The sequence below is a fragment of the Cololabis saira genome, chromosome 22 (assembly GCF_033807715.1).
Source record: "Cololabis saira isolate AMF1-May2022 chromosome 22, fColSai1.1, whole genome shotgun sequence".
NCBI classification, from domain to species: Eukaryota; Metazoa; Chordata; class Actinopteri; order Beloniformes; family Belonidae; genus Cololabis; species Cololabis saira.
In genome coordinates, this window is record NC_084608.1 from 18722974 (window position 1) to 18867152 (window position 144179).

General features: G+C 40.0%; 6 protein-coding genes across 10 annotated transcripts; 3 read left to right on the plus strand and 3 right to left on the minus strand.

Moving 5' to 3' along the window:
- Nucleotides 1–2455: 2455 nt before the first annotated feature.
- cry-dash (cryptochrome DASH) lies at nucleotides 2456–9231 on the plus strand. Its single transcript, XM_061713349.1, has 14 exons — nucleotides 2456–2628; nucleotides 3767–3939; nucleotides 4346–4439; nucleotides 4536–4666; nucleotides 4794–4942; nucleotides 5384–5472; nucleotides 5558–5631; nucleotides 5747–5836; nucleotides 6012–6091; nucleotides 6179–6238; nucleotides 6490–6647; nucleotides 6832–6951; nucleotides 7145–7321; nucleotides 8740–9231. Exons 1-14 carry the CDS (start codon nucleotides 2566–2568, stop codon nucleotides 8845–8847), a joined length of 1566 nt encoding a protein of 521 aa, XP_061569333.1. The 5' UTR covers nucleotides 2456–2565; the 3' UTR covers nucleotides 8848–9231.
- A 3032-nt stretch (nucleotides 9232–12263) lies between these two features.
- Nucleotides 12264–16742, plus strand: myd88 (MYD88 innate immune signal transduction adaptor). Its single transcript, XM_061713209.1, has 5 exons — nucleotides 12264–12725; nucleotides 13022–13150; nucleotides 15295–15472; nucleotides 15718–15809; nucleotides 15895–16742. Exons 1-5 carry the CDS (start codon nucleotides 12413–12415, stop codon nucleotides 16047–16049), a joined length of 867 nt encoding a protein of 288 aa, XP_061569193.1. The 5' UTR covers nucleotides 12264–12412; the 3' UTR covers nucleotides 16050–16742.
- A 2261-nt stretch (nucleotides 16743–19003) lies between these two features.
- Nucleotides 19004–71650, plus strand: oxsr1b (oxidative stress responsive kinase 1b). 3 transcript variants are annotated; one of them, XM_061713216.1, is made up of 19 exons: nucleotides 19004–19256; nucleotides 32733–32845; nucleotides 39398–39506; nucleotides 47976–48117; nucleotides 58188–58243; nucleotides 59093–59202; nucleotides 59991–60092; nucleotides 60212–60345; nucleotides 60690–60738; nucleotides 61809–61874; nucleotides 61963–62085; nucleotides 62274–62351; nucleotides 66200–66235; nucleotides 66565–66735; nucleotides 66889–66944; nucleotides 67049–67101; nucleotides 68053–68121; nucleotides 68987–69051; nucleotides 69336–71650. In XM_061713216.1, the coding sequence occupies exons 1-19, from the start codon at nucleotides 19187–19189 to the stop codon at nucleotides 69408–69410; spliced, it is 1677 nt and encodes a 558-aa protein (XP_061569200.1). In that variant the 5' UTR covers nucleotides 19004–19186; the 3' UTR covers nucleotides 69411–71650. The 3 variants fall into 3 exon arrangements, with proteins under 3 accessions (XP_061569200.1, XP_061569202.1, XP_061569201.1); XM_061713218.1 differs by having other exon boundaries at nucleotides 19004–19249; XM_061713217.1 differs by lacking the exon at nucleotides 62274–62351 and having other exon boundaries at nucleotides 19005–19256.
- An 8027-nt stretch (nucleotides 71651–79677) lies between these two features.
- On the minus strand, nucleotides 79678–86630 carry slc22a13b (solute carrier family 22 member 13b). The gene is made up of 10 exons (XM_061713806.1): nucleotides 86234–86630; nucleotides 84572–84675; nucleotides 84141–84295; nucleotides 81905–82076; nucleotides 81693–81813; nucleotides 81511–81605; nucleotides 80856–81070; nucleotides 80519–80627; nucleotides 80236–80430; nucleotides 79678–80141 (listed from the first exon to the last, which is right to left on the minus strand). The coding sequence occupies exons 1-10, from the start codon at nucleotides 86603–86605 to the stop codon at nucleotides 80069–80071; spliced, it is 1611 nt and encodes a 536-aa protein (XP_061569790.1). The 5' UTR covers nucleotides 86606–86630; the 3' UTR covers nucleotides 79678–80068.
- A 1695-nt stretch (nucleotides 86631–88325) lies between these two features.
- Nucleotides 88326–102247, minus strand: LOC133423691 (LIM domain and actin-binding protein 1). 3 transcript variants are annotated; one of them, XM_061713977.1, is made up of 10 exons: nucleotides 102092–102247; nucleotides 101690–101822; nucleotides 101519–101609; nucleotides 101082–101444; nucleotides 100457–100535; nucleotides 96723–96868; nucleotides 96268–96315; nucleotides 90811–90941; nucleotides 88920–89094; nucleotides 88326–88804 (listed from the first exon to the last, which is right to left on the minus strand). In XM_061713977.1, the coding sequence occupies exons 2-9, from the start codon at nucleotides 101815–101817 to the stop codon at nucleotides 88926–88928; spliced, it is 1155 nt and encodes a 384-aa protein (XP_061569961.1). In that variant the 5' UTR covers nucleotides 101818–101822; nucleotides 102092–102247; the 3' UTR covers nucleotides 88326–88804; nucleotides 88920–88925. The 3 variants fall into 3 exon arrangements, with proteins under 3 accessions (XP_061569961.1, XP_061569959.1, XP_061569960.1); XM_061713975.1 differs by having other exon boundaries at nucleotides 88906–89094; nucleotides 102092–102241; XM_061713976.1 differs by having other exon boundaries at nucleotides 88906–89094; nucleotides 101690–101840; nucleotides 102092–102157.
- LOC133423689 (xin actin-binding repeat-containing protein 1-like) lies at nucleotides 90948–96246 on the minus strand. The gene is made up of 2 exons (XM_061713974.1): nucleotides 95976–96246; nucleotides 90948–95879 (listed from the first exon to the last, which is right to left on the minus strand). Exon 2 carries the CDS (start codon nucleotides 95877–95879, stop codon nucleotides 91254–91256), a length of 4626 nt encoding a protein of 1541 aa, XP_061569958.1. The 5' UTR covers nucleotides 95976–96246; the 3' UTR covers nucleotides 90948–91253.
- Nucleotides 102248–144179: the final 41932 nt, after the last annotated feature.

The following is a 144179-nucleotide window of genomic DNA, read 5'->3' on the forward strand; positions in this document are numbered from 1 at the left end:
CACAGCTTTGTAACAATTCTTTGTGCTTATTAAGTCCTATTACTCTATTTTTCTTTCTTTCTTTGATGCGTCGATCATGTAGAACTGACTGTAGAAGAAGAACTGGACAACTCTGATGTCACGGTTTCCTGAGGAGTGATTCCCAAGCCTCTCGTTATCTCTGACGCCATGTTGCAAACGGACAAAACGAGCGGGCCCGTGCATCTAGCTAAAACACACGGACCTTATTTTAATCACAATAGGCTGTTTAGCGCTTGCATTAAACAGGATTCATAAACACATCTTCTGCTTTCAACAGCAACACCTCTCATTCACTTTGAATGGGCTGACATCAGGCAGTATGCTTTGCTAGCGTAAACTGCAGCAGTAAAGGCTCGCGTGTCAGCATGAAGGTTTCATGTGAGTTCTGTTTTAACTAACTTGCAAAGTTCCTTCACTCATGTTGTTGCAAGGGGACAAACTGGGCAGGGAGGTGTAGTAAAACCAACAGCTACACCTTTCATTTAGTTTTATTGACATCAGCAAAACTAGCATGTCCTCTTAACTACGGCAACCCTGATGAGAAAATTGGATTGCACCCCGTTATTATCCCTGGATGAGGAACACGTGTGTAACGCACGCTGGCAAATGTAAATGTAAATCTTGTTGCCTCCCTGGAGCCTGACGCCGAGTTGAGGGGATGGAAGACGACCCGGCAGCGCTATCGAGTGGAACCACGTAACATGGCAGCCCGCTGTCTGTCTGGTCGGTCTCACCAACATCAAATGAGCCGTCTGGATGCAGGAGATGTAGCGGGCGGGTGATCCACGCTGAATTCCTGCTGGATTTGTGCATCGATTCCCTCAAATCGTGATACACAAATATGACCAGCAGTCGTTTTCTGCCACCCCCTGCTGTTGTGGTCGTTGACCGCAAATAACTTACTTCTTTAAAAATAAAATTAAGGATCTTCTAGTTTCATTTCTTGTGTATTTTCGTAGCCATTTGCAGATTATGATTCCTGTAATATGCAGATTTATGACATCCACGGCTCTGAGGACGAGGACCTCGTGGACATCCTCGTTTTGTCATTAACAAATCCCGCCCACAACCTGCGTCATTTCCGTTTACATCAGACCTGACCTGTGATTAAGTGTACTCAGAGGTGAGTTATTGGTGGGATCAGCTCAACACGCCAGCCTGTGTCAGTCATTGTAAAAAGGACAGCAAAACGACTAGTTTCAGGTGTCAAACGTGGGGTATCCACTAATGTAAAAGGGGTGAATTACTGTCTCCTTGTTCATAAAACAAAAAACATATGAAACATTTCACAAACCACTTAAAAAGGAAAGAAGTCGCAAGTTCAAGATGAGTCACTTTTTTCACTCTGCGACAGATCATCCTTCTTGACCCCGTCTCTCATGGTTCCCGTGACTGAATGAATGGGGAGGCTTGTGCCAGTCAGGCCACCAGATATAAAAATCTGTGCCAAATCAATATCTGGAACATGATGATCCACTGTGGTGACATCTACAAAGACGGAAAAGATGAGCAGAGTTGCTTTAATTACTCTTTTTTTTTTTTTTTTTATTGAGAATATGTTTACTAGAGCTGAAGATAAGGGCGTGATTTGTGGCATTACAAATGATTCAGAACGTAATGCCCCAGGGACAACTTAGAGTATCCAGTTCCTGCAATATACATGATTTTGGACTGTTGGGGGAAGTCGGAGCGCCTGGAGAAAACAGATACAAGTACGGGAAGATGCTCACCACCAAACTGCCTTCATAATGTTTCCAATGTTCAGAGTACTTGGGTGCAACGTGGAAACCACAAAGGGCCTCCAGTTCACAAGGAAAAATGAGATATCCCCTTAAACCCTAAAGTGCTATGAAGTGATAGTTATCTCCTGGATCCGAGCATGTATGGGCATTTCTTATGCCCAACAATTACACTTTTGAAATTTAACATAGTTATATATAATTCTTTTAAATATTTTTTAAATATTGTTGCAAAGCAGGCCTATATTAAATTTAAGTCGCTTTTTTTAGGTGTTGCAAAAAGCCTTGACAGAAAAAAGCCTCAACACAAGCTGGGAAGGATATAAAAAAGGAAAAAAAATAATAAAGTGTCTTGAAAAACTAAATATTATTAAAGAAAAAAAAGAGGATTTGTAAACTGCAGCTTTTTTCTATTATATTTCGTCAAGAGCCAATGGTCTACGTGTTTTCAAGTGTTCACATTTTGTTTTTCCGGAAAGTGGAGTGTCATTGATTAAATGTTGGCTTTTACTTATGTTGTGCTTTTGTGTCACAGCAGAACAGATGTGTAAAAGAAGAGATTGCACAATCAATTACTCATGAGCACCTCCAAATGCATCACAAGTAAATGCACATCCACATACATTTAGCATGTCAGACAACAGCGTTACAAAACAGCTTTAGTTACGCGTCGTGTTGAATAACGTGAGTGCAAACGTGACTGGTGCAGGAGCAGAGACAGCACACGGCTTTCTGACGCGGACCGTCATTTTCAAAGCCGCTTTTACACCAACTACCAACACTTTTTGCCCTCCACTAATCAACTATGTCCACCGCACGCACAATAATCTGTTTGCTGAGAAACGACCTGCGCGTTCACGACAACGAGGTGAGAACGTGGATGTTATTATGCATGTGTGCTGCTGAACTCTTGTTTTAACTTTAAGACTACATTTTACTTTGACGAGTCGTTGTTTTAACACGTTTCTCCGACTTTGAGAGTAAAATATGAATTTAATTTGTTAGATTTGTTAGATATGTACAGATAAGAGTTCCGTAACACGTAATTTTATATAAACATCCCAAGGAGTGACAACTAGGCACTTCCGGGTTACGAGTTTTCAAAATAAAACCTCATCTTCCAAGTAAAAAGCCAAATATTACATTTAAAAAAAAAAAAATTTTCAGCTGTACCCCCCCTTTGTATTTTTTGAACTTATTGTTGTACTTATATTTCAAAAGTTTATAAAATGCACTTTTTAATTTTGCCACTGTGAGAATCTTTCAACAGCCATGACCTCTGCTTTTCAAAATAATCAGAATCAGAATCAGAAAGGGGGTTTATGGCCAAGTTTGTTAACACACAACATTTGTTGTGGTGATTGGTGCAATACAGTAAAAGTAAAAATAAAAATAAAAATAAAAATATAAAAGCAAACAAGTATATGAAGATAAAATAAGAGATAGAATAAAGTAAAATGTATAAACAGAAATAAACAGAAATGTACAATATGAGGATTAAAAAGTGCTGGATATGAATCTTTGCAAAAAGTGACGTAGGATGACAGATGACAGATAAAATGTATAAACAGAAATGAACAATATCAGAATCAGAATCAGAAAGGGGTTTATTGCCAAGTTTTCACACGAGGAATTTGTTATGGGGATTGGTGCAACACAATACAAATATAAAAACAAATATATAAGAGATAAAATAGAATTAAATGAAATGTATAAACAATAAAAAGTATAAACAGTAAAATAAAATGTAGACCAGAAATGTACAAAATGAGGTTTTAAAGTGCCGGGTGAGTCTGTACAAAAGTGACTTAGAAACTTAGGATAGGTAAAAAGTATAAACAGAAATGTACAATATAAGTGTCGGATGTGATAAAATACATTTGTACCACAAAATAGAGCAATTTAACAAGAAATTATCAAAACCTTTTATGAAAATGTTATATGTTTGCTGCCACGTGTTCTTCAGAGGTTCATTACAGGCCTGACACTGTATTTTTCACATGCAGCTTTTCCACTGGGCTCAGAAAAATGCAGAGCACATAGTTCCTCTGTACTGCTTCGACCCCAGACATTATGTGGGAACTTACAACTACAACCTGCCAAAGACGGGGCCTTTCCGCCTGCGCTTCTTGTTGGAGAGTATCAGAGACCTCAGAAACACACTCCTCAACAAGGGCAGGTACTTCAGCTGTCATTCATCACCTGGTCTGCCTGTTTGTCGTCTCCCTTTACTTATGTTGCTTATCGAGAAGGTTCACTCCACATTCCGGCTCTGTCTTTCATAAAGTGACAAATGTGTGCAATATAATCACGAGGCCAGAAAAAGAAAGACTTTTATTGTCACTCATTCTCGGTCCAGTCATTCAGACTATGCTCTCGGCATTCTAGGACTTTTTCAATGCACACGTTACAGGATCAGGACACACCTGCACTTACAGTACAAGGGGTTATGTTTACATTAACGTTGGCTGCTGCACACGCTGTTCCCATCACTTTTTCCTGTCAGCCAGCCCTATACCCAGGATGCAGCTTGTCTAGTACAGCACGAACTGAAAATAATGTTTTTATTTGCACGTGTGTGACAGCAATCTGGTGGTGAGGCAGGGTAAGCCAGAGGATGTAGTCGCCGACCTCATCAAGCAAATCGGCTCCGTTAGCAGTGTGGTTTTCCATGAGGAGGTAGTCTTATGTTCTTCTTTTTATTGTCATTCTTTATTTTAATTATAAATCATCTTAATTTGGATATAATTGTACCATGATGTGTTCACTATCAAGGTTGCTTCAGAAGAACTGGATGTGGAGAGAAGGGTGAAGGAAGTGTGCAGTCAGATGAGGGTGAAAGTTCACACCTGCTGGGGCTCCACGCTGTACCACAGAGATGACCTGCCATTCCCGCACATATCCAGGTGTGAGAGGATGTTATTTGACACGCAAGATTTTTTCTTTTTAGGAAGGAAGTAGACTTTTTACTGTAGAAGCACAATGCTAAGACGAGTCGGGAATGCTGTGTAATATTTCATCCTGTTCTGCTAGGTTGCCTGATGTGTACACTCAGTTCAGAAAGGCAGTGGAGAGCCAGAGCACGGTGAGGCTGGTGCTCCCGACCCCCGACAGGCTAAATCCCCTTCCCCCCGGGTTGGAAGTAGGAGCTATTCCATCAGCAGAGGACCTGCAGCAGACTGGTGAATGATCAAAATGTCTTATCTGTCAAGTGCAAATGGTCTCGTGCATCCCCTTTCCCATTATCTTCATCTTTTCTTAATCTGCATAGTGTATGAAGCTATGCATTGGCGTGCTCCCTGATTACACATTCCTGTACATTTATCATATCTGCTTATTAAACTGCTCCGTGCAGCTGGCACTCTGGAAGCACAGATTGCTGATTGTGTGCATGACTCTATTAAGTAAATCCATGTCGCCTCTGGTTTCAGCATACAAGAGCCAAACTGCTGAGAGCAGGTTTCCTTATTAAAAGCCAGCAAGGGACCGGCGTGATTTCCATGTATATGATTAAGCTTTTATGACTCTTGGTACATCTATGACTCTTAAGGTCGATCAGGGAATATTTTAACATGTATGAGGCAGCCTGATGCTGAAAATGCTCCTGCTGTTTACCCCCACAGAGCCTGTGACTGATCCTCGCTCAGCTTTCCCTTGTAGTGGCGGAGAGAGTCAAGCACTCGCCAGGCTTAGGCACTATTTCTGGGGCACCGTGAGTGCAAAAACTGACACAAACAGACACCAGAGCTGTTTTTAAAAACAATTCCTGCACTAATACATTCAAATTTCTTTCCTAGGATGCAGTTGCAGCATATAAAGAGACTCGTAATGGCTTGATGGGAGTAGATTATTCCACCAAGTTTTCACCTTGGTATGTATTCCTGTGTCATTATCTCCATGCCTGAATATCAAGAGAGGTCTTCTGCGGGTAATTTCAGTCTCTAAATCTAATATGTATTTAATGGTGTGACATTGGTGTCCTGCAGGCTGGCGATGGGTTGCATTTCTCCAAGGTATATTTACCATCAGATCAAACAGTATGAGCTGGAACGGACAGCCAATCAGAGCACCTACTGGTCCGTATACCATACTCACGTCTGCTACTTTTTTTTTTTTTTTATCTAAAGCACTTTGTGCTGCATTTTATGCATGAAAAGTGCTATACAAATAAAGTTTGATTTGATTTTATTTCATAAAATGAACAGACAGTAGATTTTTCTTCACTCACAGATCTTGCTTTCACTCTTCCAGGGTCATTTTTGAGCTTTTGTGGAGGGACTACTTCAAATTTGTGGGCATTAAATATGGAGACAGGATGTTTCAGATCAAAGGTAACATTACTAAATGTTTCATATTATGTTTGTTATTTGCTTGCTATAAAAGAAGTTAATGTTCACATCATGGTCATTTCAACACAGGCCTTCAAGATAAATCTGTGCCATGGAAAAAGAACGTGAAGCTATTTGATGCATGGAAAGGTTTGGATTCAAAAAACACACTGCATCAAAGGGGGAATGTAATGAATACATTTTTCCAATCATATTTGACTATGTGAAGTTACTACCAACTTAGAAACACTGTAGGATAAATCTCAAAAGAAGTAAACCCCTCAGAAGAGTGGAGTGGATTAGGTCCTTCCAAAATATGTTTCCTTAAAAATTAAAAGAAATCAACTGAAACACTATGTAGTTTGTTAGTTGATGAATGCGTGGGACGTTTCCACTTGCAGAGGGACGCACAGGGGTGCCCTTCGTGGACGCCAACATGAGAGAGTTGGCCATGACGGGCTTCATGTCCAACAGAGGGCGACAAAATGTTGCCAGCTTCCTCACAAAGGATCTGGGCTTGGACTGGAGGATGGGAGCCGAGTGCTTCGAATACCTCCTGGTATGTTGTGCAGAGGCAGTTTGACATATTTACTACACTGTTATGCTCATTCATCAATTAAATACCTTTTTTTTTTTTTATCACTGAGATGTAACAGAGCAAGAGTTGTAAGTGTCAAACTTATTTTACATGTTTAAATGTTGATTTTCACCAGTGCTTTTTTTTCTTTCTTCTTTCTACAAAGATTGATCACGATGTCTGCAGCAACTATGGCAACTGGCTTTACAGTGCTGGCATAGGAAATGACCCCAGAGAGAACAGGAAGTTCAACATGATCAAACAAGCCCTCGACTATGACAGTAATGTACGTTTAGAAAAAAGATAAAATGGAATGAGAGCATTTCATTTCCTTTAGACATATTTGGGAATTCAACGGTCTGCACCACAACACAAAATATGAGTCACAGTTCAACAGGAGATTTCTTGCTTTTTTGTGCAGTGAAGAAATCCACCTCCACCCACTGATTCATGCATCGTGGTTTTTGTGTCTGCTTCAGGGTGATTATGTGCGACAGTGGCTACCCGAGTTGAGGGCCATTAAAGGAGCAGACGTGCACACACCTTGGATCCTCAGCTCTGCTGCGCTGTCACATGCTGATGTGTCGCTGGGCGAGAGTTACCCAACCCCCATCGTCATGGCGCCCGAGTGGAGCAGGCACTTTAATAAGAAAGCGGTGAGTTTTCGAGAAAAAGGGAAGTGGCTAGTAACAGTTTTCAGGCCCAATGGCAGCAGAAGAAGTGAGGGAGTGGAAGTACTTTTACTAAAGTGCTGATTCTAAGTGGAGTGTTTGAGGGACATGGCATTTCCTAAAGTATATTTTATTATACTCCTCTTCTATACTAGTCATTTGCAAAAGTTACTACCCCTCTGTTAGACCAATGTTTTGCCTATGTTCGTTACTATTACTACACTATTAAGGGAACACAACCTCAGGTAAGCAACGGCTCCTTTTAATTCACAAAAATTAAGAAGAAAAATAGAACAAATGGGCATTACTAAGTACCCCCTACTGGACGTAGTTGTTTCCCGCCACTCACATTGTTGTGGAGGCATTGTGGCTCTTTCCTCTTTAGACCATGGAATTTTGTAAGGCTTTAAACTTTTGTCCCAGGGTTTCAGTTCGGTTTGGACAAGACTACTCCAAAACCTCGATACTTTTCTTTGTCAGCCATCCTGATGTAGATTAGCTGTTGTGCTGCAGATCATTGTCCTGTTGCATGATCATATTTGGATCAAGCTTTGGCTGTTTTGGAGATGCTAATGTGGCCTTTTTAGATCACAGCAGTGCAGCAACATACTCCTCCCATTAAGGGGGGGATTTAGTACTTGATTCTACTTCAAAGGAATGTTATAATTATTGCTTTTTTTTAATTTATAAAAAGAGAACCTCCGTAAAATCAAGATAAAAAATGTTTCTCCACGTTAAAGGTTCGGTTACCCTTTACAAAGTGCTGGTTTGGTTGGGGACTTCCAAACTTCATACAAGTTTTTTCTTTTAACAGTAGATTAGATTTCCTCCATACGTGTGTGTGTGTGTGTGTGTGTGTGTGTGTGTGTGTGTGTGTGTGTGTGTGTGTGTGTGTGTGTGTGTGTGTGTGTGTGTGTGTGTGTGTGTGTGTGTGTGTGTACATACAGTACATACATTTTTTTATGCTAAAAGAAGGCAGTTTGTTGTAAAAAGTTTTCTGATATTTCCCCCCAAGCCAAAATGGTGTCAAAGAGATCTTCTTTTATCTTTTTCTACTATATTATTTATTTTGTAACGCCTCTGATTTATCTTGACACTATGAAAGGAGACCCGACATTAGAGAAAGCTGACCTTCAGTCCAAACATATTGATAATTTTTCACCATCTACAACATCACAATCTGATGCACTAACAAGGTATCATTTGATACTTAAATATTTTACTTGCATAAACAATTTTCCACAGAACAAGTATAATTGCTTGTATTACTCTGATTACATTTTACTTGTTAAAATGCACTTATATTTTTCCGGTTGTGTTGCAATAATTTATGTGTGTATAAAGAACCCGATAATTTAAAGGGCATTTAAACGTTTTTTCTTTCTTTCATTTTTTTTTCTCAGGGTGGCGCAGGGCCCTCATCAAGAGGAAAAAGGGGCCCGTCTCACACTCCCAAACAGCATCGGGACCGAGGCATCGACTTCTATTTCTCTAAAAGCAAACACCTGTGATGAGTTTCAAAGTAAACATGGAGCAAGTGGCCTATATGCGAAGAACTGATACCTCAGAGATTTAAAATTAGCTTTCTTTGGTAAAATGTGACTTGCACATACTGTGTACCGGTAATAGTTGATTATGGGAAGTTGTTTGATGAACTTGAGGAAGTGCTTCTTTCCCAAAGCATATTACATGTAACCTAAGTCACGAATAATCTCTTCTCAGCAGTTCGTGCTATGCAGCTTCGGGAGTCACGAAAGCCCCAGTGAGGGTTTGTTTTGATCAGGCATAATGACCTGTCCGCTGCTGTTTTCTATGTATTTCTTTCTTTCTGCTGTTGCTGTTTCTTTTTATGAGTGTACTAGCTCTAGTTTGTTATATTTGAAGTAAACTACTAAACCAACTCGAGTAAACTGTATTTATATGGCACCTTTAATCACAAATACAATCCAGAATACTTTAAAGCACAAAAACCAAAGAATCCAAAATACATTTGCAATGAAATAAAATACAATTTTTTGACATTTCATGGGAGCTTTCACAACCAGTATTATTTTCTGAAAAAACACATCACAAATAGCAAGAAAAAAATAATCAGAAAATTGAACTGTCATAAAAGTATCCTCCAAAGATTTAAACTTTGATTTGATTTGAGCTTATTGGGTATCCCCTGCATAAAATTGGAAAACTGTCATATTTACAGTCCAGTCCCAGTACAGAACCCTGTGGAACACCATAACTAACTAGGGTAGACTTGGCTGTATGCATCACTTACATCCACCAACATGGGATCAGATCAATCCGAAGCATTAGCCTTTATCTTTGTGTAATGTGTAGGTCTTTGTAATAACATGTTGTACACACTGGTGATAAAATGCAGCACTGACTTCTGAAAGGAGCCCCACAGAGATCAGAGTATTGTCAAAGGCAATGAGGAGGTTATTTCTGACTTTGATTAAAGCTTATTGAGTGTAATGGTGTAGTCAGATAAGCTGGTCCTAACCACTATCCTGGGGAGGTTTTCAGGCATATCCAAAGGGGACAGACTCACGACGAGATGCTGTAGCAATAATAATCATCTCACTGCTGGCTTGACAACATCTGCCATTAAAAGGGTTGCTGGCTAGACCTCCCTGCGGATAGATTTACTGCGGACTCTCCACCCTGATGATACAACCCGTTATCCTGTAAATGTGTCAGTTACTTTTAAGATAATTTGTTAAGGCTTTTAGTGGCAAAAGGAAGGATAGATTTGCATCTGTAAACCAGGACTAGAGGTCAACTTCTTGAGCAACAGGCAATCACAGCTCACCTCGTTGTATTTGGTACAGCGCTTTGTTATTAGGGAGAGATTGATGAGTATAGATATGTTGATAAAAGGTAAAACAAGAGTGCAAGACAGTGTTTCCGGAAGACTTTTATCCCAATGGCAGTCAGACTTTTTAACAGTTCCATGTAGTTTTTACTGTTGATGTTGTTGTTGTTGCTGTCATTATCTAGTGACAGTCGCATGATATTACTGCAAAAAACAAAGAAAAAAAGCACTTTAAACCACTGAACTTTTACTGTTTTAAATCCTTTTTTTTTACTGGGCGTTTTTTAATGTTTTTTTTATCCAGCAAGTAGAGTACAGTACAAAAAAAGAGTACAATCTTTGTAATTTTTTTATGCAATTTATTATTTGTCTGTCTTGTTTTTTCTGCTCTGTGTCGTGCTGCCGTGACAAGTGAATTTCCCCTCGGGGATGAATACCTATATGACCTATACCTATCCCAATATGGAATTACATGTTATTCATAAAATTCAGATTTGTCGGCATGAGATCACTGAAGTTCTCACTTTCCAAAGAGGTCAACATAAGCTTTCTGTGGACTGAAAAGGAGGAGGAACCAATGGAAATACTTCACTAGTTTTTTTCCCCCCCAACTTCTTTATTGATTTTACAAAAAAACAAGGCACATTATACATTCCAGAGGAACATTTGCATCAAAGAACACTGAGCGACCAATGAATAAAACAAAACAAAGAAGATACAGAGCGAAAAGGAAAGAAAATTAATAAACAATAAAATAAAATACAAAAAATAAAAAATGCAAGTGATCAGTCAGGAATTAGGGTACAAAGATACTTATGAAGATGCTGGGCTTTTTGAATCATGCAAGATTTTAAATATTTTTTGTACTGAATTATTTCGTTTAGATATGCAATAAAGATTGCATTAATTTTCAAAAAGCGACATTTATGAATAAAAAATGTAGCCAATATAATTAAATTATTGATTCCAAAGTCTATTATTTTGTCCTCCACTTGTAAACCAAATGTAATGCTTTCAAATGTAAGAATAGGAATGGTTTGATCATTATGGGTTAATCAGTATTGGAAAGCATCCCAAAAGGTCCTAGTTAGGCTACAAGAGAAAAAAGATGCTCTAAGGTTTAGAAGCGTTACAAAAAGTACAAATATTGAAATCTAAATTAAACCTTTTATGTAAAAAAGTCATTACATGGATAGACCTCATTCATTATTTTAAAATGAACTTCTTTAGCCTTAGGTGGAAGTGGAAAGGAGAGGTAACTGGTTCTCATCTTAATTAAAAAATTAATAGTATAATGTTGAAATATATGTTTCCTCTGCAAAGGTGAGTCTTGAGAAATAATTATATTATAAAAAGTTAAATAAAATATAAATGCACATTCATACACTGAAGTTTATATTCCGTATTCAATTTTAGTATCCTTAAAAAAATGTTCAATGTTCAATGCAACAATTCAATTTTATGTGATGAAAACTTGCAATTTTAATTGTTTGATCCCAAAAGAAGCAAAGTTGCTGATTATTTTGTGTGAGCAAATCCTCATTTATTCTTAAGTTATCAATTTGTAAAGAAAATATGATTTATTTATAATTAAGTTAATGATTTTTTTTGTGAACACATTTTTATTTATTTATGTATATTAATTGTTTTCTGTTTTTCTTATTTGTTTCTACATGCAATGTTTAGTTTAATGTTTAGTTAAGGTTTAATAACTCAGACATTGATGGCACAGCGAGCACTGTACCTCTTTCTTTTCTACCAAAAATGTTTTGCATTGGTCATGGGGTACTTGGCTGAAAAAATATTTCAAAGGGGGTACATCACTGAAAAAAGTTTGAGAACCACTGGCTTGTGGAACTGCCTTAATTACTGTGTTATATTGTCTATTTGTACAAACAAGGGTGTATTTTGTAATGAGAAATACTTTACTAGTACACCATTTCCTCCACTTTTTGGCCATAAACTAGGCACTCCTGCAGTCGGTTGTCAATCAGTTTACACTGCGTGTTTCTTTACTGGTCTCTTGCGTAATAGTTAGTTTAAGAGAAAAAAGGAAAGGGCGGTTCTTGACCCAGCAGGCTCTTCCTCTCTCTGACGCAGTCATCCTCAAATTAAGACCATTTTCAGTCAACTTCCTTGTTCTGTGTTCAGGTGGGCGGCTGGTGCCTCCTCCAAAATAACATCTATGCCGGTGTGCTGTTCGCCTGTTATTGTCATCTCTTGAACGAAATAAAGTCGTTTCGGGGGGAGACTCTTTTGCAAACATGGCAACTTGTGCCAACTCGGACGTGGACTTGTGCACGATCCCTGTGGTTGCGCTCAACGTGACGGTGAGGAAGAAGCTGGGACTTTACCTGAACCCCAAACACGCGGTGGCCGCGGACTGGACGGCCGTGGCGGAGACCATGGGCTTCACCTACCTGGAGATCAAGAACTACGAGGCGTTCAAAAACCCCACCAAGACCGTGCTGGAGGACTGGCAGGCTCGGACCGCCGACGCCTCGGTGGGAAAGTTGTTGTCGATACTTGCAGAGGTGGAGAGAAACGACATCGTGGAGGATCTTCAGCCCTTGATAGGTGCGTAATAGCTGATTTATGGTTCCGCGTTAAAGCGACGCAGAACCTACGCCGTAGGGTACGCGGCGACGCGCAACGTACGGTGTGCGTTCCGCGTACCCTACGGCGTACGCTCTGCGTTGGTGAAACGCGGAACCATAAATCAGTCTTAAGTTTTGGAGGGGCGTTTAGGGTTATCCGGGATGTCTGAATCACCTCATTGCAAAATGTTGTCTACACGTGATTATGAAAGTATTTGAAACCATTGTTGTTTTTTAAATTATTATTCAACAAATCAATACATATTTTTATATCAGATGAGGATGTCAGGAAGTATTGTGAGAACCTGAGGAAGAAGTCCGAGCCCCCGGTGCAGGTTCCTGAAGTGGACAGCTGCGTCCTGCGAGCCACCGACACGTTTGGTCTCACCACGGAGGATTCAGAAGGTCAGGGCTTGTGCAAACTTTGTTTGACATTTCACATAAAAGTACTGCTATACATATAAGTTGGTACACACTGATTTATGCCATACCCTGTAAATGTTTGCAAAAATGCTGTCCAGCTCTTGTCATTGCCTACAGTCAGTACTCGAGTTGTAAAAAAAAAAATCAGGGGGGATGGTGGATTTTATCATATGGGGACAGATAATTTGTGCTCATTACAAATTATATAATATATTACAAATAATAGCACTGACCAAAACACCTGCAGGAATGACATAGCAGCAGTTAAATGCAGCCTTCTGTGAGCTTTAAATATCCACTTAACTCCACTTAACTGGGCTTACATCAAATACATCAAAACACAAAAATAAAAAAACTGTTTTCTGTTTATGTGCCTCTGCCTTAATATGCCTCTGTCCTTCACAGTAAAATGGTTCACTGCAAAAACTCAAAATAAGAATATTTGTCCTATTTCTAGTTAAAATGTCTCATTTTAGTAAAAAATCTTATTACACTTGAAACAAGACTCATCACTGGAAAAAACAACAATTTTCACCTGTTTCAAGTAGATTTTCACTTGAAATAAGTAGAAAAATCTGCCAGGGGAACAATATTTTTTTTGCTTGTAATGAGAAGATAAATCTTGTCCCACTGGCAGATTTTTCTACTTATTTCAAGTGAAAGTTTACTTGAAACAGGTGAAAATTGTCAAATAAGTTATTTTTCTGGTGTTATTTTTCTGGTGATGACTCTAAATGTTGAAATAGCAGTAAAACCACATTCATTGATGAAATGACATAAGGGATGGAAAGGGGGGATGGCAGTTTTACAGGGGGGATGATTTTTACTGTTTTTATTTCAGGGGGGATGCCATCACCCCTCATCCCCCTTCAACTCGAGTACTGCCTACAGTGATTAACACATTCTGTATGTGATTTGGCACAGGTTGAAAAATCAGGGCTTTATGCTGAGCGAATTATGTGAAGGGGGATGTTAATATAGCTGTTGTTAAGCTTCGTGTAGGTTTTTAATTGCTAAAATCAGGATACCCTGGTTTAATTTGCTCATACAGTGCAAACAGTAGTTAAACAGTGTTAAAAATATGTACATTTTAAATAAATAAATTGACAAGATTCCCAACTAGAGTAGTAATTAATAGTAATAATTAAAGTAGTAATCATTTAGGATGGCCAGCCATGTCTGTTCACTTTCAGCAGTTTTTGGTACAGCATATACCGAGCCAATCGCAGTTGGGTAGGCTTTATGCAATGAATGTCCCAAAAATATTATTCAAAACAACCGAGGCAGTTGCAGAACCAGTAATAACACCTTGTATCAACAATTTTTACTGCAAAACTGACAGTCATTTATTCATGCTCCTCCATTTTGGATGTCTTTTGATGATACTAGCCTGGCTGTTGTTTCTTTTCTCAAAGTGGTTGTTTGACTATCCAAGAGGAAGTTTCTTCTGCATCTGTTGCTTTTGGACCGTGGACATCCATGTCAAGTCCAAAAGAACCAAACTGGTTACTTATATGAAACAAGAAAAGACTAATAATTGCTGTAGTTATAAATTGAGCACTTATAAAGCATGCAGACTCACTAACCACACCTCAAATACATTTAGACAACTTCCTCCACTGGTAATGGGGGAAATACCATTTAAAATACCATTTACCTCATGTTTATTTTGTAAGTAGGCTTTTCATGAATGGAAACAAAACAAAAAACAAAGAAATCCATCAACAGTATGTCACAAATTTAAAAAAAGTTTGTTATAATAAATCAATAAAATTAATCACAATAAATCACTGTTCAGTAATAAAGTATTTTATTGCTCTAGACATAATTTTGCAACATGAAAACTGTAGTTGCAATGCACCAGCAGTCATTTTCAGTGGTAAATTATCGCACATAGATCTCAGACTTGAGTCCAAATCTTAAGTTTTAGTCGTTTACGTTGCATTTCTATTTCCTGTGCAGCATTGTGGTTTTCTTGTTAGGCAATTTTCTCAGAATCAGATATACTTTTCTTATTTGGATAACGATCTGTTCAGTGTGAACATGTTGTTTTGGGTTCCAGGATGTTTCCCCAGTACTGGCACCCTAGGGTCAAAATGTAAGTAATCAGTTTGCGTTGGATTCAGGTGCTCCTGAGAAGTTTGATGCCTTCATCTGCTACTGCATCAGCGACTTGGAGTTTGTCCATGAAATGATCCGGCAGCTGGAGCAGACGGAGCACAAGCTGAAACTGTGTGTGTTTGACAGAGATGTCCTCCCAGGCTCCTGTGTGTGGACCATCACCAGCGAACTCATAGAGAAAAGGTGGGGTATGGTCAGTCACACGCAAATCATTTCTCTGTTGATTTTAAGATTTTTTTCCTCAACTTTGGTTTTAAAATGTGGCCAGGAAAGCTGTCAGAATGGTTTCATTTAAAAAAAATGTATACGGCAAGTAACCTGGAAGCAAATACAAGAATGAATTGTATTCTCACACTTACTTAAAACCCTTTTTTCCTTTTGTCATACGTTTGAAATAAGCTACATGTAGTATGTGTCCGTATCTGCAGGTGTAAGAGGATGGTGGTGGTGATCTCTGATGAATATCTGGACAGCGAAGCATGTGACTTTCAGACCAAGTTTGCTCTCAGCCTCTCTCCTGGTAAAGCAGATTTGAAAAAAAAAAAAAAGTTGCTTTTTCTTACATGTGCATACATGTATGTAACTTGGTATTAATTGCTTTTCAGGAGCTCAAAGAAAATTTCTTATTCCAGTGGTGTACAAGCCGATGAAAAAGCCATTCCCCACCATCTTGCGCTTCCTCACCATATGCGACTACACCCGGCCCTGCATCCAGGCCTGGTTCTGGGTACGACTTGCCAAAGCTCTCTCACTGGACTAATCATCAATAAGGCAGTTAATTATGTTTAAAAGTTACTTAAAAAAAACAACAACCAACAATTGAATATATTATGTGGACAAAATGTACATGTTACAGGTTCAAGTGTGATTTGTGATCCATGTGAGGCTGGCACTGGAACCCACTGATGATTTTACTGTATATTTTACTGCTTCCAATCACATTTTCTTTGATGATAATGTAGCTGCACAAAAGTACCAAAAGTCTGAAAAGTTCTCACTGCAAAGTAATTATTATGTACTAAAACTACAAAAGTAACAGGTTGTTCCTGGCACTGTGTGTGTGTGTGTGTGTGTGTGTGTGTGTGTGTGTGTGTGTGTGTGTGTGTGTGTGTGTGTGTGTGTGTGTGTGTGTGTGTGTGTGTGTGTGTGTGTGTGTGTGTGTGTGTGTGGGGGCGGATATGAAAGCAACATGTACTAAATTCTCTGAAGGCTTTTTTGCGTGCGTGAGGGGTCACTTCCTCTTGTAAATGAACTTCTAGGTAAGATTTAAGTTGAAGAGGAAGAGATGTGACTGTGATACTTGCACTTGCTCTATTTTAGTGGCAGCAACTGTAATGTCTGGCTTTTCCCCTTTTTGTATCGGTTTGTGTATTTTGAATGTTCTTTTTTTAGCTCTTGCAAATGTTTATATAATGAGTTTGTCAACAGAAAATAAATATACTTTTAACGGAAATGACAACGGGTGCAATCACATCAGAACTGGTCAATGGTCTTGGGTATGATTATGAAAGCCTTATGTCAATGATAAACTCCACCACTACCGGGCAGCAGGGGGCTGCATTTTATAATGTTGCAGAGAAGACTTCTGAGTCTTCCTTTACCCTGATTCGAGACTGCAAGGCATCCCATAAATCAGTGTATGTGCTTGTATGTACTTGTACATAAGTGAGATTAGGAGGGCGTGTTGCGAGAATAAACAAGACGAAAATAAGTTTATTTCGGTAGATTCATGCGACTTTCACTTAAAGGCTTAAAGGCGAGGGATTACATTCCCCACCATACATCATGAGTTATTCAAAGAGTGCTTCGGGTGTACTGAATGAATAGGTGCTTACAGCTTTATAGTGGAACACCTTATCATACCTGTCTCCCATTTTGGCCGGGAAACTACCGTATCTTACCCATCTTTCCCACCGTCCTCCCGTATTAGTATTTTCCCGTAAATTTCCCGTTTTGTAATATAATATTTTTTAAACAGCAAACTCAATTGCCACAAGCATCGCGAGAACTGCCCCCTGCTGTACGCTGGTTGGGAGTTCTCGCGAGGTTAGCGGCGACAACGGGAGCAAACTCGGCAAAACAAATCAGAGATGGATGGATGTAACGAGAGAGAAGGCATTTCTGCTAAAAAAAGAGAAGACTTCGTGTAAATATCTCTAAAAATGGGATAGAACATTTACTTTCCTAAAGAGGAGAACAGTTAGGAGTTCTGAAAGATTTGTAACTGTGTTTTTAGTGTCTCTCAGGTGGGAAGGACCGATGTCAAGTCAGTGAATACCAGAGAGCCACATGAAGGAAAATGACAAATACAAATAAAATGTAAATGTGTCACTTGAAGACAATCCATGTGTATATAAACTGAAAATATTTAAAATGAATAAATGTGCTTTAATTCACTTTTGTGTTTTCATTGAGGCTCTATTATAGGAATTACATAGGAATGTCCACAGCATTTTCTGGCTTGAGCACATCATTGTTAACAGGTAGTTATTTTAGATTTCCCCGTAAATCTGTCTTAAAATGTAAGATATGTATTTTCGCATTCACTCGTAGTTAATACCTTGGTTAATTTCCTGCCGGTGTTCTGCCAAGCCAAGCCACAGGCTGATCTATGGTTCCGCGTTATACCAACGCAGAGTTACGCCGTACTCTACGGCGTAACTCTGCGTCGATTTAACGCGGACCATAAATCAGGCTTACCTGTCGAGAAATGCTACTTTGTGGTTCTGCGCATGCGCACAGTCGATCTTCAAAGTTTGATTGCCACGCCCATCATTTCTTGCACGATGTAAAATTGATAATATGGGATGTTGAGTATTTGATCCTTCAAAATACACTACCCATGCATTACACTTTGTGAACATTATACGATAAAGAGAAAAAAAAACAATTATATGGCTTTATTTGATATTCATTCAGTCATTCTCCTTTATTTAGCCAGGCAGGTCATTAAGAACATTCTTATTTACAATGACGGCCTGGCAAGCGACAAGGACCATTTGGAGGGGAAAGGAAGTGGGCTAGGGAGTAAAACACAGTAAAATTGTAGCTCTACAAAAGGTAGAAAACCATTTGGTAGCATTTTTTTGGCAAAGCAGCAGAACACCGGTGAGCACGGCGAGACTGCGGCGCTGATGCCGCGTTCCATTTGTCCTCGGAAGTGGGAATTTCCCAGTTTCCAGTCGGATTTTTCAACTGGAACGCCCCTCGAAGTGGGATTTCCCACTGGCAAAGTGGGAGAGTCTTCACCACCCCCGAGTTCACATTCCAAGATGGCTGCCCCGGTTGTAAACAGTAGAAGAGAGCTCCGTAATAATTCGTAGCACTTCTTTCTAGTTTTGGTCACACTAGATCGGTCATATACAAGTATTGTTCAGCATATATATGCTGCTATAGTGTACTTCACATTTTTCATGTGGTATATGCGAACTACAAACTTGTTTTCCGACTTTGTAACTGGAACGCTGATAACTCGTCTGTGACGTCATTCCCGGATCCGAGTTCCGACTTCCGAGGTAAATGGAACGCAGCATGAGCGCTGCGCCGCGGCTGATTTATGGTTCCGCGTTACACCAACGCCGTTACACCAACGCCGCGGTGCGCGTCGCTGCGTACCTTACGGCGTAGGCTCTGCGTCGATGTAACGCAGAACCATAAATCAGGCTTCAACATGTCCGCCGCGGCGCTGCACATTGCTCGGGAGGAATGCGGTAGGCGGGGCCGCTGGGCTGGTGTCAAACTTTGGGAATGACAGGAGTGCTGCAGGATTCGCAAAGAAGGGGAAGTGTCGCCCTCGCTGGCTCTGTTTGGATAACTTTGACTTCTTCTTTACGTGCAGTCTCTGGATTCCCCCCCGTTCCGCAGATATAAGTCCTGCTTTCAGCGGATTCTTCAGCCATGTCGGAGGACCTGAGCTCCCAACCCTGGTCCATCAACAAAGATGACTATGAGCTGCACGAGGTGATTGGTATGTGATCATCAGCTGGGTTTGCTTATCGCAACACAACCGGCGGTTTGTTAATTTCACGCTGTCAGCTCACTTAAAGCGGGATAAATACATTGTTAATAGCTTTCGGGTGAAAAGACAAGCAGAAGGCATCTTTTTTTGCTCACTCGAGCTATGTTTTGTGAAGTTGGTGAAGCCAGCCGGGCGGTGATACGGTCGGGAACGGTGACACTCTACCAGTGCGAGTATCCGCCCCGTCCGCCGGCGCTGCGCCGAGACTGAAAACGAGCCGCGCAACGTCCCCCGTGTTGCCAGGCTCAGACTATTTACTGGAGAAGAACTGCTTTCATTCAGCAGTCGATTATCAGTGTCATCACGGCACTTTCTTACTTTCATTATGAATGACTTAGCGCCGTTCACACAAAACCCCAACCTACAGATTTAGTTTAAAACATAAATTTTCAAAGTTATGTCGGTATTTGTGGGAGGTCGGTGCTTTGTGAAGGCTTCAGTATCAGCAGGGACGTTATTGTAGTTAGATAAGACTGAAACTTATTGACTGTTAACGCCCATCTCCCTGTGAAATACTCCAGATAACCTTGTGCAGGTGTTCAGATCATTCACTTACGTTATATTACAAATACATAAATTAAAGCTATATTATTATAACGCCAAGAATCTTACCTGAATAAAATCATACAAGTATTAGCAGTTCAATGTAATGTTATTGTATATTGACAATACACCCATAATTTAGTCTTTAAGCTTTTTAGAATAATTATTAATAAATTGGGTCAATTTTTATTTATTATTTGTATTTACTTTTTACATTTTTCTTCAATTTCTTAAAATTGTATATTACTCTTTTTTTATTATGGCGGGTGGTTCAAAGGTGTTGCAAATTCATCTATCTATATCTATCTATAATATAATAAGTTTGGCATTATAGGGTTATGTATTTGTTTCTTCATTGTTGCAATATATATATATATATATATATATATATATATATATATATATATATATATATATATATATATATATATATATTATTATTATTATGGTGTTTGAGGAGTCGTCAGATGATTTATGGCAGCAGAAAAGACAAGTTCTTGATCTACAAAATATCATGATAACATTTTGATGCAAAAAGTAGGGGGAGCTGTTAGCAGCTTAGTGACTCAAAACGTGATCCCAAAATGCAGAATTGTATTTTATTTATTTTTTCTTGAAGGTATCACAAGTGAAAATGGTTTGAAGTCTCTCCAGTGAACTGTAACACCATGTTGTATTGTAAAGGCTTAAAATAGTCTAGATTGTGTTAAATCTTAATTTTCAAATTAATAACCACCAAGAAGTGGTAAAAATGAATACAATGGAGTATATAGAATTATAAAGGGCTTGTATTTAAGTACTTTTTTTTTTTTTTTTTTAACTACTGTAGGGGCTTTATCTAAACCAGTTCTGATGCCATTGTGGAGACCAGAGGTTGAACTTTCTGCAGGGAGGTATTACATTCTACTTCCTGCCTGAATTCACCCAGTTATGCGAGAGATCTTTTGAGAGGATTAACCTGTATTATCGGGTTTCTAACCTCACGCAAATCTAGAAAAATCTTCTGACGATTTGCTAGTTAACCTCATCAAGTAGTGCTTTGTTGAACCTGGAATGTTTTTTGAAGCGTTAGGTTCATCTTAGTGGGGATCTGTTTCACAAATAAGGCATTTCATTGAGTTGGACAGTCCACTTCAGTTTATTTATATAGTGCCAATTCACAACAAAAGTAACCGCAGGGAACTTTCCAGGGAAAGCAAAGAATATGGCAGCGTGTAAGTCTCGTGAAGTGCTGTGAAAGGAAGGTGAGGACCTGAGGATCAGTACAGTCAGCACACCTGAGGAACTTAAGCTTTCACTTGAGAAGTCTGAAAATGTTCCACCTCGCGAATAGCTGCCCTGACCTACGTCTGACTGACTGTCAAAGAGGGATGAGAGGAAAAAGAAGAGCCTTTCATTGTATATTCAAAGTATAGTCCTCTCACTTCATGATGTATACTGTACCTGTCGTTGTGCTCTACCCAAGCGATGTGTAGTTCCCCTTTTGTGAATCTTTGTGCTGAATGGGAGGTGCATTTTTACAGGCACTAAATAATCCTTTTTCTTGCCATTTGATTAGATTTTTTTGATTTGTTTATTTGCACAACATAAAAAAAAACGGTACAAAAGTTTAAATGAACATAAAAAACATGAAAATATGTGCAGGTGAGAAAGGAAGCCCTAAATGGGCTTATTCAAAGTTCTCACCAGGAAAAATACATTGTATTGAAATAATAGCAAGAACAAAAAAAACAAGAAAACAAAAAAAAACAGCGTTCAAAAAAGATGGATATAAACAGACAATTTCTCGGTGTGCACGTGCAGAAGTGAGTCCACATTAAGTGGAAACACTTCTAGACGCTTGGTCAATAAGGCTGGTCTTCAATCTCTGTTTAAAACTATTAATAGACAGTGAAGATTTTGCGATAAGTATATGAGAAATCCAGAGTGAGGCACCTCTGTCTTTGATGGAGAACTGACTGCTATTGGTACGACTGAATGAAGAATGGAGATCCTCAAATTGTCTGGTATTATAGTTATGAATTTGCGAATTGGTCTTAAAAAAATCTTTGAAAGTACTTGGAAGCATATTTGCAAGATAAGTGCATTTGTAAATGATTTGAAAATACCCAAACCTACTTCTAAATTCTCCCTAGTTTCTTGGAAAGTTCAGACCAAGGCGCACCTCAAGATAACGCCCTGCAATTTGGCGTGCATGCGGAGATAAAGCCCTTCTTGTATGGAAACCAGTTCAGGGGCATTTTTTCTATGCAGTGTTTATGACAAAATGTCCACATACAGTTGATCTAACACTGCACAGGCTCTTAAAAAGTTGGATTGCATGTAGTTAGCTTCCTTTTAGTAAGGTTTTGGAGAAGGTATAATAATTTCAAACTTGGCAACAGAAGTGAATTGTGCAGTCATCCTAGTTTCTACTCCTAGATTTGTTAAAGATGCTTAGAAGTTGTGTTGCTGGTTTACATTTCTTTTGATGTAAATAAGCACAACCCCCTGCTTGAGGCTTTTTCCCCTCGGTGCTCATGAAAACACGTAGAACAAGAAAACAGCTCCTGTGAGACATCTGCCTCTGATCATGTCAGGGAAGTCTCCACCGCTCTCCCAGGACATTTACACAGCTTTTTTTTCTAAAGTTAAACATTAGATCTTTAATGAACAGATATCCATGAGTACATGGAGTTCTACAAAGATGTGAGCTGTTAGTCTACCTCTCCGTTCTGAGAGCTGCATCTTTTCAGTGTAATTTTTCATGTGTTCATTTGAGTCAATATCAGTTTGTCCTGGCGATCATCACAGAGGGCATCATTAAATGGCAAACATCAGAGAGCCCAATGGTGCCAAAGACTTCTTGGCAGTGAGGTGCAGGTAAATTATTGCTTTTGTTTGTTTTTTTTAATCAGTCATGAAAGCCCTGAAAGTCCCAGCTGTATCATTCGCCACCAGTATTGTTCATAAAGTTATGGAAACTCTGCTATCCACCCACACAGGAACACGGGCTGCTCGCTCGGTGTAACAAAAGAATTGTCATCACGATATCAACTTGAGCAACATCAGTATCTGGAAAACTAGATAAATATTGTCATAAATGGTTGAATAAGTTTCCAAGTGTCACGCAACTTATCAGTTTATATGGTATGAATGTCAATTATGTATTTGGACAATCACACACTCGCAGCCCTAATTTGAAAATTAATTAATGAATATATTTATAATATTCTCCTAATTTTGTCTTCTTTACTTAAGTTCTTCAATACTGCAGGAATTGCTTTAAGCAGCATAAAGATTTTGAAATAAAATGATTAACAGACTGTATCTAAGTTGGTCCATTGTCAGTGTAGCAGTTGTTGCAAGGTGGTTTTCTTTATTTTTATATATTTTAAATAAAACCATGTTGGCATAATACAAATTAACGTTTGTTTTTTCAGTGTCTCAATAGGCTATTCCGTCTCTCGGATCTGTGTTAGCAGCAAATCAGAAAGACATTGGCACCATACACTGAAGTGTACATTTATTTATCATGAGTCGCATCACAATTTTCAATACCGATATTTCTCTGATATTGTAAAACCCAAATACGACCAATATCTTGTCAATCAAATTTATAGCTATAGTTCTTAGTCTGACTGGCACTTTACCTGAGGGATGGATAAATCACAAATATCTTTATTGATGAAATGTTTATTCCAAGTAACTGTAAATGATAAATATGTTATGAAAAAAAGATTTTAATGTCAATGCAATATTTTCATGATCCAATTATCTCATCAAAACCTCAAGATACCTAATTTTTCTCTCATGCCATTTAGAATTGATGCAACATACTGTATGTTTGAGCTGCTAAATTTTTCTTAAATCATTCAGGGCTTTTATAATACATTTACTTATTCTTTTTCTTCTGAGAGGATTAAGAGGAAGAGAATGAAAATGGTTCGTTACTAAGCAGAAACAAATATAATTCGGTTTCCTTCCAAAAGTGCTTAATCTCTGAACTATTTAAAGCAGCACAAAGGAACTTGAGCAATGTTCAGCTCAGCAGGTCCTAGACGTGGAGCTGAAGTTGCTTTTACAACATGAAGATTTATTCAATGACTGCCTCCTCCCTCTTCCGTCATTACTATCTTAAGTTTAACCTATGTCATGATGTGAACTGTAGCTCTGCGAGCTAGTTTAGATCGGTATTGGTGAATCATAGGGCTGAAAAACCATGCACAGTTGTTTCAAGAGAGGACCGGGATCCAAAGTATCTGCTGATTTGTGCCGATGGAAGATTGAGAGGTAGACAACCCTTCCAAAAAGTATTCAAACATTACTTCAAATGAAACCAATATCTTACCATTAGGGGTGGGCAAAAATATCGATATGGCAATATATCGCGATACTTTTCCAGCTGATTCAATATCGATATTCAAAATTTGAATATCGATTATTTTTATTTTTTTAATATTTTTTATCCCCGATTTTTTTCCCATTTTATCACCCAGTGCTCCTACCTAAGTGACGGTCCTGGGCATTGCCACTCTCTACCAACCCTGGGAGGGCCCTGCACTGAGCTCAGGTTTTATTTCACGTTTTATTTCATTTTATAATTTATTTTTTATATAACACAATTGCCTGTCCTTAAAAAATGAAAAATAATGGACAGAGGTTTATTTATTTATGGATTTATATCTATACTGACTGATCACTGTGCCTGTCCTTGGTTTTAGTACCCATCTTTCTTGTGTTTATTATCATTTGCCATAATTAAAGAAACCTCATACTAAATTTAATGTTAATTTAATATGATGTAAATAATATGAAAAACATATACAAATATGTTGCAACTTTAGCTTGTATAGTTATAATAAAACATTGTTTTGACTCAGTTTGTCCCATGAATTGTCACTATAATCTGATGAACGTGCAACTCGGATTTTAAGATCCATCACTATCATCTGATGTACATATATACAACTTGGATTTTAAGATGTGTAATGCATTTTTAAATTTTTCGGTGAACTATGTAGAATATAATAATCGGGATATCGCATAATCGGGATATCGCAATGTGTATCGTATCGTGGCTCAAGTATCGTGATGCGTATCGTATCGTGAGGTCCTTCCCAATACCCACCCCTACTTACCATGGAGTGTTTGTCCAGTTTTGTGCTTTTTTCCCTCCCTTAAGCTCTTCATGAATATGTAGCATTCAACATCAACAGGCATTCATCAGCAGAGCTAAGCTGAGAGCAGAGTGGGGACCGGGCCAGGCTCCTGGACTTTAACCCACCTCCTCCCCGCTCCGACACAAACTGTTGGCCAGATTCTTCCTAAACTGTTTCATCCCAGGCAGATGCTGCCCCCCCCCCATCTTTGTCTTGTATGTGTGAGTAGAGGATGGCTCCGCATGCCCAGCAGAGCACTTGTTTGGGTAACTTCCCCAGGGAAAGCAGCCTTGTTATTACGTGGTTCACACCCACTACGTTCACCCCACCGAACACTGTATCATACTGGGCCGAGCCCGTAGGAAAATAGTGCAGCTCCCTGACCGATCTTGGATTGTACTTTGGATCATTGGTGTTGGCAAATCTGGACTGGAAACTTTCTGCTCCCACTGTTTGTATCCACTAGCAACCGTGTCTCCTCCCTGTTACTTGCCCTGTCCCCTCCAAGGCTTAAACTTCAGCAGTTATCACAACAGCGAGAAAAAGCCTTTTATTTTAATGTTAACATGAACGTTTAAACCACATTGGTTTTCAGAGGTCTGCTTCCTAAGCAATCGAGGAATATATGCTGAAAACCACCAGGATGAAGGTGTGGTTGCTGGTTTTGTGTGACATGAGTCATTTTACCTTTTTAGATAATGCCTGGAATGCCAGTGAGGTATGCAGAGGAAATGTAGTAAAAGGCGAGTGACGTCAGGCCCTAAACTGGCCCGGTGAGTGCAGGAAAGACAAACTGAGGGCTGCTGCTGCTCGTTGCTTGTGAAGAAGGATTTTGAAACAAGGTTCACATACAGAACCTGCTCTAGTAAGAAGTCAATTCAGGACCAGACTAATCTGATTAGATATTATTTAAGGTGCACTATGTACCTTTTTGTGCTTAAAAATGAGCCGGAACAGTGAACGTCCTGTTTTCACTTCTTCACCAGCAAAGTTTGCCCCTAATCTGAGATATCATGTTGTCAGTGTACGTCATGAGAAAGCATATATTAAAGAGTATCACTTAAAGAACACTTTATACGCCATGTAAACAAAACCAGAAGGTGCAGACAAGAAAAAGAAACCTTTAAAGCTTAATGTGTGTGAAAATATGTGAATTTGCTCTTTCCGCTGAGAATTTTAATGATTTTTTTTTTTCTTTTGCACGTATAAAAAAGACTTTGTGAAAATGTAGCAGAATAACAGGAATGTAAACTGTCGTTTCCCAAAAGGGCAAACGTGTAAGCTTACGAGTTAAGCCCTCACCGGAGTGCGTTTAGGCTGAAACGGTGAGGTCCATTGTCGGGCGAAATCTCTAGCCTTTCACGGCTCATTCACACGGTGCCAAGTTATATAATTATGTTCAGAAGGGTTTCTATGTCAAGTGTGACTTGTTTGGAGGAAACATGCTTACAGAAAACACTGGCTGCCTTTTCAAAAGATCACAATTGTTTTGGCAATGGGTCTGCTACAGAAGCAATGGGGTTGTTTCGCAGCATCTGCAATTTAAAATACATTTTTTTTTTCCCCCCAATAGCGTGGAACTGCAACAGGTTGTTGCACACATTGAAAAGGTTTGATCACTATTTGGTCATTTATTTAGCATTTCCAGTGTGGATTTTAGAGAGTTACATGCATTTTCTGTTTTAGTTTTTTACTGCTTCAATCTATCATGTGTAGAGGATTTCATTATTCTTTCTAGAGGTTTTTTTTAGATATGTTTTGTGTTTTGGTAACAATCCTGACATCAAATGGAAATAAAGGCTGACTCATTTTAAAGATTTTTTTTTTTTTCTGGGCTTGTTACAATAACAAGACCAGTGGCTGGAAGTTGAGAATGAAGTCAATTGAAAGGACAGAAATCTTCCATGGAAACAAATGGACATTTAAACAACAAAGCTTACATAAGATGTTAACCTGCCATATTGTCAGCCGACAGCTGGATCATCTTCATTAGATTTTGTCTAACGAGTTCATTCAATTTAGAAATCGAATTTAGTCATCCACTTCCAAAACAAGCTGAATCTTGTTGTATATCTGTAAATGGAAGATATAGACGAAAAAGCTTTGAAGTGTTGGTTTTAATTATTACGGTTATCTATAAAAAATCGTATATTTTATAAAAAGGAAGCTTTACATCAAGCTTTTATGACTGCGCCAAACTGCGTAGCAGATTAGATGTTGGGGTCAGGTTTTTGAAACCCCGGCCCTGCTGAAGTGTTTGCCTTTCTGAGTTCAGCTTCCTCTCATTCTGATAAAAGGCTGATGCTTTGTTGTCTGGGAGAAGAACAAAGATGTGACACTGCAGGGCTTGTAATATGTTGTGTAAGATCAGGCGTGTTTTGATATTGTTTGTGCTTGAATGTAATTCTTTATAAAACCTCTTATTTACCAGAGGCTTCTGCCGCTCACTCGCCCCCCGCCCCCTTTTGTGCCTATTCACTAGGGATGGGCGGTATGGACTAAAAAATGTATCACGATTATTTCTGGCATTTATCCCGATAACGATAAAAATGACGATAAAAAAAAATACCAATTCAACTCAACCTTTGTAACTATAAATCTATCTCTCTCTCAGATCCGCCATGTTTGTTACACAAAAACGTCATCAACGGGAATTTATCTTTCTTTCTTTCTTTCTTTCTTTCTTTCTTTCTTTCTTTCTTTCTTTCTTTCTTTCTTTCTTTCTTTCTTTCTTTCTTTCTTTCTTTCTTTCTTTCTTTCTTTCTTTCTTTCTTTCTTTCTTTCTTTCTTTCTTTCTTTCTTTCTTTCTTTCTTTCTTTCTTTCTTTCTTTCTTTCTTTCTTTCTTTCCTTCCTTCCTCCTTTCCTTGTTTTTTCCCTTCCTTCTCCCCTTTCCTTCCTTCCTTTCTTCCTTCTTTCCTCCTGCTCTCTCCTTCCTTCTTCCCTTCCTCTTTTCTCCCTTCCTTCCTTGTTTCCTTCCTTCCTTCCTTCCTTCCTTCCTTCCTTCCTTCCTTCCTTCCTTCCTTCCTTCCTTCCTTCCTTCCTTCCTTCCTTCCTTCCTTCCTTCCTTCCTTCCTTCCTTCCTTCCTTCCTTCCTTCCTTCCATCCTTCCATCCAAAAATCAGCTTTACACAAAAACATCATCAACGGGAATTTATCGTTTTTACCGCGAGATGACAAATTCTTATGGTGAGGAATTTTTTTGACGGTTTATCGTGAACGGTAAAATATCTCCCATTCCTACTATTCACTTGATTTACTGCTTTGGTTATAATCAAAAATGTTTATCAATGAATAATCGTTCATTGACTTAATTTCCTTGGCATGACATCAGAGGTCAAATATCCAGCAGCATCAGGTTTATAAGACTCGGGGTCTCAGCTTCTGCAGGTCTCTGGCTGTGAAAGCCTTTTAACTTTTGACCCGACCTGCTTGAAACTCAACCCTTCTCCTCTTTTCCACTGGTCCGGTTACGGGATGATGGTGTGCGTGTAGGAATTTCTAATCCACTGCGTGCGGGGAAACTGGCGGCCTGTAGTTGTGCCCGGGTTGAGATCCCCGGCGCTGGCCGGCCTCCAGAGGTTTGTTGTGTGTCAATAGTGGCGAGAGGGGCCAGAGGGTGAAGTTACTGCGCCGTTTAGCCCCGTACCTCCCAGCTATGGAGGGGTCATCTTTTGATTGCTTACACGCTGGACAGTTGAGGAACTTCCACGGCACGTCGTCAGAGGTTACCAGTTACCCACGTTTTCCACATACTCTGCATTCATGCAGGATGATTAAAATGACCCTCACTGTCTGTCAGTTATAGGAAATTACAAGGAAATTGCAGTCATTACATTATTTGAGAAACCGAGAGCTTGCCTTTAATCCCAGTATGTTTTCTCTCTCTCCCTTTGTCATACAGCCTGAAGGAATAATTACATTGAATGAAAACAGCTGGATTAAAAAAATAAAAAAATTGGACACATCCATGGGGAAGACGTTATTTTAATGATTATTATTATTATTAAAACCTTATTTTAAACCTCCACGGACCCCTGACTCTATAAAAACTCGAAACAAAGAGCACTTTGTTAACATTTGGCCAATGTTAGTTCAGTAGAAGTTAGGAAAAGATTACCGGAGGGTGGACCAACTCAGCGTTCACGCTTGTGCTCGCTAAAGCCCATTTCCAGATGAGAGTGCTCCCAGAACGGTTCAGCACCAGAGATCTTGTGGAGTGAGTCCGTGGCATAAAATAAGAACAGTGAGGGCAGAAGTTAAATAACCTCACACGATGCAGGAACAGCAGGCATAACTTCCCCGGGGAGCGTTTCACAAGCTTACGTCCCTGATATCAGATGTTATTCAAAATAGACATGGCTGATTTAGTAGGATTTACAGGGCTCACGGATCAGATTGTCACCCATGTTTCGTTTACATATCAAAACTAAAATTAAAGTTGATAGATTTCAAACTGTTGCTACAAACTCAACGCATGGACAGAGGTGGACAGAGTACTCAACCCCAGTACTTGAGTAAGAGTACAAATACTACTGGTCAAAATTTACTCCGTTACAAGTAAAAGTAGCTCAGTCAAAATATTACTCGAGTAAGAGTAGAAAAGTACTCGCTTTTAAAGGTACTTAAGTATCCAAAAGTAAATGCTTTTAAATTTACTTTAAGTACCATAAAAGTAAAAGTAAGAGTGAGAGTAAATTTCTTATTTTCCACATCAGTAAATTACTATATTTTTTCTAAATTAATTTAAGGATCTTTTAACTCTTGTTTCTGAGAATTAACTCTTTGAAACCAGCTGCACTGATGTGCTGCTTTTAGAACCACAATGTTATATAAAACCTGCAGAAACACCAAAAACAAATCAAATGAATGGGATCATAAGAGGACAGCAGATGATGCAGAGTTTATTAACAATCATGAACTGAAACCAAATGAACCTGCACCATCCAACTAAGTCTGGATCCCCCTCAAAGACCACTGCTTTACAAAAAACTGTGCCCTCGTTTTTTACTCGGCCGAACTCAAACATTGAGTTAAGATACGGCCAAGGATTTTGTGAAAGTCCCCGCTCCGAGTCCGGCTCATTATCAGACTCAGACGACTCAGCGGATTGTCTTTCTTCTCCTGACGCAGGCGTAGCCATTGTTGCGGCTATGTCTTGACTTGTTGCGGCTCTGTCTTGACAAACGCAGGCTACTTTGGCTGTATCGTTTTGAGGAGGCTTGACGTATTTCCGCTTTACGTACATCCCAGTGGAGAGCGTGCACTGTGATAGGTCTCCTCCTTTGACAAAAACAGCTTGTGTCCAATAGGATTTTAGGGAAGAAGAAAAAAGAGCAGACCTGAAAGTAACGAGTACTTTTCAGCCTTCCTAGAAATTTACTCGAGTAAAAGTAAAAATATTTGTCTTGGAAATGTATTCAAGTAAGAGTAATAAGTACCAAAGAAATCTAATACTCAAGTAAAGTACAAATCCTCTGGATATGTACTTAAGTACAGTACTCAAGTAAATTTACTCCGTTACTGTCCACCACTGCGCATGGAGGCTGGGTTTTACCAAGTAAAGATTTAACTACATCCTTTTATTAGCACATTTTTCCGACACGTCTGTGATGTGTTCAAGAGCATTTTGATAAAATGCCTTAACGATATTAAAAACAAACCTTGGCTAATATCTTACTAGAGCTTCCCGGAGCTGCTTGGTTTAGCAGAGTCACCCCCTTGTTAGAGCCGCCTTTATTAGGCAAGATTTGGGAAAGCTGATTCATTATTTAGTGCAACGTTGGCCTTTACCAAAGAGAAGTTCGATGAACGCTCTTGAACTCAGGAATCATTCCTAAAAAAAATGTCCTCGTGTTGAATTCTGATGATTTTCATCCCTGAGATCAGAAAATCCAATTGCTTACTGTTAGAAAAGGTGTGGACAGCGACTCAGCAGACTCACCTGTGTGCAGCAGGGCCGTATTGATTGGCAGCGCATCGACCGAGCGTGAGCCAGCAGAGCAAATTCAGCAGATGCTGCAGTCGCCACAGTCGTACAAGCACGGCGCTGGGCCTGTTTGGAGAGGAGTGTGTGAGCAGGTTTGCCCTTGTTTATCAACCATGTGCTCGATAACCCCGATATCTAATACGTATAGTGTAATTGGAACCACATGCACCTCACACGCTCAGAAAGCATGAATTGACTTCACTGGTATGATGGACTGGCAGCAGCATCCACTCCCCGGGGAGTTTGACCTGGTCCCCAGTTCAAGGCTTTCCTTTCAAGGCACCTGTTCCAGGAACTAAAACACTCTTCTCTCCCATTTTTTGTTGATAAATCCTCTTTGCCTTGTTATTTTTATCATTACCAGAATCTATATCATATTTACATCGTTGTACTTTGTATCAATTTTCATTTTTCTGCTGTAATTTTGTGATTTATTTTTGATGTGACCCATTTCTCCTGACATTTTGTGAAACCTGGCAGCAAAACAGAGCCAGTCTAATAGGCGAGGGAAGACGATCTTGAACCTTGAGTGGAGTTGCTGTTACTATTATAAAGATGAACTGAGTGAGGCGGCGAGGCTTTTGATTATGTTGATTTACACTCAACCCCTCCGTCACAAGTCACAAGTTCTGTTTAATGACGTAAAGAGAGAAATGGGAGCTATTTGTAGCTGAATACATTTCCTATGTTTGACTCACCTTAAGAGATTCGGGTCGTAAGTTCTGGCGTTCAGTTGAAGTAGAGAGGCTCATTCTTTACTCGAGTGGTGACCTAGTATGCCTTCATGGCACAATTCGTTAGATGTTTTCAAGGGTTATCCCTCTGGAGGGGAACCCTGGTTGGACCCAGATCATACAGTATATCTCATTTAGGGTTGCCACCTTTCAGAAATAGAAATAAGGGACGCCCCGATTTCAGCAGCGCAGGAGCCAAAAAAAAAACCCCAAAACTTCTAAACTGAATAAAAATGTGTTTATTTTATATGAAAAAACAAAATGCTTTGATTTAAAGTTTAAAGTGCTTTAATAGCATTGAACTTGCATGACTGTACAGACAACCATACTAGCAACTGAAATAGCCTCCTATGCTATGTATGTCCACATCAGCCCAGATGTATAATATAGCCTACAGGTGAAGAATATGGTGTAAAAGTTAATTTATTTCAATAATTCAACTAGAATATGGTGTAAAGGTTAATTTATTTCAATAATTCAACTAGAATATGGTGTAAAAGTTAATTTCTTTCAATAATTCAACTAGAATATGGTGTAAAAGTTAACTTATTTCAATAATTCAACTAGAATATGGTGTAAAAGTTAATTTATTTCAATAATTCAACTAGAATATGGTGTAAAGGTTAATTTATTTCAATAATTCAACTAGAATATGGTGTAAAAGTTAATTTATTTCAATAATTCAACTAGAATATGGTGTAAAAGTTAATTTATTACAATAATTCAACTAGAATATGGTGTAAAAGTTAATGAAAATACGGTACAAATCGTGTCCCGTATTAGTTCAATACGGGACGCAACATTTTTTTCTCAAATAAAGGACAATTCCGTATTTTACGGGACGGGTGGCAACCCTAATCTCATTTGACCCGAAAGCACCTGAGGATGGCCCAGGATGAGTATCGTATGGCTGGCAGGGATATGGGCCAGATAGTTTCAGCTGCTGCACCCATCAACCCACTTTGTGGCAAAAAAAGTGAAAAGGATGAATAGCTGATCTGTCATGTTTTCCTGTTACAGGAAGTGGAGCCACGGCAGTGGTTCAAGCAGCCTACTGTTTACCCCGCAAGGAGAAGGTGGCCATCAAACGCATCAACCTAGAGAAGTGCCAGACCAGTATGGATGAACTCCTGGTAAGCAACACTTAACATCACGAACCAGATCTCTTTTTAAACGCTCCATATTGTGGTTATCCGGATTTTTCAAAGGTTCAGAATTGACTCAAACTAAATTCCCAGTAAATTCAAGTTTTCCAAGAGCAAACATACTCATAACTTGAGCTTTTTGCTCCTTTTTCCCCTAAAACAATTAATGGCGTGTGCAGATTGGTCCTCTCGACCCAGCAGGGTCAGCCCTGCCCTCCTCTCCCTCAGTTCAAAAAGAAACATCCTCCAATTGTCTCCGTGGCAGGCGACTGGCAGGAACGTGTGTGTGATTGGTTTAGGAAGGTAACCTATAACAATGGAGGCGGGGCAGAGGGACGGGGAGGTCAAACACTGTGCTCACAGGAGCACACAGGGAAATGGAAGATCTGGGCTGCACGAGTTAACAAACCTGGAGTCTTTGAGGTGCGATCAGCGTATTGCAGTGCTCGTCTAATATGAATAAGGCTTAGAAATTGCATAATACGGGACCTTTAAAACATTTAGTGGGAGCAATTCATGTGTGATTGGTTAAAAATGCGTTTCATTTAAAGGTTTTTGTATTCTGTCCATGTGGATGGAGTTAGTTCTACCTCTGCTTTTCATTACAGTTTTTTTTCAGGGCCTTCATCCAGTCTTCCCTGTCACTTCAAACACTGTTCTAGTTGTTCTCTGAAGAAGGGTTCCACTTACTGCCAGGAAACTATTAGACCACTGTGGGACATCTTCCTGAACACTGACTGTACTGTGTCTTTGTGTCCTCAATGCAATTCTGCTCTGCAGCTCAGCACATCACTTACTGTGTGACATGTGGTTTATGGTTTAGCCGCAGAGGTGGAGGGATTATATCTTTTTTATCATATTAGCTCCTCTGCACATAAAAATAACGAGCTGCTTGTTCACGGTGTGGTAACCATATCAGCCAAAACAATGTTTGGTCGTTCTTTTATTTGGATTAAGGTCTTTTTAATAGGTAACATTTTTTTTTCTTTTCTTTTTTAAGTAATAATGCCAACAATTGTTGTTTTGTTTTATTTTATTTCTCTTTAGACAAGCGTTATATATTTTTTTAATGACTTTTCTGTCTGAATTGGCATGGATGTATTTTTCCAGTCCTTCCAAGAACTCATCCAGAATTCTGCGAAAGCAACCTGTGAGAAATAAATATTGTGAAAGCCTATATGTGTCCATGGAAGATCATAGTCAGGCATTGCTGGCACACTGCTCACAACTCCATTGGCAATGGTAAAGTGAGAAGAAACCCACCCCAGAGCCCCCCCTCTGTATTCTGTTGGGTGAATCGGGGGAACGCTGCTCCGAGATTCCTGGAGCAGGCGGTCACATGGGATGGAGTGCTATCGCATTTCTCGCTTGTGGTTTCTCCCCATAATTCCACAGCCTGCTGTGCGCCCGCTTAAATGTTGAGGAAGCATTAAATTGAACCCAGATTGCCTCTCTAAGAAAGTAGGATGCAACAAAGAGGCTTCTGGGTATTTCTTTCTTTTTAACCTTGGCTGTGAAATTGTTTTGTTGCCAGAAAAGCAATAATTCATCAAATCTCAGTGTTTTCATATTTATTGCAGAGGAGTTTAATGGACCTGTACTGCTGAGTGATGAGATATTTCTGGAACTTGTTTGCAGTGCAAGTCGAGCCGGTTTTGAGTATCTTATTATATTTATGCAGTAATGTATTTATTTTTTTATCATATGAGGCTAATATTATTGCTGGGTTTTTTAATCTGGTTTAAAATATGTTTTTGAGATTCAAGTTGTTAATTAACCTTGAGGTCGAGTTGAGATGGGGAAGATGGAAAAAACTGTTTCTAAAAATAGTATTTCTGGCATAAGAAGTCTGAATATCTGCGAACTAGTTGCCAATAAGATCACATGTCACTGCCATATTTACAGCTCAACAGCTCCTTTATTTCTTCATAGTTGTGTGTGATGTCATAGCAAGCGCGCGTGTGTGTGTGTGTGTGTGTGTGTGTGTGTGTGTGTGTGTGTGTGTGTGTGTGTGTGTGTGTGTGTGTGTGTGTGTGTGTGTGTGTGTGTGTGTGTGTGTGTGTGTGTGTGTGTGTGTGTGTGTGTGTGTGTGTGTGTGTGTGTGTGTGAGGCTCTGACAACCCAAAAGCAGCATAACGTTGCTTCTATAGAGGCTCCTCTGTGTGTCATCTCTGTGGTTCGGTGGCACCAGTTTGTGATCCAGCACTCTATTCAGTTTGTTACAATAGGTCATTTATGTTGTTGTTTTTTTTCTTTAGTTTCAGCATCTGCAGTCATTGCAAATGGTAAACAGATCAGAACTAATATATATTCAAAAAATGCAAGTGGGCTGCTACATGTTGAAAAACTTTACTTCTTTTCTAGGTTAAAGGATTATTCTGGAGTTAAAACAACTTTAGGTCTATTATTAGATGGTATGGAGGGTAAACTTTTGTCAGGGCTCAAAATAAAGGGGATCAAAGCTGTTTTGAGTGAAATTGGAATATGTTTGTTCCAAAATGGCAATTAATGTTGGCACTAAGGTAATCAACCTACATCAAAATAAATCAATAAACCTCTGACACGGAGTGATCGTTTGGATGGGGTCCCTACAGACAATCTGAGATCATTTTAACTAGGGCTGGGGATCGATTCAAATGTCAAGAATCGATTTGATTTTGATTAGATCCGATTCGATTCCGATATTGATTTGGGTTAGTGTTATTAAAATATGAATATGAAAATATTATACAAAATATGAATACTAGTATTATATTGAGATTCAACAGCAAGTATTGGCAGCTAATGATGCTGTAAGGACCAATCAGCTCCCAGAATGCTGATAGAACTGCTTTCAGAAACATCGTGGGTCAGAATTATCAAACGGATCCAGGGAGGAAACAGACGGATGAAATCGGTTTTATTTTTTCCCATATTCCGTTTTTATTTGTTCCATTTTCGGTCTATTTTGGTTTTTAATTTTTGAGAATTTGGTTTTTAGCATTTTTTGCAAATGTAACCCCAAGGCAGTATATAAAGTAATGAAATATAGACAATTTATGCAATTATAACTGAACACTTTAATGTTTTCATACCTTTAAACATATTTAAAGGCAAAAACATGGCACCAGTTATTCTCGTGCCCAACAAAACATTCCTTTTTTGGGGATAAACAAAAAAATAACCAAAAGTTGTAATGTAATGATGAAAAAAAAATAATACATAAATAAATAAAAGAAAATAATAAAAAAAAATCCCATTTAAAAAAGAAAAAAGGAAATTGATCTTTAGACATATGAATCGATTTTTAGGAATTAATATGAGAATCGATTTAGAATTGGGAAATCGATTTTTTCAACACAGGCCTAATTTTAACTTTGTATGTGAACAAAAAGTATATAAAAGGGACTATTTGTACAGGAGCCTCTGTCTGGCTTCTCCCATCCACTTATAAGATCCAAGGTCCAAGTCGGCTACCGATGTCACACAAGCTGCTGTCAAGAAATGAAAAAGGATGAGAGTTCATGGCCTCTACTTCCTTAGAACTGGATCAGTACTTGGATATTTATGGCAAAACAGGCAATTGTCGGAGGCAGAAACCGTGAACTCTCTGACTTTTACACATGTTGAAAGTTGTTTGCACAACATGGATATTCGATCTGTACAGATGTCTGAGAAGATGGCAGCTACCGAATGGAGATTCCTGCACAAACATTGGTTTGTGTTCTCTTTTTGGGCACACAGGGTCGTTTTTACTCTGAAATGTTCCTTCAAGCCAGTTGGATGGCACAGTCTGCATCAGTTCAGCGTGGTTTCTCTTTACATTTTTTTAGCCGTCTCAAGATTGCAACACCGAGCCAGTTTCAGTTCATTTTTTTTTTTTAAATACTCCTCTTTATTGCTTGTCTCATGTCACATTGGCATTGTAAAATCCCGCTCCTCTGTCATCATCTTTACTTCATGAAAGTTAACTTCTCATGTCAGAGTTCAAGAAAATATGCTAACTTCTCGATGAATTGTTTTAAATTAAGAATCAAATCAAAATGTTTAATTTTCAAGGATCTTCCTCTTCTTCTCATTGCAGCTGCTTTGTTTAAATTTGAGTGCCATGATTTGATAAAATAGTTGTATATAGATGTTATTTTAAAACATATAAATCTACAGAACATCAAATGTGTGTTTAAAATCACCTCTAATGGACGCTGGAGAGCCAAAGCAAAGAAGGCATGAATAAATGACGGTAATAAAATGCCCCTAATAAACACAACACAGATGGTCATTATGACGGCTCATTTTTCACTCATGGTCAACTGCAGGTTGCCTGGATACAGAGGTTATTACTTAAATGACTGTTATTACTTAATGACTCCATCATTTAATCACCATTCAGTCAGGAGCTGGTGAAATCCTTCCTGGTGCAGAAGTCTTTGTATGTAGCAGCATCAAGATGGGATCATTTTAAAGTTGTATTCATTGATTAATATTAGTCTAAATTCAATTCCAGGCTTAAAACTGGAAGAAAAAGGGATTTTTTCACGGCGAAATCTTCGTTTACACTGACTTGACCCTCCAAGCAAGAATCTGTCTCAGTCTGGGTGTCTGTTGGCACAGAGCGGAGCACCTGCCAACTGTCACAGCTCCGTATCCTCCCTGTTGTCCCTTTGTTTTTTCTTTTCTGCGTTTACTACCCCGCAGTGCTGTGGTGACCTGCTGCTTCACGTTAATGAGGACAGGAGACGGAATAATGAGGGGGTTTTCCTAACAGACTGGATGTTATGAAGCACTCTGTAATCAAAAAACCATGAGTGTCGCGTTGACTCACCTGTTGGTCGACGGATCGTTACGGACCGATCTGACTCCACCTTGTAAATGACTGGCGCTGTGCATCGCTATATCCACCCCTGTTAGGACTGACTTTACCCTCTAAACTCTCTTTCTTTTTATTAAATGACTTTTACATCCTAATGTTATCAGTTGAGGGTTCTTTGCACTCCTCCCTGAAGCCGCTGACTGAGAGCCAGAGCCAGAATGGACGAGTGCACGGCGCCGCCATCCTGCAGCTAATGCACTTTGTGTAGGCGAAGCATTTCTGCTGATGGGATACCTGACTTTGATCTCATACTGTTTGACCCAGAGGTATCATTGATTGAGGCCTTTAACAAATCCTTTTAGCTCGACAGTTAAGGTTTGTTTTTTGACAGATATGTGGTGCATCTGTCAAAAAAAAACAAAAAAAAAATACAAATTCTGAAATATGAAAGAATTGAATAGTTTGTAATGAAAACCCACAATCAAGCAAGACAGATGCTGATGAATCTCTCCTGGTCTTGGTTGAATGTTTAGTAGAACATCAGGCGGGCCACTTTGTGTGACACGTGTTAACTTATTCATACATTTATAAAATCCCTGATTCATTTCTTGACATTTGTTTTACCTGTGCCTGTTTTTGGCCCATAAAATTATCACAAATTAACACATTAACCTCTTTTTGTGTCTTAAAGTTCCCTGTTTTCTCCACTCAGTACTTCAAATTGAAGTTGCAGGCCTTGGCCAGTATTTACTCACTGGGTCCCACCGGGAGCAGAAATGATGCGGTCTGGTTTCACGGCGGTTTTGCTCTATCATCAGCGCAAGTCCAGTCTTAAAAGACTCAGTCCTATGAGACCCCTCTGTAAACTGCCATATTTTAAAACGGGTATATTGTTGTTTATGCCTATTATCCTCCCAGGAACTTAAAGTGTTTGTTTTTGGAAAACCGTAGCAATTTCAGCAGTGGTTGGTTCGATGATGCTGATTCTTGGATAACTACTTTAGCACGATTGTATTGGTTGATGGGGACAAAAGACTTGATTATTGTTTTTCTGCATTGTTTTTCACCTGTCAAGTATTTAAGGGCAGAATGAAAAGCTAAACCTCTGTGGTTCTTCCTCTAATAGTTGTGTTTGTTGAGACTGGAGTGATGGATTAGACCTCTGTGCAAACGTTACCTTTACTCTCCAGTTTTGCAAGCATACACAGACAAAGAAGCATCCCCATCAATCCCACACATAGGAAGCCTTATAGCTGTATAAATGCATGAGGAGCGGCTGTTCTTGCTGCTGTTTTTCTATGCATTACTTCGACGTAGCCCATTTCTCGTCTGACGACTGACGTCATGAAGACGTCGACTCCAGCACTAAACAATGGCTGAGGTGACAAGACAGAGTTGTGCCCATATTTGGTTATTTCCTCCCGTCTTTCTCCACACATTGTGGAAGGAGTCAAATAAGAATATTCGGCTTGTCTGCCGGATTTATTTTTAAAATTATTATTATAATAATTACTAAGTAATGATTAGTGATTAGTTTGTATTATGACTGATCACACTGCCTTCAAATCTTTGAAGAGCTCTAAAAATTGTTTTGTTGCGCTTCAGTGAATGTTCTGTCTTGGATTTACATTAAAAAAAGGCAACGTGACAGTGTGTTAGCAGCTTTATTTGAGCAGCAGTCTGTTGTAAGACAGTGGGACGCAGTTTGAATTAATTAAACTTTCTCCCTCTCATGCTTTTTCCTTCAACAGAAAGAGATTCAGGCCATGAGCCAGTGCCACCACCCCAATATAGTGACTTACTACACCTCCTTCGTTGTAAAGGATGAGCTGTGGCTGGTTATGAAGCTGCTCAGTGGTGGTAAGTGCATACCATTTGTCTCCATTTCCTCTCTAGCCTGTTAACGTTTTTATCCCTCTCTGTCAATTAGATTTCTAGATCATAAACTTAGAAATCAGTTACTTTCATTTTCAAATGAGAAATGTTGAGAAGGGGATCATGGGGATGGTTGCTATTCTTCTTGTTATGATGATTATTATGATTATTATTATTATTAGGAGGCATGGCCCCTCATGATGAGCAGGAAACAACGGAAACCCCGCTCGCAGCGGTTGTTACTGTAGTTGCAGGGAATTTGATAACATGGATTCTCATTGTGTCCCCTACGTGCTGCATCTCCCCCTTGGCTCCAACTCTGTACAGTGGAGGAGCTAATGACAGAGCAGAGGTAATAATAGCCCACATGGCAACCATGTGGCAGCACTGTAATTAACAAGGGGGAAGAACATGAAGAAGGGGCTCCAAGGAGCAGGAGTCTTGAAAATGCAGCGATTGCATCTGTGCGCAATTGTATTGTTCGGTTTTACATAACAATAGTGGCTACTGAGTAATTGTGGTTCATCATTACACTGTGAAGAGGAAGAACTACACCAGACTGGACCTGAAAAAGTTTTTTGCTCATGCAAAAAAAAGAGGGAAAAAAAGTATTCTAATAACTATCTTCTATCAGTCAAGTATACAAGCATAAATGCACACAAATACATTGACAGGCAATGTTTTACAGTCTGTTTTACCCTTCTTTGTTCTTCTCAGGTCCCCCTTTTGTAAACAGTGTCCCGGTGTAACAGATTACATCCAGGTGGCATGCCTGGCTCCCTCGGAAACGCTCCGAAGGGGAGCCTTTTGGCTGCCACCTTGCAGCTGAGCTCAGGGCACTTTGCCTGCCAAGCGACGCTTGAGCAACCAGCCAGCCTCACAGCAGGGGTGGACGCAACTTAAGAAGGCCTCTCTTGTTCCTCTTATTCCAGTTAAACAGACGCCTTTGATGTTTACTTTTATTATGCAGCGTAATTGATAGATAGCCGTGGCAACGTCTGCCATGGAGACGGAGCTCGCCGAGGTCGAGGCCGTACATCATCAGTTAGTGCACGGAGCAGAGCACACCACACTCGAGGAAGGCCAGATCTTGTCTCATTCTCTGGTTTGATGGAGCGTAAGAAGCCCTCCACCCGCTCACCCCGTCCTGTCTTCTTTCTTGTGCCTTTTTAAAAACTGATAATGGCCTGAAAATTGATCAAACAAAGCCCTGGCTCTGTGATACGGAAGAGTATTAGGGCCACTTAAAAAAATAAAAAGAATTCTGAGAAAAAAGTCAGAATTCTAGGCCACTAAAAAAAAAATAATAATTCTGAGAAAAAATTCAGAATTCTGAGAAAAAAGTCAGAATTCTGAGAAAAAAGTCAGAATTCTAGGCCACTAAAAAAAATAAATAATAATTCTGAGAAAAAAGTCAGAATTCTGACTTTAATCTCAGAATTCTGAGAAAAAAGTCAGAATCCATCCATTATCTATACCCGCTTTATCCCTTGCGGGGTGGCGGGGGTCTGCTGGAGCCTATCCCAGCTCATTTCAGTCTTTTTTCTTTTTTCTCAGAATTCTGACTTTTTTCTCAGAATTCTGAGATTAAAGTCAGAATTCTGACTTTTTTCTCAGAATTCTGAGATTAAAGTCAGAATTCTGACTTTTTTCTCAGAATTCTGAGATTAAAGTCAGAATTCTGACTTTTTTCTCAGAATTCTTTTTATTTTTTTTAAGTGGCCCTAATACTCTTCCGTACTGTGAGAATGAGATTTTTTCTTAATTGTTTTTTTTGGAGAAAGTATTAGCAAGAAAGTATCAGCAAGTTGTTTGGAGAAAGTACACCCCTGCATGTCTCAGACCTGATTTAGAATAGGGTGTCAAACTACATGGTGAAGTAGATAATGATAATCCTTATTGAGCAGTGACTCTTCCAGTTAAGACGACCTATCTGAATACTTTGTGGATTTGAACTGAATTGAAGGATGCTTCATACATCCTAAAGAGAGATTATATTGAGGGATGAATTAAAAATAAATGGGTAGGAAATGAGTTAAAGAACTGCCAGAAAGTGTAATATATCAAGGAGTGTAGTTGAAATTGCCAGAGATTTCCATAAATCCATTGGGATTGTTGGGATAAACTCTGTAGAAAACATAACGGGGAACTTCAGAAAGTTCAATATCCAGGGTGCAAAGACACTCCTTCGCAGAAAAACGTACATGTTAATGTTATCTGTTGCTAACAAGAGTCATGTTCACACAGAGATTACAGCATGAAGATTAGAGACCCTATCTCCATTTACGTTTCACTCTCTAGCCATGCATTCAAAGGTGCAAGAGGGATTTTCAGATTTCTCAGCACAGTCCCTTTCCTTGTCTTTTTGATCCACATCCAGCTGACTGTGCTTTTTCTGTCATTCCTGCAATAACTTACATAATGCTGGGTTGCTTTTAGCACATATAGACTCCTCCGGGTTGTTAAGGGAGATAACGGGGTTCTCCGAGGGGCTAATTCCTGCATCGAGGGACAAAGTTACTCTGCTACTACTCTGACAGTGTGGTGGAGCTCTCCAGCAGGTTCAGGTCGTCGTCTCACACCCTTCTGACTCGTCGTTTCACACAGCAGTTAATTCTCCTCTGTTACGTCTCTGTTACTACTTCTCAGCCAGGACTGAGGGGCAACAGAGCAGAATGAAATGTCACACTGCTCAGCTTCTGTGCCTTTCACACGGCACAGCGAGATGGAATAAAGGCACTACAGAGGGGGGAAAAACTGACTGTGTGAATTATAACTTCTCTTCATCTGTGCTCCCATTTTTATCCACCAGTGTTGTCACATTCTGCAGGAAGATTTAGAAAAGAGGTTTAAGCCTGTTCCTCCTTGCTCTCCTCTTCACTCCTGCTCAACCTCCCAGACATCTGTCTGGATCCAGGCATTTCTGGGGCTTTAAAACTCGCTTTGCTGCTCCCATATGTAATTATTTTTGCCACTGTCATGGTTACTCATTGTACCAGGTGTTGAGAAATGTCAAATATTTAAACTGCTGGGCATCCAAACTGATGTAGATAAATGTTCAGGAATTAGTGTTATCATGGGGGGAAAATCCCAGAAACTAATGATTTTTCAAAGGAGAGAAGGATGTCATACACTGTAAGAAAAAAATGTTGTTTTTACGGAATAAAACTGGCAGCTGTGGTTGCCAGAATAATACTGTAAAAGATACAGCGGATTGTAAAACACATTACAGAACAACCTGTACATTTTACAATTTAAAACTTTAATCCTTTACAAAAAAACTATTTATGTACAAAACTGGTCAATTCAACATCCATTTTCAGCCAAATTAGCATGACTACACCTCCATTAAAGCTATTTTCTCCTGTACAATTTATGGTCAGCCATTGCTTATTTTACATCTAATCCCATTAAATGTCACTGGAAAACATCAAAATAGAGGCATTATTAATCGGTAAAAGCCTCATTATAAGACAGTAATTTGACTGAATGTTTCCGCTTATTTTATTAAAAATTTGTGTGTTGTGTAATATATTTTGTAGTATTAATGGCGGCGTTTTGTTGTGAAATAAACATCTACATACTATCATAGAATTCTTTGAGTAATGTCTTAATTAAATGAGTTATTACCAGTTAGACAGACAATCTTTGACACAATGTCAACAAAGATTTTCATCTGTAACATTTACGGTCCTTCACCATTGCTATTTCACAGTTTTTTACCGGTAATTTCTACAGGCTTTTCTTACAGTGTACTGTTCGTGTTAACATTTACAAATACTGGAATTAGTGCACATTTTCTTCTTTCTAGCTTGTAATCTTGACTTCAGTGGCAGACACCACCCTTAACTACCACAATAGTTATTAACATGATGAAAAATGCATCCTAGATTTCCAAGGATATTTGCAAAGTGCTAGTCATGTGCTATTTTATCCCGCTGATGCACTGCAAATGCAGCATTTCAGTGTTCACCTGGCAGGGCCAACATCAGGAGATTAAAGTGTTATTCACTAAGATTCCCGCTTTAGTTGTTGACCTTGAATCACTGACCTACTCGTTCTTATCAAGGATTTGTCATAGATGGTGTACACACCCAAGGTTCATCACCGCGCGATAATAATCTTGTTGAGAGGAGCTCAGATCTTAACTTAAGTCTGACCTTTCCAACAAGTCCCTTCAAGACCAAGGCCCTTGTGCGTGTGCTGCAGGCACCGGCGCTTTCAAGAAATATTTGTACTGACTGTGATTTGTTGGCAAGCCTTTAGTTCAAGGGGTGCATAACCGCTGACTGAATACTTATCGGAGAGACATCCACCGAAACCCGCTGGGAAGGAAAAAATCTGTCATGCCTTTGCAAACAGAGGAATGCTTTTCCCACCTTAATGTCACAGCTATGCGCCTTTGGTCAAATGAAACCACCTGTTATTTTCAAAACCACACACTATACTAGTAGTGTGTAAGGACTGCATGTAGTATGTGAAATGGTTTACTACATTCCTGTCTCACATCCAGTACTTCACTATTACACTCCCACATAGGGTTGCCACCCGTACCGTAAAATACGGAATTGTCCTTTATTTGAGAAAAAAATGTTGCGTCCCGTATTGAACTAATACGGGACACAATTTGTACCGTATTTTCATTAACCTTTACACCATATTCTAGTTGAATTATTGAAATAAATTAACTTTTACACCATATTCTAGTTGAATTATTGAAATAAATTAACTTTTACACCATATTCTAGTTGAATTATTGAAATAAATTAACTTTTACACCATATTCTAGTTGAATTATTGAAATAAATTAACCTTTACACCATATTCTAGTTGAATTATTGAAATAAATTAACTTTTACACCATATTCTAGGTGAATTATTGAAATAAATTAACTTTTACACCATATTCTAGGTGAATTATTGAAATAAATTAACTTTTACACCATATTCTAGTTGAATTATTGAAATAAGTTAACTTTTACACCATATTCTAGTTGAATTATTGAAATAAGTTAACTTTTACACCATATTCTAGTTGAATTATTGAAATAAATTAACTTTTACACCATATTCTAGTTGAATTATTGAAATAAATTAACTTTTACACCATATTCTTCACCTGTAGGCTATATTACATCTAGGCTGATATGGACATACAGAGCATAGGAGGCTATTTCAGTTGCTAGTATGGTTGTCTGTCTGTACAGTCATGCAAGTTCAATGCTATTAAAGCACTTTAAACTTTAAATCAAAGCATGTTGTTTTTTCATATAAAATAAACACATTTTTATTCAGTTTAGAAGTTTTGGGGCTTTTTTTTTGGCTCCTGCACTGCTGAAATCGGGGCGTCCCTTATTTCTATTTCTGAAAGGTGGCAACCCTACTCCCACAGGTGGTCGTCAGGTGGGCTTGAAGGGCTGATAGTTACACTCAACGAATACAGACTATTGTCATTACATTTCCATTGACAGGCGAAATGATCATTTATCAACTCTTGCATCGTATTTGACTCTCCTTATTTGTCTTGGGTAATTTATTGACCGTTTTGATAGGGGCTTCTTTCAGCCTGTGCCAAAACTGCTGTTTCTACTCCCCCATGCCCTGCTGCATCCCCCCTCGTGCCTTATCCTCACTTTCCTTTGCCAGCTTCACTTGGCATTTCACACGGGCCTTTAACACAATTGGCAGCAGCTCTCGTGTCCTTCGTCGACTTCCTTATCCTGCCCCTCCCCATCTTTTTCTCTATCATCCTCTCGCTTGGTCTCAGTGGTCCCGGTCTAACCAGAAAAACAGAGGGACTGTTAGACGTTGACTCTAGATAGAAGTGTCAAAGCCCCAGCTTTTTAAATGATCGATGGTTTTTACTTTTAAGTCTCAATAAGGGGAAAAGATTTGCTTCATCCGGTATTTAACTGAAGCAATGATTTGTCATCTTCCCCAGTTTGTGCATGCTCTGTGGTGAACTCTGCTGTCATGACTTAATTTGCTCCCTGTGATTTGAATAAACTCTTCCTCTAGGACTCAAGTCAGGCAGCATTCAAATTAAGTCGACGCTATCTCGCCTGTCCCATGCAAAAGAAAGCTTTTGGATTGTTAACCTGTCGGTGTCGGCTTCCTGATGAGCGATGAGGAGTTCAGTGAGATCAATCTGAGAGGGGATGGTATTCACTGGGTCTCCAGAGCCCTGCAGCATCCTGCATGTGTGTTTCAACATGTCTCATTTCCACCTCAAAGAACACTTGTGTATGACATTTTGTGGGAAACTTCTGGCAGTTTTTTTCTAATTACAATAACACAAAAGAGATTTTTTTTTTCTTCTTTTTTTTTTTAAGCGATTTTTAGAGATATCGGTGTCCTTGCAGGGCAACTGTTCTTCCCTTTTTCAGTCTTTATTCTGATCTTATCCAGCAAACCTCAGGCACTGGTTAATGACTTAAGTTTTTTTTTTTTTTAAATTCCAGTTAAGAAACTGAATTAGCACAGATTGTCAAAGTGAAAAAGTAATTAATATAATGACATAAGTAAATGTGGCGTATTGTGGGAGGAAGTGCCCAGTGACTCATTAACTCACTCTCTTATTTGGTCAAATTAATTTGCGAGGTCATTACGACTACATTTCCTCCTAATTTGGACTTCATTTTCCCCGCCGTCCCCCAGGGCTCGGCTCGCTGTCACCTGTCGCTTCACGTCTCTTCCTCTCCCCCCTCCAGCCATTTCAGACATGAAAATTAGAGTGGGTGCAGAAGCGCCGAGTGAAGGGAGGGCTGCATGAAGGAGGAACAAAGGACGATAAAAGTTAAGCTTTTTTCCCCTCGGTGAGCTTCAAAACAAGCTTCTACATCAGAGACCAAAACTGAATTCTTCTCATTCACCTCTCTCACTCTATGCCGATTATTTTCCCACCGCTTCTCTTTTCTTTTTTTGCACTCTCTTTAAATGTTTTTATCTCCCCCCTCCCTCACTGCTGAGTCACAGTGTTTGCAGTCAGTCCACAAAGATCCCATTAAACTCTCCTTGGCCTCCCTATCTTGTTGTGTCTACGCCTGCAGCTGCTTTGGCTCGCCTCAGGTAGCCCATCACTCCTCTGGGTAATTCAGCGAGTCCTGGACTTTGTGTCTCCAGGTGAGAACATGATTCAGAAACAAATTAATATCTTCACACTATCACAAAAAAAAAAAAAACGGTAAATGTAATCTTGGTGTTGCATTATGAACCATTTCTGGATCGTTTCAAGCAAGTTGTGCTTAAATGTGCAAGTCTTGCAGTTGAAGTTGTGTTTGCAAGAGTCGGACAGATGAATGCAGTGTGATGTTTGTGTTGCCGTCTCGTCGCAGCACAATAAAGCTTGTCAGGCAACTAGTATTCTTTTTGCTGCGATGCTTTGTCCCCGTGCAACCAGTGTTGCACTATTTTTCTGTCGTAGCGAATGCAAATAGTGGTCCTCTTTTCAAAGACTTGCTATTTACCCCGTGAAGAGTCGCACAAAGGAAATGGTATACTGACAGCAGTCTGACTTTTCAACAAGTGTGCTCCTTTATGCAGCAGGAGCTGGGCGGTGGGAGGGATGGTGACCTGTCTCTTTGCTCCTATAAACAGGTCAGGTCAGTTAAAAGTGCCACACTGGCCTCTTACATTCAGCGAAGACAAAGACAACACTTTGACTATAGCCACAAATAACTGTTCCACCTGTTTCAGTACAGATCTCTGCAGACGTGTGCTGCATTACATCCATATAAACTGTTATCTCCAATGCTGCACTTTGTTTATTAAAAGTCAATGAGCTTATTTGAACCGCAGAGGGGTTCAATTCTGGTGCAGCGTCAGTGATAATGATCTACTTACAAGCTTTTAATGTATCATTAAGATGAAGCTTATTGGATGGAAAACCCCACCCCCCCTGGAACTGTGCTGCATTTTCATTCAGACTTCAAACACCACTGACTATAAAGGTGAAATTTAAAACAAAAAAAACAGGATTTACTCTTTGAAATACATGACTGATTCTTTTCTCTTTTTTTGTTCCCTCTATCACTGGTTTGTTTTTTGCACAACCGCAAATTAGAAGGTTGTGCTCCTGTTTACAGCAAAATCATTGGTTTTTTCCGCCTCCCTGAAATCCATTTTAGTGGAACTGGGGAAAGACATCTTGTATGCCCCAAATCCAATTTACATGATAAGATTATAAGTTAGTTATCTTGAATGAACGTCAATTCACAAAAAAAGTTTGGAGTTTTATGTTTGGTTAACAAATGCTATAGGCTATACCAAGAGGGCTTCATGTCTGTAGGTACTTCATCATCAGTTATTTAAAGCCCCATGTTATAGAAGTTGATTGCTGAATGTTTCTGTTTTTCTGACATTTTTGTGGGCGCACATGTACTTTTCAGCAAAAGAAAAAACGAGGCCCTCAAATCCAACAGCTTTATCAACCAGTTTGGCTTGTCTGCGTTCCAGGCTCAGTCCTCGACGTGATCAAGCACATCATCTCACGGGGCGAGCACAAGACGGGCGTCCTGGACGAAGCCAGCATAGCCACGGTGTTGAAAGACGTGCTGGAGGGTCTGGAGTACTTACACAAGAATGGACAAATTCACAGGTACGTTCCCCCTTCAGGTCGGTCTCCTAATAAAACTGACACAGGGCTTTTTCATCAGTAAATATGCAGGCTTTATCGAACTTTAACTTGAGGGTCTTTGAAGAAGAAATCCATAACTCTGGCTTAGACTTTGGCCCCTCTGTATGTTCCCTAATAAGTATTAATAAGTAAAGTACATTCACTGCAGTGCAACCTTACAGGACTGTCTCAGAAAATTAGAATATTGTGATTTTCTGTAATGCAATTACAAAAACAAAAATGTCATACATTCTGGATTCATTACAAATCAACTGAAATATTGCAAGCCTTTTATTATTTTAATATTGCTGATCATGGCTTACAGCTTAAGAAAACTCAAATATCCTATCTCAAAAAATTAGAATATTCTGGGAATCTTAATCTTAAACTGTAAACCATAATCGGCAATATTAAAATAACAAAAGGCTTGCAATATTTCAGTTGATTTGTAATTAATCCAGAATGTATGACATTTTTGTTTTTTTAATTGCATTACAGAAAATAAAGAACTTTATCACAATATTCTAATTTTCTGAGACAGTCCTGTAGGTGCAAAACGTTGTTTCTTGCTCTTCAAAACCCATTTGTTGTGTTAAAACATAATAGAATTAGCTGATTATTGTGGGTCTTATCTTAGACAAAGAACAAAATGTACATTTGTCACCATGCCACTATTGGATAAAACTAGAGGCAAAAAGAAATGAATCATGTGGGCAATTCTAACTCCCCCTTACTGCTTCCATGGGATTTAAGCGGGTGAAATGCAGCCTTTCGCTGCTACCTTGCTGAACTGATCATTAGCACCTGTGTACAGCTCTATGAAAGTCAATGTTTTAGCAGCTTGCAGGTTCAGGTGTCTGTTAACAAAATGCCAAAAGGGAAAGAAATAAGGAAGGATCTCGGAGAAGCAGTTGTTAATGCACATCAGGCTGGAAAGGGCTTTAAAATCTTTGCCAAACAATGGAATTAAGAGTTTTACAATGACAATACAGTTGTCAATCTGACCAGGCGTGGATGGAGAAATGGAAAATTAACCAAGAGCTACATCTCTAACTCTACAGGCCTTAGTCAGCATGTTAAATGTCAAAGTCTGTGACGGCATAGTTAAAAGAAGACGTGTGAATTATTTGGAAGGGTTTCTGGTCTAAAAAGAAGCATTACTGAGGTTTGACTAACTGTATCTGAACAAACCGCAAGCCTAAAGTGGAGTTGTTTGGCCTGAATGCCCGGCACCATTATTGGTGAAAACCAGCCACAGCATTTCAGCAGAAACGGCTCATACCCACAGTGGACGGGTGATGCTTTGTGGCTGTTTGCAACCACAGATCCTAGTGAGATTGTGCTCAGTGAGTTGAACGTGAACTCTGTACACCAGAGAGCAGATGTGAGGCCGACTGTCCCACAGCTAAAGCGTGGTCAAAATTAGCTCATGCTGCAGGACAGTGAAGTAAAACAGAAAATCCACATCAGAATGGCTCAAAAATGAAAGAATCAAGGTTATGGAATGACCTAGTCGAAGTGCAGATCTCAACTTTACTGAATGGTGTAGCAGGACCTTTTTAAAAAGAGCTACGAATGAACAAATGCTCAAACACCTCAATGGACTGAAGCAATGTTGTAAAGACAAATGGATCAAAACTCCACAACACAATTTCAGAGCTTGATGAAGTCAAGCAGGAGATGACCACTTCAAGGTGGATCTGCAACGTCCCTTTTTTAACCCCTAATTTTTGTCAAATAAATAATGGCAATCATGTGGGAAAAACATGTCAGAGGTTGTGTTTATATAATACTGAAATCCACCGTTAACAGAAGATTTTAATTATGTTTTTACATTAAAAGCAAACAAAAAAACCCATGGGATTAAAAGGGGGGGGGCTCACTTCTGCAGGTGACTACTGTATATGCCACTAATGAATCAATGAAACACATCAATGAGGAATTAAACATTTGTATGAGACTAATATAATGTTATGTTTATTTCACACCATTTTAAAATTTAAGCTTCAAGAGGCATCCTGATGTAAAATCTTCACCAGTGCTGGTGTGAAAACATGCTGGATGTTCCAGACCAGACCCCCCTGTTATTGTCTACCTACAGTACGACCCTTTTACCAGCAGCGGCTAGACACCTACAAGCGCTCCACCCAGAGATCTTCATGCAGCTGTCTTTTGCCTAGCCCTGCTGACCCTGCAAAGAAAGAAAAAAAAAATGCACACAACCATTGTTTACACAATTGGTTCCCTGCTTGAACATCCTGGCTCCCACTGCAGCTCCGTCTCTTCACTTTTCACGGTTCATCCTGCGTAGAACAATGCACGATGGGAAGCTAGTTGCTGTCGAGAAATATCCTGCTGTCTAGTTTTAGAAGTTGGCATCCTCACATCCACACACTTTCTAGAGGACATTTTAGTGGTACAGGTTGATGAGTTTCTTTTTTTTTTTTTTTTTTTTTAATACTTTTTTTATTATTTTTTCAATTTTATGTGTACAAACATTAGAATAGAACAAAATGACACACAACAAAACATAAAAAGAAAATTAAAAGAAAAAAAGAAAAGAAAACCCCACCCCAAACCAACAGAAATCGCTGCGCAGTACGTACATGTATGCATAAAATGAATAAGTAAAATAGGTAAAATTAAGAGACAGGTAAATGAAGAGCACATACATGGGATAAGTGAAAGAAAGAATAGGCAGTCCTCATCCTTCAGGGGCAGAAGCTGAGTTAAGGCTTCTGTAAGAAGGAGTGCAATGGTTCCCAGATCCTCCAAAACTTGTCCGATTTGTGATGAAGGTCATGGGTCAACTTCTCGAGAGGAATAAGAGCAGAAATCTGTGACATCCACATGTCGACTGTAGGGACCTGGGGAGTGGAGCACCGCAGCAAGATACATTTTTTAGCCAGGAACAAAATAATTATCAGCAGAGATTTGGTGTCCGTGTCCAAAAAATTGTCTGGAGCAACATGGTTAAGCAAAAAGAAAGAAGGAGTCAGCGAGAGCTGTTTACCAGTGACCTCCTGGATTACAGAGTGAACCCCCTTCCAGAAAACCTGGATGTGGTCACATGACCAAAACAAATGGATAAATGTACCTTTGATTAGTTTCAGTATGTATAAAGTTTTGCAGGGAAGAGGTTTGAAGGCAGCTGTTTTGTAGCATGAAGAAGAAGCAGCATATCGTGTGGTATTCAGTGTGTTTTCACACTAACCGTAACCCGACCTGTGCTGGTTCCGCCTCCCTCCCGTTAACTACTGCTTATCTGAGTTTGGGTCACGGGACCCCAGCGCGGGGTCCAGACCTCCCTCTCCCCAGCCGCCTCCTCTACTCCTTCTGGGGGATTACCGAGTATTTCCCAAGACAGCCAGGGGATGTAATCTCTCCAGCGAGTCCTGGTTCTGCCCCGGGGCCTCGTCTCGGTTGCACATGTCTGAAACAGCTCCCCGGGGCGCCACACAGGGTCATCCTTAACAGATGCCCGAGCCACCTCAGCGAACTCTCCTTGGCGTGGAGCAGCAGCTCACACAGAGACTTTCCCCAATGACAGAACTTCTCACCCCGTCTCCAAGTGAGACTCCAGCGGGAGAAACTCATTTCAGTCACTTGCACTTTTCTTTCTCACTTCCCACAGTTTGCGATCATACGTGAAAGTGGGAACACAGACTGGCGGATAGACTAAGAGCCTTTCCTTTTGGTCGACTTTTACTATCCCATGCAGATTAATTCATGCTATGACTTCACCGTTTAATTAGGTCAGACATACGGTGGCACTGACTGCCACTTTGACTCGTAAAGGTCAGGGATAAGACTGAGATGAAACAATATACTTAACTAATGAAACTGCAGCAAGTGATCCAGAAGAATGGGAAGTAATTTTCCTTTGGTTGTAAAGCTGTACATATGATATAGGTATTGGGTGTTGAGATTGCATGCATCTCCCAAAGTGCTGCAAGACCTCTGTGAGTGAATCAACACTTACCAGGTTGATGATGCTTACGAGTTACTTTATTCATATGTATTAGGGGTGTGACAATATATCGTGCCACGAAATTTCGCGATACAAAAACGTCACAATAAGTGTCGTGGAGGTGACAAAGTGTATCGCGATATTGGGTTATTAATATTAATCTATTGTGTTGACTAGTACACATTTCACATTAAGGTGAGCATGAATCAATCTTTTTTATGATGTAAAATTGTATGTATTTATTTACTTTTATTTATTTATTTAATTTTAGTTGTTAAATTAGTAAGAAAAAAGTCAAATCATACATGAGAGAAACTATTCAGTTTGTGGCAAAATATTTTTATTGTATGAAACTGAAGATGCATAATGCAAACCTGACATTTACTTTTAGTTCAGTTTGTGGAAAATGGTTGGCCTGGCGTTCTCTTTAAAACTTAAACAGTTATAAAGCATTACAAACTGTAACAATAGGGCAAATGCACAGCATTGTTTTGTATTTTGTGTCTTTCAAATAAAAGACAATTTTTTCCAGTCATATGTTCTTCATTCAAGGTTGTTAAAAAAATACTGCTATAATATCGTATCGTATCGTTATCTTGACCTCAGTATCGTGTACCGTATCGTGAGATTAGTGTATCGTTACACCCCTAATATGTATTAAGTTAAATGTGTCGCTGGCAGATTTACGTCATAAGAAATCAAAGCAGAACGCTCTCTATAAAGGATGTTGTACATGACTGAACAACTATAACTATATCCTGGCTGTTGACGTAAAGTCAAACCCTTCACTGAACCTTTCATGTAGTTGAGGTTCAAGACTGTTTTTCTTTTTTTTTTCTGATGCTTCTCCGTTTCCACTCAGGGCTTCTCATAGCCAGGGACAGAATAAATGTGTGAATAATGCATACCGTGGTGGTTTGGCTAAGTGCTCAGCAGCTCTTGGAGTACCCCAGCATTGAGAAAGGTAAAAAAAAAAAAAGAAAGAAAATACTTGACCAGGCTTGCTTGATGAATGTGTTACAACCAGCTGTGTAGTTTAAAGTAGTTGATATCATGTCATCTCTACTGTTAAAGAAATGGATGTGCCGTGTAAGTGGAGGTCGACTTCTAAGGACTTGGCGTGAGCGCTGTTTACATTACTGAGATAATTGAAAGGAAAATTCTCAGCAGGATATTTCTGCTGCAGGATGCAAGTGTCCACTCACTGTAATGTGACAGGATTATCGATCGCAGCCAGAGAGGGTTTTTTTTTTTTTCCTTCCTCAGAGTAAAAGCAGCCTTTAACATCGCACCCAGTTAAGGAATCATTAGTGAAATATCAATATATCATTACTCCACAATATCACTCCATCCCCAGGCTCTGAGTTGGGATTAGTAAGAGAGAGGAAAGTAGAGGTAATCCGTCAAGTGTTTAAAAATCACTGCTGACCGGAGAGGCCCCACTCTTAAGCTGATTGTTGTCCGCTGATGTAAATATCTGCATATGGCCGCTGTAAGCTGGATCATATGAGACGGAGCCTCAGGCTGGGGTGAGGACAGAGGGCCAAAGGCTGAGGCTCCAGGAGGAGCAAGAAAGAGAGAAAATGTCACATGACATGTTCCATCCAGTGCAAGACGGCAGAAAAGCAATTAGAGTTTTATGACCTGAGCTGTAGGCTCGACTGGAGACATTTACCACAAGACGGCGAACTGTTCCACCTCCTCATTCGCAGCAACTCAGAAAGTAATGACTCAAAAGTGACACTTGTCCTCTAATTTTACCAGCAGGTAGACTCCACACATGAGACACGATACGTGGGGGGGGTTCTGGGTTCTGCCAGCTCAGTTCAAGACAATCCATCTTCGGGTTAACCAGGTCCTTTGACTTATGAGGTTGGAGGTAGGCGGCGTTTGACCAGCACATTAATGATCAAGCAGAGATGTTTTCAATGTGCAACCTGATATGGAAAACATATGTGAATTTAATTCACCTGTACGGAAAAAGCTATCAAAAACGTAGTAACAAGGGGAAGATAATTTTATGGTCAGAGGGATATTCTCAAAGATGCACAGATGGAAAAAGGAGTTCATCCCCACAGGAGGCCCAAGGGCCATCTAATAAAGCTGCTTTTACAGCCCTGTAAGGGACACTGAGCCTGGCACGGGGATGTAATGTCTTAGGGAGTGACCCAGCGGAGCTGCGGAGTGCGTGACTGCCAGATGAGAGTGACAAATCTCCTCGACAATTTCATACCATGGCTGTTCCCACCTGGCCACTAGCTGGCTATTATTTCATTACGTAGTAAATATAGAAGGACCACACGCCTCTCGCTCAGCTTTCAGCACATTTTCATTGCATAATCTTTTATGTTTACTTGCAACACCTCTACATTTGGATTTAAAACGTTGAAATACCGTAAATGAACATAAAAAAAACTCCAAGTGCTGCTAGAATGCATGTCGATATGACAAAGCGTTGGAAAGGTGAGGTGCAATTTTTTTTTTCCTTAACTTACATGGTGCATTGTGTCACCACCTCCTCCTCCTCTTCCTCTTCTTCCTCTCCTGTGAATGTTAATGACTGTCTGCACTCTGCAGCCTTTCTCTCGGAGCATTACAGTCTGCTGCAGTGAACCAGTCTCACAAGTGTTGAGAGAGAGCAAGGGTGTAGTCAGAGTCGATTGATTACTCCTAGTGAATGATGTACCTCGATGCGCTGGCTTTCATCACAGTAGATCTTATTAAAAACGTAAGTCTGCATTAAAAGGGTGCTTTATCTGCGTGGTTTCTACAATGGTGTAAGATCATGACATCTCTCATCGTTAGACGTGCATCTGCACAACCTTCCTGATTCATAGGCTGGGATGGATGTGGAATGATGTCATCTGCACGCTGATGGTAAACAATCAATAATAAGCAAAGCCAAAAAAAGAACTGCATTCCTGTAGTAGTTCTTATGTGTGCTCATCTTGAAGAAAAGAAATATCTCAGGCATTTTGTGGTTGAAAGAGCTTTAGAGACGGCCGACGCTAAACCCCTCGCTATATAGTCAACCATCTGGAATGTCTCTTTAGTGGTGTCTTAAACCCTCTCCTTCCTCCTGGATTACTGTAATAAGATGACACATCAGCACAGCTTGCTTTGGTCCATACTTTGCTTACAATAATCATGCTGAATCAAGATATAAGAGGGTAAAATATCCCCCCAAACTCTAATTTATGTTCACTCGCTACCTGCCCTTTAATCCTTAGACAGCAGCATCTTCAATGATCGGATGAAAACCATCCCTGTTTTATGTGTTTTCACTGAAGGTAATCATGTTTCTGAAGTGGAAGCTGAGATTAGAACCAGCCGGAAGATGCAGCGATGCAGATATCAAATCGCTGTTGCACAGTTCTGCGGTTTTCCAAAGTGCTCATCCCGTCTTCATTCCTAGTGACACTTGAGTAACTGGACATAAATGCACATCAAAGTTTTACCACATGCAGCACACCAACAGCTGTTTCTGAAATCACGCTATTTAGAAAAAGGTACTGACACGGTCAGCTTATGGCATGTGTGTTATAGTATCCCAGCTTGGCTTTTCATATCTGTGTAATCCGTGCGGTGGGAATTCCCATTGTTTCCCCTCAGCCCTCGGTCCTAATATGTCACATATGCTCCCCTCATCCATCTGGGACTGGCTGTTTGCCTCTCAATGGCCCCGTTGCTATGAGATCTGTTGGCTGTGGACAGTTTAGTGGAGCACTTCTTAGCAAGAGTGGCCTCTTCACTCAAGTATGCATCAACAGTTAAACAAGGATCTAAACTGTTGTCTGCAAACACTCCCTTCATGTCTCTTCAGCTTGTTGCGTGCATGGAGTAGATCAGGAAAACTTTTAGAGTGTGTTTGAGGATGTTGTCGTATCTGGTATTAGGCATGTGTTTAGACTAATATAGATCGAATTACATGCTTGATAAAGTATTAACCTCAGTTGTACTGTGGTTTGAAATGAGGACATGCTCTTGGTCAATTTTAAAGTGTAAAGGAGGATTAGAGAATAAAACTCATCTGGTCCTTACAGGTCTCAAAACTAAGTAAATACAACAACAACATGACATATTACACTCTTTTGTTGTTATTAACAGACTAAGCCAAGATGCGGAAGCATTTACAACATTCACTATTTAAAAACAAAAATCACCTTTATCAATCAATCAATCACATTTTATTTATATAGCACCTTTCCTCCAGGTACATGAAATACAAGGTGCTTTGACATTTTGATTGAAAAATAAGCATAGTAAACAAATAAAAACTGGGAGACCAATGCACCCTGACATACAATATAAAATATATAAAATTTATAAAAAGATAAAGGTTCAAGGATTAAGGCTAAAAAAAAAAAAATCAGTCCACAACAATAAAAATAATAAAAACATTATAAGAGATAGATAAATAAATAAAACAGATACCTTTAAACATTTTTAAACGGAATAAAACTAAAACTATAAAATGTGATGCTACATAAAAGCCAGACCAAAGAGATGAGTTTTTAGTCTACGTTTAAAAATGTCCACATTTCCAGCTCCTCTCAGATCCTCCGGCAGGCTGTTCCACAGTTTTGGAGCATAGTGGCTAAAAGCAGCATCACCAAATCTTTTAGTTCTACTCTGTGGAACTAGTGTTTGTTACACCGCCTTCCAATGGTCTGAAGCGACTGTTTTGTGTTTTGACATGTGACATGTTCTTTAAAATTTTATATACGCATGTTGCATGACCCAGTTTTGGTTGAGCTTTGTCTGTCAAACTGATGTCCTCGAATTTGCCCCAAAAGTGTCTTGGCAGACAGAGCAAGTTCTTGCTTGGCTCAGTGACGGCGAGGTCCTCAGGTCACGTAGCTGCAAAACAGATTTTATGCTCACGTCTTCCAAAGGGCTGCACTTGCTCAGTCTCTCTCTAATTGTATCGTCATGAACTCAAACATGATACCCGAGGCGAATAGAGCCTTGCTAATAGCTCTTTATTTATGAGTTTCTTTGGGGTGAACTGTCTCAGATACACTCCCCTGAGAAGATTGGAAGACTCCAACTCTCTTTAGCACTCCCCAGATTGATGGGAACCAACTATTGTTCTAAGATTTATACTGATGTCTTCCCTCCATGGCTTTGTGTTAAACACCTCACATTCGTAATGATCTGTTCATCAAGAACATTTGATCAGCAGCACCTGATGCTACTGACACTCTTAATTTCTTTGGAAGGAATAAATGTTGTATTCTGTTTTTCTCACTGCTTCTGTATTTTGACATAGATTTTGGTGAATGACTCAGTTTTATTCCATGTGTTGATGCATTCATTTATGCAGCTATGTTAGAATTATCCCTAGGCTGAAGCTTCAAGCTTTTTATTCCGCTGCCCCCATCTGGTAGCAAGATGAATTGCTCTGTGGTCTAGTCATCTTTTGCATCTCCTTGCGTGTCGGTTCAGTTTAAAGAGCTTTTACGCGTTCATTTGTGGAAATCAAATCTACCGGTTGCTTCTCGTGGTAGTTTCATGGCTGACAGCGTTCTGGGGTTTGTGCTCTGGACTCCCATGGGGTCTTTATTCCTTTGCTCTTTTATTTAAAAGAAAATAAATGAATAAATAAATCTGTGTTTGTTTCCCGAAAGGCTGGACAAAGTGAGAAGCGTCTTCTGTGACTCTGCTTCTGCCCTTGCTTTCATGTCCTTGCCTCTTGCATGACCCTTCATCTCTATCTCTGAGTCTGTTGCCATGACAACGCTGTCTGGCTGGCGGGATGGCAGTATTCGCTCTGTGTGGCAGACAGGCACTCAGACAACTGTCCCCGCTGAATCCTCTTATCACCACCACGGGAGGCTGGGAAACGAGGAACAAATTAACCACAGACTCTTTCCAAGACGAAACCAGCAACTAGTTTATTTACACCAAGTACAGTTTCAAAAACTGCAAACATCTATTAGTTATGTTAATTTCATTTCATTCAATTATGATTAAACATTGTTCTCGTTACTATTTCTTGTTTGAGTTGCCTCATCCACAGTCATTTTTAAACAAATTTGTTACAACTACTTGTTTAATTTGCACATTTTTGTCATTGCAGAGATCTCAAGGCTGGAAACATTCTCCTTGGAGACGATGGTTCAGTGCAAATTGCAGGTATTAATCTAAAAGACAACACTGATGCTGTGCTTTACTGCATTTCATCACGCATTTAATGGCGCTAAATGCTTATTTGCAGCGGCTGAAACCGACGTTGCCTTCTGCACATCCTCCAGCACACACAGCTCCACACTGCTGCACGCTGGCAAACACAGTCCCTCACCTCACTTAACAGCTGTACGCAGAAAACATTTCCAGCACTTAACCGTCAGCTCACCCCACCATCAAACTAAATTATTGTTGTATTGTATTATTGTATTTATCAGGGCTCAAGACCCTTATCATTTAGTTTTTTTTGGAGGAAGTGCCACAAAATGAGTTGCAGCAATGCAGCTTTGAGATATGTGTAATCTGCTGGTGATCTCAGGTTTAAGAGGCAAGAATCCCTCCAACTTGAGATGGTCACACAGTTTATATCATAAAGATATTGAAAAGAAAAGAGAAATAAAAGGAACTGTGTCCATCTGTTGCTCTCTGGTGGTTGAACATTTGTGGGAAAACTAGTTTTCTGACTTCACTGCACGGGAACAGATACTCAGAACTGCAGCATTAAGAAACAGCTGCCATCCACTGAACTCAATAGTCACATTTAGTTGTTTAGAAAAGCAAGTTTAGTATCTCACACTACGAAAATCTTCTGTGCCCAGGCCATAGTAAGTGGCACTGATTCACAGATATAACCAACATGCACCTCCGCTCATTAGTATTTCTTCCACCTTCACTCCATTACTGATAAATGCTGTGATGATAACTGGACAGCGTAGCTTCCACCGATACAAGAGACTAAACCTCTCTGTAGGAAAGTTGGCTGTCCTAACAAACTCGTCTACTTTTTCTTTCCCACAGACTTTGGCGTCAGTGCCTTTTTAGCCACAGGTGGTGACATCACCCGAAACAAAGTGCGCAAAACATTTGTTGGAACGCCGTGCTGGATGGCTCCAGAGGTCATGGAGCAGGTTGGTGCTCTCTGGCATGAAAACACTCCGTAACCAGGAGACTTTTTGTTAACAAGCACAAATAGACCACCACAAAGAACCCATGTAGTAAACACTCCACCTTCTGCATGCAAAGTCAGTGATCTACTTAAGACGTCTGTGGCGTACAGTTATTGTTTATTATTATGGATAAAATCTATCACAACACAAATTAAGGCCATTTGAACAGCTCAAGTGGTTTAAATTGATTAGATAACCCTTGTATAAGAAGTCAAAGAGTAGGATGATATGGAAGCATATGAGGGACTATATTCAAATTAAAATGCATTTGCGGAAATGCTTTTTCATTTTAAGAATGTGCCCGCATTATTTTAGTCAAAAATAAAATTGATAATATATAATCCAAATTGCATTTTAATTTGATTCTTTACGCTTCACATTTTATGTCATAATCAAAAAGAAAACAAAGAAGACATTGCTTTTTCTTTTTCATGCTCTGCCCGCAAAAAAGTGGACTTAGATTTAAAATTGAATATTGGGAACTATTTGCTGGGGCATGATTTGAAAATTAAATCTCAAACGTCTTTTTCTTTTTAATTTGAATTAAGTACAAGAATAAGCAGTGTTGAATACGAAAATTAAAATGCAAATCGGATTATATATTATCAATTTCATTTTTGACTCAAATAATGCGGGCACATTCTTAAAATGAAAAAGCATTTCCGCAAATGCATTTTAATTTGAATATAGTCCCTCATATGCTTCCATAAGATGAAGCCAAACTTGATTGATATTTTTTCTTCCAACAGGTGAGGGGTTATGATTTCAAAGCGGATATTTGGAGTTTTGGGATCACGGCGATAGAGCTCGCCACAGGAGCGGCACCTTATCACAAATACCCACCGATGAAGGTAAGAACGCTGTTGGACCGTCCAACCACAACCTAAAAAAAGGTCAAATAGCTATTATTCATCACTGCTGCTGAATGAAACTAGTTGTGGTTATCGGGTTAAATTGTTTGTGTTTTCAGGTCTTGATGCTGACGCTGCAGAACGACCCGCCCGCTCTGGAGACGGGCATCACAGACAAGGAGGTGGTAAAGAAATACGGCAAGTCCTTCAGGAAGATGCTTTCCCTGTGTCTACAGAAGGATCCAGAGAAAAGGTGCGGATCATGTTGCCTTCACATTAAGTCGAGACGGATATAAAGTCCAGATATTTCATTAAAGCCATTTTCTTTTTCACCTCGCCTCGTATGTCTTAATTCATCCTTTATTACAAATAAGCATGTTGAATTCAGTTTAACTACATACAAATGTGAAAAAGCACTATATAACTGCTTTGTTTGTTCTGGACACAGTCACGTTGTTTAAAAAATCTGTACAACGTGCACGAATCCTGCACAGAACTGCCAAAGTCCTCCGAGGCTGGAAGCAAGAGCCCTGACGGTGATGATTAAAATAACTGATTCAGTGTCATTGTGGTGTTTTTTTTTTCTTCTTTCTTTAGGCCAACATCCTCAGAGTTGTTGAAGCATAAATTCTTTCAGAAGGCAAAGGTAGGCACTTGATCTTCAGACGGACTTTACTCTGAAAGGGCAGCACAGTGAGTCAGCATCATCACTGGCTCGCGCTGCAGTCGGAGAGCGAGGAGCTCATCAAATGCAGCCTAGAACAGGGATTTTTATCCTCTAATGAGAATTAATTTCGTCTTAAATAGTTCAATTGGATTGTTTTACCTTCTTAATTAACTGAAGATGGATTTACTGATTAAAAAAAACACAAAAAAAGAACAAATATATATATTTTAAAGTGTGTTCCTTTGAAGTTTGTGTGATTCATCAGCTTGTCAGTGTGTTTGACCTGAGCTGGGGTCGCTGCAGTTTCCCCTCTCGATACTCGACACGCAGAGCTGTTCCTAACAAAGGCAGGGATAAGCAGTCTAACACCAGCGTCTGGCTGCCCGCTGCCATGGCAACGGGAACAAAAAGAGTGTTGACTCAGCAGTCAGACAGCCAAAATACAACCTGGTTTGTTGCTGGAAAATGATCTTAAATAATTGCAACAACACATATGACCATCAGATGGCAGGATTTTTCATTATTTAAAACAAAGAAAGCATTAAACTTGAGGCTCATGAAAACCAGCATGATAGAATACAAATGTATGTCAAACCAACAAAACACAATTTGATTATTTTGTTGAAATTTGCTTACTTTTTGCTAGTGTGTTTGGTGCATAGATACAAATAAAGACGAATGAAACCAAAGAAGAAAAAAAAAATAAAACTGAAACATTTACTGACCGGAGGGAGACTGTGTGACGAAATGCTAACTCTTTAGCACCACCGGTATTGCAATTGGAGCTGCAAATAAGCACAAGCCCTTGTTTTGATGACCTGAAAGGCCTCACGGACTTTCATGAGATCAACAACGCAGATATATGAGTGGTGGAACTAAGTCGCGTTACACTTTAGGGACCTTGAATTCAATCCTAAAAGTCACAGGAAACCAGAGCAGTCTCAGTAAAGTTCATTAGGGGTTAAACCTTTCAATAATGATGTGAGACTTTTTTGGAAACACAATAAGCAGAGTGTAGAGTGAGGTCCATGTTTTTCCTCTCACGACAGACCCACGAGTATTTACACGAGAGGCTGCTTCAGAGGGCGCCCACAATAACGGAGAGATCGAAAAAGGTAACGTGTCAACGGTTTAAACCAACTGCTTTGATTGTACTGCTCCCCTAAGAGAATCAGCTCAGCCGTGTGCACGTACACTTGTCAGGTACGTCGAGTGCCGGGTTCCAGCGGACGGCTGCATAAAACGGAGGATGGCGAATGGGAATGGAGTGACGACGAGCTCGATGAGGAAAGCGAGGAAGGCAAAGCAGCTATTTTAGCTTTAAGAGTGAGCTAAACCCACTTGTTCCTCCCTCACATGCACATGTTTATACGTTTTATATCACTCCACATGTCGCATCTTTTAGTCACTGTTCTCTGTTTAAATTGTCATTGTCATGTCTGTGCTGCTAGCTGGTCTGTTGATTGTCTCTCCACTGAGTCTCCTGTGTGTGTATGTTCTGTCTGACGGCCAAGGAGCAGCAGGTGAAGCCTGTTAGTGCCACCAGGCGACAAGTGCGCTTCTCGTACCCGCTCGAGCTGCCTGCATCCAGGGTTGTTCACTTGCCACCATAATACAGATGGCGTTCCCTTAACAAGGAAGGACTCCTTGCTCCTTGGAGGACATATGGCAGCTGAGAAGGGAAGGGCAGGGCAGGACAGGCAGTTGACCTCTGTTAGTGACACAAATGCATTAGAAATAGCTGCAGAAACAGGGAAACAGTACAGATGTTTACATTTCTCCTTCCACACAACTAGGTTTCATTTGAAAGAATTTGTAGTACATAAAAATGACATTTTTGTGAGATTAACTCTACACATAGCAAAGCTTTTATCCTTCATATAGCATAAAATGGTTAGTTAATATTGTAGGTTTCTGTCTAAAGAAACAGGGTTTAAAGCTCCACACCAAAGGGACATTTAGACCTAATTAATATTCTAAATAATTTCACGGCCTGAAAAAGCCTGACTTTGCTATTCATCTAATAGCTTAAATATCATAAATACTTTCCTTTGAAGGAACGTTATTCATTTCAGTTCATTAGCATTTATTCAAATGAGTGAGAGTTACCTTTCCTGGAAGCCATCTGTATTACCGATTCTGTTTTTTGAATAATCTTTATTTATACTGACAAAATCACAATTAACGAACATAAGGCAAAATGCTTATCAGCTTTATCTTCGGAGATTAATGATGATCAAAGACTCAAATTTTGACTGGATCTCATCTTCTTTTACACTGCTTTGTAACTGGCTACATGTTGGCAAACTGGATTTCAAATGAATTCTACTTGTAATGTGGATGTGACATTTACAACCTTGCTTTATATTTCTGGTTTATTTCATAAACCAGAACAAAAATCTTTAAATGAACGGTGTAGCCTGTCCGAGCATCTACAGTCTACAATGGTGTCTGTTGATAAAGATATAAAAATGACATTTCTATGAATGAGACGGCAGATTCCTGCGCTGCTGTGATTCGTGGCAGCAGCCCAGATGGCACATTGTCAGTTTGTCTTCATCTAGCCTGCTTCGCTTCTGGTCTTCTTGTCTCCGAGGTCTTTGGTGTTTGTTTTCTTCTCCAGATTACCAGTTTGATTATATATTGGTGTGACTTCAGCTTAATTTTCAGTTAATTTAAAACTGATTCTGTTTTTCTAACTAAAAACTTAATTGCAGAATGTTTGCCATCACTCGTTTACGACTCCATCGTACTTAGACATATTTTTTTTCTTTTTCTTTTCTTTTATTCTCGGTATGCTGTGTATACCGGTGCGTTAAAAATAAAAGGGCTTCCTCTTTCAGCTTTAGTTAAGAATTACAACACATGACAAGTCACACAGTGGCGTTATTTATTACAACAATAACTAAGCTACGGTTTAATTTAATTGCACCTTCAATAACTAGGAATTACGCAAGATGCTTCCAATCAAATGTTTTTGATTAATCTGTCACCAATAATTGATCTCCTCTGTAAAACCTGAAATGTTTTCAATATGCTGATCTGGAGGATTCAGGTGTGTTAACACAAAGCCAAAGAGGAAAGAAATCATGAACAATCTTAAAGAAGCGATTGTCTGTTCCCACTCGTCTTGTTATGCCTATGAGTCTTATCTTTCTAAATTAAGAACGATTATTCACATATGACAAAAATACTCGTTACACATGCTAATCTTCCCATGAGAGGACATCGCAACAAGTTCATCGCAAAGTCACAATATATGGATCTCAATTGACATGTTAATATCACATTTCATGGCTGTGCACATAGAACAGTTGGTGGACTTGTTGAGGGCTTGTATCTTAGGGTTACAAGGTTACATTTAAACACACCACAAGACTTCTGCAGCAATTTTCCAGTTGTTCTCTTTTCAAACAAGTATGACTTGTTTGAAATGGCTACCAGTCTTAGACCAGACAACTTTGCTAAACATTTTAGAAATATTTTTAAAATACTACAACGTTTGACATGCTCACAACTAAATACTAAAATCATAGACTAAAGATCTTGCAAAGATCACAAGGGTCTTGCAGTGTAAGTATTTACACGAGTAGGACCAGATTCCTTGTAAATTGGGGGACAGCAATTCTCCTAAGTGTCGTAACATCAAGATGCAGGAGTGGCTGCGTCTGATTAGCCATGCAAGCCTAAAGACATCGTGTCAACTGTCAGGCTTGGGTGGAGGGCTAATGATTTTGGCTTTTGGGGTTTTTTTCTTTTCTTTTCCTTGCATACAAAGGATTTGGTCAGCTTGTACTCAGTAAATCCACCATACACTCCCCTGTATACCGCAGTGGTCTAGAGTTAAATGTGAGGTTATCGGTTCAACAGCTTGAGCTTAGTTGAAATTCCCTAATGAGCAGATTGGCAAATTTACAACTGAATGAATAAAAGAGGAAAAATAAGCAAGGTACTGCAGTGGCCCTTAATGGCCCAAAGTCATTACCTCAACCCAGATGAAATACTGTGGTAGCACGTTAATAGAGCTGTGTAATCGTCTATGAACTGGGCAAATTTTCTCCACAAATTATGAGGGCCTTTGACTTTTTTATAAACAAAACAGTTATTTTATTTTAAATTATTTTGGCTTATAAATAATGTTTATGTTTTCTGTTCAATCATGAGCTGTAATCAACTTTTTTCCTTCCAGTACCCCTAAAAACAGAGAGTTCAGGTCTAAAAATATTCCCTCCAGAAATAGAGCGCTACAACTTTTTTGCACGTTACATTTTTGTATTTTTTCGGATGTGATGTTGTCCTGGACCCTGTATTTTCAGCGTATCCCTCCTTTTGAAGTGAAATTCTGTAAAACTCCCTCGATTTAGCCCTGCTGCCCCGTTATCCAAAACAGAACATGGACACCGCCGCCGCTCACGTGAACCATAGACAGTAAAAAGTGATTGACGAAGCATCAAGTCCTGTGACTAATTGCTTTCCAAAGAGCCGTTTCGAAGCCTCTTTTACCTCGTACAGTGCACAGCCATGTTTCTCAGACAGGAACACGCCTCCCGTATTTCAAATGTATGTCAAATGTATGTCGAATAGAAATAAATGTATTCCTTAAATTCCTAAATGTATTCCTTATATAAACTCCCTGTATAGAAAAATTCACCTCTGTCTGGGTTGTCATGGATGTGAAATCAAGCTATTGAGACCAAAACAGTATTTTTTAACAAAGCTGACTTTAGAGCAGAAATAAACATATTTACAGATACTTTAACATGGGAGTCGATGGAGATTGACTCGCTTTTGCAGCCAGCCCCTAGCGGTCAATCAAGGAACTGCAACAAATCTTAGATTGCATTAGACTCGACCCGGAGGTTAGTTGGTGTGAATGTACTAAATGTAGGAGTAAGATCAACGCTTTAGTTGCCTCTGCAATTTGGTTTGGTTACTGTTAAATATTGTAATATGTCATGTGATGTTGTACTTATAATTTTAAGACCTGTGTGTTAAAGACCTAATTTATTTATTACTCTATTATTTTAATTAATAGAATTACTAAAGCTGAAAGAGGATGAAGATAAGGATATAAGAGAAGATAAAGATGAAGTTTCGTGCATAGAAGAAGCTGTTTTCCTGTTAATCCAGTAAATTAAATCCCTGACAAATTCAGGATCTTTGATACCTCAGTGCAAAACCAAAGAAACAAAACAAAACCTCTAAAGTCAATATTCTCTTAAATAAGGATGGATAAATAGTGATACGACCAGAGATGGGAAGGAAGCGAGATAAACGTAATTAGCTTTTTCAGGGAGGAAAGTAAACGAGTGAGCTCTTTTAATCTATTTTCTTCCTTTGCCTTTTGTGTGTTCTTCGCCTCCACGCGTGCTGTTTTTGCTTTGCTAACGTCGTCACAGTGAAGTCCCTCTCTCATGTTGTCTTCTGTCTGTACCAACAGTCTCCGAGGGTGAAGGAGGGATCTCAGAATTCAGAGGTGGGTTCACAGCAGTCCATCACATCAACATCTGTTGTGGAACGTAATGATTGTAAATGGCTGCAGTGCAGCGGATGGACATAGATTTATTACATCGGCATTAATATTCATTATGAGCACAATTGTAGCCTTTTTCGAATAGCAGGAATTGAGTTGAGACGTTGAACTTAAAAATACAAATGATCTCATTGGAATAATCAAATTGAAGTCGGTGGAATTTGTTGTTTGTGAAGAAGGGAGATACTTTCCAAACTGAAATCTCTCCAGTTGTTATTAAAATATTTGGGTTAGTGTCAAAAGCTGAACTAAACGGTGCCCTTTTCTTTCAGATTTTCCAGACTCCTGAGCCTTTTAGTAGTCAACTCCAGCCGGTGGCGGCGGGCCAGGCTGAACTACCTCAGGCTGCAGGCCACGTTCCTCTGCAGCCCACTCCAGTCAACACTCAGCCCACTGCCCAGGCTGCATGTCCCTCATCCAGCACTCCTGCTGCTGCCGCTCAGGCTAGTGGCCCCTGCCCTCCGTCCTGGGCTTTTATTTTTAAGACTTTTATTCTGATTTATTTTTTTACTATTATTTGCTCATAGTTTTGAATGTAAAATATATTTTAAGGCTATAATTTAGGTCGAATGAATTGTTTCAATCTGTTCCCACAGATTCCAGCTGCCTCAGGCGATGTCAAAGCTCCCATTAGTTTGGTATTAAGGTTAAGGTATGTTTTCACATTGGAGTCTGAAAGACTGAAAATCAGGAGGTCTGTTGGTGATATGTGCATTATATCTTATTTGCATTTTTTTCCCCTTTCTTTGTCTTTAGAAATTCAAAGAAAGAGCTAAATGACATCCGTTTTGAGTTTCTGCCAGGTAGAGGTAAGGGACTTGTTCTGTTTGGTTTTTTTTTGTTTAACATTAACTGTTAACCCTTTGTGATGACTTAATCAAACCCAGTTTAATTCAAAAATGGGCAAATGGGCAGCAGTCGTGGGCCCGGCAGTCAGTTCAGCTCAGTCCACCACAAGCCCTTTAAGCTTGGGTCACATAACAAATGATATTAAATTATATTATTCTGACTGAATCTGTCACTTCTGAAATGACATTGAAAACGAGAACTGCCCGAGCCAAATCAGAACTGCCATAACTCCGGCAAGTTCCTCCAGAGCAACTGTGGCCATCCGCCGCTAGCTGAGCCTCGGCCCGGCTGCGTGGTGCCGGCAGAAAAACCAGCAGCAGCAGTTGAACCCTAATCAGTGGGCGAAAGTGGCTTGACAGAACCAGACAGCCGAACCAGTGACCGGCTCGGCCCACGGCTGACTGTCTGACGACAGTCGCCCTCAGCAGAAGGCCGATTCGGCTGCCACGTCGGAGGCCACAGAGCTTGGTGGCTTTCTCCCCCAAAGCCTTCAAGGCCGGGGTGAGGGATTCCATGTAGCTGTCACTCAAAAACCATGCTCCCCATTATGCCTAAATTATGGCTTTATATACTTGTACCTGATGACAAAAAGAAAATTCACCCCTGTATAGTTGTCACAGGTGATATCTAGCCATGGATACCATAAAACGTAAATGTGGACATTTTAACATACAGATCAATATCGATTAACTCACGGTTGGCGCCGACTCCCAGTGGTCATTCCAGGAACTGCATGTCTGTAACCATCTTCGATTAAGAACATATAAGACTGATGCAACATAATTTTGTCTTTTTTAAATGTTTGGAAAACTTTTAAGCATCAGCTGCATGATGTTCAGTTTTAGCTGTTGTAAATATCAACAGTTTTGCTGCATGTTTCATAGTTGTTGTCTCGTGCTTTTGCTCTCCAGACACTGCAGACGGTGTTTCCCAGGAGCTCGTGTCGGCAGGTCTAGTGGACGGGAGGGACTTAGTAATAGGTCAGTTTCCTATGTCCATTAATTCATGTTCCTATTTCAGTGCATTCATCTGAAGGTTAAAAATGATCTTACATCCAGCTTGGAGGGGGTGGGATGCTATTAGATCTGCCCCTTTATGTTATTTTAATCTTGCAAAGCACCTTGTTGGCATCAGTCGGCGAGCTGCATTATACATGACTAAAGTTGGCCTCCGATACAGCCTAAGGGGAAAAAAGCCATTCCAATGCAGCTTAGACGAGGTTCTGTTCAACCTGCAAGACTATAGATATAAGAATAAATTATCTCAGTCCAGGTCCTCAACAACTCCTGCTCTGCATGTTTTTGATGCTTCTCTGCCAAACACACCTAATTGGCCTTGTCCTCAAGGTCACATGAGTCCATGAGTGCACTTATTTAAAACATGCAGGGTACTAGATCCTGAGGACCTGGACTGAAGAACATTGTCTTAGTCAAGATATCATAACACATAGATGCTGATTAGTGAAACATGTTGGTTAAGTGGAAAAAAGGGCAATTTCTAGGCTTTTTTGTAAGTTAAAAGAAATCCCAACACTTAGACCACTCAATCCTGAGGAAGATGATCTCTTATTTAAGGACATGAAAAGAAGTGACACCGTATTGAAGGGCAGTGTTTTTGAATAAAGTTTCTAATGAAACCCCATTTACCTCAGATTAAAAAGAGCAATTCACAACACAATTGTGCATTCAAGGAAGTGTGGGAAATCCAACTGGATGCTGACCACGAGGCAGCCTCAAAAATAAGAAAAGAAAAATGCATGCACTCCAGCATGTCTTATTTTTTCTTCCTCTTTGATCAATAATTGTTTTTTTTTTGTTTGGACTGAAACACAGTTTTTCTTTTCAGTTGCTGCAAATTTGCAGAAAATAGTTGAAGAGCCTCAAGCCAATAAAAACGTCACTTTCAAGCTGGTGAGTCTTTCATTTTTCACTCACACCTTTTTAGATGAAATCAAACTTTATTGATCCCACAGGAGGGAATTCACTATTTAAAGCAGCCAACAAGACAAAATATAAAGTGTCTTTGCAGCTACAGACTGTGCATCATGTCGTCAGCTGCCACTTTTAGTAAAATATAGAACGTGCCTTTTAGGAAGTAGTTCCAGATGTGTTGCATGAGTGTTGATTGGGTTTATATTAAAGTGACATTTTACAAAATACATTGGTTTTAAATTTTACTTTATTTTTCTCCGCAGGCTTCTGGAATCGAGGGATCTGAAATACCAGACGATGTCAAGTTGATGGGCTTTGCTCAGCTCAGCATTAGTTAAACTGTTGTTCTACCTGGGACCGTGACTTGCCTAAAAAATGTGAAAATTAAAAAAAAAAAAAAAAAAAAATAGTTTAATGCATTTTTTTTCTTTCCAAGGCTGTAAAGAAACCACTACTGCCAAAGAAAATGATACCATTTTGCCACCCATAGGATTATACAAATACCACCTCATTGAATCAGGTGGTCAGCTGAAGTATCAGAGCGTACAGTGTGAGAATCACTCAGAAAAAAGTTTACAATGTTTATCCAGAAGGATGAAAGAACCTACGAGAAACTGCTTTCATTTGCCGCTCTGATCCCCCTCGTTCTGTTATTTTCTCTCTAACATGTCATGCATTTGCACAATCTGAACTAAAGCCCTTGAATCCCGATAAGTGTAATAATGCCTTATACTCATCAGAACTACTGAATGCACGTCTTGGGGAAACCCCCTCCCCCTCCCGCTACCATGTGGAGCATTATGTTGTCAGAAATGTACAAACGTCACTTCAGGTGCAGATGCCAAATGTTTTACTTTAGTTTAAAGGAGGTGGGACGCAAACGCGTGCAAACTCCAGCACGTTTTAAACATGTAATCACAGATTTTCTCCTTTTTTTTTTCTTCTTTTGTTCCCAATCATTGGATTGCTCATATACAGTGTGTATATTTTGTGTTGGAAGTAGCCCTCGTGTAACTTGTAGGGTTAGTGTTCATCGAAACCAGTGCCAAATGAAATCAGAAATCTATTAGCTTATGTCTAAATAGTGACCTCCTTCTACGTTTGATTAGTAACTGAAGTAAAAGGTTTTGCAGCAGCTGAAACGACGCATATTTGTCTGTCTGGTATTAGTTTGTCTGTTTGAAATCAGTTTCAGAAACTCTTAGAGAAAAAGACTTAAGTGCATATTTGTTTATGTGGATGAAAATAAGTAGCCTACCTGATTTAACCTCTAGTATGTAAATAATGACATTTTGGCTTTGATTGGTTTTTATACTGTGTTTCACTCTGCCTTTTTTTCCGTCTCATGACAGTGTGGGTTGAAGGAAGACAACGCTGCGTTTTTTTGTTTGGTTTGAATTCCCTATTTTAAAACATTTTGGGAGGAAATACTGTTGCTGACTGTACGTCAAGTATGATGCTCATTCACCATTAATATTCAATACATTTTCAGCTTTTAATGCTTCTGCCTTTGAAAAGTTTGAATATATTTTACTGTGCAACCACAGCTGTGCTGATCTACCGCTTTAGTTTCGCCCAAAATGTCAAGCCGAGTAAAAGTAAAACTGATCCTGAAGTCTCTATTAGAGCCTGTTTACAGTCACTAGACCGTTGAACCAACACTTGAAATCACATGGCTGCTTTTTAAATACCTAAAATGAAGAAAATCTCAGCTCTGACTGAACAGTTTCTATGATCAGCAATTTGCTCTCAGTTTAGATTCAAAAAGGCTGTCAGCACGGATCTTACACATCTTTTCATCCTCCCTCCGGATGAATAATCCACAGCCTGATGATGAATGTGTGTCTTGTTCTGACGGCAATATGAGATCCACCGACGTCTCCTCTAATGTGAAGATCTGAGATTCCAGCGAGGTTTTAATATTTAATTTGGTGATGTGACAGTGTCATAACCCTCCAGATGCCATATTAAATGAAACTGAATGCATTTTTTTTTTTTTTTGCTTGCAGATAAATTGTTAGAGGAAAACTTTGTATTTTGACTATGAAGATGTTAAATTTTATGCAAGCCTTAAATTGAAAATGATTAACTGTATTTTTTTTTCTTTTTCCTTTTTTTCTGACTTAAAAATGTAGCTCTTGTTACACATGAAGATTCTTGAAATAAAGATATCTACAGGTGTGTCTACCCTGTGTTCTCAAAGGGAGGCAAATAAAAAACCAACAACCCATAAATAAAGCAGCACATGTTATTTTGAAAGCTGCAGGACTTGACGCCGTTGTGCTGGTGTAGTTTCCCACTGACCACACACGTTGATGGGATCGATGTATACGAACCCTGACATGAGGTTGAGCCCTGCTTCTGTCAAAGTCCCAAGATCTGATGACTCGTATCTTCTCATCTTCTCGCCCACCTGTCCAGCTTACGTGCCATCTCATGAAACTTGCATGAAAACAGAAGGTCAAGGCTGTTTTACACCCATTTTTCTTTACTCCTTTATTTTATTTTTTAGTGTTTTGAGTTCAAAGCATGTTTCTACTGATCATTTTCAATCAATAAAGAACAACAATAAAGACCATATCAGCCTCTTAGAACTGTCATGATTTTGCTGTTTGTTTCTGTTTATCAGTAGTGAAAGATCTGTTTCCTGGACAGAATTATCAGTATAATATTGTCCAGTTAATTGTGCTTCACAGCTTTTGATTGAATGTGTTCTTTTACAATCAATCCCTTCAGCTTTAATTTTCCTGCTATTTTTAATGACTTGCTTGACCTTTTTTTTAAACCACCTTTTTAGTTGTCCTAATATATGACAGTATTGATTATCTCCTCTTCAACCATTCAGCAGCCTATGAGTAGACTAGCCTGGTCCACAAACCTAATTCAGTTCCTCGATACAAAAAAATTAGTCCGGTTCCCCTGGATACAGTTTTGATCTCCTGCCAGAAAAAAAGACAAACCAAGCATTAGGTCACATGACCCACTGGTTTCTTGGTGTTGAAGCCCATTTTTCCTCGTACAAGCACAGCCATGTTGCCTTGAAAGCCTTAGCTACCATCTTCTTCAGTGGATGTGTTCATAATAATGACAATACTTAAAGTTCCGCTTAAAAATCCAAAAGCCATATAAACATAGATGTTTGGAGATAAAGCAATGCCCACAGCATATAAGAGCATATTAAATTACAAAGTCAGAATAAAGGAACACCTTTAACTAAATACTGTTCTATCTTACTTCATATTGTTTCCCGGTCATTTCGGATCCATGCCATTATTGCACTTAATTGTGGAGCCCAACATTAATTTTTAGGGTTCGGTAGACTCGAGCCTCCCTTGTCCTCAGATAAATGGAGGCATTTCAACCTTATCCATGGTCTCTTCCTTTGTCAGATAAATGTTGAGATTAGTTTGTCTAGCATATCTAAAGTGGAGGCAGATACTCTTACTGGAAGGGACTGAAACAGAAAAAGAAGCTTAGTCATTGGGTTCATTTTTACAGTTTCTACTCTACCAATTAGAGAAAGGGAAAGTACCTCCCAATGTGTCATATCATTTCTTATTTGTCTAATTAATTTGCTGTAATTGGCTTCAAACAATCGCAAATAGAGCGATCTTATGAACTGACCCTCTTTCATCTGATAACCCTTGAATTTGTTCATTTTGGCATATTGCCTCTGCCAGAGGTTCAAAACCTTAGGGCAAATAATAGAACAAATCTACCCATCTCTCCCCTCGCTCAATCTTGAAAGAACTAAAGCAGTGACCATTCACTGAGCTACGCTCTTTGTACAGTAGATTGATCCATGTCACAAATTATTTCCCAAAACCCGTTTCCTTCAGAGTCTGCTTCAGAAATACCCAGCATCTGCTGAGAAGGCATTGATGTTTGTTTGTCTCTTGCTGCTATTCAATCTGGATTAACTCGTTTTTGCCCCTCATTCAACAACAGGCAATACATTGTTGAAATCAATTTAGGTGCATTATACATTTGTTTTTTAACATGATTGTTTGACAGTAACCTCAGTAAAGGGTTACCCGCCATCACTTCCTTATCCGTAATTCTCCTGCTACCTGTACTAACCTGGCTTAGGCTAAACGCTGCAGCAATTTTTGATGTCACCATCGAAGCAACATGTGAAACAGGATATTCTACGTCCAACATCTGCCAGCGGTTTGAAGCTATTTTGGTGGGGATTTTCAGAGGAGACTGGCTTGCCCTGGCAACATAGCTGCACACAATAAGAAGAGGCTTCAAAACAGCTCTTTAAAAGTGTATGGGTCACGCGACTTATGCTTTGTCCATTGTGTTTACGGTCTATGGTTTCATAGGCTAACAATAATTTGTCACTTAGGGTCGTGACAGAAAACAGGAGCTACGGTGACATGAGGGGGGATAAACTTGATACGACTTAGCTCTGCTGGTGGTGACACATGGATCCCATTCATTTTCTATTAAAAGCAGTTAGGCGACTCCCAAGGTATTGCATCCTGATGGAGTGTCAGAAAGTTGAGGTTTTCTCAAGTTAATGGAAACGAAAGCATCAAATGTGAGGGTGTGATTCAATCAAAGTAGACACTAATCTTTGTATCATTGCATTTGATTGGAGAGCTCTTTTTAGATATGTTGCGTTAGTGGTACCATGAGAATGACGTATGCAATCACTTTATTTCACGTTTCAACAATTAGAGAGAAGTTAATAGTGGCCAATGGCCATCATTTGTGCCTTCCCATCAGGATAACGAATGTAGAAATGAGACTTGGAGAAGAACACGAAACAGAGTTGACAGCAAAGGTTCTTTCATTTATAGGGTTATCTTTGTTAACCCTTGTAAATTCCTCTTTCATTTTGTCATATGGGGTCAGAAATTACCTTGCTGGCTTTGATGTAAAACAGAACATAAATTGTCAATAAAATCTGTGATATACCTTTACTGTTACTTCAGTCCAACCTAGTATCCAACCCATTACTAATTAGAATTTAAAATTTCCCTTATCCCTTATACCTTATTTATCCATCTGGGGGATAAATAAAGTTGTTGTTGTTGTATTGTTGTATCTATCAACACGATCTGACACCATGAAAAAATGAACTACAACAAAAACAATCAATTAATATTTCAATGTTCCATAATGTGACATCTACAAAACCAGCGCGACATGCAGACACAATAACATATTGTCTGAGTCTCCTAACTAGATCTCAGGAGCTGCTAAATGTCTTGCTGAACAGTCATCTTCACTCCGCACTGCAGTCCCCTGGAAAGAAGTAAGAACATTCAAAGTTTCTTAACTTACCGGTATATAGTCACGTAATTATACCACTAAGTCACCCGTTCATCCAGTAGGTGTCACTACAGGTCAAACCATTATGTACAAAATCGACTTTAGAAATGCAAATACAGTACAACACTGCATAAGATATCAAAATAGAAAAGTATTAAGTATTCTTTATCTTCCATGTTAAAATGTACAACTTCGCTGCAGAAACATAAGTAACTATTTAAATGAATACATTTGTGTTTAATTGGGAGCAGTAACTTTTGAGTAGCGCCTGATTCAGCCAAAGGGCAGCGCCATTTAACAGTATAAGATGGTTAGAATGAGCACAGAGCAAAATTAGGACACATATCTTTCTGCCCTAATGTGATGGATTTTGTTCATTCCCAGCTTTAGAAATTCATCTCCACTGAGAAGTCAAAGTGAACAATCAAATGGAAGTGCAAATGCAGAAAAAATGTTTAGTTCAGGATTTCTATTATGTGCAAGGAAAGCAGAAAGTGCTAAAAGTTTTTGGTTTGAAAATTATTGAATTATGTTCTGTTGGAACAAGATGAATAATTGCCTGAAATGAATAAACAGCAGAATGTGTTTCCACAGTGGTGGGTCAGCAGGCCTGCTGGACGGCAAGAGCCTGGTAATAAGCTAAAATTGATAACATTGAAACTTTTCTCATAACATATTAACCTGAAGGTAAAAAAAGTCATCATGTTTGGCACTGTAAAAAAAAAACTGTGAAATTTACGGTAAAATACTGGCAGCTGTGGTTGCCAGAATTTCACCGTAAAAAATACGTTAACAATGCATATGACATTACGGTACGCTTTTCAGGCAACCATAAATTTCATAGTTGAGAACTGTTTTATTTACAGTAAATTACTATGAAAAAAAATTATATTGTAAACCTGTTTACAGTTTTTTGCTTTAAAAACAACAGTTATAATGTAAACTTGTTTACAGTTAACCCTTGTGTAATTTAAAGTAAAATACTGGCAGCTGTGGTTGCCAGAATTTCACAGTAAAAAAATATGTTAACAATGTATATGAGATTACGGTACGCTTTTCAGGCAACCATAAATGTCATAGTTGAGAACTGTTGTGTTTACGGTAAATTACTATGAAAAACAGACATATTGTAAACATGTTTATGTAGAAATTACAGTATGTTTTTGCATAATGTTGAACAGTTTTATACTGTAAATTTAAATGTAAACAGCAGCTAAATCTATAATTTAGACAGAATAATACCGTTAATTTTAGGGTAATTACATGCTTGTGATATTACGGTATTTTCAAATTTTTTTACCAAAAAATTATATTTTTACAGTAAAATTGTGTGATTTCTACATATGTTTACAGTAAAAAGTATAGTTATGTACTCTTTCTTGATTTAGGGTAATATAATGTATCTACTACAGTGATATACTATTTTGGATTTTACTGTCTTTTACTGTTGCTATTTTACAGTTTTTAACTGTAATTTTTACGAACATTTCGTAGTTGAGGCTGTTTGATTTTTAAAGCCAACATGCTGCTATAACCAATTCACAAATTAATTTGGATTTACCTCTGATGATTTTATAGCTTTCAAAAGAGACCTTTTTGAAGAAAAAAACAACAACCAACATTTATGTGATATGCTTTGATCAAAAACCACAGATATACAGTTAACTTAAATCTAAATGTAACCTTAAAAAAAAGATTCCACCCCTCGGCTCTACAATTTTTTGAAATTGGTGTTACAGATGAGATTTGCACAACCCTCTTTTGAGGTACAGAGAAGGCAGGATTATCACAAGTTGGGTGGAGTAAACATGAAAAAGTTTCATAATTCCACTGACAGTTGGCTCTTTTGGCCGTATGTCCAAAATTACCCCCCTACCCACTGTTTAGTCCATGGTCACTATGTAGGGACTTGTATAGAGAACTGTGAGTTCATCAACCAAATCATAAAAGATACCAGAACACCATCATATATATTATTAAAAAAGAGCTATTGTAACATTACTCAAATAGAATCAGAAGCCCATTGTCCGTGCTATGATATGTTGGTCTTTTCACTACACAGCTCATACATTTTTCATGTACGACCAGTTGGAAAAAATTAAAAAAGCCATCAAAAACATATTGGATATTATTTACTCTTCGTAGGACAGTCTTTTCCCATTTTTTGAAAATGTTATCCTTTCAATCTGATCTGGTTAAAATGGGAAAGTGTAGAGAAGAGGACGGTTAGTTGAAGGGATCTGAGTATGGAGGAGAGCCACATTAGATCCTTGATATGTGCGACATACGATGTGCTACATACCACCCAGTAACTACAACGGAGACCCATGGTGCCCACTGTGTTTGGGTACCACAAATAATGCGTATCTTGTAAGGCAGTACAATTAGCTTGTCTCAAGGCTTGTACGTGTGGCGACACAATCAAGTGCTGAAAAGCTTAGCTGCAGAAATTTAAAATAGATGTAGGAAAGATTTAAGAGGTTCCAATCAACAGAGCGCAGCAATCTGGTTTTTGTCTTGGGGTGAGAAATACAGAGGTGATAAATTGCGTAAGTGTAATAACTGTGAAAATACTGAGAGAAAATATACATGTCCACTAGGCGGCAGTAAGTCAGAGTTACATGTTGTCAAAGACTCAGAGATGTGTAGAACAAGATTAAGCTGTACATGAGGAGAGATGTGGTAAAAGCATGGGTAACAGACACTGCACTGTGTTCCTGAGTAACAAAATCAATTCTCCAAAGTTCCAGCAAGGAGTCTCCTTGATTTACCACAGTAAGTGAGAGTTTTAAATGTTTAGAAACTGCTTGTGGTTGGGAAATGCAGGTAGATTCAGGTTGTTCTTCAGGAAATAGTATGTACACATTAAAACGAACTTTTAAGAAAAAAAAAAGCCCTTTTTAAGTAAATTAGAAGACTGTTTTATACTATTTTACTGGTTTTAAGGATTATAGTAGCCTATAGATATTTTTTTTTTACCCCACTGGCAAAGATATCTTTGCTTAAAATAATTCAGTAGATGGGGATGTAGGGTTTTCATTGCCAGATCAGCTTTCACATTAATGGGGGAATTGGGAGTAAGTGGGCAAGTAATGTCAGATGAGGCAACCAGATGTAGTCAGTGGATTTGGATAAAGAGAAATAACGTTAGCTGGGGACCAAAGTTGAAAAAGGAGTCAGTTAGTGTTAGTAATCCTCCTCTGGTCTCAAAGCTGAGGGTGTGAATGCCGGAGGACGTGTGGTTCACCAGTCAGTCCTCTGAGGAGGAAATCAGGGATGACTAAGTTTATGTATTGCACGAGATTTTGGCTTTTGCACTTATGCAGTGATCCACACTTGATTACGCCCATCAAAACAGTTGTTGATGTATTTAAACTTAGTTTTAATGGTAAGGGTTCAATGAGGTTCTGGTTATGTGCTTTTATTAAACTTATAAAGCCGCATCCAACAACAACAACAAACGAATCAATATAAGTTTAATAGGGATGTGAACAGTTTTATCAACAGGTTTATTACCTATCAGAGATGGCTCCATAAAGCAAGGCTCCAACCACACCACCTGCCATGAAGATGGACTGTGATGCCTCAAGGAATGCACTCTTTTCACAAACCAAGTCAAAATTGAGACAGGAACAATTGTAACAAAAGAAAGGACTTAAAAAGTTAGAAATGACAGCAGGATTTAAGAGAAATACACAAGACAGAACACCCTGGTAAGCAGGGGTCTGAAACTACAAACCTGAAGAGAAAATAAACCAATGAAAGATTAGTTGTTTACCTCTGTCACAATGCTGGAAACACTTGGCCAGCCATCTGTGCATTTTGTTGTACTGTTTCAACCATACTTCTCAATGGTTTCCAAATCCAGGTGTTCAGGTGTAAACATTTGACATTTTTCAGACCTCTCATCCTTGTCCACCGGGGTGGTGAGATTTCTGTGGCTCTCATCCATCAGGTTTGGTCCATGCTCCAAGATCCATTCAGTGTTACAGTGATGTGGGTATCTTAGGCTTGTAAACACCAAATCAAACACACTGAAACCTGCTAAAAACTGCAGGGGATGCACAACACAATGACAAGTGTTTCTGAAACAAACCAAACGCCCCGACCTCTTGAATATCTCTCCGGAGGTGCTCATGTTGAATTGTGTGTCAACTTGAAAAAGTTTTTTATATAAATAGTGTGAGAAAATACAGTGTAGAAATATCGTCATTAATGATTATACAGATCAAGCTAGAATAGGAAACTAGGATTGGCAAAAGGAAATAAAGGTGACAAAATAATTACACCAATTACTGATAATACTACAATAAAAGCCAAAGCAAACAATGACAGTTAAGTTTGGTTGATACCAGACTACAAAGCATTATAATAATCAAGCTGGGAACACATGAAAGCATGGCTGGCTTCACCGCAGTACAGAAATGGCTTTACTTTTGCGAGGAGTCGAAGCTGCCAGAAGGTTGCCCTGTGAGGGGCAAGGGTATCAAGATGGGGGTAGTAGGTGAAAACACAATACTTCTAGAAGGCAGTTACAGAGACATCGAGAAAGAAACATTTTCACATTATTCAATGACAGTTACAAGCACTATTATGCTTGGCCAAAAGTATTGCAAGGGACAATTTAGTAGCTGCTGCTCAGTTCCTGTAATGTTATTTATTTATTGTAGATTTGTCACTGCTTCATGATTTGCCATGAAACTGGGTTGAGTATTTGTCACTTCCCTTGACATTTGCCTACCTAAGGCTAAGAATGCCAATAAAATTGACCAATCTGAATGAGTATGTTCAAAATAGGGAAAAAGCACTGCATGGATTAAAGAAAATAAAGACTATATGTATATATGTATATATATATATAAATATATATATGTGAAACTATAGACTTGAAAAGAGCTGTATGAATCTGTATATGGAAGGATGAAAGTGGCTGATGTGGTTTAAAAGTGTGTCAGGGGCCAAGAAAACAAAAAATGTCTTACATAAATGCTGTTCATTTACTGGTTACTATTTACTTGTTTTCACTCAATATGTAAAATAAAAGACAAACTAATTTCAGCCAAAATATGAGAACTGCACATAAGGATGGCATCTCCTAGATTCTCCAGTAACAAGATCATGCGCACACACACACACACACACACACACACACACACACACACACACACACACACACACACACACACACACACACACACACACACACACACACACACACACACACACACACACACACACACACACACACACACACACACACACACACACACACACACTCAGATTCATGTTTTATAACTTAGATTTATTTTACTCTTGGCAACTTTAATACACACAGGAACAGTACAGTTTATCCATAGGTGAAAAAAAAAATATACAGCATATAATTGATATCTAACAGTTAAAGTGAGGGACGTTTTAAAAATATTCTGTATAAATGTTACAGTACAAACTCTGTAATAATGTATAGCTCTATATTATGTATTTTATATATATATATATATATATATATATATATATATATATATATATATATATATAGCCTGCACAAAATTATTAATTGTAATAACACAAAATATTTTTTTTAATAATTCCAACCGTCAAATGCTTTTTTTTCATAGGAACGACAAAACCTGACTTTGTATTTAACTGCATAAACAACTGTGATGAGTGTGGAAGCTGCAAAACACACAATAATAAATAAACAGAACAACAATCACATTTTGGTGCTCTTTTCCAATTTAGTCTTTTCAGTAATGATCCCCTTCTCAACAGCCTCAGAAGATGTTCTGAATTGATAAAGAAAGTAATTATTTTAATCATTCTGTTCAACTTTCATGTAATTGAAAAACATCTCTGCAGTGAAATAATTTGGGAACTCACGTTGTTTCAGCATGGTCCTGAAGTTCAGTGTTACGAGTTTCAGGCAGCAGTACACAGAGACCTCCGGCAACAATTGGGATGGTACCGTATATCAGCATGGGAATGGCGTTATGGTAGACATCCAGGAGCCGGATCAGTGGAGCGAGGATTCCCGCAACACGAGCACACATGGCGTTCAGACCCACACCATTCTGCCTATCAGTAAAATGAAACATAGTATTTTATCCTAGTTCATCTTAACATGTAATATAATGACATCAATCATGGGACTTTGGTTTCTTACCTGACAATGGTTGGGTATAATTCTGCAGTATAAACATAAACTGTTGCAAAACTGGCAGTGGCAGCAAATTTGCCTAGCACAGCTATGATTGTTACCACGACAGGAAGATCTGACAGACAAGAAAATACAGTCGTCAGTGCAACATGCAAGTGCAGAATAACATTTATGGTCAACTAATTTTTGAGAAGATTCAGTTAGAGAAAAAAAAAAGTTTAAGTGATTACAATTCTTCATTAACATATTGTATAAATGTGTTACTGAGTTGATATTTTTATATTGTACTACTTGTCTTAATCACATCAAAAGATTTCAAGTTAGATGACATTCAGTAAATTACCTTTTGGTATTGCAAGGATGGAAAGGCAGGCTAATCCTCCACACAAAAGCACTACTCCTTGACAAATTCTTCTACCAAAGCATTGGAGAAAAGGTAATATGCCCAGACGTGCAGGGAATTCTACGATGCCAAAGATGAACTGTGTGAGGTAAATATCCATGCCAAAGTGTCCGACGTTAAGGCTCAGTCCATAGTACATCAGACTAGTTGCAAACCTGTTTATGGTGAGATATGATTTAGTAAAACCACATGCATATAGCCTGACCAGCCATACTCATTCACTTATTGAAAGTTATTTTTCCTTTTCAAATCCATTTTCACTCATAGAAAACATACTGAACAAGTCACAATGAAACTGAACAAGTAATGTTTATGAAAAAGACTCATACAGAAGCACCCATAAGCCTCTATGCAAACACAACCAAGACTGCTGCATACTTCGATTCTCTGATCGGTTGTCTGCTTATTCAATGGAATCCAGAGGCAGAAATTTATTCTGTGTCCTTTGTTGCTGGAAGCTAGAAATCAAAGTTGAATCCAGAGGAACCAGACTAATTCTTGTTAAACGTGTTAAAGAAGAAAAGAATTTGGGTGGTTAGCCACGCTAACTTAATTAATGATGTGACAGCAATTTATAGTTGAAATGAAAACTCACCAAACACAGCTCATTATGACAGCACGCTTTCGCAGATATGACAATCTGAAGATGTCCAGCATGGTTCCCCTCTTGGTTGTACCCTCAGCCTCTAGCTACATGAAGTAGGAGTGATTAGTATGCAACAGGGCTTTAATTTGTTGGCTCTTCGATGAAGCAGAGATGTGTTTGATGCAGCTCACCTTCTCCAGTAGCTCTTCTGGTACATCTCTCTTGTTCACCTTAGCTGCTCTTCGAATTTCCTTGATGGCTTCCTCCTTCCTGCCCTGAGTAATAAGCCAGCGAGCTGACTCTGGAAGAATCCTAATTGGCAGATTCACAAACTGCTATACACATGTATATTTTTTTCTATTGCTATTGTTTTTGGTATAATGTGGCCAGAGTAGCTACTTACCAGTAGAAGAGGCCCAGGACAAGGACAAGAGGGCTGAAGAGCACCAGCTGCAGAATCCTCCAATTGCGGATAAAGTAGGCAATGCCAGACAATATCATAAGTCCAAGAGGAAAAAAAGAATGGCTAATAATGGTGCAGAGTGCAAACCTTGAGGAATCACTCCATTCTCCACCTTCAAATCAAATGGACAGAAACAAAATCCATATTATCCATCCACCCATTAAAATCTGCTCATCCATAATTTGATTGCAGAGGCAACAGCCTAACCAGAAAGGCCCAGTGCTTCCTCACCCTGGCTACCTCCTACGGCTCTTCCTCATTAAGACTGAGGCAATCCCAGGCCAGCCAGGAGATACAATTTCTCCACTGTGTTACCTTGGGAGGTGTCCAGGGAGCATTCTCACCAGATGCCCAAACCACCTCAACAGGCTTCTCTCCTTTTGGAGGAATAGTGACCCTACACTGGGCCTCTCTTGGAGGACTCAACTTCTCACATTATTTCTAAGTGAGAGTCCAGCCTGTGGAGAAAACTAATTTCAGCTATTTGTAGCCAGGATGTTATTCTTTTGATTACTTCCAAAAGTTATTGACCTTATGTGAGGGTAGGAACATAAATCAATTAGTAAACAGAAAGCCTTGCCTTTTCGCTTAGCTCTCTCTTCACCAGTAAAGACCCTTACAAATTATCCATTACTGCAGATGCTGCACCACTCTGCTTGTCAATCTCCCGCTCTAATCTTCCCTCACTGGTGAACAAGACCCCAAAAAACTTAAACTTCTCAACTTGAAGCATCAACTCATTCTCAACCCAGAAAGGGCACCCCAACTTTTTCTGACCGAGAACCATGGTCTCAGCCCTATACTGTAGTACTCCTTCAGCATCTAAAACATGCTGGATAGGTGCTCTCGAGGACCAGGGTTGGTGACACCTGCTCTATAAAATGGGTTGAAGAAGACCATATCTGGGTCGTTGTTATTTCTTGCTCAAATGCGTTCTTGAGATTGGAACAGTAAAACCGAATGCTGATCAGGTTCTGAGATCAGGTTAGAGAGGCTGCTTCTCCAAACCACACTCCTTTAGTCAATACCGTCATTACCCACGTGAGCGTTGAAGTCTCCCAGTAAAACAATTGAGTCATCTTTAGGAGTGCTTTCAGCACACCTGCCGTGGACTGAGACAAAAGCTGGGTATTCCAAACTGCTATTTGGTGCATAAGCACAAAGGGAAGTTAGAACCCACTACCTGATCCCAAGGCACAGGGAAGCTACCCTCTGGTCCATTGGGGATAACTCCAACATACTGGCTCTGAGCCAGGGAGCTATAATTAAGCCCACTCCAGCCTGAGGCCTCTTACCACAGGCAACTCCAGAATAGAACAAAGTCCATCCCCTCTTGAGGAGATTGGTTACGCTAGGCTGACTTTATCTAGCCTGTACCTCTCAACCACAGACAAATGGTTAAGCTCCTCCCCCCAAAGAAAAGGCACAGTCCTTGTTCAAAAAAGACAGTTTCTGGAGCCAAAGCTCAGCACGGCAAGGCCCATTCCTTCAGTTGCTACCCATAATGCAAAGCACCTGGTGAGCTCACAGGAGGGCCCGGACTGAGCCCATTAGGGCCCCATACATAAAAGCCCACCCACTAGGCCAGGGGTGTCCAAAGTCAATCCTCGAGGGCCGGTGTCCTGCATGTTTTAGATGTCTCCTTGCTTCAACACACCTGAATCAAATTAATGGTCGTCACCAGCTTGTCATCAAGGTCTGGACAACTCTGTTGGTGACAAAGCTACTTTTATCACGGTGTGCTGAAGCAGGGAAACATCTAAAACTTGCAAGACACTGGCTCTCGAGGACCGACTTTGGACACCCCTGCACTAGGCACTTGCCAACAGGCCCCTACCCTAGGCCTGACTCTCTGATGACCAGAATCCAGGCAAGGGACATGTTGCTCCATGTTTGCTATTTTGCAAGACCTGGAATTGCTCCTTGGGATACCTTACTGGGGACCTTATTTCTCCAGCATAGCGCCTGGAAACATATAGGCACACAAACCCTTCTGCCCCAAGGAGTTGGCAGCTCAAGGATATAACATCACGTTTCCTATTTATTTTGTACTGTGTTTCTCTAATATGAGTGTAAACTGATGTATTCATTCATAAGATACCCTTTATGGTGTTTCTAGAAGAGATAATGATGGCACACAGTGACATTAAAATGTAGCTGTTAATATTGCACCCACCTATGACAAACGCATTTCCAATGATGCCAGATATTGAAATGCCACAGAAAAATTTGAGAACGATGTAAGCGTAAATGTTGGGTGAGAATGCAGCACCCACACCAAACAATAGCAGGATAAGATGTGAAAGAATGACCACAAAGCGTCGTCCAAACCTATGGAGAGAAAGGCAGAAGTATTATTTGCAGAACCTCATATTTAATTTGGATCTTTAAGATCCCATTTTTAAACTATAATAACAAGAAGCTCTTAGATGACCATGATTGAACAGAGAATGTATACTTTACATCCCAGTGTAATAATATTTAATTCACAGATTGATAAAAGAGGATTTGTGGTTTGCCTTGAGCTACACTAAATCTACTTTTCAACAATAAATTAATTTACAATTAAATAATTTTCTAGTGCTGCATTAAGGTGGCAGTTTGCACCTGTCAGCCATCTGCCCCAGTACAAATGCTCCAAGCAGAAGGCCAGCCATGTAGATGGACTGTGATGCTTCAATAAAACTGCTGCTGTCACACACCAGGCTGAACTGAAATCAAGAGAGGAAAAACAAAAGTTTAGTTGTTTTACGGAGACTGAAATTGACAAAAAGAGCATACATAAAAGAGCTGATAAATACTACTCCATGGTAGAAAAAGTATTTAGGTACTTAAAAAGTGTACTGAAACAACAGTAAAAATACCAATGAAAGCCATGCAAGTGTTACTCTTACTTTTATTATTACTGTAATACATTACTTTACTGTTGCAGCTTAGGAAGATGGAGCTAAGCTATTGTTGTCCATATGAAGTTGCTGATTGTTTTCTACTATCTTTAAAAAAAACATTATGCAAATATTGCTAAAGCTCTTCACATGTTTGTTAACATCTTGACTAGAAAATTACTGGTTTGAAAAGCTGAAAAGTGAATATTTACAGTGAAATGTGTGGAAAAGTCCAAGGTATGGAATTCTGAACATAATTAATTACAAGTAGAGTACAGATTAGCACATAGAGCGAGGTGTTACATGAGCGCTGATTAGAGCTGAAGCTGATAAATAGTATCTGATAGAGTGTGAGTCACAATCAATGATGATTTTTACCATCTCATAATGAAAACATTAGTGGATGACTATGAGCTCTTTTCCACCGTGAAATGGGTTATTGAATAAAAAAAAAAAAAAAAAAAAAGAAACAGATAGAATCAGGCTTGCAAAAAATACAAAAACAATTGACATCTACATGTATATGTATGTATTTTATATATACATCATTTTTTAATTTCTTTTTTGTCCATTATCGTGTCATGTTTGTGTGTGGTACCCATTTTGGCATGAATACTTTAGAAAGCGCTTGAAGCCTTATCCTAATCCCTATTTCTTCAAAATTGAATCCCTTCTTGGTTTTTTGGATGGCTCCTTAAAATAAGTTTTTTTGTATTGGCCAGTTAATGATCAACAAATATAATTGTAGGACATACTGAGATATTGCAATACACAATATGTCTTAAAACTTTTTACACAGCATCAGAAGCCAGTACCAGATATTAAATTAGGTCTTCAAAATGCTTAAGTGTGCGGTTTAAGTGTGTAGTTTTTCTGCATTATCATAAAATCTTGCACACTGCTCCTTTAAAGTTTGAAAGTATTAACTTTAAACCATGATAATTTACAGACAAAGGTGGTAGCAAAACACGAGAGATGGTTTGCTGTTATTTATTGTGAGTATTGTATAAAAGGAGAAAATGAAAATAAATGCTTCTGCCCTCTTTTAAGTTTTAAAGTAGCTGATTTACACAATCTTTCCATTTCACAATCAAGCCACATGTAAAAGGACATGAGCAAATATTACTCGATCACGTGACATTCAGCTGACCAATGGTGCAAAGTCAGCTCTTGGTCAAAGTCAGTTTTTCATTGACAGAGATGTTGTGGCTGAGGTAATAAGTTCTGCTGCCAATATCCTTGTCGTGTGCTTAAGAAAATCTGCAATGCTGACATCTGTATTTCTTGTTAAATGTATTGATGACCAGAGTATGATTAAGCCGTCTTTTTTACAAGACTGAAATGTTTCTGCTCAGAGACTTTTAAAAGATACTGTATCCCTTACCTCTGTCACGATGCTGGATGCAGCCTTGGGTGCATCAAAGTCCGATCCATTTATACATTTGCTTGTGGCATTGAGCCCATACCTCTCAATGATTTCGAGATCTAAATCCACAGGTGTGAACATTTTACAGTCTTCAAACTTTCCCTCAGTCACAGGTATGGTGAGATTTCTTTTTCTCTCATCTGTCAGGTTAGGTCCATGCTCCAAGATCCAGTCAGTGTTACAGTGGTGTGGGAAGTTTACGCCTGTAAACACCTGGCCGATCACGTCAAAAGCCACAAATATGCTGGGAATGCATAATGCAGCCACCAATCGTTTCTGAAACAAGCCAAACTCCCCAATCTCCTTCAAGATCTTCCCAAAGTTGCTCATGTTTGTGGCTGAATGCACCCAGAGTGTAACATCAGGCAGAGACAATATTGTTTTTAAGCTAAATTTGACCAATAACAGTCGAGTTGACTGTCATCATCTAAGTTAATGATTAAGCTGACAACCACTGTCCTTTTATAACCAGGCAAACTGCTAACAGACAACTGAAGTATCATGTAAGACAGGACCCATCAGGGTCTCTTGGTATTGATCTTTTTATGAATAGCCTATATCAAATATTTATTACGCTACAAATATTTACCAGTATAATTGGATGAAAACAATTTTACAAGATCATATTTTTGAAACTATGGGTCAAGACTTGAACTTAATACTGTATTATAAAAAAGCTTTACAAGACCTTATCAGCACTTTTGAATGTGTAACTGCAAGGGACACTAACCAGCTGTTTTCTGATTGGAAGAACAGGTGGCGTCCTTCATATGTTTACAAAACACTAGATTTTTTTACAAAACTTTACAAACTGGATTTGGACTCACTGAAACGATTTAAATTGGTCACAAATCATTCAAAAAAAGAATCATATTTTTATTATTGACCATCAACCTTATTGAATATGTTTCCCTTTTGCAAAAGGGAAACACCAAAAGACACAAAAGGTGAAGTATGCCTTGGTAGGGTGAAGCCACAGGAAACCAGTTAGAGACCAGTGGCGGTCTTGACGAATGACAAATCCGTTATCCGTACCTAGGAGTGAAAGACTAATTAAACCAAAATTTCCCACAAGTTAGCTACCATTCACGGTCTTGCAACTTATTCTCAATCTGTCAATAGGTAATCATGGGAGATATTACAAGAGAACTGGGTCTGATCTGGGGGGATAGCTCTTGGAAATTAGCAATCGATCCTTTTGGTCCTGTGGATTGCAGGGTGGGATTTCAGTGGAATGTGTTTGCTGCCCACAGATGCCATCACATCCTACTGGTTGGAGGCTGTGAAGGTGAATATCTCACTCTTTTTTGGGAGTACTTTGAGTCAATCCTAGGCAGTTGCATGGCCCACTGCTGTTTTCTTGGGGATCATGTAGAGGACTGTTGTTGCCATGTGAAGAGTTAGATAATTATGTAAAGATGGTTTGTAAAAAAATGCTTTCAGGATACAAGTTTTCCCCCCAGAACATGAGATGTGTTTACTCACTTTAGCTTTCAGTGGTTTTAATCTTGTGACAGATCAATGAATATAACAGTAAAGTATATTTAGGTTTGTTTCTCAATTGTACCTTTGACAAGAGCACATCTTAATAATGTTTGTCTATGATTACTTTTTTATGTTACTTTTTGTGTTGCTTGCAATACTCACATTTGAGAGTTTCTAAATGTTCATCCTTCATTCTGAGAGCGCACATACAACCTTTTCCTCTTTAAAGTTTTCATAAGGAAATTGCCCAGAGACTGTCATGAAAGGGGACGCTACATTATGTCACATGTTTGCAAAGGCTGTTGCATAAGAGTAAAGGTCAGTTAAGTTCTGCTCCCATATTTGTGAAAAAAGCCCAGCCCCCTACTCATTCGTCAGCAATAGTTTTTCAGAGGACTAACTGGACTTAAGGACCAGTAGGACCATTAAGGTTGTGAAACAACAGCTGAGGCTTGCTAAAAAATAATGACAACAAAACCACAAAAGACCTGAAATCAAAAGGGTAAACCCAGTCTGAATGAAATGAAGCATTTGTTGAAAAGGTCTCAGGACTGAAAGACATGGAAACTTGAGAGTTTGGATTTATTTGGTAAATTTTTGTGCTTTGTACAAATGTGATCTTCATTTTTCTTACAAACACATAATCAAATTTTTGTACCACACATAACCTGACTAATTATGTTGATTTCCGATTCCTTTCTGTTTGTTTCAAATTAAATTGACAATCACTATTTATCCATTTAAAATGCATCCAAATTAAAGTAAAATTGGGACATTAATATGTTCCTGTAATTGTAAACCAACAAAAGTAAACTGTATTGTAATAAGAGTGAAATGAAGAAAAGATTATTACACATGTCACCATTTAGATAAAGTACCTTCTTCTGAAATTATAAAGACTTTTTTTTTTTTATTAAGCTGACTGACATTCACTCTCAGCCATTACAAAAACACATTGTAAAGGGTTGGTGTTGATTGTGGCTTGGTCCCTCAAACACAGCTTTATAAGGATTTTCTTTGCTGCCACAGTCACCATCTCATTATCTGAGGATACAAACAGAACACAGTTTTAAAAGTTAAATGCAATTTCAATGAAAATAATAAAAATTACAGAAAATATAAATAGGAGTTATAAATTGACTTACCTGTTGGTACTCACGTTTATTTACGCCTCAGATTCATCATTGGTCATATCCGTGTTATTCTTCAAAAGCCATCGGTGCTTGTGCTGAACGTGTCCAAAGCCCTCATCGTAATTCCCCTTTTCTTTGAACAGTTGTTGGTAGTGAAATATGCAGTAGAATTCGCCATTTAAAGGCGTGTAATTGTACATGCTACAAAGGAGCACAAGCTTGTCAGTATCAGTTCAAGTTTTCCCTCCATTCTACTGTACAAAGAGCATTAATGATGGAAAGGTTCTTATAGTAACATTATGAAAAGCAAAGTTGATATTAAAACAGAGCAGTAATAGGAATCAGGTCTGTTCATTTGATATTTCATATTCCAGCCATCTGTGGAAAGAATCACTTCTGGTAAATTTAATCAAATTTAGAAATCAAACAATGAACAAGTCTAAGTTGGCATCAGCCAATCAGTACTGGAGAGCTGCAGAGCTGCTGGCAAACATTTTTAACAGGACTTCCCATTTCAAAAGTCATTTCAATGAGAAATCAGAAATCACCAATGTGTTTAGCCAAAGCTCGGTTAGCGCCAGTTGCCTGTACTTAGCTATGGTTTGTTCTGACCCCTCTGAGACCAACATGCGGTCCGTTTGTACAATTAACAGTGAAAAAAAACCTATAAACTTTAAAATATGAATGATTAGGTCTTTATTCACAAGCTCAGAAGTGGGAAAAGTGATAACAGCTAACCCCTGTGCTGGCTGCAAATCAAAGGTTATATGTGTGTGGTTGCATAACAGTATTTAAAGTGACGATCACGTGATTTTACATTTCACAGCACTTCACTTGATATGTCTATGATTGGGGGATAGTTGTTGTGAAGCCACTCCTAAAAAAGTCCAGACTTGATCCCAATGATTTAGCCAAATACAGACCCATTTCTAACCTTCCCTCTATGTCCAAAAATCGTTAGAAAATGTTGTCATAAGACAACTTGTTGGTCATATGGAGAACAAAATGTCTAGAAGTAGTTTCAATCTGGATTTAGGATGCATCTTAGCACTGAAACAGCTTTAATTAAAGTTACAAATGACATCATCATTTAACACGAAGTGGATACATTGATGCCAATATTCTCTTTGAATTAAAGACAAAATATAAAAAGAATAAATGTGTTTAATTGGCAGATTAAAGAATAGAAAAGTAATAATTTAAAATGTTTTATATTAAATATCCCTGATTGTTTGGTTGCTGCATTATTTTTATTGAAAGCTACTGATTCAATGTTTATTACAAATAATAATTTCTGTTGGCCATCTGACATTTTGAAAATCTCAAAAGTAAAAATAAATATGTAAACAATAAAAGTTAAAATCAGTACATTAACTAATTTTCAAAATCAAATATTAATTGGATCATTCTGGAGTCAAAACAACTATAGGTCTAACATTAGATAGTAAAGAGTGTAAACATTAATTGAAGACCAAAACAAGGTGAATATAAGCAGTTTAAAATGAGAATGAAATATGCATTTTCAGTAAAACGGCAAATATTTTGAGGAAACCAGTAAGTTTATGATCACGGCTGTTTTTGTACAAAATTTAGTTTTTGTTCTGTTTTGTTTTATTTTATTGCTTTTTTGTTTAAACGTAAATCATGCTTTTTTATTTCTACTGTGTGATGTTTTAATGTCTCTGTAAAGCACTTTAAATCACATTGTTGTTGAATTGTGCTACACACATAAACTTGCTTTGCTGCTTTCATAGAACTGGATCAGTGCATGCATATTTATACAAAATAGCCTAGCAGAAGACATTAACACTCCTTGTCATTAATAATAGACCTAAGGTTGTTTTAACTTTGAAATGTTCTCGAAGAATCACAGATTGATATTTCAGATGATTTCTTTAATATGTTTAAACATCCCACCTTAATTTCTTCTTGCACTTTTTACAGCAGAAACAGGTTTTGTGAAAAAAGTACTTGTCTGCTGTGATTTTTTCCATCTGATAAACTGGCTTCAGACAGGCCGAGCACATCTCCTTACAGGTTGGTTGGAACTAATTGAAAAAAAATTAGACTGAGCTTAGTTGAAACCACAATTGTATTTTCCAAAAAAAGCCTTTATACAGAAACACTGGGGAAAATAAAACCAAAATTGCAACTCAAACACAGATTTAAACAATAGATAAAAGATACTTGACCAAACATTAAATAAGGAAATGTGAAACAAACAATAAACAAGCTCTGTCATAAATCCTTAATTATTTTAAACAAATAAGACCATATATATTAATTTTTTCACATTAACAATGCAAAATACACCAAAAACACTATTTAGTTCCCATGGTATAAGTCTGATTGACTGGTAGCTAGACCTCTGGATAATTGGTAACCTGATATATTGATGGACTGATAAGGGCCTGATTTGCTGTTACTATAGTTTCCGGTTGAGTAACAATGACAGCTTTGGAGGAGTAACACTGGTTACCAAAGTTATTAGTTGATTTTGTTGCTACAACACTGTTCCCTTTGCTGTCAGTTTGCACTTCCAGCACACTTATCTCTCGACTGGAGTTTAGTGGGCTGCAAGCGGGTTGTTTTTGTCCTTCTTTTCCAGGATCCGTTTTTCTGGTCTGAGCAGGGCTGTTACATGTCAGCGTCTTGGTTGTCCGAAATCTCTCTTCCGTCTTTGGGATCTGCTGACATGCTGGGCAGATAGAGGCTGCTGGGGCCACCACTCCTGAATTATTCCTCTTTCTAGCTGCTGACTGTATGGAGATGAACGATGGTGTAGATGGAGGACTTGGTGGTTGTTTTGCAGAAGCTTCTCCGATTCTTTCAGTTTGTGCAGCACCTGTAGATGTGTTTCTGTGTGTGGTGAAACTCTCTTGTGCATCGTGGGATTTCATTCTGCTTGAGCCGATGCTAATGTTGCTAATATTGCCAGAAGATGAGGAACTTTGCACAGTCCCTAATGACTCTTTGAAAAGACATGATAATCCTGCAATATCTGAGTCAGACTTCAGTGTTGAGACGGAGTAAAGTGCCTTCCTAATGGATTCTTCTATATCCACAAGTCTTGCTAAAGTCTGTTCTTTTAGATTCATTATTTCTTCACTAGCCCGCTCAAGATCCCCGTAAACGTGTGCCATTGAGGGCTGGCTTTCAGTCCTGTGCCTTTCTAATGGCACCCTTTTGTCTCTGTTTTCAGTGTTAACCCTGTTTTGCTTCTTTTTGTCAGCGCTGACAACCCAGTCAGGGACATTTTCAAACACTTTCCTCAGAGACCTCACATCAACCTTGCTTGTGTCCTTTTCAATTTCTTCAACTCGACTGAGAATGCTCTGCAGTTGCTCCTGCTTCTGCAAGTTGTCAAAAATTTCCATGGCTGTTGTTATGTTCCCTCTCATGATCTCATCCATGTGAACTGACAGTCGCTGTCGGCGTTCATCCTCTGATTCGATTCGTCCTCTCTTTTCCCGCATCTCAACTTTGCTTATTTCCATCATCTCTTTCTTGTGCTTGTCTTTGCTGTCAGTGGTTAGCCCACAGGTGTTGGATAATGGATCAACTATATGTCGTACTGGCTTTGGAGGTGTATTTCCTAAAACAGGTGACTCTGCTACAATATGTCCAGCTAAGTGTTTTGGGTTTTTGTCATCCATAATGGCAATTCTTACCCTCTTTGGCTTTGGTGGAGCAGTTTTTATTAATAATTCCTTAGTTCCTCCAAATTTTTGACAGGCTTCATGAAAATCTACACGGTTTTCATCAATCTCATTCTTATTGTCTATTCCTGGTTCATTCTGGTGGTTATTGTCCTTTTCTGTAACATTTATCTCCTGTTGTCTATTAATGATGCTCTCATCCGGTTGATGACTTTCTGCATTGATGGGTAAACCTTGAACTTGATGCCTCAGTTCAGTTTCCTGCAACAGGTCTACAGCTTTATCTAATAATTCATTCCTTTGGTGATCCTCTGACTCGTTAGATTTAAACTGGTCCTGCTTACATTCATCTTTACATGATATTGATGTCACTGGCGATGCTTGAGGGAATTCAGGAACAGTTTCTTTGGTTCTCTGTTTATTAATTAGGGTTGTGTTCAGATTCTTTGTGGTAGTTGGCTGACTATCTCGTTGTTTTGCTTTCAAATGTTCTGGTTTAGGTGGAATAGCTGGTTTAGGGCCAACACATCTTTTGCTTTTACCTAAAACAACGCCCGCAGCTGGGTTGCTCATTGAATCAGGTTGTGGAGGCTTAGAAGTTTCTGCAGATGCTTTTTGACTTGGCACAACTTCAGCTGATTCAGGTTGAGTCACAGGGCAAAACCCTTCAGTGTTCGACTTTTGAACGGATGCTGTCTGCACATTTTGGGGGATTTCTCTTTGAGGTTTGTAAGAGTTTCTGTATATCATGGCTGCTTTAAAATCTCCTTTAGAGACATTAACATTGGATCTCTCCAAAGACTGCAAGGCTGCTTGGATTTTACCCTGAAAAACAACTTCCTCTTCTTCTTCTTGTGCAGGTGATATTTCTGAACTGTGTGGAGAGGCTGTATAAGTTTCCATGTGCTCTTTCTCCAACTTTTCTCTGGATTGCTGATCCTCTTCGCTGCAAGTATCGGCAGTTTCAACTTTTGCAGTATTGTCAACTTCTTGGTATGTCTCTGTATTTTTGTATTGCCAAACTGATTTATTTTCTGTTGTATCATCTGAGGCTGGTGGGAGTTCATTCCAGGTTAATTCTGTGCATGTTTCCACCTTTTGGTTCACATTTTCTTGAAGTGCTTCTGTTGTTGAATGTTGCATATTATCTGCTGCGAAAGAGACGGTGGAATTTCCAAAGGACTCTTGAGTAGGGATTTTTTGTGTGTCTAATGATTGTTCCTTGATTGCAGCCTCTTGGAGATGATGGCTTGCAGTGTGGGGGTCAGAAATCTCATTGGTGTTATCTGTCACTTTGATTGGTTCAGCTTGGTGGATCCTACCGACATCCTGTGTTTTAACTGATGATACAACATTGAAGTTACATACTTCATCTTGAGCTTGGGCTCCACACTCTCTTAAGGTATTCTGTACTTGTGGGTGGGAAATACTACGTTCACCAGAGTTTTGGCTTTTACACATGGTGGTGGACTGGATATGGCTTTCATCTTTAGAGAACATACTTTTTAGTTTCTTTACATCCACTGGGACCCACTCTGTGCTGCTTTCTTCAGCCAAATGTTCATGAAGCGGCTCTTTGCTTGGTTCAGCCACCGCTTGGCTTGAGGGAGGTATATCTTCTTGAGCTGCTGACTCAGACCGAAGACTCTTTAAATACTCCAAGTCCCCTTTTTCAATACAACTCTTAAACAGTTTTACATTCCCCTTTTCATCAGGCCCTATTGATCCTGGCCTGGTTTGGTCTTGAGAGGTTTCTTGGGGGCTGCTTATGGTTCTCTTTTCACTGCTTTCCATGTCGGATCCATCTGCTCTTTGTGGAAGGCTGTAACTCTTCACATCTTCCTTATCAAAGTACTTATAGAGGGAGTAAACAATGACTTCAGCACAGTTGTTAACGTCTGCTTGAATGATCAATCCTTTTCTCAGCGAGTTGTCTTGATTGAGGATATCCTCAACAAGCTGAACCACTTTGGCAGTTTTAAACTCGGCGTCTTTGTTTGCTGGCACATCCACCAATGTGGCCCCCATGCACCCTTCACTGTCCTCCTTTAAGTAAGTGATTGGGGTTTTTAGATTAACCCGTGGTAACAGCTGGAGTATGAAGTTTTGTGCACCACCTTCAGCCACCTCATCATAATTCAGCTCGGGTCCACTCTCTGATATTTTGAACTTAGCCTTTTTAGAAATCATTGTCTCATTCACTTCGATGATCACCCCAGCTGAGTGTATGACCTTTACGCGATACAGTGAATTCAGAGTTTCCTTAATGTTTTCAACCAGAGTCTCAATTTCATCCTTGTTTTGATGCCTAATCTTGTCAAATGGCATTGATTCAAACAGATGGGTTCTTTTCTTCACATTGGCAGTAAAGTAGTCCTCACCTACCGCACTGTCCTGATTCTGAGTTTTTGATTCATGCCCATAGGAGTGCTCTTTTTCCATGTTTGTTGAGATAAAAGGGTTGTCTTGGTAAGGAGATGTTTTTATCGTCTCACAGTGGCTCTCCGAATCAGAAAAGGTTGTAAACTCCTGCTCAAAGAGTGTTTCGTCCCTGTGAACCTTTTCACCAGAGTCAAGTTCTGTCCGTAGACCAAAAGCATTAACACATGACACTGTGTTGACGCTCTTGCATTCGCTACTGTTGTGTAGAGTCTCCGTGCAAGATGACTCATTTTGGTTTTGGAGCACCTTCACCTTGTTCTTAGACATATTAATGTTACTTTGAAACTTATCTGAATCTTGCTTATATGTGCTAACAGATTGATTCTCAAATATCATTTTTGTTGCTTGAACATCTATTCTTTTCATCTCTTCCTCACTTTCTCGCTTTAGATCTGGCTGTAAATCAATGGATTTTTCATCCTTAATGATTGCTTTAACACTCTCAGGGCAAGATCCCTCTTTTGGCTTCTCATAAACAGAGGATGGTTTACTCAAATCAGGTCTTTCCAACGCTGCCTTTGCTGTATGGATCTTTGGGGTGTAAGAAGACATATTATTACTGAGGCCACGGTTCTCAAATATCAAGCATCTTGAAAGAACCTCTCCCTCATATCCGGTTTCACCAGCTGTCACTGTTTCCGAGCTCAAAACGTCAGCAAACTCCTCATCCACAACATCGTCAAGCATCTTCAGCTCTGGGTGGGTGTGCTTCAGGAGCCTTCTTAGCTCGCATTTTTGCCGTTGTTGGTGTAACATTTCTTTGGAAAGTTGGGATGGTGTTAGCTGTTGAAAATGTGCCCCAGAGATTTCCTTTAGTTCTGATTGATGACTCTCTGCATGAGGAGGGACGAGGTCATCTTTCCTTTGTTGACAGTCTTCTGCCATCTTAGAGGAACAAAGTAGTTCTCTTAGTGTTTCATCCATTTTGTCAAGAGTTAGCCATGTAGTAGAAACCATTCTCCAAAGAGGGCAAACACTTACAGGTGTGAGGCATATAATATCGTCCAACGCATGCCTGTTAATTTCCACATGCCAAAGCTAAATGGGTCAGCAGAGCTCAAAAACACTGCAACCACACATGGAGCCACAAAATAAATCAAATATATAAGTATTTGGTGAATGATACTGCAAACCGGTTTGGTTCTTTCAAAGACAACTGAGAAGCTCTAAAGGAAATCATTATGTTATCATGAAAATGCAAATCAAATGTGCTTTGAACAGTTGCATCAACCATACACCTTCATGCAAAAGATCTGGTGAAACGCAGCTTTACCTTGGTTTGTTTCACTTTTTTTACAGATTCACGTGGCTGATGTTGTTCCTGGATGGAAGAGAAAAAAAATGTTTTTTCAGGTTGTCAGTTTAACAACATTACACACACAATGTCTGGTCACAAAATATTGATTCACCAGTAACTATTTATTGCTTCTATGTATTATTATGTTTTATGAGAAACCATGGATTTTTAGAAAAGATGATATGGAATAAAATGTTCACCATCTTTACAACTGTAATTGATAAAAGTCATTCTTTAATTTTTACCCAGTGTCTCTCTTCAAATGGCCACTCAATAATCTTGCAGAAATTGCTTATTATACCTTAACATGATTTGCAAATCGTTGCAGGTCTTTCTTTACATTTTATATGGCATCCAAGCTTTTATCTGGAAAAGGATTGTGCTTATTACTTAATGTGGTGGTGTGTAATGTCAAAAATGCAGTTGATTACCGGTTTGGAAAGATTCTGTGCCGACTCCTGAGTTCCCAGATTTGACAGATAGAGAGCAGAAATTGCCTTGACTGAGACAGAGAGATTGTCCTTGGTGTTGATGAAAGAGCTTTCTCTGAAGTCTGCAAGTGACCTCCTCTTTTCATCTGCAGGGATATCAAACAGACTAGTCTGGATGTATAATGACACAAATTGTACAGTGCACAACTTAAAAGGAGCCCTGGAGATCTGTTGCAAATCCATGTTGATAACTTCTATTCGATTTAAGGAAACACTGAAAACAACAACAAAAAAACTACTCATGCTAACGTAGAGATAACTTCTGTTTATTTATGCCTTGATGCAACTGTTTGTAGGAACCAATTTGGATTTCTAGTAATAGCACTTCCTAAGCTGATATATAACAGCTGTCATGTGGTTGGGTTATAAATGTACACTTGTGGTGGAGCAGGAAAGATACCTGACTCCCCTGACACACACACTGAGTTAAAGGAGTCACTTCGGCTGCAGCTGACTAAGTGTAGAAGTACAAAGGTAAACAGTCATGCATCTAAAATTGTTTGTAGAGATACAAAGACAGTAGTGAATCAGTGTACCTGTGGCAGCTGTCCTTCAAATCAGACACACGTCAGTTATACTTATATTTCTGAATTCAGTAATAGATTAATGCGATTTTTGTCTATTTTAGAGAGTTAAAAGTGTTTAACACAGCTATGAAAGTGTGTGTTTGTCACGGCCTTCTACAGTATGCTCCAAAAACCAAAATCCAAAAGTATTCCAATAAAGGTTGTTGGTAGTAACAGGTGGTTTGTTTGACGAACGCACTTTTGCCACTTAATTGTTTTTAAATTATATGTCCTTTATTTCTATCAAAATTATGAACAAAATAACAACCAAAACAATCCTACAATTAATCTGATATTACAAGTCCAAAGAAGTGGTCAAAAAATCATTTTACAAAAACCTTCCGTGATCACGCTGGACATTTGACAAACAAAAGAAAACTCTATCACGCCCCCCGGTGTGTTCTTAACCACTTAATTAAATGGGAGGGTCTAAAAGTTACCAAACAAAAATTCAACATGAATGGCTAAAACCGCATGAATAGATGCAATTTCTCTCATTGAAAATACAATTATCTACTCACAAAAGATTAATTATTCCCAACTCCTTCCTTTCCGTCCTCTCAGTTTCTTCAACTTTGTGTGAAATTGGTCTAATTCCCTGTGTGTTTGGGTCCTGTGGCAGAGCTTCTGCCTCTCTCGTCTGCCTCTTCTGTCTGTCTGATCCGTGCTCCAGAGGCAGCTGACCCTTTCACCCTCCTGCACTTATTCAGGACTTGTGGCATGGCATCTATTTCTGTCCCACTCTGGAGTATGAGCCTGCACCAGGCTGAGTCAATCACAGCTCTTTGCACACTCACCGTTCTGAAATATCTTCCATTGTCAATCATTACATACAGAGCTCTGACCTGAGTCATACTGTTTTTTTTGTTTCTTTTTGTTCATTATTTTCATTTAACTTGAATTATGTGTGATTTAGATTTATATCACTGATTCCTTAGAGCCAATTCGCGTCTATCATGCTTGGGGGCATGATGACAGTCAGTTTGGTCATCATGTTGACCAGGGTCATATATTATGAGCCTTATTAGCTGGATTTCAACTTGAGTTTATGATTTTTGTGGCTCTTGGCTTTCTTGTGTTATTATATCTAAATACTGTTGTATGCTATTTGTACTCTTGTTGGGGTTTTTTTTGTTGGGTTGCCCTTGTTGTTATCGCTCTTTGATTATTGCCACCTGTGTCTCATTTATGTCTTCAGTAGACTGTCTAAGAATAACTGGACAAACTCTCTGAGACGTCACCCTCAGGATTTCTCAACTGTTAGTTCAAAGTGTTCTGAAATGTGCCATATTAGCCGGAGCTGACTACCACCAAAATCCAGTTAATTTAATGTGGAATAAGGAAACTGGAAGATGCCCACCTTAGCTCAGTAACTAGGGTTGCCACCTTTCAGAAATAGAAATAAGGGACGCCCTGATTTCAGCAGCGCAGGAGCCAAAAAAAAAGCCCTAAAACTTCTAAACTGAATAAAAATGTGTTTATTTTATATGAAAAAACAAAATGCTTTGATTTAAAGTTTAAAGTGCTTTAATAGCATTGAATTTTCATGACTGTACAGACAGCCAACCATACTAGCAACTGAAATTGTCTCCTATGCTACGTACAGTATGTCCACATCAGCCCAGATGTAATATAGCCTACAGGTGAAGAATATGGTGTAAAAGTTAATTTATTTCAATAATTCAACTAGAATATGGTGTAAAAGTTAATTTATTTCAATAATTCAACTAGAATATGGTGTAAAAGTTAACTTATTTCAATAATTCAACTAGAATATGGTGTAAAAGTTAATTTATTTCAATAATTCAACTAGAATATGGTGTAAAAGTTAATTTATTTCAATAATTCAACTAGAATATGGTGTAAAAGTTAACTTATTTCAATAATTCAACTAGAATATGGTGTAAAAGTTAATGAAAATACGGTACAAATCGTGTCCCGTATTAGTTCAATACGGGACGCAACATTTTTTTCTCAAATAAAGGACAATTCCGTATTTTACGGGACGGGTGGCAACCCTATCAGTAACCACAGGTTAGCTATTTTACGCTGCCTTGGCCCTTGCTACTCTATAATGGTATCTAACTTTATCTTACATTCTTCCCAACTGAACCTGTCCATCCATCCTATTTTCAGATGCTGCTGCCAAAATGAAACAGCGTCTGGTCTGGTGGAGCTATGTCAGGATCTATGATCACTTGGTGACTGAGCAATGGATAGCAGCCAAGGTGACTAAACTACACCCACTGCTATCAGCTGCCTGTCTGCTTGTGTTCCAGTGAGACAACCTGTAAAGGTCCTGAAATGGTCTATAGGCCATTGGGCTGGATGCCCTTTAGTTAACCCTTGCTAGGAGCCTTAGCCTGGAGCTGAAGGTAGTGGCATCACATTGCTTAGCTTTACCACCAGCCAATGGCAGCCAGCCATGAGTTGGTGCGTGGCCTTTGCCCCCCAGTGTGTTCAAGGCTGACTCTGAGGTAGTTGCAGAAATTTGTTAACAGCAGAACAAGCTATTGCGTTATTACGGTCTCTGTTTTTTAAGTCACAGCTCAGATGTCAAATTCACCAAAAATACTTCACACTAAGTAGCTAAAGTGATGACAGCTAGCCGTTAACAGCATTTGGAGCTGTCACTCCAAAAAGCACACCCCTCATAGAAGGAGCTGTACTTCTCCACTAGCTTCATATAGAAAAACTGGAGGTTCCTCTTGGTGCCACCTGTTTGCCCTCAGCCTCCAGGTGTGGAAATATTGCTTTGTTTCCTCTCGCTGTTCTCAGTCTATTTGTCATGAAACCGTTTCCTGTATTTTGGTCCAAATCCTCACTGACTAGACATCCATTTGTGAATGTTTTCATTATGATCTCAGCTCTCGGTTGTTTATTTTTGATGCCAGTCCGACTTCAATCATTAGACTACAAAATTCCTTACAGCTAAGTTCTACGTATAGGTAAAGAAAAAAGAAAGTGGTGCTGTTTTGACCTTACAAAAGCTGCTCTACATTTCATTCATTTCCCAACTGTACTGTTCTGGAGCTGACATGTCATTATAGAGCAAGCTTTGATAAATGTGCTTAATCTGCGAAGAAGAAAATGTTATGTGGAACTCACCAGCTTCAGATGCTGAAATTGTTTCAAAATCAATACCCCCTATTGTTTTTCTCCTCTTCAGCTGGATCTGATTCACCTCCTGAAGAGAGACATCACAAACCACCTCTGTGACTAAGTAGGTTGACCATTTGTCTTTCAGGATGGCACAACACAGTGGGATATTATTTTATTTATTTTTTTGCTTTTGTATAACCCTAGAAAAAAACAACTTAAACTATAACATAATTTCTTGTGATATGCAATATAAAGTGGCAAAGTTACTTATGTAATAAGTGTCCAAATGTTTGATAAAAGTTGATAGTTAAAGTAGCTACATGTAATATCTGCAACAGCAGTTTTATTTAATGTATTTCCACCTCAAATGCCAACAAAAAGATGTTTTCCATAAAAAAGTTGGATTCTACCATATGTAGTCTTGCTACAAATTAAAAAACTGATAGAACATCTTTTAAATATATATATACGGAAACTGAAACAACATGACTAATAAATGTAAGTTGAACGCAAGTCTGATATTTACTTAAAACCAATAGAATATTTCAATCTTGGCCAATTTATGAACCCACACTCATTCATTTCTTTCTTTAAATGTGGGCTTCAAGCTGATAAAAAGGATTGTATTTACCTTTCGAGTCACGTGATCTTCTTTTGCATCCCTTCTAGCAAAATTTTCAGTGTTTTTTTTCTGCACCTCTGCAGCAGGCTGCATTGCCTCAACCTTTCCATTCATCTTTGGCATGTCTCCCGTGTATCCTGGCATGACATTTGCAGCTCTGACACTGCTCTTTACTTTGTTCTCTGCCGTTGCCTTTGACTCGAATAAAGCCTTAAGGGCCTCTATGGACCCGCTGCTGTTAGGAAGGCTTCCCATCGATTTACTGCGGGTCAGACTTGGTGTTGCTCGAACCCGCTCCTGCTCCCGCTCTTCATTTCTCTTAATCAGATACTCCAGACTATCCTCTGTACTTTGCAGGGGAGAAGGTGTCACCTGAAAATGATAACAGGAACACAGGAAAATGATATTCCCCTCTCAGTGTGTAAACACCTCAAAGATGGAGTTACCTTATTTGATGCTTGCTTTGTCTTTTCTGCTGCACTGTTTCTGGAAGTGACTTCAGTCAGTGTGCTGCTTACTTTCACTGTGGTTTGATACCTGTTAGATGATAACACCATTTACTTAAAAGTTGGACTTCACAGGTGCAAAAAGAATGAGGAAGATAATGTTTGTCACACCTGGCCACTAACTGGGACACGGATTTAGTTTTGTCCTGCAGTCCAGCATCCGTCCACTCTGACTTCTCGCACGATGAAGGAATGTTCTTCATCGTCTGTGTGAGCGTCAGGTCACTCTTCCACTCCATTGTCACTTGACAGCAACACACAGCTTTGCAAATTATTATATCATCATGCATACATATTAGATGATCATTGGCTGCGATTCTGTTACTTTTCATCGTTATTAATCACCACTCGTAAATGTTTTCCAATTAAGACACAAAATGGGCAGCCCATAACATCAATAATAACGTTGATATGTTAATTAGTGAGAGAATGTCAGGTTGTTTCATGACAACAAATAAGAGTAAAGTAACCACTAAGTTTAGAGATAAAGGACATTGTTAGTGGGATCGTTACCTTACGGGAGTCGGTCTGTGTCTGTTCCCTGCAACAGCCAGAAATGGTTCTGCTGCATCACAAGACCTTCACACAATGGGAAGTGTTCGTGAGCAAAGTCCTTTTTTTTCTTCCTTATTACCACAAACTGTGTAAAATCATCTATGAGTGGAAAGCAACAGGATATTCAGTAAGTGCCCAGACGAGTTCTGTGCAACACAAACTTGGCCTGACTTCATCATAAATTCCCACGTAGACCGTTCAGAGTATTTCAGATCGGGTGTTCGTAACCCATTGTTGTGTTTTGTGGCTCCTGAGCATTCGGGAGAATCGTTGCTGTTTGATTTCAGGTCAAACCTCAGATGTAATTACTTGATCTTTGAGCTGGAGCACAGCGTCCATTAAGATGAAATGAGATTAAATGTATTGATCCTGAGGGCAGTTGGGTCATTCCTGCACCAATGTTGAATCTGGAATATGAACAAAGAGCATGAAACATAGTACACTAGAAATAATCAGAAAATCGTTACAGTCATCAGCTTTAATTGCTAGAGATCTTTTCTCTGTGAGTGTCAGTTTGGCACTGATTAACAGAAGCCCATTCGTAACTGATTCACCGCTTTACAGTGCAATATAAGAATAATTCACAACAGCTTTTTGCAGAGTTGATGTCCAAAGTTTACATTTTGGTATTTTAGCAGGTGATTTCTATAATTACAGTACTTACAGTAGTAAAAAAGAAAATGCCTCAATTATTGTATGTAAAGATGTGTATTGGGATAATGGTTAACTTTTATCAATGATCAGAAAGGAAAAGGACCAAAGATGGTTCACAAGTCCAGTTTTTCTTATGTAATACGTCACAAAAGCAGCTGATCATAGATCCATAAAGGAAATTAACAATCATATTATATCATTAGATAGTAAGGAGTGTAAAACTTTGTTAGAAAGCAAAATGGCATGAAAGTTTTAAGCTAAAATGTGTTTGTAGCAGAATGGCATCATTAGCACTTGGGGGAAATGACTTATATCAAAATAAATATCTATTTTAAGCCTCTGACAAGACTCAAACATGTCATTGAGCTCAAGTGACAGTGTTGATAGGATACCTACAGACATACTGAGTTTATATGTATTTAAGGAGTGTATGAAATTGATATGCATCTCCATCTCCGGTTCTCATTAAACAGTATCTAGCCAGATCTACTGTCAGCCTCTGGTTCATGGCCTCTGCTTCCTTAGTACTTGCATATTTATGACAAAACAGACAAGTGTTTGAAGCAGAGGTTGTGAAATCTTTTGTGTCTATTGACAGTAGTTTGTGCAACTGTTGGTAGTCGACTTGTATGGACTTACGACAACGGGAAAGAGTATCGTCCTATTTACACATTTTCTGTCCACATACAAAAATAAAATTACTTTGGTTTTTCTGTAGGTACTATACACTATACTATACACTACACTATCATTTTAGCACAATTACATTTTGTGCTTTATCAGAGCTTAAAATAGCAATTTATTTTGACATATATTGATTTGCCCCTAGTGCTAATTTTGTTGCAAACACAAAGCATTGTGCTTCTGTAGTTTTTCAAGCATTCAGATAATATTATGGCCCTGTTGGAGCACCGGGAAGACTTTGTTTGATGTTACTTACCATTACATACTTCAATACAAAAAAGCAGTCTTTGAGACCTCAGTCAGTATTCAGCATCATCTTATTTTTTTTCAACTGCCGGTAACAAAAAGAGAAAAAGTGAAGTTTGAGAAACACGAATGCAGCTCTGCTTAAGTTGGTGTTTCATGTTTGATTTGACTTCCTTTTGCTGCTTCTTTAAGGGTTCTTAGTTCCAAAAATACCTTTCAAGATGATTGAGTGTCTCATCGTCTTACACGGCTATAGGAAGAGGAACAAGTGTTGAGGAAGCTTGTCTCCACCCAGGAATCCCTGGAACCCTTTAGGCCGAGGGAGTCAAATAAGAGCAGGAGGAAGGTCTGGTTCCTCATGGTCTTGCTGACAACATTAACACCAACTAAAATCCACTGACACATGCATTCTGGGAAAGAAATGTGTTTATATAGGTTTTTATGGAAATACTATATTAGGGCTGGGCGATATATCAAGATTTTAATATATATCGATATATTTTCAAACGCGATATGGTACGAGAAAATATCGTTTACCGGTATATCGATTAAAAAAAAAATAAAAATGTTTTAATTTTTTTTAAATGATTTTGATATAGCTTATTTTGTGACAAATTGACTTGAATGTTTTATTTGTTATTTGCACAACTATCAACCTCAGTTGAAAAGTCTGCCTGTTATTGTACAGTGTATTTTAATTTAATTGTTGTGCAGGAAAGGGATATTTGTTTTATTTTATTCAAGAAGCATTTTTATTCTATATATGCAGGCAGTTTATTTTTATTTCATTTGTTTTATACATTTTGATATTGTGCAGACCTCTGTTAATAACCTGTGTGACATTTGGCACAAGGCTTTGTATTAAAACTGACTGTTTTTTTAAGGGTTTGCTTCAGAAAAAAATGAAGCTAACAGAGATGCTATGCTATAATGCTTTGGGGGAAACCCCAATTATGGCACAGAAAAAATATCGAGATATATATCGAGTATCGCCATTCAGCTAGAAAATATCGAGATATGACTTTTGGTCCATATCACCCAGCCCTATACTATATGTAATGATTTTCATCATTGGCTTTCAGGCATTTTAGTATTTTATTGTTTTTGCCACTTGGTGGCAGTGGAATACATGAAAAAGGTATTTTCACCAATTTATTATCTGCCTTTGTTAAATTGGTGGTACATTTCCGAGTGATTTTATGTGTTAAAACATTTCAGTCATTTCTCAGATTGGTGTAAGTTTGGTGTAAGCCACCACAACCAACTCTGGCATAAATCAGGGCTGCAAGATTTGGAGATGCCTCTCTGCTTTTGTCTGGGCTCACAATTCCTATTTACTTCCTTTGGTCTTGCTTTCTGTTAATCAGTCTTCAGACAAAGACAGAGCAACAGCAGCAGCATACACGCCGGGGGCAAGAAATGAGAGATTCAGCACGGCTGTCTCCCCCTCCTCAGCCCTCCTCCCCTCCTCCGACTACAACCCTCATCCTTCTAAACCCACTCCTGTCTCTGTCTCAGAGGCACAACGGAGATGAAAGGGAATACGCAATGTGCCGCCGTAAGACCTAAGAACTGTGCAGTGTTATTAGGGGAACTTTACTGGCCTTGTCTGCATTTAAAACATGCAATCTTACACCAGACATCTGTTTATGGGGAGGACCAGTGACTGGCTTGGGGGCAACTTTAATGCCTGTAGATTTTGCTCTGTGAATGCGGCCAGAAATGGCTGCAAAAATGAAATCATGCATCCATTCATAAATCTATCCATGTGTCAGATTGTGTCTGAATGTGCCTTCTGTAGGAGAATGCCTTTTTTTTGTGTGTTTTTTTGAGTGAATGAAAAATAACTGGGAGGAGGGATTGGTCTTGTTTCGGAATCATCCAGCAGAGGGCGCTAAAGACCTTTACAACGTGCAGGTTTGTACTTTGAAACCACGTTGAGGTTATGTGGGAGCATTATGGCAAGGCTATTCAAAGTCAAATTATGTTATTAAAATGCACCAAAGTAACCCAGAACACGTAATATTCAGACCAGATGAAATATGAGCATTTGTGTTAAACACAGGGAGTTAAGTTAGTTTATACAAAGTATAGATCAAAGTTATCATGTATCAGATAGATGTTTGTTAGTAGTATTATTACATAGCATCTTAAATCTGTTTACAGTTGTTTTTGTCTTTGATTTCGGATACGAGGTCTGTGAGGTCTGCTGTCTGTTACAGGACATGTGATGCTGGTTGTGGGATGTGACTGACACACACACACACACACACACACACACACACACACACACACACACACACACACACACACACACACACACACACGTCATGAGTTTGCCTCCCGTGGAATCTTGCATGCGTTGTGACCTGGACTGCATCCACACTGTGTGTGACTCATCAGTAGTGTGTGTGTGTGTGTGTGTGTGTGTGTGTGTGTGTGTGTGTGTGTGTGTGTGTGTGTGTGTGTGTGTGTGTGTGTGTGTGTGTGTGTGTGTGTGTGTGTGTGTGTGTAAATGATTCATGCTGCCCCCACTTGTGATAGTACCCAACATGTAATTGAGGTAATCTCATTCAGAGTCTTTTGTAAAAAAGGAACAGAAAACAAAAATACATCAAGCTGTGGGAGAAAGGAAAACATGTTTCATTAAATCATTTACTAGTATATATGTCATGAAATATTGTTAACAACAGCGTTCTGCTAACCAACGTCTTTGTTCAGATCACATTTGGCACATTGGGAAGTATTTTATTAATTTATCGACCATTTTTGGACAGCTTGCTTTGATGCCAGGAGGAAGCCCAATTAGCTGAGAAGAAACCCCATCTGTAGTTCAGATCTCGGTCTTTCTTTAGGAATCAAAGTGCTCTTGAAAAAGCAGAAGCTCACAGCCATCAAGACAGGCAGTTTTTAAACTTGCTTAATTTCCCCTTTTTTGCTTAAATGATTATATGAGCGTCATTGCAGCTTTGTTTCCATGCTTTTCACATGTGTCAGATTGACATTTGAGAAGCGTTGTGCCATAGTGACTTGCTGGCCTCAGTCTACCAAACGCCTGACTGGTGACTGCATGACTGTCACACATGTTTACGTCAAACATGACTCTACAGGTTTCAAGTTTTTTTTTAAATGGGAAAATTGCAGCTTTTCTCCACAGCTTCACCGTTGACTTTCAGCTTCCCCAAACACTCGGCGCTGTCACAATATGTCTCGTACGCTCCTCTGGTCTCTGTGAGGTATGAGCAAAAGTTCAGAAGAAATTCGTGCTGAGGAACAGATGACAGTTGCTGATTATGTGCAACTAAATGTGGAGAAAAAAAAAAAGGTATGAAAGATGAATGAGGTCATGATCTGACTGTAACATTACTCCTTAAAAATATGCTCATATGTTTACTATCTTTAATAAACACTTACTGTAGCACATTGATTCTATGGAAAATGGTTAGGCTTTGTGTTTCATGTTAACTTTACCTCTTTTTTTTAATTACTGAACACATATTTAACATCTGACACACAGCAGCTGGTGAATGCAAGGTTTCAGAGGATATTGTGGTTGGAGTATCTGTAACTGACGATAAGGCTCCGACGCTGGTTTGAGCCAGAACTGACATCAAAATTTGACACAGTTAGCGAGTTTGTTGCTTTTCATATATTCGCTAAGCAATCAGTAGACATCACAGCAGCAACAGCAAATGAAGCTCGTAAATGTCCCTGAAAGCAATGATTTATTTTTATCGTGAGGTTGATTAAGTGAATAAACTATCATACAATCCCTGGTATACGTCATGCATCAGCGAACATGGTTTCAAATCATTTAAATCCTCATTTGAGAACGTGTTTCAGATCTTCTCTGCAGCTGGACGGTTCTTTTATTGCGCTTCAGGGCAAATAAAGTGAGGAGGAGGAAGAGTTAGAGGAGTGACAACAAACTTGTATATGTATCTTTTATCTGAGTCACAGATAAAAGAGAAAAGCTGGGGGGAAGCCAAGGCTCAAAACAAATCACCTGCTCGCTTTATGCAAGAACTATCAATACGGTTCTTGTTGAGGGGAGCAAAAACAAATATAAAAATCTGCAATGCTTAGCCCTCCATCATTATAGGAAACCAATAGATGGCAACAACATAATCAATTATATTTCATCCCCATCTGCAGTGAGATAAAATGCACTAAATAGGCTATTTTTATTTTAGTCAGAGAAGCCAGATTTTTGTTCTGCTGGTGTAGCACTTCATACAGGCTGCGTCATGTTTTGCAGAACAGGGATAAAAACAGAACAGAGCTAATTATTTTGTCAGTTAATTTGTGCTGGCTGCTGGAAATATCTAAGTGGGAACTATGTGTCACTTGGATCGTGTTTTTCTTTCCAGTTCTCAAAGTTCAGGAGCACACTGTCAGTTTCTCCCGACACATGTCTATGATTTGTTTGAACGTCCGCCCCGCGCCCTTCCCGAACGAGACCGTGAGTCACATTGTGACTCCTCCGTGCCTGGGTCCTGTACGCCTTACTACAGGTGTGTAAGCAGTGTGTTGTGCTCCAGAGGAAACGTGCCTCGGTCCAGCTGAGTGGGAGTGACTACGACCTAATCCGTCCCCTTTCCTGTCCCCGGGCTGGTGCACGAGCTCCGCCTGTGGCAGCGTGGCCGGGCCTGCGTGAGCCGGTGTTGCCACAGAGAGCGTACATTTCACACGTGTGGCCACCGCGGCGAAGGCCGGCGCTTCTAAGCTGCTTTGCGAAGCTTATCAGGGCGGCCGCTCGCTGGCCACTCGAGGGGGCACTGCTCAAGAGATGCCTGGAGGCGACGGAGGGAGGGAGGGAGGGAGGGAAGGAAGGGGGGGATGTGGTTGCAGCATAACTGAGCACCGGAGTTTGGTGCCCAGGGTTTCACATGACAGCCCCGGGTCAACGGGCAGCCCACAGAGGTGCACGGCTGAACCGCTCGCAAGCACAACACGGCAACGGTGTTAATCAGTGGACGCAGTGAAAGCGACAATCTTCCCAGATCAGATTGAACTAATGCACCAGAAAGCTGGTGCAGCCCTTGATTAACTGAGCTGCAGAAATCCAGTAGACACATGCACACATGCGCTGCACCCGCATGTGCAGAGTGTGTCTCACAGGACATGTTCCCTGCTGTCGATATCACACACAAGCACGCACTCTCCCTCCCTGTAGGTTCACTGTGAGTTGAGAGCTGGAATATCAGGTTTCCAGTCTGTGTGCACAGTTTGTACTCACAGCTTCACCTTTGTTCCCTCTCTGTCAGCATGCAGCAGCACTGCATCGGGCCGGTCTCTGCTGCTGCTCTCTAAGGATGCACGCACCCAACCTCTGTCACCGGCCGGATTCAGTGTTGCCAAGAGAAATAATTATTGCAGACAGCTAAACCAGCCTTTGTCTGCATTTTGATAATTGGTAGCATAAGAGCAACAATGAATCCTGAAGGTGTTTAATGAGTTTTTCTTGGTCGGTGCTGCCGTGCTTTTGCTGGCTGTAGCATTTTGAGCTTTGTGTGTGGTTCATTCATGATTTCATCCCGTAAAAATGTACGATTGCTGTTTCTGTGCATTCCACTCAGCCGTGGAACCTCAGATGACCCTCCCGTGGCGCCAGTCAAGGCTGGTCTTGGTGGAGGAGGAGGAAGAGGAGGAGGAAAGGGGACATGTACATAAAAGGATATTATGAAGCTTGAGAAAAAAAGATGAGGCATCACGCATAAATACAGAAGTGTAGTCGCGTTCAGCGCGAAGCAGGAAGAACAGTGTGTACCTGCTTAGTTTCTCCATAATTCTCTGAAAAATCAATTTCTCCTGTGTGTATGCTTTCCTTTATCTAATAAGCCAGCCCTGAAGTGAATTAATGTTTGCAAGTAATCAGCTGCACCAGGAAAGAGCTCTGTGGTTTTGACTGTGGGCCAGCAGAGCACCGACTTTTGAAATGTGATCTACTTATGTGAGACGTCACACGGCGCAGCTCCTGGAATGTCCTGCGTAGACAGAACAAACTCAAGCGGAGGCCAGCGCTTATCTCTTATCTCTGGCTGTGACACTTTGTTCTGCAATACCGTCAAATAAGCACATATCTGCAAGACTTATCGGAGGGGAGCCACAATATTGACATTTCCAAGCTGGAGAGAATCTTAGCGACACCTTGCGTCTTTTATACTTGTTATAACACACGACCTCTGTTTGAAAACAGTTATATGATATCTTGTGCTTTCCTGCAGAAAGCTTGTACTGTTTATGGAAAATGTGGGCTTATTAATGTCATTTGGGGTAATCTTAGTTGCATGGATCTGCTGATGATTTAGCTGAAGATTTTTTAGGCATAGTGAAAGTGTGCATGCAGAAATCCCCTCTGATACACAAGGAAATCACTGCATCTGCAGCGCATGACCAGAACATAAATTTAATTCCATTAGAGCCAATTTTCTGGAGTAACAATCCATCAATTTTATATATCTGTGTTGTCTTGCAGAGCTGGATGTCTGGAGCCTATCCCGGTGTCCACAGGTCAACAGTGCGTCACAGTAGCCAAAACAAAAACAAACAATCCTCACTGTCACGTCTATGGTCAATTTTCAAGTCACCTGTCAGGCTTAAGGGCTGAGTATACTTCTGCGTCACACACACGCAGAGCACACGGCGCACCCGTGGTGCCGTCACGAATCGTTCAGAGTTCTCCGTCTCTCCGTTTGGTCGCGGTGCAGTACCCCCCGCGGCCACTAGTTAGCGATCTTTTTCTGAATGGTTTATCCGACTTTTTCCGGTCACAGTAAATCAAAGAAATAAGGACAACTATTGTGCAAAAAACAAAAACAAAAAAAATCACATATAAACGAAGAAAAAAGCCCTGGAAGTTCACTACTGATTCAAACCGGAAACCGGAAATGCTTCGCTTTCAAACGAACCAATCACAGCCCTCTCGGTCTGCGTGTGGACGGCGTCTCCTCGACGCGTAGTTACAATTTTCGGGAGGTGCACGTCACTGACGGCGCATGTGACGGCGTGTCCTCTGCGTGTCCAAAAACCACACGCCGTAGACACGGCGTCGTTTTGACGCAGAAGTATAATTCAGCCTTTAGAAGCACATTTTTCAGAAGTTGCTGGAGAAGGCACGTGCAGGTAAACAGCATGGAAGCATGACAGTGCCTGCTTCACATGCAAAGGAATGGCGATAGAAAATTACTGTTGAGTTTTTAATGTAAAAGAATGTCTTGATCATCTCAAACACGTGCAGTTTGAAAGCGAAGCTCCATTATCTGTCGCTGTATGAATATTGCATTGTGACCTCAGGTTGCTGAGTTGCACATGTGATGCTTTGCAACGGCGCATGCCGAATCCTCCCCTGTTACACAAGGCAGTCCCTGGATAAGTGTGTGTGTTTGTCTCTCTGTGTGTGCGTGATAGAGAGAGAGAGAGAGAGAGAGTTGTGAAGGCTGGGAAGCACATGACCAGTACAGAAATGATTAATTACTGCTGCTTGAACAGAAATCCTAACAAAAAAGAACAACCAAACAGACACAAAAAACAGACTGTAATGTGTACACAGTATCTGTGTACTTTCTAAAGTGGCGAACATCCTCTTTGCATATTAATCAACTCATTTCAGGTTAGGTTATTGCATTCACACTCTCTGTGCCCTGTTTAATCCTCAGTGACCTCCACATAACCCTTAATGCCGCTCCTTAGATTTGCTTTTTTTCCCTGTTTTAATCTCACACAGCTGAAGATCTGAGGGTTTATCCGAACATCTGTACTTTCTCAGGGATGATTATCAGTGTGCACCTGGAATATTAGCCGGCTCTAATGTTATTCATGTGCTGCAGAATACAGCTTGAGAAAGCCATTGTTTACTCTTATGATCAAATGATGATACCCCCCCCCCCTTCAGCTGGGGGCTTTATCACATCTGATTGCATAATGCTGACATTATTCACAAGAACATGAGACAATGTGGGTTCAGATTCAGCTTCCATTACGTACCCTTCAGGATCAACTGTGTGTTTTTGCGTATGTGCTCTGTGGAGAGATGTCAGAGCGTGATGGATAAAGACGTCATTGTTGGAACTTGAGTGTGCAGAGGAAGGTTCGGGGAGGGATGACAGCCTGCTGGTTGTGTGCAGTCCTGCTGAGCTCTGACTGTACGTCCCTCCTCCTCCTCCTCCTCCCTCCTCTCTTCACACACACACACACACCTCCGCAGCACACTCTTTCTCTCTCCCTCTCTCCCTCATGCACGACTCTGGTCACTGTGGATATTAATACACTGCTGTGCCACTGAGTGTGCTCAGCACAGGAGTGAAAATATCTGACAGAGACTATTTATAAACCCTGCAGGCGAACAGGCGGAATCCACTGCAGCTCCATCCAGCCTATTCTGGAGTCGTGCTCCACAAAAATCACTTCGGCAGAAAGGAGCTGCAAAGCCCAGGGGGGGCTGGGTGCACAACTTGGCCATGGTTGGGAAGGAGTTTTTCTTTTTTTTCTTTCTTTTTTTTTTTTTTTTTTTCTTAAAACACAGAACGCCAGTGGCTGTTATGGATGAGGAAAGCTGTTGTGGAGATAAAAGAGGTGCATGTCTCTGCTCAAGTGAAAACACATGTAATATTCAAGCAGGTGGGCATGTCTCCTGTGTCACCTTCCTGCACGCGTATCAAACTTTGGTGCTGATTAGTACAATGTACGCACGAGATAAAGCTTGGGCAAAATATCCAAGAAGTGTGGGAGTTCCTGCTCGTGTTGTGCACATTTAGATTCCGAGCAGACATGAATAACAGATGAATCATTCCAGCAGCATGAGATCGTAAGGGTGGGAGTGTCAGAGGCAGGTCAGCTGGGTGGACTAACCTTAATTTTGCCTTTTGGCATCTTCTGCAGGACCCAAACAGAGCAGTGGCGATAGATGAATAATGAAAAGCAGCTTGGGAGCATGTTGTCCTCTGTCACCTGCTTGATTATGCAAATCCCAGGAAGAGTTAAAACCTGGGAGAGGAGCAGTATCTCTTTCCCTGCACAGATCCACTCTGGAGACCTGCGCAGGGCTGATTTTTACCTCATTCATCACCAGTGACAGTTTAATAAGAGCTGCTTTTGATGGGTTTGCCGCTGTGTCCCATCATAACAATTTGATTTGGCTAATTGGCAATCTTTCCATTCTAAAACATGCCCATCTTTATCACAAAGGGCTGCCAGACAGTACAGGCAATTTATTGTGTTTGGCTGCCTGTGGCTTTAGAACCGGATGATGCTTTGCATTGTTGGATGTGAACCAATGGCTGGAGTCCTGTCCATGCTTGCAAGTAAGCTGCGAGTGAGGGTGAAAAACAAGAGGCTATAGTGCAAAACTCACAGGCAGTAGCTCCAGGATAAATGTCAATAAGTCAACAGTGGACTCTGAGCTCTAATGTCATGCGGTAACTTTTTTTTGTACATGCTACAGTGTAAAAAACCAACAACATCCCTCTCTTAAATAAAAACTTAAAGCTGTAAATAAGTTAAAGCAGAAATAAATATGTACTGAGACTATGTCACATTACAGAACAAGTGTCAAACACTCGTTCAAATAGGAATGATTAAAAAAAATCACTTTTTTAATAAAATTAGAGGAAAGGGAGCTTTGTGAGAATGCTGACTGATACGTCTCAGACCAGCTTTACCAAACCTCACTAACAAGTAAAAAACAACAGTTTGGTTTAATCAAAGCAAACTGCCTGGCTACGAAATCAAAAACACGCGCAGTTACCTTGCAGCAATGGATCAACTTTGTTAGCTTTTTTGCAACTTAATCTTTCATGTTGGGGAGATGTTCTGCCAACAAAGAGAGCTAGCGGGAACAGGATGAGTCAATCCATCCTGATGGTTCATGGCTGACGTCATGATTTTGGATGTGAGCCGGTGGAAGATCCAGATGAGGACCCAACTCTTACTAACAAGTTAGTCCAACGCTAAGGCAAACCCACCTTTTAATGTCTGTTTTACTCAGAAAGAGCTTTTAATTTATTATATAAGCTTCACGGTGACGTGAAAGAGGCATGTGAATGAAACTAATCTTATCTCATTTTCATTTTTTCATTTTATTTATTTATTTATTTATTCAAACAGGTTAAAACAAAAACAAAATAATCAGAATGCATAAAATGTATATACCGAAAAAAAAACAAAAACAAAGAACAACAAAGAAAACCATAAGCAAAACAAAGCAAATTAAAGAGACAAATCTATATGTAAATAAATATTTCCTGTTTGAAAGGGTGTAGGATGAAGTTTCAAAAAACTTTTCTAGTCCTACCCCTTCTAATGTTCTGTTTTTACCGTTTCTTCATTTCATACAACTTCAAAAGAAAAGCATAAAAGAAAAGAAAAAGTGGTTCAGCTGAGCAAGGCACTTTGGTCATTGGTTGTCAGTTCATGTGTCCATTTCCATTTTGTATCCATTAAGAGTAGTGTTTTTAAAGATTTGTTTAAACTTACTTAGTGATTTGCATGATTTCATTTCATCTTTACAGTTATTCCACAATTTGACTCCCTTCACTGATACACATCTCAAAACTGTTTCCTGTTAAAATGATTGAGACAAGAAGGTATTTTGCAAGAATTGTGCGTAAATCCTGAGCGAGCAACAGAACTGTCTGGGCACAACTTTGTTTTCCACTTTTTCTTAATTTGTTTCTTGTCGTCATAGTTGTCACAGACTTTCTTTCCTCCTCCTTAACAGTCTCTTGTGCGGTTCTGTAAAGCCCAACTCCCCCGCTGCGTCGTCATCTTCCTCACCCTTTACAGTGGTACCACAACTGCCTTGATGTTCAGCGGTTATGACACTTCTCATTCGCCCCCCCCGCCCTCCTCAGTGCCGGCGTCCTCGTCTTCTTCTGACCTCCAGGAAACAGTTTTGGTTGTTTGTGTGTATACTGTGTGAGTGCATGTGTCACGCCACACGAGGAGACAGACAGAGGGTGGGAAACAGTCAGACTGGCAGACTGGTCGCCGGCTTGTCGGCTCCCGGATTTGCCAAACGCTCCCTTTTTTTTTGTACTACAGTGTGTACTTGTAAGTTTGAATGGAGGGGAGAGTTGGCCTCCTGTTATCAGAGCGTGCTGCCTGAGCATGTGGAGGGAGTCACATGTTCTTTGCCGTGCTTTCCAAGCCTGTCTGCTCACCTGGTGGTTGCCATGGGAACAGCCAGACAGTGGCAGACTTTGCACCAGCCTCCTTGTGGGACTGTGAGAGCAGCGGGGGGGTGGAGGTTTTAGGGGGAGGAATCTATCTCTTCAGGTCTTTAGGAATAAACAGCGAAGCAAAACCTCTCACCTCTTCAGGGCTTTTAATTCCAGTGCATCTTTGAATATTTCTCACAAGCATGTGTAATCTAAGGTTTTAATCAGGACTTTCTGTTGTATTTTCTTCAGCCAGAAAGTTTTGAAACACCTGATTATGTATAAATGTCCTACTGTGTGCTTGAAGCTGCTGAACAATGTAAGCTTTGGGGCTTTTTAGACAAAGGGAGTAATGTTTGCGCACTCTGACATATCAGACCTCCCCAATAGTATCATGGCAACCCATCTAATGTTAAAACACACATGCTTTGTAGTACTGAGTATGTCTCTGCCTGACCATTTGCATTCCCTAGAGAGGGGAACAGAAAAGCACTGTTGTCCTTTTTTTTTTTTCTTTCCTGTGTGTTAAAGGCAATCCACAGCTGGGCCGGGGCGCCGAACGCTGCCGCAGCACTCAGCACTTGTTCTTGTGGTTTAGGGAATTTTTTTTTCCTTAATTGTGCCTCCAGTTTATTATGCTGACGCTTGAATAGCAAGATGTTCCCAGCTTTATCGCACCAGTTGCACACTTCTCTCCTTTGTGTTTTGCCAGCTGCCCGGAGAGAAGTCAGGGGGAGGTGGAGATTGTGTGTGTGTGTTGAGGTGGGGGGGTTATGTTATATGTTTTTTGTTGTGTGCACTACCATGCATGTTGCTGGGAGAGATGCATTTTATCACACTGAACTGCATGTTTGGAGTGTAGTGTGGAAGATTTCAGCCACTGTTTGTTTTTTTTTTGTTTTTTTTTACTTGCTTCATGTCTGCAGGGAGGAAGAGTCGGCACCTCTGATCTGCCGTCCTCCCCCCTTTCCCCTCTTTTCCTCCCCCCTCCCCTCTTTGCTTCCCGCCTCTTCCTCCCCTGTCCCAGCTGCAAGCCCTCACAGCCAGGGGTGAATCAAGGAGCAGCAGCGTGAATGAAAAAAGGGAACGGGTAGACAGGCTGACAGGCCGAACGGAGAGGCTGAATTGACAATCGACTGAACCAACAAATGCCCAGACACAGAGACGGATAGATAGAGAGAGAGAAGGACAAAGATGATAAGTGCTTGGAGTCCAGACGCCTCGTGGCCCGGTCCAGCTGAGCCCTCCTCCCGTCCACCCATGTGAGATGACCACAACACAAACATGTGAGGCCCGCAGGATGCTGGGAGACACTTACATAAAGCAGCTCCCATTCTGGCTTGGCTCAGTCTCACATGGGGGGAGCATGTGAGACAGCACCCCATGTTACCGCTGTAGCTTTCACTCTTTCTCAACCGTTGTCATATCTGGACGCCAACGCCAGGCTCCACGCAGACATCCAGACGAACGCCAGTCATGTTCCTGTTGCTTTCTGCACTTTTGGCAGAGCTAACTCACTTGTTCACCCCCATCCAAAAGAAAGAAAGAAAGAAGAAAAAGAAATAGCTCCTGTCACCTCCCCCTTTTTGGTTTTATATCCGTCTCCCTGACTTGCATGCAGGGTTCCTGGTGGTGCCCCTTCCCCCTGGGCCCCATGGAGGAGAGCCAGAGGTCAGCGTGTGATGTGCAGCTGCAGGGCAAAGAAGAGGAAGAAGAGGAGGAGGAGGAGGGGAAGAAAGTGCTGACTCCACTGGAACGGCCACCCACATGACGTCACGGTCACAGTTGGAGCTCACAGCATCGTGCCTGTCTCCCATGCTGTCTCTGTGGTGTGAGCAGCACAGCCTCAGATAAACATTTACAACTATGCTGACTGCCTGGAAGTCGGCCGTGTTTGGGACGTAGTGCAAGGCTGCGCCGTGTGCGGTACTCCTACAAAAAAGTTTTTTCTTTTTTTTTTCTTTTTATAAATGTTAAATTATGATTAAGTATACATAAATCATGGCTCATGGTAAGGACACTTAAAAAACTCTAAAACAACTAAGTTGTGAAGTGGTTCCTCTTTAAATCTATAAGATAACAAAAACTTTATAAAAAAAAACTACTTAGTACTTAAATACTGCTTAAATTGGGTCAAACATGTAACATAGACTAGGAAATTGAAAAAAGACAAAGGATCTGAGCAGGCGTCCATATGTTTTAGCTGTCACTACTTGGCCTTTTCATCAGCAGGCGTTAATTGAGGCTTTCTGAGGATACCCTAATCGCCTAATTGCCTGAAGGTTTTCAATTAATAGTGACATAAATCATATGAAACAACTAATTATCAAGTTAAAAAATGGGAGCAAGTCTTTGGCATTTTGCATAATTAATGATCATTGGCTCCTTCGCTTTTTCTTTTGAGCATCTTGTCCTGTTAAATCCAAGACAGATAGATATATAGATAGATAGATAGATAGATAGATAGATAGATAGATAGATAGATAGATAGATAGATAGATAGATAGATAGATACAACAGAGGCCAAAGAAGAATTCAGCAAAAACATTTGTTAACTATTTATACCTCCTTTTCCTGCCAAGTTTAGCATACTAACACTTGATTTTTACCAGGCACAAACTCTCTAACTTCTGGGTTGAAGCCAGCCTGTAAACTTTGACTGAGATCAGGTGGACATGTGACAGCGCGCTTCACTATTTGCATAATGGTGCCAAAAAATGCAAGGAAAAAGAAGCTTCAAAATTGATCTTCGGAAAACTTTTAGGTGGCGTCACAGTGGGTTTGTGCAGTAATAATTACAGTCTGATGGCGACCAGTGCATAACACCTTAGCATTATCAGTGTTTGTGCCTAAAAGCTCTAGGGACAGGGCTTTGGGTTTGGTTATATTTCAAAGTTAAAGCAGCACAATGTAACTTTCAGCTTTTGTTGAGTTTGGCGGCTCCTTTGGACAAAAGCGGTAGTGCTTTACCAGAAAGAACACTACATTTCCCATGAGCACCAGCGCGTACTGCCGGAAAGATCCTGTCCCCGTCGCGTGCATTTGTTTTGATAGTGAATGAACGGGACAGACTTTCAAAACCACTTTTCTGTTTTCAGCGGTCGTTTGCAGGATGGATAGCGAAGAGGTAATGTATCTATTTTTGGCTAAACAATATAATATGACGATGTTGAAAATCACTAAGTTCAACTTGGTTTTAGTAGTGAAGTCACCCCCGCCTCCTGTCCTGTTTCAGCCAGATAATGCGCCCCAAATTACTACTGCACCTTTTTCCCGTCACGTTTTTTAGAGGGACTTCGTCATAAATTAGTAGTCCAACATACTTAAAATAAAAAAATATTTTATAACCTGTGAATAACTGAATGCCCATTCCTTATATTTTGCAGATCAGCCCTGCACAATTTTACAGTTCTCAGGAAAAATACTAGAACCCAAGACGAATCCCCCCATGTGAAAACATTCTAATTTTGATTCTTATTGAACATAGAACTCTACATTTACATTTGTATCATAACAATTCTGTCTCTCTTGTCGGACATCCCTCCTCATCTTTCATCTCACGCCAGCGAGTGAACGCCAGCTTTATTTTTTTCGCCTCGTCCGATAAAACTTTTATTTTCTTCGTTTTTTTCGCTGCTTCGGCCATGATACCAGCTTCTCCTGAGCTCTGCGCTCCACCCCCCGCCCAGCTTTCGTCTCGACTACGAATCGGGAAGGAGGGGGAAGTGACGTATGCCGCAAAGCAGTCAAAGCCGTAAAAATTTGTAGTTTTTTAGTGTGGAAGGGTTCCTACCATGCTCCTCAAAGTTACATAGTGCCAGTGAAGGCGATACAGACCCCTCAGACCATGACAGAGGTTCATTAAACCTGTTGGAAGTTGATGTACCATCACAATGACTCTGGAAATATGATATTAAGGTGGAAAAGTTACTTAGTGCTGCTTTAAGTTGATTACTTGTTTACATTTAACAATCTTGCTTGTTGATATCAGCTATCAGAGACTGTCAGTCCTCTTCTCTTGCCATCCTGCAGCTGGCTCTAACCAGCCGAACTCTCCGCTGCAGCTCCTTCTTGCTTTTCTTCTGCCTCCACAATGATAGCTCAACTCTATCTTCTTTTTAAAATAGAATCCATTCATTGACTAACCAACAACCAGAGGTGGAAAAAGTACAAAAATATTGTACTTAAGTAAAAGTACAAATTTTCTGCTTGAAAATTACTTAAGTAAAAGTAAAAAGTACGCATTAAGAACATTACTTAAGTAAAAGTATAAAAGTACCTCAAATTAAATATAATAAAGTACCAAAAGTACATGGTGTAAAATGTATTTAAGTACAAAAGTAAAAAGTACAAAGTACAAAATTATTTTCAAAAGGATTGCAAAGAAATGAAGTCCCAACATTGTCATGCTGTCGAAAGTGGCTTTATTCTAAGAATTTGCTTACAACTCTAAATAATGATGATATTATTCTGACCCCTTTAGCGTTTGTTTCCATTACCCCATTTTAATTTCTCCCTTTGCTCATCACTGCTGCTGTCCCCCATTGGCCCCGCTGACAGGTGCACCCCCAGCCTGTAGTATGCAGTGATAAAATTAAGCAACCCCAGCTGAAGGAGGATGAAGGAGACTCTTGAACTGATTGAACTTTTAAATGCCAAAACCACCTTAGAAGGGGTGGAATGAAAGAATGGTGCGCATGGACACGCGTCGGCTGCCGCTCAGTCCTCATCGGTCCTCGACGCGACGGCGGTTCCTCCGGCCTTTCCGGCCCGCCTCTGGGGCGCAACTCCCCCGGGAGATGCGTCTCCTTCCCGTCCGCCCCAGGTGTCTCGTCACGGACCCGCCGCCGGGCAATCACGGGCAATTCACGCGCCCCCCTTCCTTCCCGTCCGCCTTATGGTTCCGCGTTAAATCGACGCACACCCTACGCCGTAGGCTACGGCGTAGGGTGTGCGTCGCCGCGTACCCTACGCCGTAGCTCTGCGCCGGTGTAACGCGGAACCATAAATCAAACCCTGCTGTGCTGTTCTCACGGCAATAGCCTACATTTTCATTTAATGTAAGACTTTAATTTGTAGCGAGTAACTACGTGTCCAATTTTAAATATAGCGGATTAAAAGTACGATTTTTTTCCTTGAAAATGTAACGAAGTAAAAGTAAAAGTACAGAAAAATGAAAGTATCAATAAAAGTACAAATTCTCAAAAATCTTACTTAAGTACAATAACTAAGTACTTGTACTTCGTTACTTTACACCACTGGCAACAACTTTATTAGAAAATACATTTCATGTTGGCATCTTGCCGCGCTTTGACTTGGAAGCCCAGAGTCTTTAGCTTGAATCTCCACTTGCAGAATTAACAGCAAATCCAGACCAAATCCAGGCTGCAGTCCCTCGTGTGACCTGCAGAGACAACACGCTGCTCCACTCCTATCCTTCACTATGTGGGGAGAAGAGCCCTCAGATTGTTATCTATCTCTACACATACTCTGGGCGTGCTTCCCAGTCATCAGATCACCCCTGGCACTGCGAGACATAGCGAGGTCTGACTCTTCCCTGTCCTTTATCTGTTCCCCTGCAGCTTTGCTCCAGTGTGCCGCCACCGGCCAGAGGACCGAGCCTCCCAGGCAAACAGGCACAGTACACAGTGAACTAGACGGATTATCTTTGTCGAGGGAAGAGATCGAGACAGATTATCACATAACAGTCTTCACCATCAGTATTTCACTCCCTCCAGGGAACCCAACAAAAGTCTTACTTATACAGATTATTATCAGCAGAATACAGTTGTTAGCTCATTAGAAAAGGGCTTCGATAAAAGGGTTTATTCTAGGAATCCTGCCTATTTAGACATTATACTCAAAGCTCAGCCACAGATCTGTCTCTGACAAACTCCAAACATATCACACTGCTGCTCTAATATCTTGTCATCACTGGCTGCTTAAACAGCAAGTGTGAATCAAAGCATCAGCATCTATTCTCAAACCAGATGGCTTTGCTATAGAGCGTAAACATTCTCAGCATTTTTTCTCGGTTATTGTCTCATCTATCTCAAAGGGACAACACACTTCCATTGAGGATGGGTGTGTTTGCTTTTCAGAAGTCTAATGACCGCTGGGAGGTCATAACCTCTATAGGCGCAGCGTGAAAGCTTCATTTATTTTGTTTTCTGGTCTTTTTAATTCACAAACAACTCCATTCGCCTTTTTAACAAGATACGTGATGATAATTGTCTGGTGATTAATGATAAAAGAATGAATACATACTACTGCAGCAAGCATGACGCTCGAGTGTATTTTAAATGGATGACACTCTCTGGAGTGAAGCCCGTGTTAACTCTGACCTAATCTAAATAAAGCACCATCCCACAGCTTTGTGGCTAACTCGCCGTGCAGAGGCAATGACTGGCTGAGATTACTACAGTTCTTGGATTTTGGCAGTTGCAATCTGCTGTAGATTTATGTCAGGGGTATTAATCATTCGCTTTTTCAGAGGTGGATTATCTTTGGATTGTTGATTTAGAGAGAATTTGGCGCAGGAGCTGCTCTGTGGCTGTTTAGACAAGCCTTTTTAAAAGAAATCAGCAGCAAGTATGCTTACTATCACCCCCAGTTAGGTCCATATTTAATCTGTTTTCTATCTAACTAAAGCCGTCATGATGATGCTGATGTGCTTTACAACACAGAGGTGGGATTTAAGGGTGGAGGGCAGTGGGGTGGGGGTGGGTGGTGAGGGTGAGGTGAACACTGGCTCATAGATTGTTAACAGTGGCAAAGAGTCATGGTGTCTCAGTCATATGGTTGCCATGGCAATCATGACATCAATGCATACATAGTGATGCATGAAAACTCTAATGGCAGAGGGGGGTGGTTGCTAGGCGACCTGGAGTCAGGGAAGTCATGGGGCAGACGGCCAAAGATTTGTAAGATGGGGGCTCAGCGGAGGAACGGTGGGATTTTTTTTTTCCCACTCCTTCTTTTTCAAATGTGCTGTGCTCTGTTTTTAATCTCTTAGAGAAAACCTCATCACATAATGAAAGTCATGCTGAAACTTGCACTTTCAACACTGCATGCAATATGAATGTCATTGCATTTATTCCCCTAATATGAGTAACGGGCAAGTCTCAAGACACTAAAGGGTTCGACTTATACTGTTACTGCATGGAAGCTATTTCAGAGCATTTGGATGACTTTGCATTTCTTGGAATTTTCTCCGACCAACTTACTGTCTTTGGCCCGTAAGTCCTTTGTAATGCATTTCTTTGGTTATCAAATGTCTCCACTGAGCCGCCAGAGCTGCCCTCTGACCGAAGCCTGATTTATCTCTTGCTTTTAGCTCCCTGGATTTTGAGTTGCCCATGTTTTAGTTGCAGAAGCAGAACAGTACATCTTGTCCACTACGAAGGTCTCTGTCAATGAATTTACAATCTTTACAACATGCTTCTCTAATGTTGTAATAAAGTAATCTAAGGCATGAGTACATGATTCTGATGCAAATATACAGAAGTACAACGGATAATGGCCGGGTTTCCCAGATCAGTTAAGTAGTTCTTAACAGCGAAAGACTTCTTTCAAACCTTCTTAAGGAGCCTGTGAAAGAAAATCGCGTTTCCCAGAGTTGCTCTTAGCTTAAGTATCTCTTTCATTAAGAAGGAAATGAAAGATGCTGCTGACCCAGTCTTTACAACCATCTTAGTGAACAAAGACTCACAGATCCAGCCGCGTCAGGCAAATCAATATCACACCAAGTAATGAGATATTAAAACAATGCACCCCGCACAAATTTTGATCTATTTTATACTTTAGAATTATATTGTTTAGCATTTATTGGTGACAGCAAAGGGGGGAAAAAAAAAGAAAAATAAGGAATAACAAGTGTGTTCCTGTATATGCTTTATGCATTACGCACAAATAAAACGATCATCATGAATATCATTTATTTGATAATTTGGCTGCTATACAGCATGTTCTCGCTGCAAATCAACCGCGTCGCCGTGCGCGAAGCAGAACTGTTTTTATGAACGCATTCGTGCGTCAGCACTTCAGTCCCCTGGACGTGTGTCGGACCGGGCTGTCCAGACACCGACACCGATCCTCCTGCCGTGCCCGAGCCCGAGCGCACCTACACCTGTGTGATGACAGGGAAGCAGGGATCCTTTGATGAATCGTTCATTACAGTCTCAAATATAATCAATGGTGTCGGTTTATATTAAAGAATCTTTTTGCCCAGAAGAAAAAAGAGCGAAGACAACGACCCATAACTATTTTCTTCACAGCTGCACCGCGGGGTTTAGGAGAAAAAGACGCGAGTCGGGATGCAGCGTCTCAGAAGCGCAGTGGAATACGTGCGTGGCGGGGATGATATCTGCAATCTGAAGCCCTCTATAATTGTAAAAAGAATTTCACTTTTCACGGGTTCTTTTTGGAACATAACCCCTATGAAAAACCAGGGATTGCTGTAATTCCACGTTGCGATTTGCGAAACTCGCCTTCTCTTGGCTCATGTTTTTGAACGCACACACACGCCCACCACGTTTCCTCCCGGTCTCTGCGTGTGGGGAAAAAAGCCTCACTGTAGCCAGAAATAACGGAGTAACGCACCGTTTGGATGAAAAAGGGTCATTGAATTATATTTATCATCTTAATTTTTCATTATAACGCACAGGCAGCAGGGAATTAGTGCGTTAGGTAGCAGTGCTGCGTGTGAAAATGCGCTGATAGTGATCGGTGATCGATTTGCCTGGCATCGATTGATTTGGTTTCAGAACCGTACAGCTGCTCCAAAGAGCGTCTGAAAGAGCGAAACTAAAGGACGGTGTTAAGAAGTCATCTGGGAAACACCCGTATCTTAGGGTTCTCTCTTAGTTCAAACCTTCTTTGAACCTCTCTTAAATCCTTAAGAGAGGTTGGATCTGGGAAACCCGGCCAATGAGTCTCCTAACTTGGCTTCAACACGCAGCTCGAGTCGTGGGACATCCATGTTCAGCTGTACAGTTCTGAATCTTGTCACTTTTCGTCACCTCTTGTGACATTTTAGTACATCTAACTCTACAACCACTACCGTAATGTTCTAATTCAGAGACAGGTTTAAGTTTCTGTATGTGTAGGAGAGGATACAATCTGAGCATTTTGGTGAAAATATCAAAATTGTCTCCACATTTGTTTTGGTGTGTCTAATATTTTATGACCAACAAGTCTCGAACAACGCTGAAAATACACTACCCTTTAAATTTATATGACATAGCAGCTGCAGTTAAACTATGACAGAAACGACGCCTAAATAATTAAATATAATGCATATGTAATTTGAACTTTGATACCGGCTGAGATTCAACAAGCTTGTTCTAGATCAGTTAAAGCTTTCCTCCTCATGACAAATGTCATCATCTACTAAGTCGAGGAGACTCTGACTGAACTGATAAACAGAAAACCATGCGGCGTAAATGTGTTTTCATTCCTGAGGCATTCAGTGCTTTAGCTTTGTCAAATCCATGAGCACTTCTGCAAAATGTGTCCTGTGGCACTTCACATGATGAGTCTGAAGGGGTGGTTTTGAAGTGAGTCTGTTTGTTTTCCAGGTTGCTTTGCAGTGAAATCTATGGTTTAAAACTTCTTGGTTAGGTCTAGTAAAAATATAGTTGCTTATAACACACATTTTTTACAGTGTTAATCCTGTGATTTGTCAATCACACCAAGGTGTACTTTGTAGGTTGCAGTCAAAAGACAAGGAGCCTTGACAGAGCAGCAGAATGTACTGCAGTTAGACTACAACCTTGTGGGCCTTGCCAAGCCAAAGATGTGTGACGGTCTGGACAGTACAGACTAAATGCACGATGAAAGATTACAAGGATATAAAGAAGTTAAACTGCTGGCAAGAAATCGCTGATTAGAAATGATCCAGAAGTCTTGTGCTGAGTTTTCCTGCTGTTCAGACTCCTTTTCTGAAACTTGTTGGAGAGAGAGAGAGAGAGAGAGAGAGAGAGAGAGAGAGAGAGAGAGAGAGAGAGATCGGGTTTTAAGACCTGTGGATGGGCTTTGACATGTCAAGGCACTACAACATTATCACTCATCTCTTTTTTCGAATGAATGATGGGTGATGAGGTGCTCTTCTCTCTCTCCTCCTCTTCCTCTGGCAGGGTACTTGAGTCATGTTCTACAGGAAATGCGTGCTCTTATGAATGAACCCTGTCAAAAAGTCTCGCTATTACCGGTCTAATTAGAGGAGGGAATCGTGCACAGATTCCCAGAGCCTGGGCGCTGATGAAAGCATTAGTCATGGTAATCAAGAGACACCCAGTAAACTCATATCATAGCCTATTTGGAGGGAAAAGTGATGCAAAAAGGTATTTCGGTATGAGCTGTGAGCCTGTAGAGGTTGCCTTTACTTGAGCTTGCCAAAGTGTTGCAGTGTCTGCACCTGACCTTTAGCTGCTATATTGGGGTCCAGGCTATTTGTATTATGATGAAATTGACAAACACCAACACATGCTTTCCCCCATATGTGGTAATGGGTAAATAAAGAGAAGTTAAAAGAGGAAACAAGCTGCGCCACTGTGGTAAACTAAGGTACTTATGTCATCCCTATGGCCTCAGGCAAGTCTATTTATAGGAATTGTTGCCTTTTATATCAATACCAGCAACAGCAGCCTTATATCGTTCACAGTCAGCACAGTACAGCATTAGTTACCGCTTGTTGATGTGGCTGCGATTCAATGACTCAGTGACTCACGTACAGTGCATGACCACAAAAACATGACCCCAAAATAGCTTTGAGCACAGTTTAAGTTCCTGGGGCACTTTTCAGCTACTGGTTATTTACAGTACTGATTGCAGGGACTCCTCAAATATCATTTTACTCCATTTTGTGTTGACTTTTTCATGGTTTGTAGCTCACAGAAACACAAAAGCTATTATCTTTTTTTTCCCCCCACATGCAAGTAAGATTTTCCTTAAACTGTTATTTCTTAGAAAAAAAGGAAACCAGCCCCGGGTTCCAGAGGCCTTTACAAATGAAAGGTTTTGCAATGAGTGATTCTGCTTGCCAGAGACGGGTTGGCTTGTTTTCGCTCTGTAATACGATAGCCCTCTGGGACACACCACTCACTCTTCACCACCTAGGGACTTCTTGGGAACAGAGGGCTGCATCTGCAGAACAAACAGCTTGTCGCCCTCACTACCATCCTGCCAACTGCCCTTTCTGCTTGTTACCATGACAGCATGAGGAAAACTCCTCAAAGCAAAACATTGCTTTAACCACAACGTAACTCCTCATCACACGATTTAGGTGCAGGGAAAAATCAGGCGAGGGAGTTAAATAAAACAAACTGCAAATGTATTTCCTCCCTGACAGAGGGGGGGGGGGCTTTTTATTCTCAAAGGCGGCAGGTGGAAACGTAAGGTGAGGGGCTTTAGCCTATAATAACACACAAAAGGCTCAGCTGCTCCTGACTGATTGTTGCAACCCCTCCTTCCCTCACCTACAGTAGGCCCACCCCACCACCCCCTTCACCCTAACAGCATGAGAGTTGCACAACACCGCCTGGCGAGTCAGTCACCATGGTGACAGAATATGCACTGACAAATATTGTCGGGGGGGGTGTTTGCATAAGTTTTTTGCAGACTGGCGCTGGCTTAGACTGGAGAACAGCCTTGACACAGATTGACCAGAGAGCGTCCAAGTCTTGCCAAATACATGACAAAGATCAAGTGCTGCGCAGAACAGCCTGTCTGCACACAGTTTATGCCTAGCGTGACACTATCCACAGCATTTTGAGATATGTTATAAATAGATATGCTTGAGAGAGAGAGAGAGGGTGGGAGTATATGAGGGCAAGGAGAACACAAAGACAGTAAAACTGTGCCATCCCGTTACTCAGCTCTGGGTTTATTTCAAGTTCAGGCTGATTTTAGAGCCGCTGACAATTCGACTGTCACTGTGACTGACTGTGTGGAACTAATGCATGCCTGACCCAAGACTGCCTGTCTTCTGTCTATGTCTCCGCAACATTTCACATCTCTCTTACGCTCCTTCTCTCGACCATGACTCATATGTGCCTCTGTACGCCCAAACACAGACGGATTCATGACTTGATGATTTCTGGCTATGCCGTGAGTCAGCCTCAGCTCACACCTCCTCCACAGTGGTGTGGGCTCGGCGGAGTGCGGGCCACCTCTCTGCTTTTGCCGTCACGTTCTGCCCCACACAGTCAATTGAAAGTCTGGACCCATTAGTTTATTGGGAAATTTTTGTTTTGTATCATCTATGTTTCTGTGTGACATAATTATGGTCAATTATCTGGTCATTATCTGTTTTGTCCATAATGCTGTTTATTTAGGTCTAAGCAGCAAACTAACAGGAGCTCTTTTGATAGGTAAGATTATGCTGTTTCTATAATTATTGTTATTATGTGGATTATTAACGGATAATGACAGCAATAACTTCCACCTTCAGACTGGGCATCAATAACATTCATTGAACTGAAGGAAATAATCAACTTTCCATTTCGCCTATTGTTCCAGCATCAAACGGGCCTTTTATCAAAATCTTTCCAACATTATAATCTGACTTTATCTGCACCTTTGCTCTTTTGGTCCCCTTTCTAACATTAAAAACTGATTCAGGCTCATTTTTAAATGAATATTTTATAAAGGAAATTAATCATGTGTGATTTGTAATAGGATATTAGAAAAATATGAGAGGAGATAAGACAAAGTTGGGTGGTGATAAGTAAACTTAACTGGATAATTCTACTCTGATCTGGTTATGTGATGTCACAATATCCTGAAAATTTTAATGGCTCACTGACCCATTTTCAGGCTTTGGAACCAATGGACAGGACTATGTTGGAGGTTTTGATTCAGTACATAGTTCAGACTCGGGCTGTGCGATATGGCCTTTAACTCGTATACCAATGTTTTATTACTTTATTCTGATACACGATATATATTTCAATGTTTTGAAATCTCCTCTAAAGTACTGTATAAATGTCAAATCCAATATTATCATGCATAAAAAGACTTAAAAGGAAAAAATCACAATGAAGCTAAATTTAACAAACTGTTGAACTCTGATGTACCGTTAACCTGAGGTAAAGTTTGCATTTTCTGCTGATCCAATAGGAGAAATTTGTGGGATGAATGCCTGAAGGAGAGAGTGAGAGAAGCTAAACTACGAAGAATATCACATGTAAAAACGCTGATGTAACAGTTATTGCTTGATGTTTCACAATATATTCATTTTATATATCTGACGTCAAACATTTGGCGAAACATTGACAAGATCCGATATATCGGCCAACCCTAGTTCAAACACTCAAACAGATGACCTCTAGTAAACAGAATTTTTTTTTCTTTTTTTTTTCCCCGATTTTTTTCCCCATTATATCACCCAGTGCTCCTACCTAAGTGACAGTCCTGGGCATGCCCACAATTTTATTTTTTCATGTCCCCTTTAAAAACATACAAAATCAGCAGATATAATTCCACAACATTTGATTCAAAGGCTGCAAAACTGGCACAGCCACTAATTCTCCACATGGTTGGTCAGCTGTAGCTTTCACTGTGTGAGGATAATTAGGACTGTGTGTACAGAAGTTTCTGTTTCTCCAAATATTGGATAAAACCCTATCAAAATATGTCACAACACGTACAACCTGACCAACCACTCAGACGCGTCATTTCCAGTGGGTGTTGCGAGTTTGAATCAGCTGCTCCTCCGATTTCCTTTAAACGCTTATCTTCACGGAAACTAACAACACAACTTATCTTCTGTGCACGTTACAGAGCATGCCCCTTTTGGTGTTTAAACAAAAAGACCACACAGAAGTAGTCGCTACTATATGGTGCAGGAAAGAAAACACCAACAAAGTAGCCAGTAGTATCCAGTAGCTTATTTATTTACAGACATTTGTGGTGGGCATGGACGCGGCAGGTGGGACAGATTGTTGCCAGTCTGGATCTCAAAGGTCACATTTTAGACCGGCGGTATCAGGCTGCAGCTGGGAGTGACACCCACACGCGCTCGCACGCATCTGCTCGTGCCTAAGATTGTGCACGCTGTGTTACACGACACGCACTTGGATCAGGGTCATGTAGTTAATGAGTGCCAAAAGTGGATCTGCAACAGCCTCTCTGATGTTTCTCTTAGGAGTGATTCGGAGTCTTTTTGTTCACTTTTATCTCTCTCTCCTGCTCTCTCACACACACACACACACACACACACACACACACACACACACACACACACACACACACACACACACGATCAATCAATCATCTGCAGCCTGCATGCATTTTGTCAAGGTCTCACTACTGCCATATTGATGTGTTTGCTGATCAAAGCAAAACAGACAGTTTTGGTGCATATACATGCTGCTGAATGGGACTTGAAAGAGAAGGCTTTCACTGCATCTTACATCAAATGTAAAAAACTGCTAAGGAGTCACAATCGTAACAACCAATGTGTAATACCTGAGGCCATGTAAGAGCAGGGAAGATTGCAGTTCATCCCATGACCACTAGGTGCTGGCTCCAAAAGTGAGTCAATGTCCACCGACTCCACATGTTAAAATATTAAACTTTGATATAAGAAAAAGTTTTGCTCTCAAAGAAGACATGGTTAGATCTTTGGAAGACATGGGGTTTACATTTCCTTGAGTTTGATACATTTAATGGGGTCTTGAAATTAAAATGGTTGTAATCATTTGTTAAAAAATTGCCCAAGACAGTGACCTAATGGTCAGTATTGTGGCCTCCCAGCAAGAAGGTTCCTAGTTTGACTTCCGGGGCCGGCAGCAGTCTTTCTGTGGGAATTTTGCATGTTCTCCTTGTGCTTGTGTGGGTTGTGTCCGGCTTCCGCCCAAAGTCCAAGAACATATCCAATTGATGGTTCTATGTTGCTGGTAGATGTGTGTGTTTGTGTATGTATGTGGCCCTGCGATGGACTAGCAACCTGTCCAGGATGTACGGCTGTGATGAGCTGGGACAGGCAGCAGATCCTGGGACCTGATTAAGCAGGTATAGAAAATAAATGAATGAAAAGTTCTTCATTCGCAGATGTAGGCATTTCAAAACTAAACTCACATTCAGCCAATGGACAAATGATTTTCATTTATATTGTAAATTGGTTAAAGAAAATGAACAAATAAAAAAAAAATGTACATGCGGTCAAGTTATATTCAACAGTTGAACCTGATATGACAATGCCCTTTATTAAATTTTATCATGTATCTTTATTTGTCTCTCTCTCTGTTTTTATATCTATGTATATATATGTATATATATATATATATATATATATATATATATATATATATATATATATATATATATAACGGCAGCTCTGTAGAGGAGCTGTGAGCAAAGCTAACTTTGACTGACATACAGTAGGCGTGTCCCCGTTGAAGGAAAATGGGCTTCAAGACGGGTCTTCACAAATCAATGGGTCACGTGACCAAATGATTCATTCATTGTTATATACAGTTTATGTTACAGAATAACAAATCTGACTTTTAACAGGAAGTCAATTGTGCTCCACAGTGGCTACCACTACGCCTCTAACACGTAGCGCCAACACCAAGCAAACAACAAAGCTCAACAAAGTCCGTTTCACATTTCACATCAGATATTGTTTTAGTAGCAAGACCTGAAATGAAGATGGGGGGACTGATTTGATCAGAATAAATATGAGGTAATGATAGTCAGCATCAAAGGTTAGCATGAGCTAAGCCCTAGCAAAATAAGCTCTGCCATTCTTTGTTTTTATGTGTCAATTAATCTTTTTCTACTCTGATGATAAATGAGGTAAAACTGACAAAGCAAAGCTAACCCTAACCCAAAATACCAAAATAGTTATATTTAAGTTATATTTACTGCAAACCTTTGCCACAAAAACAAAAAGCAAATTTGCCAACCGTTGTACTTGAGCAACAAAAATAAGTCATTCATAAAATAAATAATAGAAGTTATTGTGAGCTTAAAAAATCTGTTCAACGTTGAGTTGCTGTAGTGAGTGCAAAAGTTTTCGATTTCATAACCATTTTTCAAGTAACACAGTGGGAGGTAGAGCAATGCTTTGATTGCATAAGATTCCTCCCAGCTCGGCTGCAGTAAATCAGGCCTCCCTGAGCTGATGTAAAATATTAGCGCTCTATTATCCAAATGGTGTTGTTACCTCAACGAAGCTGGAGAGGGACGATCCTGTTTTTTATGGAGAGGAACCTCTACAGACCAGCCCCTGCATTGCAAATAAAATAAGTTTATGGTTGCCTGTAGATGGTCTCATCAAATATGGCCTGTGTGTATTATTCATAAGATAACTGCTTGTGAAAGCTATTGCAATCTTGTGGTTCATAAATCAGTGCAGACTGTCTGAATGCTGATGACTGGACTGTTTAAAACTCCATCGACTGTGTGTTTTATTGAGTCATTGCGAGCGGCCCGTGGCACCACACTTGCCAGGGGTATTCTCACGTTTGCTTGTTCAGTTTATGTGCCTGTAACGACTGCTGTTCCAGTGCACAAAAGGAATTGTGGATGAGATTTCTCTCCAGTGGGCTTTTTCCTGGTCCCAGCCGTAGGATTCCTCCCTCAGAGCGTTAAGGCTCCTCTGAATATCCCAATTAGCTGATCACAGAAAGAGGGGTCAGAGGTCAGACTCTGGGGGAAAGGTCTCCTGTCTCCACCAAGTGCCAGTCTACTGTTTCAAAACTACTCAGCAATGGTGGGGGTGGGGGCTTAAATATACAGCAAAAGCCAAACATTTGCCACATGTGAAGATGCTCTGTTTCTGCCACACAAAGTCTGAATTAGTCCTTTTTGTTTTCATTACACAGTCCATTTTCACCCAATAAATGAATTACTGTATCTGTTTAGCTGTCCATTCCAGTATGCCAGAGCCTCCGCTGGGTTAAACTGCTTATTTGCAGAAAGTACAAGTAACTGAGTTTTACTTTACACCATATATCATACTGTTTTGGACCAGTGGCTTGCACATTCGGAGAAAAAAAACCCCGGCATCTGTCTATTTGGAAGTGGGTTGAGAAACTGTGAAGGGCTGGAGGCTTGCTGTGATGCTCGCACAGCCTGGGCGAGACTATTGTCACTCTGTCTCCCTGGAGCACGTCTGGTATGCAAACAAAGAGGTACCACACCACTGCAGAAATATGTTCATCACGGCCTCTCCTAAAACCTGTGGAATGTGTGAATCACACAAACACTCTGAGGAATGCGCTCCTGCACTCCCGGGTCCTGTACTCGGGATTAGCACATTACTGAGGTAGAGATTCAGGATCGACTCTGGGTTTTCTTTGTCACGAAGCTGGTACACCTTGCACCGATGGGCATTGCCAGGGCAACTAAACCTGGAGGCTTAACCTGGTCAGTAGCAGTTTAAGACTGATATAAGGATTCAGCTCAGTTAAATCACTTCACATCCAGTCAGTTATCTTTTATATTTATATATGTATATGTGTCTGTATATTAGTCTGTGGAGGGTGGAAAAGTTCTCCTTTCCTTTTACATCTGAAATGTCAAAGAAAATGTGAGCAAATGTGAACAAAATGTCTTTCAAATACATCTTAACCTTTTGGCTTTCTCTGATGAGCAACGCCATGAGAATAGTGCACATCTGTGGAAAGAAACAGAAAGAATCAGTACTTTTGTTCTCTGAGAAATCTCTATTAACTCAGGCCCCATGAAGAACCTGAAAAGAGGCTGCTGAAATAAGGTACATCAAAATACATGAACATATTGTAACACTCACCAAAGCTAACTTACCTAAATTAAAAAAAAGAAGGAAAGAATATAATTAGAATAGAAAAGAATCAAAGGTAGGGCATTTCTGGATGATATTACTGTTGATAATTGAAACAAAAAGAAAAATCTATACACAGCATTCACTCTTTTGCCCATAAACTTTGAAAAAATAAAACTTGTTAGATTGTATCAGAAATTGATTGTAAATAAGAACAGGAATGAAAAAGAAGATAATTCTGAAAACAAAATTATTCCACCTTCATGGGTAACAGTGTATATCTTAATTTTTAATATTGTTTTCTGCATTTTTTGTTTCTTTTGTGAAAGAGTTTGTCTCCTGTGTTATTGTCTGTTGTGTGTTTTGCTTCAGTATCTATGTCCAGTAGAAATGCAGGTGATGCGAGAGGTCAGGGGTTCGTTTCTAGGCATTTACAAGTATCCAGCTTCGCAGCACACGTAAGAGCTATCTCACTTTTAAAGGGATATTTTGTAACCTCCAGCAGACAGAGGTCAGAGCACTGTTAGTTTGTAAAATCAGAGAGGAATTATGATGTGAAGTTTCATTATGTAAAATATGTGAAAACTTACAGATCCCATAGCACTTTGAGCAAACACTGTATTATATATGTTTACACTACATGAACAGCATTTTACGTCGCTCCGCATCATTGCATCCTCAACATCCCGCCATGCTGTCCTGCTGCCATCATCTGTGTCACAAATCTGCTGCTGTAATCCTAAAACAACAACTACACAACTATTAAAATGAGCGATTACGAAAGCAATGCAATGTTTTTGGAACAGCCTGAAAAAGCACAAACATGCACCTTTTAAATCTTCCCAGAAGTGATGTCCAGCAGTAAGCGATCCAACAGATCTGGCTCAACTCTTGGCGGGTGCAGCTCTGTTTTAAAGATTTTGCTTGGAAATCATCAATACGATGTCAGGCTGTAACATGAATTATTGAGGTGTCCTCAGTTTGTTTTGAGCATGTTTGCATAAAGTTTGCTGAGCAACCCAGAATGACTCACAGTTTTACTTTCAACTCAAATGTGAGCTCAAGGCTTTTTTTGAATTTATTTACTTTGCATTGGTTTTAACTTACCAGAAAACTGAACATTTGCTCTTATATTTCTTTTTTTTTTGTTTTAACCCCTGAACATAAGCCAGCTGCACCTGAGGATTCAACGCTATCAGCTGGCCTGAGCACTGACCACGAAACTGTAACAGCTAATCCCGAACAGATGTTCATCAGCTGCTGACTCTTGCTGCTTGGTGCTTAGTTGCATTGAGGTGTCGATGCAGTAAATTCACTTTATCCCCCACTTAACCCCCACCCAGAAAAAAAATGGTACGAAAACAAGGTAAATGGTCACGATGACCTACATTCGTTGCCGGATTTCAACGTGTTTGCAACATACGAGACATTGAAACAGGATGTACGAGCATGTGTTTATGGGGGGAGTATTAGCATCAGGTTGTGTGACAGTTTTGACCGAGATCTGGTGTTTGACTGTCAGTTGCTCTCGACCAGCAAGGTAGAGTTGCTCCTGTGACCTGAAAAGAGATGGGAGGGGGTTTAGGAGCAGTCCCTGTGTCCATCCATCAGGATTGGTGACAGATTTCTAAGAAAAATGAAATTAGATCGAGACAAATTTTATTTTCTAAGAATTGAACATAACCGCTTTTGTTCTTCTGGCATCGGCATGAGTGTTCGACACACTTAGAGCCTTTATTGGACAGGACAGTTTACCTGCATAAACATATGATTAACTTTCACTGGGGTAATGATTTATCAACCCATACAGGAGTAAATGAGGGGGGCGAAAAAACCTTAATCAGCCAGGGGGAGGGGAGGACATATGGTTGGCTGATTAGACCAGCATTCACCTGCCGACTGAGATCCCCATCCTGAATTAAGATGCCTTGGTTCCCAGCAGGAGAGGGATGGCATCAGGAGCGCTTGAATGCATCATGCATCATGCACCATGCATCCTCAGCAAGCACAAAATCCTGCTTATGATTCAGGGTCAAAAGGAGGAAGTTCAGATGAGCGCCATAACTGAAATGTAGGTTATACAGTAGGATATGATCTTTACACAACAGGCTTGTTGTGGCAGGTTAGTGTGAGCGGTCCAGGCAGTGTGGGTCGGTAGACCTAATCCTGTGTGTGGAGAGTGGCTGTCTTATCCAGAGCCATTTGATTGACTTAACACTGACCCATAAAGTAGCTCAGACTTGACTTACTTTCTTTCATATGAGCTTACACAAGACTCGACTGATAACTGCTACTTTCATCATTTTCTGTGATATCAAGCAAACCTTTTTATTCATTTCAGAAACACTGAGATTAAAAACTTGATATATTTTGTTGGACACCCTTTAGTTTTCATCACAGCCCACACTTGTCGTAGCATACTTTCCATGTCCTTATGCCAAGTCACAACAGCTATTTGCATCCCAAGTTGCCCCAGGTTTCTGCCATGATCTTGTCTGTGTTGTTCTTAACTTGTTTTTCTTTTCAAAATAAATCTTCTAAGTTGTTTAGTCAATGCAAACCAATAATGTGACACCTCTGTGACAGAGTAACACAGGATGCTGCATTTTATGTGGACATCAGATGGCCATTTCCAGCCATTTTTGTCTCATCTATAGTATTTCTACATTAGCTTTGCATCCATATTCCTCCAAATAGTTTGCAATTACTTTAAATGAGATTGTTATTTTGACATTGGTCAAATATGTGTGAGCTTTTGTGTGGTAGGTGAGAGCACGTCATGAACTTGCAGAACTGTTGGTCAGGAAGGTAACACCGAGCTGCAAACTGAGCTAGAATAAACAAAACACAGAGATTACCTACTTACGAGAGGTCCAGCAAGTCTTAATTTCCATAATCCGGTCCTTTTCCTATTTCCTATTAGCCTCAGAATGAATGCGGTGTCTGTATGAACTACTACTTATGCTGTTGGAAAGTTGGTTTATTTCCCTTTTAAATGGTGTCACATTTGTAAGGAACGTGCATCTGTGGGATGAGCAGCCGAGCTCAGTCTGTGGGTTTCACCCATGAAAGATTTGTCAATTCTTCTCTGCCAATGCCAAGCATCTTATTTTGCCATTGACTCTTGCTTGGTGGATTGGATGGTTGAAATTTGAAGAAACAACACATGTTGGCAATTTAACAATTTTTCCATTTCCCAATCAGGAGCCTGGAAGAACCAGACACAGCCACACCAGCCTGGTCACACACTGCTGTGGGATGGCATCCCATTCTTCAACCAGCATTTGTCACAAGTCAGCCAACGTGATTGTGTTTGTCACTCTGGCACTCAGTGTTCAATGGGGTTGAGGTCAGGACTGCTGGCAGGCCAATCCATCCTCTCCCCTCCCAAATTCTGGAGGTCGTCTCTGATAAACCCCGCTCTGTAAGGGCAACTGTCATATTGGAGCAAATAGTTCAGTCCCAGACTGTGGAGATAAGGGATTGCCACTGATTGCACAATATCATCTCAATATCTCTCTGCCTTAAGATTGTCTCCAGTGATGATGAGATTTGTTTTTCCATTGAAGGAGCTCCTGCCCCAACACCATCACACTGCCTCCACCAAAAGTTACTCTATTGGTGCAGCAATCAGCATAGTGTTCTCCACGTCTTCCCTACACTTTGACCCTACGATCCAACTGCAGTAGTCAGAATTGTAGACTTGTCGATAAACATAACTCCACGAGTTCAGGTTCCAGTGCACATGTTGCCGACAGCAACACAAGATAAAATAAGCTCTTTGGCATGGTAGAGAAGGTTTGGCCAATCTTTCATGGGTGCAACCCACAGACTCAACTCTGCATATATACATATATATATATATATATATATATATATATATATATATATATATATATATATATATATATACACCGGTATACGTATCTTCTCGGGGCCATACATGGTCGCCTAGTCTACAACACAATCCCCACCTTATGACAAGTTAAAGTCCTAAAATGGTCTTGTTTGTGAGAGTTTGTGAGACTTGGATATACTATGTTTATTTTCCATACAAAAACAACAACACCTCGTTTTTTTTTCTATTCTTAAGCCTACGATAAGGAATTTATTATCTCACCACTTTAGATAAGACCAAAATCGTGGAAAAGCATGCTTTTTTTAGGAATAAAAAGCTGCTCACTGTATCAGACACAGTAATCACTGCTGTTCCTGTCCACCCAGAAGCTCTTATCTACTCTATTTGCTCAGTTAAATCTAGATGGTAATTTGTTTTTTGTTTTTTCAATTGTTATTGTGCAACTCATTAGATAAAACATTGACAGTGTTTCAGGAGGCACCATGAGACTGCTGTTGCACCACATGTGTGCAGGGCCTGCATGAGTTGTGTTTCAGGTTATTTGCATTTTCTGCTCTTTATTAGTGACATTTTCCTTTTTGTTTCAGAGATGATTTGCATATTTTTTCTGAATTTCAAAGCAGCCAGTCTTCACAATGACAACACATTTGATGAGTTGCAGCTGTTCTTTAAATTAACTGTTGTGCCTCAATTTTAGTGGCAACGATCACTTAACACAGCCGCTTCCGTTTATTTTTAATTATTTTGTCATAGTACAACTTTGGTGATGACTCCTGATTAACACGTCAGCCATCCTTTGACCTCTGAATGTGTTTAACAAAGTTTAATGAAGAAACAGAAAGAACATGGAATAAAGAAGGACAGGATGAATGATGGACTCACTTGCATAACCGTGCAGAATAATTGATCACAGAGAGAAGAGACAGTTGGAGCTGTGCTAAAAACTCGCTAAAAACATTTACTATGTTAAAAGGTTTTGAAAAAAATAACAAAGCAGGTAAAAGAGTTGCACATGAAGCTTAAAATTAATGAACGAAGTGGACACTCACACACACCAACTGCCAACGCAGAAGACATCAATAGTGCACAATCTTTCTCAATTTTATATTTATATTTTTATATATATATATATATATATATATATATATATATATATATATATATATATATATATATATATATATATATATATATATATATATATATATATATATATATATATACAAAAGCCAAAGTACTGTATCACATCGCCATATCAGGCCTCTTACATCATTGTAACCATCAGGCAGTCCTGCAGATTTGCAGCATAGTCTGAAACAACTTCCTGGTATTAAAGTCATATTATCTTGGTCCAAACAGCAGGAAGTGTTGAGTCATATCAGTTTCTTCAGTTTTCAGCGTCTGTACTGGAAAAAAGGGCTCCTTTTTTGCCTAATGAGCACCAGTTCTTCCTCTCCTTCTCAAACTGACCCTTCCTCTACAAAGCCTCCTCACATTTAGAGTTGAATTCCTCTAAGACGACACGCCATCACTACTTATTACGCACTCGGGGAAAGGCAGGGAATTATAAGTAGGCCACGCTAACATTATCAGTTTTCTAAGTTGGTTCAGAGCGAGGCAGACAAGGGCTGCACGTCCAGCAGGGTATGCCAGAGGTGCTAACTAGACAACGACATGTCTTAATGTAAACTGAGATAAAGGGTGATGCGGAGAAAAAAAATCCTCTTGTGCACACAAGGTTTGAGTGCTTCAAGTGGCTGATTTACTGTATTGATCCTGTGAGAGTTTGTGTCAGTGTTCTTTAATAACCCGTTAGCATTTCCTATTCATAAGCTTGTATATATTGTATATACGTATATATTTAGGGGGATTATATTTAATTTAGTGCAATTAGGGGATACCATTAGTGTGCTGATGTTCAGGTATACTGAGAGCTGTCTAAGATAACAATGAGATCAGTCAGCAGATGATCCGCTGACCTCCCCATATGTGATTGGGCTTTTTAGGACAGCCTCTCGGAGGATCTCTCATTCACTGCTTATTATACCATCCACGGCTCTGTGTCATATGCGCTGGCACAGATTCGGCTGGCTGCATGACGCACCGCATGCATCTGTTCCTCCGTGATGTCTGAGATCCTACAGCATAACAAAGGAAAAAGGCAAAAAATGAAAAAAATAAATAAAAAAGGGGGAGTCATGAAGCGAAATTCATATATCTGTAAATTGTTGGAGGGAGTTTCAAAAGAAGGGACACTCTTTTGTCTCATAATCCTGATAATCTTTTTGAAATCCCTCAGTATCGACTTGGATTAAGTATTCAACTGAAGATCCAGCTGGACATTATTAAATGTTAAAGGGGTCTAAGCCTAATTAGACGAAGAAGTCCACTCTTGGGGAACTCCTGGGTGAGAAGCCTTCACGCTGGCAGATTCCCGACCACCGTGCACGAACACCGCCGCTCCTGCAGTGGTGTTCAGGCATGGCGCCTCTTCCAGGGACTTCAATTATTTAACAAGAACCAGCCTGGTTCAGGGACTCTGGGACTAATCGTTGCTTTTGTTGCAGTTCACTGTGGTGCATGCTTATGCACATGCAGCTATTTTATCCACCCTTGTGAAATAAATGACTGAAGGAGCGAGTGCAGACATCTGTCAACCTGGAAGAGTTAATTGAGCCTTTGCGTCTGTGGGTCAATCGCCGTTATCTCTGACTCGTACATTTCGCTGCGCTGGCACACAGAACACCTCTGAAAGTTAATGCGCTGCTCCAGCCCTTTGCTGCACAATCTGAAATCCTCACACATCCCTTGTTTCAAGGGAAAACTCCTGGACAAGGGGTGGAAAGTGATAAGACACTGAAAAAAAACTTCATACAATCTCTTTTTTCCATCATAACACAGATACAATGGCGCATTCATCAGACTACACTCAGTGCTAATTTCCCTGTAGGCAACATGCTCCATTTCACTCCCTGTGTCTGCCTTTAAAAAGCCACCCCACCCCTACACACCCATCACCCCCCCTCCCTCCTCCTCCATCTTCTCTACTTCCTCCTGTTAAGCAAAATGCTGATATGTGCGTAAGAGTGCTTATTTTTCTCATCCATTACCAGATTAATTAAAGTGTGGCTTTTGCCAATGCCCAGACGGATCCTCAATACTTCAAATGAGCTTAATCACCATGCACTCCCCTAATCTCGGACTAATTTAAAGAATTGCCTGCAAAATTCTGATGACTGGACTCTCACAATTTTCTACCAGAAAGCTTTATCTTGGAAAAAAAAAAAATCCCGAACTAGCTGACTAGTTCCACTCAGACACCATCAACGGCTCTGCTGTATTTCATGTCGTCCAAAGCTATTTGACAGGGCTTTTTCGTTTGGATATGGTGCTTAAAGATTTCACTGTGCTGTGTGACATGTAAGGCTCTCCGTGCATGGGGATTGGCTTGTGTTCTGGGAAGATAGTGTGCAGCACGCAGCCCTCCAAGACACAGTGTGGTGTGTGTGCGTACACTAAGGCAGGCATTCTTGTAGCTCTTTGTTGTCCCCATGTCATGACGGATTTGGTCATTTGCAGCAGTGAGCGAGACTGACACGAAAGCATGCAGTGCACCTCCAGAAAAACACAAGCTCAGCCCATTGCATCTATTTCACAGCACTCATCTCTCACTGCACTAACCCACTGGTCGGCGGGCTCACTGCAGGACAATGCAGATTAAATCAAAACCTGCATGCATAAATCATGTTGCTCCTCAAAGTGATACGCTATTTTGCAGCGCCTTCGTTCATTTTGATTAAATGGTGCTTTATCTCCTCATTAACTGTTTACTTTTGTGTATTCTTTTAGTATTCCCATAGCTAAATAATCTAAATGGGTGCTTATTCAAATTCATATAATGCTTCCAGGCAAATTTGTCAGCTAATCCCAGAGGGAGATCCATATGCTGAGCTCATTTCTTTAAGACAATAAGAGTGCAGCTGAATAATTAATGGACAGATGACTTTAAAAATTACGATATACCGGTACTATCTTTTAAATGTACATGCATGTAAAACAGTGAAATAGATTGTTTGTATCAGCGCTTGCTGCCGCCCCCTTGCATTCCTGGAGACACTTGATGCCCCTCAGCTCAGGGGTCTCAAAGCTCTCACCCACAGTGGTCTGTAACTGTGTTACTGCTTACAGAGAGAGCAGTTAATCCCTTCCCTGTTCCCAAATCAGCTGGTTCATATTTGCATAAGTGGAGCGGCGCAACATGCTTCTAGTTTCCCTCTGCTCACCTGTGAGCTCCTTCCTCGCCCGAGCGGAAGCACGAGAATAGATTTGTTTAAAGCCACAAATTGCCTGATTCATCAGCAAGGACAGAGCGTGCACTGATGCCATCTATCTCTGGCAATTGTGACCCCCCCCCCCCTAAAATAAATCATTCATCCTGCTGTAATGTGTGAGTGACATGCAATGCACAAGACACCTAATGGATCCTCGATGGGGGGAAATTAGAGCCATGCTCGCAGCCCTTGGGTTTGCGTGTCTGTGTGTATGTTGGGGTTGGGGGGGGGGGCTGTGTGGAGGAGAACGGCTTTGGCCTTGTCTCTGGTTTCTGCGTGGCTGACCGTGTTCAGGCCCGAGGGCAGTGCAGAAGAGAGAGAGAGAGAGAGAGAGGTCACATTCTGCTGCTGCTGGATGGAAGCTCCTGCCACGCTGCAAACTCCCCCAAGGCTCGGGCAGGGGGACAGGAGTATGTGTGCATATCCCCTCCTCCCTCCCCTGTAAGCACCATCTGCTATCCCACTACCGAGCCACCCAGGACGGAGCCTGAGGAAGGGCAGCTGGGGGTGCTGCAGGGCAGGAAGGGGAGGAAGTAGCCCCAACCTTCCCGGGTCGACGAGACGGCGCGCTCAGATCCGTGCGCAAAGTCCAGAGAGCCAAATACTGGACATTAGATCCTGATTAGCCCCGTATGAAAAATGAAATGGGATGTGCAAACACCTGCTGAGATCTGGATAGAATTACGGCGGAAGGGCCGACACCGTGTAATCCAGCTCTCACAATACAGCAGCACTCTGGTCCTTAACAACAGCCACAGGGGGAGGTACTTATGATTGTTCATTAGCAAACTCGGTGGGAGCCTTGCAGTCAACCAATCTACTAAAGATCCTGGACTCTGCTCTAGCCTGCAGCCTAATCTGATGCGCAATCAGCGGTGAAATAAGAGATAATATGGGGAGCGAAAAAGAAACCAGTCCTCCTTTTGTTTGAAAACAAAGGAATTTTTTTATTTTCTGGGATGTGAACACATTTCTCCCCCCTCTTATCCTCACACTTGCACATGCAAGTGTGTCTGAGCACAAAAGGCTCATGAGCAGAGCCTAAAGTCATTAATGTTAATGTGTGTGCATCCCTCACTATTCCCTGCGTGACTCTATATATAGGGCTGTAATGATAGCCGGCTCGGGGAGATGAGAGTGGTGAATTAATAAGCCTTGGTAGAAGATCTCTCCACCGTCTCTAGACAATGCTGAGGTTCTCTGTGGAAAAGCAGCAGAGATGAGATGTCAGGAGACCTTTTTTCTCGTTTTTTTTGTTCTTATTTCTTTTTCAACTTTCCCACTGAACACTGAAAATGACTTAAAGTTCAGTGGAGGCAGAAACGGCTGCCTTTAAGTAGAATATTTATTTCAGCCTTGAACTTGTTTTAAAATTTTAAATAAAAAAAAAAAAAAGTCTGATTTATTGATGAGGTTTGGGAGCCGTTAAGCATGGGTTGCACTATGATGAAAGAGGTGAAAGGGTTAAGTTCAGGATAGTGTCATCAGTTACTATAAAAAGTGAAATAGTATCTTTTTTATAGTATGAATTTTTAAATGGGGGAAAAATATTAAATTACACATCTGTTCGATTATCAACATTTACGAGTTTGTTTAAGGATAAAGTGAGCAGCTGGTCGTAAATATCTTATTTCTACCTTCGTTCTGTCTTTTGAGGACAGAACCCCTCCCTGTGTGTCCACTCCTTTTTTTTTATTTCATTTTTTTCTAAACAAAGCCAGATGAGCTTGTGTCCATCCAAACGGAGAGGGTGAACCGGGGATAAGATGCCCTAGTTGCCAGGAGTGATTGATTCTCTCTCTCTCTCCCTCTCTCTGCCTGTCCCCTGGGAAAGTGAGCGTATGTGTGTTTATGGGTGTGTATGAGTGAAGTGAGGGCAACATGCAACCCTCTGGTTCCCAGAGCTTTCTGACATCCCGTGTATTGCCCCTCCAGCTAGAGCCGCTCCAGCCCTCACTTCTCTCTGATGTGGCGACTCGGTGGCAAATGTGTACACTCCCTGACAGCTGTGTGGATGTGGGCGGCTTCTTGGGTTCATTGTAATGGTCAGGTGCAGCGTTTTCACTGAAAACTGTTGTTTTAAGTGCTTGAAAGCAAATTACAAACCCTAAAATATGGATGAAATAGCTGTAACATAAATAATGTACACTTACACCCCCCCCCTCCCCCGTCTCACAGTGGATTATGTAACAACTGCACAAATTGCACATGTAATTTTAACTTGAATAGTTTTGTTTACACACAGTTAGTATGTGTGCAGAGACATTTGGTCTCTGATACAATTAGTTATTTAAATGTTTAACGAAACATGTTGAAATAAACCATGTGGGTTGAAAGTGCAGAGTTGTTGCGTTCCTTTGAGATTGTTCACATCCAGGTTTGTAGAAAGGTCTGATTTTTGCATTTTTTTTTCTCTAGTAAAGAACCCTTTCATAACATCCAGTCCAGTGAAGAGTACTCTCCAGGAAGTAAGTGTATCATTACGCAAGTCGACCATAAAGAAAAGACTTCTGGAGAGAGAACACAGAGGGCTCGCCACAACTCACAAAACATTTATAAGGCTCAAAAAGAGAAATCCCAGCAATGGTTTTGTAGAAACCCCTCACAAAAGTACAGAACCATTTCAGGAACAGAATAACTTGGACATTAAGGGCCGGCCCGTCCTACAACAAATGGACCAAAGGCTCATTAAGCAAACATCTATAAAACACATGTAGTCATTGCAATAGCATGGACATGCTTGACTTCTGACGGCAGCTGGGTCACTTGTGTTTATTGATCATGTGACACGAGACAGAAGCAGCCAGCTCAGATTTAATAAAATGCAGCAGAGAAGATGGAAGATGGAAAAAAAATTATTAAAAATAAAACCACAGACACAAACACAACAATGCAGAGTTAGTTCATGGAGTGCCATGCAATGACAGTTAATCACCTGATAGAGATGCATGTCATTTAGAGGCAGAAAGAACCTCAAAAGCAGCTGCAGGAAGCTCCAGGAACGGCCTGGCAGAGCAGCTCACAGGAGGAAACCCCCTTCTCTGATCATCTCCATGTGTTTCAGACTTGAAAACACTTTTTTTTATTAACAGTTCACAGGTATTTTTATTTTTGCAACAACATTACAACCTTGGAAAAAGTTAAACATCTGCACATATCTAATATGTAAGTGTAACTTTAATTTTTTTTTGCAAATTGTGGCAAAAATAGACATTTTCCTTTTGTATTTGCTGAAATTGATAGGAAATAAAGGGAGAATAAAATAATGACTGGGTGAAAGAGCATCAAGGAAAATAGATGACGTGAAACGAAATGAGTTGTTCTCTGTTCCTGATGAGCAGAGTGGAGACAGGTGCTCCCAGTC

Bases quoted from the DNA above. Each gene is read 5' to 3' on its own strand.
- cry-dash (XM_061713349.1), top strand. From the start codon at position 2,566: ATGTCCACCGCACGCACAATAATCTGTTTGCTGAGAAACGACCTGCGC. The intron at 5,473-5,557 runs GTGAGTGCAAAA...TTTCTTTCCTAG, and splicing joins GGCACTATTTCTGGGGCACC to GATGCAGTTGCAGCATATAA. The intron at 5,632-5,746 runs GTATGTATTCCT...GGTGTCCTGCAG, and splicing joins TCCACCAAGTTTTCACCTTG to GCTGGCGATGGGTTGCATTT.
- myd88 (XM_061713209.1), top strand. From the start codon at position 12,413: ATGGCAACTTGTGCCAACTCGGACGTGGACTTGTGCACGATCCCTGTG. The intron at 12,726-13,021 runs GTGCGTAATAGC...TTTTTATATCAG, and splicing joins GGATCTTCAGCCCTTGATAG to ATGAGGATGTCAGGAAGTAT. The intron at 15,810-15,894 runs GTAAAGCAGATT...ATTGCTTTTCAG, and splicing joins TGCTCTCAGCCTCTCTCCTG to GAGCTCAAAGAAAATTTCTT.
- oxsr1b (XM_061713216.1), top strand. From the start codon at position 19,187: ATGTCGGAGGACCTGAGCTCCCAACCCTGGTCCATCAACAAAGATGAC. The intron at 59,203-59,990 runs GTTGGTGCTCTC...TTCTTCCAACAG, and splicing joins CTCCAGAGGTCATGGAGCAG to GTGAGGGGTTATGATTTCAA. The intron at 62,086-62,273 runs GTGAGCTAAACC...CTGACGGCCAAG, and splicing joins CAGCTATTTTAGCTTTAAGA to GAGCAGCAGGTGAAGCCTGT.
- slc22a13b (XM_061713806.1), bottom strand. From the start codon at position 86,605: ATGAGCAACTTTGGGAAGATCTTGAAGGAGATTGGGGAGTTTGGCTTG. The intron at 84,676-86,233 runs GTAAGGGATACA...TCTTGATTTCAG, and splicing joins CATCCAGCATCGTGACAGAG to TTCAGCCTGGTGTGTGACAG. The intron at 80,628-80,855 runs GTAATTTACTGA...CTTGTCTGTCAG, and splicing joins CATCCTTGCAATACCAAAAG to ATCTTCCTGTCGTGGTAACA.
- LOC133423689 (XM_061713974.1), bottom strand. From the start codon at position 95,879: ATGGCAGAAGACTGTCAACAAAGGAAAGATGACCTCGTCCCTCCTCAT.
- LOC133423691 (XM_061713977.1), bottom strand. From the start codon at position 101,817: ATGGAGTGGAAGAGTGACCTGACGCTCACACAGACGATGAAGAACATT. The intron at 96,869-100,456 runs GTGAGTTCCACA...ATATCCCTGCAG, and splicing joins AATTTCAGCATCTGAAGCTG to ATGAAAAGAGGAGGTCACTT. The intron at 89,095-90,810 runs GTGGGATGTTTA...GCTCCTTTGTAG, and splicing joins AAGTGCAAGAAGAAATTAAG to CATGTACAATTACACGCCTT.